Below are 144,179 nucleotides of genomic sequence, written 5' to 3'. Positions count from 1 at the left end.
AAGAGGCTTGTGAAAAAATACTTCAGTGATAGCTGATATGATCAGTAAACACCACTCCAGAAAGATATTCACCATTAAAGAAAAACCCCAGCCATCAGCTTGTACCTGCATCTGGTGACAGTAGATGGATGGGTTGCATGGCAGTTTCCAGGTGAAGTCCAGGAAGTTGGGATATGCTGATTGTTTTATTTTCTCACCTATACAGCTTTGCAAAAGACCTCCAGACATTCAAGACAAAGATTTTGTCTCTAGTTTTGACCCCACTCTCTATGTGCCTAAAGGTGCTGGAAAATTGATAAACCTATAATGCAGGAGTTGCAAAGTCAGGAGATACAGATGCTGGTCCAGCAGAGAAGGGAGCTGACTCAGCAGGCCTGGCACCAGTAACAGAGATATTAGATTAATCTAGAGCCAGAAGTGGGAAATAGTTCTTTCTCAGCAGCCACCCTGCAACAGTAGTTTCTAGTTTATGAGCCCTGAGGGAGAGCTGGATGGACAGCAGCTGCGAGAGTTTCCATCAGGAGTATTCGGTCTGATCCTGAGACTTCCCTTACTTTTTGCTATTTACAGTGAAAGCTAAATGACATAAATTCTGGGCAAACCTAGCTGGCTCAGGGGGAAGTGGGGCTAGAATGACCTCTCTGGCAAATCCTTCAGCTCTCAGGCTCCAAGAAAGAACCTGAATGAGATTGGAAACTCCTCTAGGGTAGGTGAGTGAGCAGGATTCAGCTGAGCATCCAGCTAGTAGTTGGGCTTTGGAACACTAAAGTTCTCAAGGTATATTCCTAAACGTTCCTGGGAGGTGCTGGGGTTAATAGTGGATGTTGTGTGTCTCTTCTGATGAGTACTGTACAGGGGAAAAGGAGGCACCTTTTTTTGGTTTGTATTTTTCTGTCCTGCAGAAAATAAGCTTTATTTCTTGTTTTCATCAAGGCACCACCAGCTTGGATGGCAGGCTCAGCTCCTCCTCCTCAGAGGCCACTCTGCATCCCACCCACTATGAACACCTTTCCATGAACACCCAATACACTTGGGTGTTGGGGTCCCTCCCCTGCCGTGTAGCCCTGGGAGAGGGGCCCTGAGGGCACAGACACGGGGCTTCCCTGTCCCTGCTCAGCCTCGTTCCCATTGGTTGGTTTGTGTTCCCTGCGCGGGCAGAAGGACCCTTGGTCCCGTGACTGGAACAGTTCCTCAGCAGAGCTCTGGCCATGCGGCTGGAGAAATAAACATCTCTGAAACAGCTATCAAGAATCTGTCTGTCCATTATATATTTCCTTTCCACGGGACTCCTGGTTTGATATATGCGTGTTGCAGGATCCCCACTGCAACACTTGGGCTTGACCAGCTCAAAGAATGGCCCCAGACACAGTTACAGCTCCCCCATTGGCAAGTTATTTGTCAAAATTATGTTCTATATAGGACTTCAGAGAAGTCAGCACTTAAAGCATGGAAAAGACATGGATAAACTAATTTTCAGAGTTTTCAAAAGTATCTGTTCATGGAATATGTGACAGGATATAATGCCTACCTAATATTATAGGGTGAAAAGTGTTTTGCTTCCACAGACAGTCTACGCGTGAATATTGAAAAGACCAGAGGAGGACAGTCTTAGGAAACAAACTAAGAGAACTCCCAGCACTGCATAAAAGTCTGCATGGTAGATCAGAGAAGTGAGATTAATAGGATGTAACGGGATCTTCGGAGGGATGCCTGCATCTAAGGAGATACCTGTAGCACTGTTTTCACTGAATACAGTGAGATCTCTGTCTTGTACCTTCAGTGGCTGCCTGGAGACAACACTTACAGATATTTTTCTCATGCCTTCAAATAACCCACACAAAGTTTCTCTCAGGCAGGCAGAGAAACCCTTGTCATTGTGACCACAGAGGCTGCTCTGCAAAACATCTCAAGTTAAAATTGTGCTGTAGAACATTACTTCATAGTCTAGACTTACCACTTCTGCAACAATTTAATCGTGGTTACGTAAGCTACATAAAACTCTTCACTATAAGAAGATAAGCCTTACCAGAGTTTTGTAAGGAAGCATATTAGCATATACTGATGGGTGGAAAAAAAAAACAAACCAACATTTAGTTTCCATAGCAATCGAAAAACTGTGACTAGTTTTCAAGGTCTTTGCTTTCTTTCTTTTATTGTTATTGCTGGTCGTAAAATATCTGAAGGAAGAACAGCTAAAGTGCCTCTACTCTAGAAGGAGATACAATAATCCATCATTCAAAGTACATCATCCATCAAGGATTAGTTTCCAGGAGTCTGGCTTAGTGTTGCTTGAAAAATTACTTTTAAGCAGTCCACAGGTGGGAATGGACACATAGAGGAAGAAGAGCAAGACAAATACCAATCTTCCTCCAACCAGCAGCACTGAAGCAGTAACATTAGATTGCCAGTTAAATATCATCTCCAAATTGAAATGTCCTCATGTAGCGGGTTGAGTTTGAAACCGGGCAGAAACACCAATTAAATGTAGTGGTTTTGATTCAAAATATTCATTATTTACTTATTTTCCTTCTGTGAGATAAGAATTAGGAGAAAAGCAAAGCAGGCCACAAACCTTAAACAGTTGCAGTACAATGAAAGAGCTTTATTACTAACAGAATTAAAAGTAAAGAGAAAACAACAAAACAAAATTAAAGTAAATTCCCCCCCCCCCCCCCCTTCTTTCCAGCACTTCTCTCCTTTTATCCAGCTCACACAAGGGATAACAGAACATGGGATGTTAGTCAGTGTTGTAGTTCTTGAAAAGTCTCTCTCTTATGCTTAAGGAAAAAAGGGTTTTCCTTCAGTTGCACGTGGTTCCCAAACTGCCACCAATAGCAGACCCGCCCGGAAACAAACAGTCTGCTATGTGTAGACATCTCTCCCATGAAGAATTTCACAGTTCTTTCACACTACAGAACATGGGCCTTCACATGGGGTTATTCATCTTTTTAAGGATAAGTTATTTTGGCCTGCACACAGAGGCTTTTCTTCGCCACAAGTCTCTAACAGCCTCTCACTGCTTCTATATAGCCTGGCATAGGCACTCTTCACAAACTTCATAGCCACACGTTGATTCTCCACCCCCCCCCCCCATGTTCTTCAAATGGATTAAAGAGACAAACAGTTTGTGGTATTACAGTTTCTTACCACGGCATGCAAGAAGGTTTCTTTTAAGCTGCGCGCCAGAATCGCGGCACCGCCCTCTTTTCTCCTGTCGCCATGCTCAGCTCCGTCCCACGTGACTCACTTCTCTTTCTCTCTGACTCTGAAGCCGCCATGTTGAAGAGTGTTCTTGTTCGGGCTTTACGGTGGGGAAAGCCTCGCTCCCTCTGTGCTGCTGGCTGCGTGGTGTCCTCTTCAGTTCAGCACGGAGTGTGCTGGCTGCAGACAGGAGGCTCTGCCGGCTCCCGCTGGCTCCGCCGGCTCCGCATGGAGAGGAGAGGGACCCGCCTGTCCCCAGAAGCCGCGCTGGATGGGTTTAGCTGTGAGCAGTCCATGGCTGGTTTTAGCTGCCTGCGGCTCTGGGACAGTCCCCCTCAGTGACCCAGAGTCCGTGCCGCAGCGTTGGGAAAGGGGGAAAGGGGCAGTGGCCCCAGCCCGGCCCAGCGGGGCCGGGAGGCTCGGAGCCCCCCCCCCCACCTTCCAGCAGGCGAGCTCCGACCAAAAGGGGAAGTCCCGCCTTTCGGTGCGGTTTAAATATGTAAATTGTGAGAAGCGTAATTGGTCTTAAAGACTGTCCATCAACTCAGGGTCAACCCAACACACCTCAGGACTCATTTTATTGTTGTAGTGGGTTCAGTTTGTTCCCGGGTGGAAACACCAATTTGGTGTAGTGGTTTAGTCCAAAATACTCATTACTATTTACCTTCTGTGAGATAAGAATTATGAGAAAGCAAAGCAGGCACAAAACTTGAAAGAATATAAAGAAGTTTATTAACAGACCTAAAAGAAGAAAAGGAAAAAAAAAAAATTCATACCACACTTTCAGAACATTTCTCCTCCCCCCACCTTTCTCCCTTCTCTCACTGTAAAAAGACAACCTTTGAGATATTCAGTCTGTTCACCACTTCCATAATAACCTTGTTCAGTTCACTTAAGGAGAGGAGTCTCTCTTGCTCATGCTATAGAGACATCTCCACAAGAGATTCTCTCATGACTTCAGTATCACGAGCCAGCCGCCCAGGTTGGTTCTCTGCTCGCATGTGAGAGTCCCTTCCCCTGACTTGCAGCTTTTCCCACAACTGCTTTCGAGGGTCCAATTTTGAGTTTCTGGGGTACCATTTTAAGGTTGAGCTGTTCAGAAACAAAAGTTCTCTTCACTCATCTCTGGGAGCATTTCATCTCTAAGAATAGAGGCCCTTCCCTTTTCCTGGGAGAAAAGGGTCCTCATCATCTTCATCTCTAGGGCTATCTCTGGGAGTATCTCTAGGAACAGAGGTCTTCTCCTTCCAATTCGAGCAAGAGTCCTCACCGCTTCCATCTCTCCCTGTTCAAATTTCTCCTCAAATTACATCTTCTCCAGCATTTGCTTATTCCAGCACACGTGCTTTTGCTCACAAGTACAAGTTGAACGCTCTGTCCCCCATGCTTTCATGAAGTGACAACAGGTACTCTGATATATCATAGTCCATCACCACCATAGCTTTACAACAGAATTTCAGCTTTAAGCATCTCCTCTTTCTCCTCCCTCAGGATTTGAGCTCTTCTTTCTTTACTTAATGTCTGCAGCTCTTCACAGCACTAAAAGGGTTAATCTCACCCGGGCCTTGCAGCTGGAATTTCGCTTACCGCTGTTGGTCACATGATCTTTGCCGGGCAGCAGGGCAGGTTCAGCTGAATCTTCGGCTGCACTGGAGGGGGGGCGGGGGGCCAGGCTGCTCCGTCTGCACGTAGCAGGGCTGGGGGGCTGTGGGTGGAACAGGGCCCATCAGCTCCAGGATGGCTGTGGCCCAGCCCAGCCTGGCCCGAGCAGGTTCTGGCCTGGACCTGGCAGGGCCCAGCAGGGCCCGCTGGGCCCTGTATGGGCCCAGCCCAGTTACCTGTCCCCTGGCCGGAAGCAAGAGAGAGAGCTTTGCCCAGCATTTGTCTATTCTTAAGTGTGGATCACAGAGACAGTCAAAATTTTAAGTGGCTTAAAAAGTTGCCAATATTCAAATTAGCCAGTTGATAGATTCTGTCAGGTCATAGAGGAAGCTGTCAGAACCTCTTTGCAAAAGACTCACTTCTGGGGCTATGCTTGCTAACCCATGACAATTGTACAGATCAATTACACAGAGTCTCCTCCAGTCAATGTTAAAAAAAATCCACCTTGAAATTTATCTGACACTCTTTCAGCTGTGTTTGTTGAAAGTGGCATGGGACCTTTCATCCCCTGTGTGCTGGTATGCAAGGAAGATTGATCAGCCCAGGAAAGGTGAAGCAATACAGCTGCAGAGGAGCATCTCCCACACGCTCCACCAAGCAGGGAAGCCTTGCTCTTATTCTCCCATTAGGACTCCTGCATCAGTCCAGCTATTGTATGAAATCGGTAAATTCCTGAGACTTCTGTTGCTACCTGGCGTCTCTGAGACCTGTTTTTGGGACAGCCAGCCTTATGTCACTAGAAAAGGTTTAGGGAGTCCCAGGTAATTTCTAGATAGTCCCAATCATTTTTCAGGGTGTTCTTATGAGTATGCAACCTACCAGAAGAACAAGAGGCAGTACTAGACAAGACCAGCTGTATTTCTTCTCATTGTTGCTGATATTGTTACAGCTTTTAACTGCATATGGGTTTTGTGATGGAATTGGCTTCCATCTCTCTTCACCACTATCAAACAGTGAAGAGTAAAAAGCATTCACTCTTAGAGCAATGCACTAGTAGTTCTACTCTTATGCACATTTAGTACACTTAACCTACTTAGTCTGACATAGCAAAGACTCAAATGCCTGGTAGAGGGCAAGATGGCAGTTCTGCTTCAGTCTCAAGTCAGCAAACAAGTATCATTTTCCTAACTGTGAGTACTTTGGGGGAGGGAAACAGGTGTTCTGGGATAAAACTCCCCTCTAAAAAAGGAGAAAGGCTGAGCTGATACAATGGAGTAGATTACAAATTGTATTTGTCTGACTAAAAGGTGGGAGAGACTATTTGCCACTTGGTCTGTAAAGAAGGCCACTTTTACTTAAGGCTTGGCCATGACAGTTTATGTGTTTAAACTCTGAAATACTTGTGTAAGACATTTGGAAGAATTTGTGTATCTGTAAAACATTCGAATTTTCTTTTTGATTTAAACTAATAGGATAGTCATTTTTTCATATCAGGAACTGATGAATTTTAGGTCCATTATGCTACATCAGTATCTTCTAAGCCTAAGCTTGTGCAGGTCATTGGTATGTTTTTTCTTGTCTTCTTGGGAATTGTCTGTCTTTGTCTACTTTCTCCCATTTTCATTTAAGCATTTTACATTGTTTCTCTGGCTGTTTTAAAATGGCACATAATTACTTACGGTCTAAGACCCAGCAGAACACTCAATCACTTACTAATGTATGAGCATTACACGTTTACTAGAGGGTAATAAAAAATCCAAAAATGTCACCTGGATAATTGCTTAATAATACTCATGCATTCATTGTGCTACATCCTGCCACAGATGCTGATAAAATGGAACACAGATGAATAGCTGTAGGCAACTTGCAGAGAAAAACTTCAACCCCCTTGTTGAAGTCTTCCTGTCCTCTGAGTTTGCCCTGTGAGCTCAGTGTGCACAGGAAAGCTGGATATACACAGCACTAGACAAAGCTGGTGATATCACCTATTGTTAGTCTCCTGACAATTTCCATTGAAGGATCCTATTTTGGTTGTCTCTGCCTAACTATTTGGACTAAAATTTTCTATGCCAGGTTCTCTGCCTGAGGCTGAATTTTATTGGAAGCATTGCAGGGAAAAAATACTCTGCTGTGTCAGAGAGCAGAGTTGATGGAGGAGGGGAATACATTGCTTTTTCCACATTACCAAAACAGTTTAATAAACTAAACAGGAATCTGCTTACCACTGTTTTTCCCAGCCCTTGCAAGGTGCTGCAGCTGATCAAGTGGCTGGATCTGTGTGACTATGGAAAAAAACACCTGGATTATGAAAGTTGCAGTGGAACAGATGTGTTTGAGTAAAACAGTTTTCAAAACTCCATTTTTGTTTCAGTGGGATTTTCCCAGCTAGAAAAAGAGGCTAGCTCTAACCATTTAGAGAGAAATTAGTATCTCAAAGCAGATAAGGACAAGACAGTATTGGGATGAGACAGAAAGAATATGCACTTGAGAGAGGGAAGGAGAAAGGGAAAAAGGGAGAAAATGAGGGAGAAGGCGAAGGGGAAGTGAGGAACACAGCCTTGGGCTTGCACCATACAGCACTCTCTGTTTCAGACCCTGATGGTTCCCTACCCTTTTCCTACCCTTTCCCTGCTAGCAGAAGCTCATATTGTCCTCATCATATGGCTGCTCTGAGAACAGAATGACAAGCTGTCATCTCACCCAGTGAAGGAGATTTGTGTATTGAAACTAAAATACTCAATACTGTTGATTGGCCCTGCCATGTTAATATAGTCAATATGATTCTTTTACAGCAGCATTGGTTTCCTCAGTTCTTGGAGGGATTAGACCTAAAAAATACGCAGGAAAAAACATAAAGATAAATTGCAAAGTCAGTTATATAAAACTAGATTAAAGATTGATTCTGTATTTCTCATCACATGTCACATGGGACTGATCCATTTAATTTCTCACAGCAGTTAGCTGCCAAATTCTGCTTACATGCTTGGAGCAGAGACAAACAGTGACCAATGGTCTAGAATGGGCAGAGGGCTGAGGGGAAGAGCCTGGACATTTTTCAGTTTGCCTGGCTCTCACTCCCTCTCAAAAGTATGGGGAGAATTGATTTTGCATCTATAATTTAAAACCAAACAGTTGGTAACATTACTGTTAAATGCAAGTGTATATATAATTTACCATTTGTCTTAATTTCAAACTTCCATTTTAAGTTCTTTAAATAAAGAACAAATTTCTTTGGACAGACTTTTTTATTTCTACTTCCATACTTGATAAGTGCAGCAGGCAGTGAAATGCTAGAGTCGTCTCTCCTCCCTTCCTTTCTTCCTCCCTCCCTCACATGGAGGATGTATTTACAAATAATGTTTTACAGGAGGCTTCCAGACTCTAAACACCCATAAGCAATGCAATGAATCACAAGCACAGACATAATGCTGCATACACAGGAAGCAACTGAAATCACTCAAAAAAGTAACTGAAAAAATAAACATGTTCTGTGGTGGTGTTGGAAGTGATGGAGAGGCAGGAAATGCTCATTTCTGAACCTGTTCACTCTGAGTTATTTGAGGCATTGCAAGGAAAACAGCTAGCAATTCTACCTTCCATGTGATGTTTTTCATCAAATGAAGGATGCTAGCCAGAGACTAACCACTTCATCAGGTGTCAGGCGGTGTCAGGCTCAATGTGCTCTTCCCCAGCTCTCAAGGAAATGTGCTCTGCAGTCAGATTGGTTAGGGGATTAAAAAAGGCTTATTTTTAGTGATATCCATTTGAATCACTCAGATTTCCGGCAATTCAGAGGCCAGCAGCCAACCCTCAGACCCTGCGTGGCAGGTGGGGGCTTGGTGTATCTCTGAGGTGACACATTACTGGGCAAAAAGAAGGAGCCAGATGGCTGCCTCAAAGCCCAGCTCTAGGGGAGCTGCCTCAGGAGAGTGAGCAGCCACTGCTTTAGCTACCAAGGAGGTGGACTGGGGGAGGGGGAAAAGCACTCTTGGAGCATGGACCAGCCAGCCAGCTTGTATTCAAATGCCTGCTGTTCCCTTTCATTAGAAAGATAATCAGACTCCAAGTAAAAAGCAGTTGTGTTGGATATTTTTATTCCATAACCCACTCCAAATTGTAGATTTCATGATAGCCTGAAGAGATGAAATTTAACAAATCAAACAGGAAAGTCCATTTAGCCAGTATTAGTTTCAGCTGTGTATGCACCTTTGCATCAGAGCATCTTTGGGACCTGCTCCACGCATTTCTGCAGCTCCTCACAGGCAGCCAGATCTGCTCTATTGAAGTGCAATGTCATTTGCTCAGTGCAGCCTGCGAGGTGACTCAGGTCTAGTGTGCTCATCAAAAACAACAATATGATTACATTAATAGGACACAGATTTCAGGCATATCAACAATTACCTGGAGCACAGCACAAGTCTTGACAGAAATTATGTTCCTACACATTAAAAAGATTGAGAGCTAAAGATCAGTTAATGGTAAAATGGAAAAATATAAAAGAATACCACAAATAAAATCCATTTCTGCTGTGAGCATATTTCTCTTTAGTGCAGAGATCATTTCCAGAAGCTGCAGGAGGAAATAATTGTGAGAGTCTGCCAGACAATCTGCGACACAAAAGCCTGGAGTGGAATGATAACCAGAGCAAAGCACTTTGTTCCCTTTACGTGATATATTTGTTTTCCCATCAGAAACCACAGAGCCATGATAAACTGATGTTAGGATTCTGCAGCTCTTTCCTTATGATGGATAGTTAAGAAATGGAATATAACTATATTAAAAACTTCTGGTGGTGAAGTTTAGCCATCCCTGTCCAGGAAGGGCTCTTTTTAACTACACAGAGAGCATCTCTTGGGTGCAAGACAGCACATAGCATACAGAGGTCTTGCAGTAGACTAGTGTAGGAAGGCAAGCAATTCTGGTAACTAAGAAAGGGCTTCACAGAGCTCATTGCTATTCTGGGACTGCAGTTGTTTTGTAGTTTTATAGGAACATTTCTTCCTCTAATGCAATTTCCAGCAGATTCCCTGTAAACAGCTCATTTGCTTGAGCCATGGGTGAGAGAGACATTTCTGACCTAAAAACAATATCTGACCTAAAAAACATCTTGGAAAGAAATGGGGAAGTGAATTGGGAAAGGTATTTTTTGTAGGAAATGGTTTAATCTTTCTTTCTTTCCTTCCATGATGTGTATGAGTGCCTTCCAGACACTGAAAACCCCAGGAAAAGACAGTCCTCTCTGAAGCAACATACAGCAGAAGGTGCTGCTCTGAGGTGTTACTGCGTGCTTAGCAGAAGCAGAGAAGTGGTTTATCATGTAATGCAGCACATAAAGCTCTCATTTGAATTAGCCATGTAAGTGATAAATATGGTTAGCAGCCCAAATGAACCCACTGAAATTTAAGTGAGCCGAATTTAATTAATTACTTAAATCAATAATGAAACTACCTATGTTAATCTTTCAAAAACAGTCATTAATTTTTCCTAAGCTCAATCAGTACCCAGATAAACAGGCAAAGTCAAAACATTATTTTCTTCATGAAGTTTGTTGCCACAGAGGTTTTCAAGCTGCAGTGAACTAGCTAGTGAGATATTCCCTTTTCTTTTAACTAAGCATAAGGGGATACAGCAGAGGAAAAGAGAGAAGGAAATTAATAAGCATGTGTCAGTGTAACTACACTGAGTAATTTTAATATATAAAAAAATTTCAAAATAAACACATGCATTTTTTTCTTATGTTATTGCACCTAATTCTATCTGGTTATCAAGGGAATGTACTCAATTGCAAATAAGAGAAAAACCATTCACTGGAGGCTGGAAATAGAAGAGATTGTGCAGTTTCTTTGAATGCAGTCCACTCTGAAATTGCAAAACTTCTTTCTATGTGAATAATCTTTGTCAGTACTGAATTAATTTTATCCATATTAATATGGGCTGACACCATAAATTCCCTTTGAAAGTCAGTGACCAGATTTTTTTCTGTGCAGCTACTGAAAATGAATATCATAATGAATCACATTTTTTTTCTTCTTCCGCTCCCTTTTTAGTATATACATTAAAGGAAATTTGAGAGAGGAAATAAAAGCTCTTTCAACATTTTCCCCACCTCCAAGGTAGTGCATACCACATGATGGTTCTGTTTGCCACTTTTGCAAACTCTTAAGTAGCATTACAATGTGATATTCTCATCCTTGACACTTCTTGGTATAATGCTTTTACCAACTACATCACAGCACTCTTTTATTTTGTCCATGAGGGAATTCACAACCCTCAGTGCTCAAGGACTTGCACAATTCCCAGTGTGCATTTTGCTCTGAGCTGTGCCAGGAGGTTTGTACCCAATGCTGAAGACCAATTCTTTAGGATACAGTCTGAAGAGAAGTTCTGCTCCTCACAGTATTTTGAGGGAAAATCCACCAAAATTTATGACTAGCTTCTTAAAAGACAGTCGTAACTGAAACTGAAGAGTTGAATCTTTCTCTAAGCTACCTCACATTCATGTTTCTGAACACCAGCAGAGCAACAGAAGCCTGCCTTGGACAGCCTCTACTTTAAACAAGCATGGCTAGAAATTGCAGAAGCTGATTTGTCGAGAAGCAAACTCAGTTTACAGTAATGCAGTTGTTTGATCTGCTGCAGACTAACAGAACATTCAACTGAGGTCAGGTTTCCAGAGTATACAGCAAATACAGATCTGTAGACCTGACTCTTCAGAAAGTCTTGGAACTGTTTACATGCTGTAGTATTCTCTGACTCCCTCTGTTGACCTAGTAAATATAGGAAAAAGAAAAGCGTGATGATTTAAAGTAATCAGCCTTCTGTCACTGATTAATCTATTTAGACATCTAAAGGAGTTTACACTCTAAAGATACAAAATTTCCTATTCCCTGGTCTTTTTGTAGGCCTCTGAAAACACAAGTTGCTTCAGTGTGGTTAGAGGTATGGAAATAGACTGAGGCAAAAGTGGAAATTCGACCTATAAGCTAAACAGTATATTCATGATATAGCTATATTTAAAGGTCTAAAATCAGTTTGACAGTCTGGAATAATCTTTAGTCTAAAATCAGACAATTAATTTGGAAATAAAAATCTTATCAAGCTAGAGTAGTTGATATTATTGCACGTTGCTTTATCAAAGTGAGATGTTCCTTTGCAGTGACACCATTGACAGGTACAATTTCTTTGCACTTGGCATGCAGGGCACTGAGTTTTCCTCTGGTAAAAACTAGCTGTAGCTCTGTGCTGCCAAACAGAAACAAATAATTGCTATCTTAAACAGCTAAAATAGACAATCAGTCTAATTGAAAGAAAGCATGCACCTCTTCTGCTCAGGTGTTCCTGCCAAGTTGCATGAAGGGCCACACTTTACATCTAGGTCAGGTCATTGGTGGTACTTTACCCTGCCCCTTGTCTGGATCAAACCCTCTCCCTACACTCAAAGCCATAACAGTGAAATCATAAATTCTTCTCCCCAAGAAATAACAGGAGGAGAAACATAAGAGTACCCTAAATCTTTACTGTTACTTTGTTGATACACAAAGGTAAAAGAAAGTGAGGTTTTCACAGCAGCCACTCTGAAAAATTACACACATATTTACATGAAAGTGTGCAGCAATTCTCCAAGAAGGAAAAAAAATTATATCTGAAAAATTAAGGCTAGTATGGTGATGACGTTGCTATAATACAATAATATATAACACAACCCTTGCAGTAATACAAGGCTTGCTAGATTCTACTCCTCCTTCCCCCTGTTATGGGAAGCTTTGTTTCACATTTGATATTTTCTCCAGAAATCAGGTCTACAGGTATGGAGTTCACAGTGCCTGTGAGTAAAATAAGTACCTAAAACCAAACAATATTAGGCCTAAGACTGCACGCTGACTGTGAATGGGGAGAAAAGTGGTAGCTGGAATACCGTAGACAGTAACAGAAGACTGACCACAGGCTCATTTTGGTCTGTCTTTCTGCAGTGCAGAGTACAGTCCCTGTGTCGTGTTGGCTGGGGAGTTGACAGATGAAAAAAGCACTAAGGGGCATGATTGTCTCTCCCATCATCCTGTCTTTAATGATCACACATTCAAACCAGTAATCTGTGGTGCTGCATGGTGTGAGATGGCACAGAATTGCTTCAAGTAATGTGGGTAATGTCTGACATAGAGGGAATAGCTTAGATCAGTGTTTAAAATTTAATTTCCTAGACATTTCAAATTATTCTTCACTTAACACTAATTTAATATTTAGATATAAGTCTCTTCAGGGAAGGGGAAATGGAGGATGTGTGACTGTGATGCCAATGACTGGGTGGTTAGAATGAAACAGCTAATCTAGAAAGTCAAAGCAATATAGAAGATAGAACTTACAGCAACTTTTCTTATTGGCTAGATTAAAAAAATTACACAGATAATTCTACTGTTTTGAAATATAACTGTTGAATTGAATGTCATAAACCTTATTACTGGCTCAGAAGATAGAGTGGTATCACTATGAACCCAAGCTGTATAATCCTAAATTTCTTAGTTACTGAGATTCCACTCCTAGAACATCATATCCCTGCTCTTATTAGAGCCTGGAACAAAACCAGGAGGCAAACAGCAAGAGCAAAGGCTCTTCCAAAAAAAAAAAAATAGAGGGGCACAAAACCAAAAATTCTTCCAGTCTTTCTAGTTATTGTTGTAACAGAGATTTATTATACCCTCAAGGACGAATTAAAGCAGATTGCCATCATCCAGATATAAAGAGCTACTTAAATGAACCAGAAGTAATAAATTGTTCTGAAGGTTAAAAAAAAATCGGTAGCCATGTTGCTGCAGGTGGGATACTGGAGAGAAAAGACTTTAAGGAAGCGGAAGTACAGACGAAACAGCTTGTACTAGTTTTTCCCCCGTTCCCTATGCAGGACCTATCAGAGAAACAGACTGCAGTGAGCAAGTGATGGGCTGGTCACTAGAGAGTGTGCATCTGTAGTAGTCCCTTCATCTGCAATATGGATACAAAAGCTTAAATGTCATTTTCTCTGTGGATAGTTCCACCTTTGCTGGTTTAACCCAAGAGAACCGAATCATTCAGATTATCTCCACAGCAGAGACGACCAGCATTGCATGTGATACACAGACCCTGGAGGAAGTTTGGACACCAGAGCCAAATTCCACCACTCTCCCTGAAAACAAAATAAGCCCAAAAGAATGAAGAAGGCTCAACACTTCTATAACCAAGCCCTAGGAATCTGCCTCTGTGGCATTCAGTGAAATGTTTCTCTTCTAATCTCTGGGGAGCCTGTGCAATGTACAATGTCTGCTTCTGCTTTCTTCCTGTTCTGCTGGGCATCAGCAATCCCACCAGAACACCTTCTGTATCGTACATCCTTACCATGTATCTGTGAAAGCAGTGCTTTGTAGCAAGACCTTTCCTAATGCAAGAAAGTTTAAAAAAAAAAGCCACCACAAAATCAACCCACATATTTTCAAGGGTGGTATTTAAAAGTAACTGCAATTCTTTGTCATATTGTCAGGAGAGTTTTCTGTATTTTTAGAAACTAGGCAGACAAAAATAGAAGAGTAAGTCTAATATTACTCTGCTCTCTTGACATATAAGCCATTACAAAATCAGTTTAATCACATTTTTTAAACATATCAAAAATATTTTTTCTTGTTTTACACTGCCATTAACCAAACTAAACTATAAATTGGTATATGTCTTGATAGAACAATATACAGTAGAATTCAAATTATATCCTATTCCCTTTTGAAATTCAAGAAAGTGAAACAATCATCTACTAGATGCTCCAAAGAGCAGGAGTGAAAAAAATTTATTTTTTAAAAAGAAAGGGGAGGAGAAAATTTCAGATATAATTTTTACAATCTCTATTCATAATTGTTTATTTTGGGTGCTCTGTGGTTTTGAATTGCTAATATAAGTTCAAGAGTGGGTAAATCAGGGGCAGGAGGGGTGAAGGAGGTAGGAAGAGGAAGCAAATGCTTCAAACTGGAACTGCTGAGTGCAATTAATTTGGTCAGTTAATTTGACACAGCCAGATTCCAAGTGCTCCCTGGATATCGCTTTTCTAAGGTCATTTAGTAGCTGGTTTAAAAGAAAAAGTTTAAATTACAACTGAATTTCATTGCTATGGCTATTACCATTATGTTTGAGAGACAAACACATGTAGTCCTACTATCTTAGCTTCTTGAGTCATAAAAGAGAAAAGCAGGCAAAGCCAGGAGATAAGGCAAAATCACTACTTGAATTCAGGTAGATCCTGAATTTCTAGACTAAGGCTTATATTTTTCACTTACCATTGTGTCTTTTTTTTCCTCTCCCTTTTGGTATAGTGTGTAACTATGTTCCAAGAAAGCAGAAACTTATGAACAATAAAACACTTTTTCAGAGCAAAGAGAAGTTCCCACATAAAATACATGAGAAAAATGAGAAATGAAATGAGAAAAAAATTAACCAACAGTCTATAGATTTCAAATGTGTCCTCCAAAGGTAGTAGAATCAATAGCCCAAGCAAAACAACTGGCTCATTTGACCAGCTTTTTCCCTGTGTTCAAGAAGAAGGGGTAGAAAAAATAAAAAATTTTTCTTAAGAAAAGAAGCTAGGAGTTCTCTTTATGTTGGAACACATGGCCTGGAGTGACAACAGAAGAAACCAACATGTCTTTTACCATTAAGTGAAAAGTAAACGTCTTTACTACCTTCTAATTTTAAAAAGACATCTTATCTGGATGAATCCTTATCCCCACTAGCAGAAATAACTTGAGAAGTCTTCCACAAGGTGTTAATTAAACTTAACCACCACACAACAGCAGATAAAAACAGAAAACAAAGACAAATAAAAATTTGGCAAGATTAGAAATTGCAGGATCAACATCATGTTAAAAATGTTTAACACAAGGGAAGTATCCAATATTGCTCAGGAATGGGAGGAAATGACAAAGAAAGGCAACTGAAGCAATGCATTTCTGTAAAAATCACACATTCCTCAAGATGTTGTTGTTCTGATGGGGAAAAATTAATCAAGTAGGAAAAAGCCTAAGAATATTTCAAGCCTTCTATAAAAAGAAAAGTTCGACCTACATGGCTGCTGTGCCGTCTTGCATTCTTACATTCTTAAAGCAGTTTTATTAACGTGTCACACAACTTGTAACTCAGATTTTTTCCAGCCAGGTCCTACACTGTTCACCAGAGTGCCTCACAGCAAAGAGCTGCTAGGCTAAACTAAATAAAACATTAGGGAAGTATTAGGACTTCTATGGTTACTTTTTTTCCTTTCTAGTCTCTGTCTCATTTTGTGAAAACAACACAGACAAGAAAAGTAGTTAGGAAGAAAATAATTCCATTGCCAAATAAACTTCATGGTGTCATAAAATCAAAGTATGCAAGGAAGACTCAGGTCAAGTAGAATTCTAATGATGTAAACCCCAAGAGTAGAATTCAAGGCCTACTCATGAACGCAAAAGGGAAAACTATCACTGTATTAAAGCATCTGTCATTCTCTTCCTCTTCTCCACAGAAATGAGAATTTCCAGAGAATAACATATAAAATAGCATCACAGATGTAGCTATAGCAATTCCTACAAAATATATCTCTGGTAACAGTACTTTACTTGAAGCTGCATTTCTTGTCCTTTACCTCTAATAATTAACATATCTGGGACCTGGGCACACAAAATCATCTGAAATTATTTCCTTCTTTGTTATCAGGAAAAAATACAGGCCTGTATCTCCCACGTGTCCTCCATACATATGCACATATGCATACACACAAAAGCCATTTTATACCCTGCTTTGAGGATTCAGGCTTTGCCCTTTCTCTCCTACTGAGACAGAAGTGATGCAATTCAAGGCATCAGAAGAAGCTCTCAAGAGAAACTATGTGAGTTTGGAAGTGGGGCTGGGGAGGCCTGGTGGGGAGGGACTGCTGGGGTGTATGTGCAGCAGTGCCCTGGGTGGAAACTAAGCTGCCCTGCAGGTGCACCAAGCAAAGGACAGTGGAAAAACTGTGTTGGTCTGCTACCAATACAACAGTCATCTCTGATTGCTAAATTGATTCATGCACATATACTATTTTTTCATTTATTTTATTTTCAGGTAGATTGTCAGTTAGGTACTGAATACTCCTATATAGTTAAATCTGTGGCAGAATTAACAAGCACTTTCCTGATATGCATGCTCTCCCATATATTTTCAGAATAATCAGGTGCATTCACATTATGATGCCATCAAAAAAGTATTTTTGACAGGGATTCTTTCAGACAACTTGCCTTGCTGTTCCAGAGACAGGATTTGTGTCAGGTCAAACAACCCTCACATTTTTTTGACAAGAGAACGATGACAGATTAAGCACACACTGAGAATAAACACTGAGAATGAGAGATGTTTCTAGGGGGAGAAAAGGCCAGCTTTCTTCTTGGAAGGCAAGTGCTTAGGAAAACTACTGGGCTTTTTGTCAGCAGGCTAACTCTTGATCCTAGCACGCAGCTGGCAACTGTGTTTGCTTGGCCGGCTGTGGCTGCAGAGGCAACGCAATTGCGGCGCTGCGGTGGAGCAGAGGAGCTCCCAGCATGGCAGCATTGCTCTTCAGCCACTCAATTGTCTGCTGCAGAATACAAGACTGCAAAAGAAAAAAATCACACCAGGTGAAGGGCATCTCTCATTTCAGTTGCGTAATAAAAGTTCTTCACTGCATCCCTTTTGTCCCCACTGTAATCGAGACACTCAACAGAGCAGTGACATCTTCACTTTAACAGTATAAATAGTGGCTTTGAATCAATATACTAAGCATTCCATGGTGGAGTAAGAACTGAAATGGGTATTCTATAAAATACTTGTATTGTTTTAAAAGAATGTCCAATGCATTGAGTCTCAGCACTGCAGCCCTGAGACAAAGGACAAGGTAACAGTAGCCTGTGCCGTAAGTCACTGCATGGTACTCCAGCAAGCATTTCAAAATCAGCCAAACTTTCTTCACCCAAACAAATACTGAGTATTTATTCAGTATTTTGCCAGATTGTTCATCAAATTGTATTGATTTTTATCAGTTCATAAACATATCTCAGTTTGAACTTTACATCACTCTTGACATAAGACCTAGATTAAAAACGTTTAAAACCTAATGAAAGTTTTCCAAGGCCTGGAAAAAAGGCCAGATAAGCTGTGTATTTGGTGGCCTGACAAATACTGTTAATATCTGAGAAAGAATGTCTGAAGTAGCTTTTTAAAGCATCAAACCTTTTTTAATTGATTCATTTCAGAAGTCTTGTCAAGTAGTAACACATATGGAGGCTCTTGTAAACTCAGTGGTAAGAAGCAAAATACAGGAACTAAAGCAATAATATTTGGCATTCTGGAAAAGAAAATTTGAAGACTGACAAATATCAAAATAAATTAAAAAATACCACAGCATATGCTCCTATAGCATCCAAAATTTATCTTCCCAAACAGGATTAACTGAATAATTCATAAGTGCTGCAGAATGAGGAATGAATGAGTTTCCTATACTAATCTTTGTGAAAGTGATTACTAGCATTGCATGGGATTCCCAGTACTCCCTTTTACACCATGAATGAATGTTTTACTTCTGTTTCATAAATGACAACTCACGAGAGCTTTTTTCCTTCTGTGCCATCATTATGTATGGAACATGCACTGTTGTCAGCTATTTTTTGTTCTTTTGTTCTTGCAGTTTGCATTATTTTCAAAAATAGCACAGCATTACAATTGGACATTTGTCTTTCATGGAAGCAGAGGATTTTCATGCATAGGCCTGAAATCAAACTCTTGTTTTACAGAAAAAAAGAGCATACTAAAGCTGTTGATAGGGTTAGAGATTGTGTTTAAGCTCAGGACTGCTTCTTTTACTCTCAACTGTGAAGTCTCACTGATACTATCAATTTTATTACCTGTCAAATGTAGTTTATAGCAGGTACTTTTTCTGTGATAGCATCCCCATCCCCAGAATTATTTAATCTCAAAGTCAAGGAAAGATAATGTTCTTGTGCAATCAACAAGAATCCAATTAGTGTCTCCTTGGCTTTATCTCCACGCTTCAGGCACTACTATGAGGATCCAGCCCTTGCAGCCTCTCTCAACTTTGTGCAAGCAAACATTTTTTGGAGCAGATGAGCTTTGCACTGACCAACACACTTATAACATGCAGTGCATTTGCATAACTCTTCTGTTTCCCCTTTAGATGGGTCCTGCATCTATCTTTGCCTTCCATGAGTGGCCCGTGATCACACTACCCAAATATATTTGATACCCTCTGTGGCCATTGTTAGTAGAGACTACAGTTTTCTTTCCAGGTGGCAACAGGCAGCTCCCATTGGGAAGAGGAAGGCAGTAAGAGCAAAAGTTCTGGGAGTGAAACTGCTGGCCACTCACACAACAACAGCTAAGAGCAGGGTAGAACATCTGCAGGAACCTGAACAGGTTTCTGTTCCTCTTTTTAATTTCTCTATGAGAGAAAGGAATCAATTTCTTTACATTGCCATGTTCCCTTTGGGAAACTAAGGCAAAGGTCATGTGCTGAATGCTGAGTCACTGCTTTGATTTATAGACCTGTTGCAGTTTGTGTTTTATCCCTGCAAGTTCAGTAATCATGTGACATTGCCAATCCTTAGAGTCAACTTATCTCCACAATTAAAATAATTCTCCATAAATATACAGGAAATGCTTAGCTTGACTGTAAAATAACACGCAATTTTATGGATTGTTAATTTTAAATTTGTTTTACTTAGTTTTCTATATTTGCTCCTTTACAAGAGAAGAATGAAAAGTAAGCAATACTATTCATTTTGTTCTAAACTAAAAATTTTATAATTGTTTCCAAAAGCTATTATCAGCTACATTTTACTGGTAAAGAGACAATTGTGGAAATCACTGCAGGAAATGAGAGGCACTATCTGGAGCTAAATTAATGTTTGCCTTCTAGCTCACAGAAGGAAACAATTAATAAAACAGGGATCCTGTCAACTGGACACGTGCTGCTTTTCCACAATGGAGGATGAAGCACCTTTACTTTTCTCCCTTCAGTGTCCCAGGAAAGCGTCTGGTTTAGCAAAACCACGTTTTTCTTGTATTTTTCTTTGGCAAACTATACTTTCCCTTTAAATCAGCTCTGCATAGAGTTCCATTTGGGTTCAAGACCACTCAGTTCTCTGGGTCCTAAGCACACTGCAGCTGTGTGCAGTATTGCTGAGATATAAATAGATCACCATCTCAGCAGGTTTTAAAGCTACAAATAAGCTTATTAAAACTGAGACATTGCACAAACTGCATTCAGTTCTATTAATGCTGATCTTTCCATGCAGTAACACTGAATTCAGTTATTCCATAGCATTGCAGTGAAAGGTGAGTCAAAGTGATCTTAGATCTCTCTGGATCTAAGTTTACAGTAGATATTTCTCTGAATACAAACAGCCTCCTTTTCAGCAGGCTAATGTTTGAGAATTTAAAAAAATGTATAAAGCAATATTTTTTTGGCTTAGATGAAGCTTATCTTTATATCCTCACATGAATCAAATTCAGCTTGGTAAGAGAGATAAAATGTACAACAGGTAGTGCTGGTGCTGGTGGAGGTTTTGCAACTAGATGAACTAGTTAAACTCCACCAATGGCAAATACTGTTCTGTGTTTCAAAACCTGAATAATCATCTGTTTTAATTTTCAAACATCTGATGTAATAGTGATTTCACTTGGTAGTCTACATTTCATGATCCTTTTCTCTCAGATAAACATTATATTAGTCACCTGGTGTCTAAATAGATGCTAGTATCTCTAAAGAACTTGAAGAGAAATGGAAATGGAAGACTTTGAGAAAACTTTCTTTTTGTTTCTCCTTCAATTTTCCTTTTCTGGGATAATAGAGCTTTTCAACTTCTTTGAAATCTTACCAACCTTCCACTACATTTGCATTCTAAAATAGATTTATTTATATTTAGCGTTTTTCTTTGGCTAGCAGAAGAGGTTATGACGCTGGGTTAGTGCTTTATTCATAGCAGGATTTCAGATGAGTCACGGATATATCTCTGCAGCAGCTGTTGCAGACCTTGTAATGCCATTATGCCCTGACTCTGAGATGTTACACCGAGGTACTGTGGCTCTTTTTATTTTAATTACCCTCTTTTAATTACCCTCTTAGTAATTTCTACAACACAGAAGCCCTTCAATGTAGATGGTAGGAGAGTATCAAGAAATTTTGATGTAGAGCATATCCTGAAGGCATAATGCACACAACATGCACTTTACAAGTTTTGGGCCTTTTTCAGATCTTATATGGAAAAACACTGCAGAAGATGAGGAGCACGTACTTGCAGAAGTTTGTAGCTGTGACCTTTCAAAAAAGATTCACTTCCTACATCATGGTAAAAAAACCCAAAACATTTCCTAGCTCACAGTGAAAAAAAAAAATGAAACCCAAAACCCAAAACTCCGAACTAGCCAATGAAACAAACAAGGAAAAAGAACCCACAAACCCAGCAACAAAAAATAGCCAAACGAAATGCTTCCTTGCTCATAGTATGAAAAAAATCCACAAAACAAAAAGAAAAATAAATACTTCTTTGCTGATGATTTTAAAAAGTCCTATTTCCTTCTTCATCATAAAAAGCCTCTGCAGACTCACTGAGAACCATTAATGTCTATGAGAGCTTTTAGGGGTCCTGCTGAAAAAGTACACAATTGTAATACAGAAGAAAATAGATCTCCTTTGATACCAGAAATGTGGCCAGGAATTTAGCTGAATGCCTGCAGAGGATTAGAAAGCATCTTACATATTCCCAACATCATTATAAAATTCTGAGTTCTGGGGAGGAGTTATCATAAGCATAGACCCAGATAATGCTTGACATTTTAAGCTTCAATGCCAAGAACTCTGCTAAGCTTCCACCCTTGAGTGATGCCATCTGCACAGGAATATTAATCCCGTATTTATCTCTAAGGTCTTTTATGTTAAAATAGTCACACTCAGCTAAATTCATATTTAGAGCAGATAACCTGCTACACCTGGGGATAGGTACATAACGTCCAGCCGCGTGTCCTAAGCCCTCAGTAAACAACAGCTGAGATCACTTGTTTCTGTCAAGCCATCCAGTCAGATAATAGGCATTACTTTGTACTAATGGAAGATATATACCTGGCTTCTTACATACCTTTCTAACATTACACTTGCTAGTCAATGCTCATTTCATTTGATTTCATTCCACTGCCTTTATTTGAGCATATCTGAAGTTTATCTGGTTTATGAAGATATAAATAAAGTAATAGAGGACATTCATATAGAGATTTAATAGTAAAAAGTTATATTTCTGAAAATCAGAAATAGAATGGTGCAAAATTGTTATAGCATGAAGACACACAAATAAAAAGGGATAGAAGAATGAGACAAATAATTTTTTACACTGCTGATTACCCAAAAAGATAGATTTTTTTGATGTGTCAAACATGTCAAAGATAAAACAGGAATTCTCACTGCCTAATACAAAGGAATGGGCACCTGTCATGTTACACATTCACTCACTCTGTATTAGAACCTCCCTTAAAGCTTTTCAGAGACTCCTATCATGCTGCATGTTTTCATTTTGCAATGAACCCAGCATAAAGACATTATTTTGTTTAAAGGTCATGCAAACATTAGCTGAGTACACTCTTAAACAAAACTATTTCATAAATACACATAGTTAGAATATTTCATAAGGGCCCAGTGTTGCAAGGCTTTGAATATATGAGCAATGACCTCATTCCCCAGATTTGTCTGTATTTATCACCTACATAAAAGGGAATAGACATCATAAATTCTAACAAATACCTCAACACAGATCAAAATAATCTTGTGCCATAATGGTAAATATCACCTCTGGGCAACTAGGTATAGGCTAGATATAGCGTGTGTGAGCAATTAGGTACTGTTAAAACTGAAAGTTGGATGTTTTAGTTCCTTACATTGGGTGTTCAAATGTTCCTGAAACAAGATACAACAGAATCTTCTTTTTTTTTTTAATGTATTGCAGCTGCCTTTCTATCTAGGTAGTTTTATAGCACTCTTCATTGTGGTATTGCAGAGCTAAATGAATGCTGAAGACAGACTTTATTAGAAAGTAAAATACCATGTCATGTGCATCTAACATAGACTAGGTATAATTATATTCTTCATTTAAGAGTGCCATTCTTTTAAAGATTACATGAGAATGCCCTTCTGCTCTTCATCTTTTTTTAATTGTGCCACATTACCTTACTCTAGAGAAGACAGAAAGAAAATGGATAATGCAATAGGTCACCTCATTGAGGAATAATACTGATTTATACCACAGTATTATTTGGCACTGTGTGTTTTAGGCAGAAGCAGGTTTTTAGTTTGTTCTACCAACTAGACAATAACATGATGGGCTTAAAACTACTGAAAAAAAGATCTGGGCAGTATCCTTGCACTCCTAAGGCCAATAGCAAAAGGGACTGTCATGTTTAGCATGCCCAGGATTTAATTCTGAGCTTTTCTTTTTACTGAAGGACACGGAATATATCAAAGGAAAGTTTTCACAAAAGTATATGAAAACAAAACTTCTTTGGGAAGTTGAGAAAAGTGGTTTGTTACCAAAGCCTAAACTGAGCAGTGCTTCATGTGTACATTAAAGCCTGTAAAGTTCAACAGGCAACCAGGATGCTGTGACTTTCAACTCAGGACAAACTGACTCTGTAACCCATACAGTGAAACTTCCTAGATTTTTAAAGGCATTCTAGAGCCAAAGATAAAAAAAAACATCATGCAGGTTATTTTCAGTTTTCATTAAAACCATTATATTTCAATCTAAACCACCTGCATCTTTGATGTCAAAGGTATTCTTTTACAGGTGGACTAACATTCTCCTGGAATGCTTGATGACATGCGCCATAAACATCGTGAGTATTCTGACACTCCTGAGTTTCAAATCTTACCTGTCATAACAGTTGTTGGACAATTGGTTATTACCCACAGCCCAAGAGCTGAGGCTCTTAACTGAGGACTAGGACAAGCACCCACCCCAATGCCAAATACCAGATGTTTGCCCAGGAGTGTGTAGAAAGCATGAGCTTCTTGACATCCTAAAAGAGGTGTACTTGGGTAGCTTAAGACACTTTATCCATTATTTTAACTCCTCTCTCTTCCTTTGCTTTGTACAATGTTCCAGTACTCCTACCTTCCCTATCCACAACTATTTCCTGACTCCAGTCCTCAGTGCTGCAATCACACCTCATCCTCCTTGCCATGCAATTGTCTCCAAAAGTGACACTGAAGAACACAGGAAGTTTAATTTTTTTAGTTGTTCACTGTTAACCTAGTAAGTGCCCTCTCGATCTGGGAAAAGCTAGTACGGAGGGGAATCCTGCCCTGTCCTTCAAGTCCCAGCAGATGGTGTAACCTTCAGAGATTTGGCTGTCAAATACTGACTGCACTAAGAATCTGCAAGCTCAGATGCTCGGAGTCATGACTCACCCAATTTCAAGTTGACTTTATTCTCAGCCTCTTTTGAGCAATGTCATAAGGCATTCCTCTTACCATTAGGCAGATCAGCTGCATGTCTGCAAAGGTTCTGCAGTTTCTCAACTAAACAATCAGTTAATATTTAATGTAGGAGTCCCTCACCACACCATCTTCTCTCTCTCAAAAGGCTGGCTGCTCATATTTGGATGCACTGAAATCAGGAAGAGACAAGAAGGCACAGAGATCAGTTTCCAACTTCAAATCTGCTACACTGCAGAAGGGCACTACAGGCAGTGCCCATTGTACTGCCCTACTACTACAGAGTGACACCTGCTCACTCTCCTCAAAACATGGAGCTGACTCATGCACTATATTGCTCTGTTTAACAGATTCTGAGTGGATTTCAGATTGATAATTAATTTTTGGGTTGTGATTTCCTTCTCTTTACTCATATTTCAATATTCCTGCTATTTTGATAGAGGTTCTCCTTATTCCCCCTCCTTGTTCTCCCAGAAACATGCATCTAATTGGATATGAGTATTTTAACAATGTTTTTTGGAAAAGTATCCCAGCCGTTTTCAATTTAAACTTCAGCAGCCTTGCTCACCATCAAGTTATTCCAGATACAGTGTCATCTTTAGAATTGAAAGTGTTAAACCCAGCAAAAAATGGAGGAAAACAGCAGTGAATTCTACTATTGTTATCAAGGTAAAACTATATAACTTAAATTTGCACTGATTTCTTAAAGTGAAAGTAATCACTGAACAGCAGAATGAAATGGTCATGCTGTGTAATTAAGACCCGTGTGTGCCACCAGGCATTACCCTTTTAGCATTTTCTTATATGATTTGCCCTCACAGAAGAAACCAATCTAGTATAAACATCTGCATTTTGTTTCTCTTCCGTGGCTTTAACCTAGTATTTGCATAAGCATGTGATCAGCCACAAAGAGGCCATCTGGCTGGCCACACTCTCCTTGATCCATTTTCTTCATGTGCCAACAGCGCTTGCTCCTGTGCCATCTTCCTTGTGGATAAATCCGCTTGCCACAACACTATACCCAAACTATCAGCATGACTGTTTCAGTTTCTGTCTGCTGAGCAATGAGTGCTCGTGTGTTTGCCAGAGCTTCAGAAACATCAAGGAATGCCTGCAGAATGGTACAATAGCCTTGAACCCACTGTGAAGGTCAAGAAGTCTGGCAAGAGTTCAAATCTTTGCCTTGTTGGTTTTCTTTTGTCCAACATGATGAATTTCCTCTTATTTTTTACACTCATGACTATCAAGAGAGTTACACACAGACCTTGACCTTCATGTTCCCCTTTAACTGTCTGCTTTTGTATGACTGCTTCCTGTTTACCCAGTTTACCAGCTACAGCATGACAAGGTCCTGTAGGTTCAGCAGATATGTACTGGCAGTCCTGTAAGAAACTGTCTCTACTGTGGACCTATATTTATGACTTAAGACCATGGAAACCCAAGATGATGATCATTTCAGCCCAGTCTTGTAAGGTCTTGAACACCTGCAGAGAGACCTTGACAAATTGGGCAATCACCCACCATATGAAGTTCTGAAGTAGTGACTGGGCAATCACCAGCCATATGAAGTTCAACAAGGAAAGTGCCAGACTCTGCACCTGGAATGGGGCAGCCCTGGATGTACAGACAGACTGGGGAACGAGAGACTGGGAGAGCAGTGCCATGGAAAGGGACTTGGGCCTCCTGGTCGATGACAAGCTGAACATGAGTCAGCAGTGCCCTGGCAGCCAGGAGGGCCAACCATGTTCTGTGGGGCATCAGGCACAGCATCGCCAGCCGGGCAAGGGAGGGGATTGTCCCGCTCTGCTCTGCACTGGGGCAGCCTCACCTCAAGTCCTGTGTGCAGCTGTGTTAAATATAAAAAAGATATTAAACTATTAGAGAGTATCCAAAGGAGGGCAACAAAGATGGTGAAGGGCCTTGAGCAAAAGCCACATGAGGAGCAGCTGAAGTCACTTGTTCTGTTCAGCCTGGAGGAGACTGAGGGGAGATCTCATTGCAGTCTACAACTTCCTTTTGAAGGGAAGAGGAAAGGCAGACACTGATCTCTTCCCTGTGGTGCCCAATGACAGGACGCAAGGGAATGGCCTGGAGTTGTGTTGGAGGAGATTTAGGTTGGATTTTAGAAAAAGGTTTCTCAGTTGGGCACTGGAACAGGTTTCCCAGAGAAGTGGTCACAGCACCTGACAGAGTTCAAGAAGCATTTGGACAATGCTCTCAGGCACATGGCGTGACTCTTGGGGAGGGAGGGCCAGGAACTGGAGTCAATGATCTTTGTGGGTCCCTTCCAACTCAGCTTATCCTGTGATTCTGCGATTCTGTGACCTCCTCTGAAAGGCTAAGCACTCTTCTTAGCATTATTACTGAAGCCAGGACCTCACTGTAATAGGGCTGGCATTATTCATGTTAATATCAAAAGAGAATAGCAAGGGACTGTAAGGATATTGTAGTTCCAAACCCCCTGCCATGGGCAGGGAACCTTCCACTAAACCAGATTGCTCAGAGCCTCATCCAGCCTGGTCTTGACCACCTCCAGGGATGGGGAGTCCACAACCTCCCTGGGCAACTTATTACAGTGCCTTACCACCCTTACAGCAAAGAATTTCTTCCTCATACCTAATCTAAACCTACCCTCCAGATGAAGGCCATTTCCCCTTGTCCTATCAGTAGATGCCTTTGCCCCCCCCCAAAAAAAAAAAAAAAACAAAAAGAAACTGTTCAAAAGATAAATAAAAGATAAATAAATGCTTCCAAAGTTGAGAATTTGGAAGTCATGTGTGACAACTTCTAAAGAAGTATACGGCACAATGAAGACAGCAGAGGTCCCCAAAGATCTCTTCCTACATAGCCTCTCTGTCCATATCCGTCCATCATTCTTGCAAATTGAGTTATGGGAAAGCGTATTTTGGGAAAAGATAAAGAGTAACTTCCCTCCACATGTAAAATAGACGATATGAAAGAAAAGGATAATGAGGTAGATTTAAAGAAGTACGGATACACTCGCTTTACTGACCAAAAGGAATGTTCCTGATGGCACATTTAATAGTATCTGTACTGTCTTTTCCAGGCCAAGCTACAAAGCAGACCAAGAACTGACCATAACTGTATTGCACCATTGTGGACATCTGTAGGTTGGCTGCTTCCAACTAGCACACTTCCTTTTAGCATGTGAGATCATAACTTTTCAGGAACTTGCATGTCTGATGTGGGCCAACTGATGCTGCCACACAGTGTTACAGGATGCACACCAGAGAACATGTTCTCACAGGTTTCCACCGGTTCTGCAACCAACCACGAGTTTGGGTTTACGCTATGGAATTACAAATCCTTAAGTATTTTTCCCTTCAGTGCCCTGAATGTGAATCTAAAAGAGTATAAAGAAAATTCGAGTAAAGGATCTTTGGGCTCAGGTGTAGAGCTTGAACTACAAAGAACAGGATATATAGATGTAGTGTCTATTTGTTACACTCTGGATCTGCTCTCTTTCTGTTTGTCTTGGGGTTTTTTGTTTTCCTCTGATTTGTTTATGCACTCAGGCACTGCTACAGCAGCTGAGTGAGAAACTAACAGGAATGCCTTGACAGGTTTCTACAAAGCAGCCAAGAGATTGAATTATTTCATGTGTTTTGTGGTATTTTCTGTATGTCTAAATATCCACTTCAGGGGTCTTTTATTAACATGTTTTGCTTCAGGGAAGGAGAAGTTTTGTATTTCATAATCATAAAGGATATGCTCAATGTAAATTTACACTGGCTTGAATGGAAAAAGCACATTCTATAATAAAAATTTCCCAGAAATAACATTTGGGCAAGCAGAAGATACGCTGTTTTCTGTTAAACCACCAAAGTAACTGTAAGGAGTTTCACTAGAAGTATTTGAAATATCAGCAAAGTCAATATTTTTTAAAAAACTTTCTTAGGAGATATATCTATCTGAGAAGATTAAAAACCTAACATGAGAAATTCCAAAGTTTAGAAAATAACAACGAGGTAACATGTAATTTTGTAAATAAACTACTACCATTTTAATGGTTTCAGGAAGAATTTTAAAGCACTTAATCTGATCTGCTTATAGAACAGGTAGCAGAAGCTTATGCTTAGACATATGCACAATGGATTTAAATATCACTACACAAAGCCTCTAAGCATTACCCTTTCAGAGGGTCAAAGAATGTAATGAAAGAAAAAATATGCTATTGCTCCTTTGAGCACAGCACTAGTTGTGTTCAGCAATACCACACATAGTCTTCTAGTAAATTACAGACTCACCTGAGCTAAAACGGTTGCTTCCCTGTACCTTTTTGAATTTTAGATGTAGCTATTTATAAAATTTCATTAGACACGTCCCATGCTATGGGAGTATCTTGTGTATTAAATTACAAAAGTAATGGTTCAAAATTATGAGCATTTGAGATTAATTGCACAGCCACGAGTTGCTGCAGTATCCTATGAAGCAGAAAAAGACATATATCAGAAACCCTTTCCACAAAGCTCTGGGAAAGAAACAAAAGTCAGACTAATAATTTTCCCTTCCACTACTGTATGAAACCTGGCCACTTGTTTTCTGTCAATATATCACAAAGGGAAGTTGCACCACTTCCTATGCATTAACAGCATTACTGGGAAAATCTAGACTAAAATTTTATACGTACCAAGTTTGTGAAAACTTCAAGCCTACAGACCTCATTTATCCTGCTTTATATGCAGTCATTTTGTGTAGAGTATTTTTTACTCTGGTAGGCTAGTACAGTGCATAGTTAGTATACCACAAAGAATGAAAACTTCTGTATTTTCTAATAAAATAAGTGTTTATACCATTTGCAAGAACAGATCTGAGTTGGGTTAAGTACTCTATATCCCCAAAGGTCATTAGAGATGAAATGGTGAGATAAGACTGGATCATCATAGCTCAGTCAAATCATCAGGCTATGGAGTAGTGGAGGTGATATTTTTGACATATGAATAAACGTGTATCCTTTCACAATTTTCTTTTATTAGCTCAACATTTCAGCTGTCATTGCAAGACATTTTCTGAAATGTCTGGAATAACTTATTCTTCTCAATGAATATGCAATTTTTCTGCATATATTTAAAAAATTAGGATTCTGTCATCTTTTGTTCCAAAAGGTAGTGTGTGCTAATAAATTAATGCTAATAAATTTCTATCTGTTCCACCAGAGCTTCCACATATTTCAAAATAAACATTGAAGAGGAAACTCAATTAAGAATGTCATCTAATCTTTAAAGCAGAATATAGGCATATTGTTTAACTTACAGCTGTGTTGGAAAGCAGACTGGCTTGCTTCTGTTTTGCAGTCCTGTCATGTACATTCCAAACAAGCGATGATCCAAAACTAAATATTGGATTCCTTAAATATAGAGCATATTCTCAAGTGCATAAACTAAGCATACTCTCAACTTTAAAAGCTGCAGAAGCCTTTTCTGACCTGTTTGTATCAAAAAAAGAAGGGTGGTGTGTGGAGGTGGAAAATTCTTGAGTAACACAGGCTCCATTTACATAGAAGAGCTGAAAGAATGGAGCTCATACAGTTGCCTTCCAAAGGAAAGAAATAAATACAAGGGCCAGTTGGTTCTGCTGGCAGATCTTGTGGGGGAAAGGCAGAAGAAATAGATGCTACTATGCTTCTCCTGGAGTAATGTTGCAAGTGGATGGAGACTCTTAGGAAATACAGTGGCTGAGTTTCATTCATTTGGATGACATCTGGATTAACTGTCTGCTGTGTAACTAAATGGTTAAACATGTTTATCTTACCATTGAGACTTTGTAGAATAAAAACCGGAAAACCGGAGAATTCCTTAACTGATGGCAAGATTTAATAAACCTTTCTGATTCTTTCAAATATAACTCATGCTATAACTTTAAAAAGGGTTTTCTCTTAAAAAAAAAAAAAAAAAAAAACCGAAACGATTAAGCTTTCATAGTAACTCAGAGTACACAAAAGTAAACCAAAAATAAAGCTAGTAATTTTGTTGCTGTGCTGTTTTGTGAGGTGGATAGTGGCCTTATTTGTAAAATAACTATTCATAATTTTAAATAACACTTGGCAGCATTGTTATAGTATCTTCTGTTCTAAAGAGGGTATACTTCAAGCTGTCCAAAGGTATCAGGAATAAGCACCACCTGCCAGGGATATTACAGCCAAAAAAACCAGTTTATGCTTATAAAATAGCATCCAAATGTGGATTTAAGTGACAATCCTATTTGCCACCAGCGCTGCAGTAATTTGGGGGAAAATGCATGTTGACTGGCATGTATACTGATTTATAGTGAGTTTCACGGTTTGGTTGCAGCCTTTTAACAATAGGGTAGCTGCTAGAAATTGCAAACCACCACTTCCGCCCCCCTAAAGATCCTCTTTTACAAAAGGGCCCTATTTATGCTGGGAGGTTTATATATGTTGAGTCTCCTAAATGACTGCTTCAGTCAGGCTTCAATGGACTCTCACAGAAAACTAGTAGCTCTTTCTTGCAGAAAGTGATTTGCTCCAGCCAAGACTGCCCAAAGCTGACCAACCCACACTAAGGATTTCTTAAAACTGGATGAGCAATGCATTTTGTTTTACCAGAAAAATGCATGAAGAGAGATCTTTCTACAATCCTTGTTTCTGGTTCTAAAAAAAAAAAAAAAAAAAAACAAAAAAACTCAAAACCCACAAAAACACAAACAACCCACACAGATTGCTGCATAGGATGATGCAGAAGAGCATTCTCTTTTGAAGGACAGTCTTGAGCAGGTTTTCTGGCCTATGACTTGAAAGAAATCCATGCTATTTATTTCCTAATGCAGTCTTCTCTGAAGCAAAGTATTCCTCTTCCTTGGTATCTGAGCTCGGCAGCTACGAAAAACAAATTCTTGGTTCACTTTCCTCTATGAGTGAAGCACTGTCTCATAAAATCATAAAACCATTAATGCTGAAAAAACCCTCTAAGATCATTGAGTTCAACCATTAACATAAGACTGCCAGGTCCATCACTAAACCATATCCCTAAGTACCAACAACATCTACTTGTTTTACTTGATCTATTTACAGAGATTAAATTTATAAAATTTTATCAAACAATAAGAAAGACTATATCTATATATATCTATATCTTATTTTCTCAGAGTGGGTGTGTATGCCCTGTAGTAAAAACAGCAGCAATCCTACATCTGCAATCTGTGTTATGTACTTTCTGAAGGACACAATGGTGGCCTTTAGAGGACATGTCAGCCTCAAACCCTCTCAAGATTCATGGGATAATAGTAGCTTTATTCCATTTCAAAACTTCCATCATCCTCTAGGCAGTTAGTATACTTTATGCCTGACTGAAACAGATACAAGAAATAATTATGTCAAGTAGACCTGGCTCCAAACCCCATCATCTTTCCTATTTTCTTCTGCATCCTGTTTTTACCGAGACATAGGGACAACATGCGGCAGCCGCACTGCTCAGCCTGTTGCAGTCACCCCAGTGTCACGCTCAGAGCCTTGAAGTGCTGCTGCTGCTGCTGCTGCTTCCGCCCGACGCATCTGCGGCTGGGACCTCCTTTCCAACAGCCCACAGGAGGAGCGCCTGGATTCACACTGACTCACGGCTGTCAAACTGCGGCATCCTGACTGAGGAGAGATTAAAAATACAAGCCAGGCGAGAGTTTGAAGGCTGCCTGTCAAACACAGCGTGGCACCAACCCTCTCTTCGCCTGATGAGGGCTATGGAACACCATTTCAAATTCCCTCTCTGGATGAACGCCTCCCGGCCCCCACCGCGCCCCTCGCTCCATTTACACATCGCTCAGCAGCGTACGACACCGAGGGAGGGAAGGAGTCCGCTCTGTATATAATCGCGGCTGAGCAGCTCTGCCGGCTCCCCGCCGGGCCTGCTGCCCTCCGCCCCCTGCCGCCCCTGCCGGGCTGCACACGCTTGCCAGGGCCCCGCTCACCCCGCCCAGCCCCCGCCACTCCCGGCCCCGGGTCCCGGCCGCCGCGGCTGCCGGAGGCACCGGGCGACCTTCCCCGGGGCTTCCCCCGCCCGCCCCCAGTGCCGGGCAGCGGCCCAGGGCTCGGCGCGTTCCATTCCCCCCGCGTCACGGGGTGGGGGGCGCATCGGAAGCCCTTCGCTCGCTCCAGAGGCGGGACACAGGCCGCTGCAGTGCCGGTGCCCGCTTAGGCGCAGTGACCCGACAAGCTTGACCCCGGGGGGACGGGGAGATGGCGGCGGGACGCCTCGGGACAAGGAGGCGGGGAGGGGGGGGCGGAGTTGGTAGGTTCCGGAGGGGGCCGGCGAGTGCGGAGCGCGGGCGCCGCGGCTGTCAGTGAGCAGCGGCGCCGCCAGCGGGGAAAGGCGCAGCCGGGGAGAGCCGCCGCCTCGGGTTGCCGGAGGAGCCGCCGCCGCCGCCGCCGTCGGGACCCTCCGCCCTCGCCCCGGGCCTCGCAGCGGCGCAGGGCGCGCTCCGGCGCGCGGCAGGTGCAGGGCGCGCCGTTGGAGGGAGGTGGCCGCGCCACCGCCCCGGCGATGCCGGCGGTGCAGAAAACGGTGTCCGAGATCCGCTCCCGCGCAGAGGGTAAGAGCCGCCCGCCTCTCCGCGCCGGCACGGAGGGACGGGGGAGCCCGGCCGGCGTTCCGGCGTGGCGGGGTCTGCGCCGCTTGGCCGGGAGGGGGCGGTGGGAGCCGGCGCCGCGCCGCCGCCGCGCTCCTCTCCGCGGTCTCCGGTCGTGCTGTGCGCCCCCGGTGGGGCTACGGCGGCGCCGACCCCAGCTTGGGGCGTCAGCGGTGCCGGTCTTCTCAGGGAGGCTTCGTATTTGTCGATGTCCGGTGAGCCCCGGGCGGCATTTTGCCTCTCAGCGATGGCAGCGGCGGTTTCAGGGCGAGCGGTGGTTTCGTTTCCCCGCGGTGGCTGGCTGCTCGGCCCGCCGGCCCCAAGCGGCAGCGGTGGCTCATGGCCTGGGGTCCTCGGCCCCCAGGAATAAGCCGGAATCCCTCTTTTGTGTGTAGCATGTACGTGTGCGCTGATCATCAGAAATAAGCGTTTCTGATACAGGGCATGTGCCAGGGAGCTTCGGACAGCGCTCATGTCTCGTGCCTAAGTGGGTTTGCTTAGCCTTCAGATATCGTGTCAGCAGCTGCCTTGTGAAAAGAATCACTGCAGTGAATTTACTTTGCTATAACATTCATTGCATGCAAAAGTAAAATTCGGAATCGTGGACCCCAAAGCAGCAGTATGTTGGGACAACCTGTGATTTTTGGTTGCTACAGGTAACAATAACAGTGTCCCGGTAGTGGCACATGAGGTATTGAGGCAGGTATGCAGGGTTTATCCCATTGTCTGAAAGTTTCCTCGTTTAAACCATACATCAGGGTTTTTTTATTTTACTTTATTTTACTTTATTTTATTTTATTTTATTTTATTTTTAGCTTTGCTTTGCTTGATATAGGGAGGCAGAAACTTCTTCCCTGTATGTTTCTTCCTTCTTCCAAACAATATCGTATTTAATTTCTGTGCAAGGAAAAGCGCAAACAAACATAGATTAGAAGTGGGCTGATATCTTGATGTTCTTTTCCAGTTTTACCATGTTATATCCCTTCCTCCACCAAAAGTAGGTTTGTAGGAGGTCTGGATCTGCTTCTGCCTAGGAAATGTTAGTGGCAAAGAAATAGAAGAATGCATCTTTCTAAGAAGAAAGGGAGAAAGTGCATCCTTTCAGGAACACTTCTGAAATGTGTTCACAACCAGAGCAGCAGTCCTGTATACTCACAGTGATTAGTAGACGTATATAATGAGACTAGTTAAATGTCCAATTTTTCAGTGCTTAATTTCAGTTCTTTTCCACTTACCCTTGTTCCAGACAATTGGTTTTCACTGCAAGCTGAGCATTGCATATTTAAATTGGGAACGTTGATGCTCTCTTTAAAATTATCTAGTTACAGAACTCTTAATGGTTATTAACTGAATAAATGTGATATTCCCTGAAGGTAACTGGCTATCCAAGATTCACAGTTGCAGTAAGAGGGGAAAAAAAAGAGTCTGGTTTATTTTTCAAGGTTGAATGACTGTGAAGCAGTTAAATACTGGGTTTAAGAAGCTTGCCAAAACCACTTTTTTTAGGACTGGCAATAGGTATAAAACATCTTTTAAGAAACTTAACTTTCACAAAATGACATGATAGTTTTTTCATTATACCAGTGGAGTTGATTCTATATGACTCATAGTGTACTTTACTGTATATATAGTACTACTCAAAAAAATTAGAAATCTGGTACTGTTTTCTTTTTCTTATATTAATGTGACACTAATTAATTTTTTCTGTATTTAGTTCTGGTTGTGTATACATAATTCACAATGAAACCAACATTAATGCGTCTCTTCCTTTTTTTTCTTTTTGAGATGAGTGCTTCCGAGTCTAGTTAGTCCACACATTTAGACTATGTAGTTGGCATTTCTAAACAGCTCTTTGTAAGTAAATGCTACTGTTTTCTAAAAAAGAGAACTCCAGTATTCTGCCATGTGGGTCTCAGTATTTGACAGGGACATAAAGAAACTGTAAAATCCTGGTTCTGGCCATCACCCAAGTCTCTTAGATAAGCACAATGCAAAGTGATGATAAGGCTGCTTTCAGAGAACTCCACCAAAGTCTTATCCCCAGTGCAGAGTTGTTACTGGCAGGGTCCCTCTGTGTTCTTGGAACATTAGTAATACTGTAATCACAAACAACAGCTTCCATGACTTCTGTCATGGTGTGGACCATTCCTTAGCCTAAGACTTGTGGGTCTCTGAGAGGCAAGCTTAGTATTACTTTCCTTATTCTAGAATTTTTGTATTGTATCTTTGGGTCTAAAATGTCATTTTTCTCTCTTGTCACTGCAGCAACTAATTTCTGCTTCAGAGACCTTTTCCATGGATCATGAGCTGCCTTATCAGGCTGGACTGTCTGGACGTCATCTCAGAAAGAACTAAGCTCTCTCTCAAATAACAAGATAGTGATACTGTTATTACGACTGTTGTGCTCAGATGAAGCAAACGGAATCTGAGCTGTCAGAATGATGTGCACATATGTCATTCCCAAGAAGTGGTCAACAGTTGCACAGAACAATTGACACTACAGTCTGTAAATTATTGCAAAATAAAAATTGTAGGTGTTTTAGGGTCTGTAAGCCAACATGTTATGTGCATAGAGAAAAGAATTTGAACAAAAAGGAACTACTGATTTTGTGCCATTCTTCCAAACCTCAGCAGGTTCTTCATGGCTGATGAAGGATAACCAGGCATGCTTATAACCGTGTTTTAATAGATTCTTGTGTCTGTTATCCTGTTGCAAAGAACACATGCTGCTTACCATTCTAAAGTGGTATGTGTATCAATAAAATCTTGCTCAAGGCACAGAATATCTGGCCCTCTTAAACAAATTTAGGAAATTGGTGTCATGTATTCTGCGATTGCAGAACACATGGGGAATCTTTAAGTAGTGTGGCCTACATAAAGCTTTATTAAATACAGTAACTAACTGTGGTTATTTTAGCTATATATAGCTTTCCAGTTAATATATGCATCTATTAAATAATATGAAATTGAATAATTAAAATAATTTTGTTTCTTTTGAGATGTTCTGGAAGAGTGGAATTGTTCTTGGCAGTTCTTATTAGGGTTCTTTGAAGATTTAAGCACTAATCCTTTTCCTCTCTGTGTTGGTGGAATTCAGTGAACTATATTAGGTCATTGAGAAAGGGTAGAGAGTTGAGGTGCCATGATGCCGCCTACCAAAACTAGTAGGTAATAACTAGTTCTTCTTGTTGATGGAGGTAAATACCTGTACAAAATCTAGGTGAAGCTGAACTGGGTAGGATGAGATGACTTTCACATAAAGAAGGAATGTATTTTGAAGTTCTGTAGTAGTCATCAGATTGCCTTCAGCAGACTATCTGTTTTTGTAGTGCCTAATATATCCTTAGGTATTTCTACTTATGGTCTTCAGGACTATATAACATTTTACCAGATTTAGTGATTTAGTCAGTTATGTCTGGGGTTTTTTTCTACCAAGTGTGTTTAGATCCCAGTGTTTCACAACAGGGAAAAGACTTGGTCTCATTCTAGACAGGCTTGGCCATCTCAGGGGCACCACCAGGTTCACGCAGGTCATTTAAATTCCCTTCTGTGCTCTGGCTCCTCAGAAGGACAGATTGATGGGTCAGGTTCCCAGTGCCTGTTCTGTCACTGAAGGTCTGTCATGGCTTTGCAACAAATAATTCTGAAGCCACCTTGTTTTTTCTAATGATTCCACTTTTGAACTCTGCCACATTCTTCAGGAATATGAGCTAGCAAACAGACTGTTCTGGCTTTGGCTGGGATAGACTTAGTTTTCTTCCTAGTAGCTGATACAGTGCTGTGTTTTGGATTTAGGATGAGAATAATGTTGATAACACATAGATGTTTTAGTTGTTGCTGAGCAGCACTTACACTAAATCGAGGACTTGTCACCATCTCAAACTGCCCTGCCAGGGAGGAGGCTGGGAGTTCCCAAAAATTAGGGAGGGGACACAGCAGGGCAGCTGACTCCCAGCTGACCAGAGGGATATCCCATACCTTTTGGCATTATGATGAACAACTAAACTGGGGGAGAGTTGGCAGGGGGCTGGCAGCCTGCTGCCCAGAGACTGGATGGACACTGGTCAGCAGTTGATGAGCAATTGTGCATCACTTGTTTTCTATCTTCTTTTATCATTATTTTCCCTTCTTTTTCTGTCCTATTAAACTGCTTTTATCTCAGCCCATGAGTTTTAACTTTCTTCAGATTCTCTGCCCTGGCTCTGGGGTAGGCGAGTGAGTGACTTAGCTTCCTGCCAGGTTAAACCTCAGCACTTAGTTGTATAAGAGGTTCTTGGCTACAGCATCAGCTTTCAAAGGTTTTGAAAGCTCTACTCAGAGAATAAAAAAGAAATTTTTAATGATTAAGAGAAGTGTATTAAAATCCTTTTGGCAATTTGGTTGAGGGTTTGTTTTCTTCCCTTTATTTCCATATTACAGTATATCTGTATGTAACTTTGTCCCATTCTTGTAATGAAAATAAGACTGTTTTAAGGATTGAAAGCTGAAAGCCTTGCACTACCCTACCTAAAGAAAAAATTAGAGGTATGGAATCTACTGTTCTTGTCTTACTAACACAGAAACTTTTTAATCAAGATTGGTTTAGGAAGAGTCCCTGCAAATACTGTGTGCTGGAAGAGAGTTGCTTCTTCCAAATTTATTGTTGGAAGCAAAATACAGTATTCAATGGGTGCTCTTGTTGAAAGAAGCTCTAATTGGTTTGGGGGCTGTGTTTGTTTATTTCATTGGTTACTTATTTATTTGCAATTTGTTGTTATTGAAGATTTTTTTTTTTTTTTTTTTTGCTGGCTTAGGCTGCCAAATAAGCCTGTGTGGTTCCTTGACGAGTATTGTGTCGGCACCTGTTGAGGGGGGCCAGTCTGTCAGGCTGGCTGCCCTTCCTCTGAAGAGACTCCTTGAGAAATACACTGATGTTTAAATGTGTGTGCCTTTCAGCACGTGAAGAAAGAAACAGAGAAATTGCAGTGGGTCAATGTAGTAGTGGGGATTTCCTGTATCGTAATAGAGTCTGTGAATTATGAATGGCGAATGGGATGAAATTAAAAGTTTCTGCTGAGCCTTTTCTCCATGTGTGGAGACATGACCTTGCAAAGTAGTGTCAGGAATCTATTTTGAAGGTAATAGGTAAGAGGCAATACACTGGGCCAGTGGACTGGAGAATGGCTTGGATTTTGCCTAACCTGTTTGCAGGCATTTCTAGAACGTGCTAGAAGTAAGCATTAAGTTTTCATGTACAGCCTTAATTATCCTTGACATGCTATACATTCTGATGTATTCCATTGCATTATAACATACAGGGTTTCAGTTTCTTTTTCTCATTCTCGTACAGAATGAACAGTGTATATTTAACAAGCAGCTGTATAAACACAGATTATTGTTATCATGTTAAAACTTAATGGTGATTGATTTATGCTATATCCATTGGTACTTTATAAGCTCCAGCCTGAAGACTGCTTAGGCCTGTTGTCAGCAATGTAATCGCTGACTGGTTGACAAAACATTAGTGAAAAGCCTTGGGAGAGAAGGATACATTAGTATCCCTTTCACAGATGAAAATTGGGATGCAGGCTGGCACAAGATTCCTCATAGTCCATAGAATAGACAGAAAACTCAGCTTTCACTGGCTACTGGAGGCAGGTGCTGGGAATGTCAGTGAGTGTAATAAAACTATTTCAAGTTAAGCACGCACAAAATGAAGCATATACGGATGTCACTTCTCTGGGAATAATCTGGCTAGTGTCACAGAGAAAATCTGCAGCAAGGAGTGGTATCTCATTAACCAATGAGACCAACCAACCAAGATTAACCTGTTTAATGGCCTTGGCTTCCAGCTCAAGATTGGTCCATCACAATGAGCAAGAAATCAAGCCCAGGTGGCAGAAGGACTGGATGAAGCAAGGCATTTGTCACTGTTCCACACAATATACTTGTCTCTAGACATATGGATTTGATGGATGGACCACAGAGTGGATAAAAAAATAGCTGAATGGTTGCATTCCAAGAGTTGCAGTCAACGGCTCAGTGGAAAGCAGTGACAAGTGGCGTTCCTCAGGGGTCAGTATGGGAACCGACTTATTTAGCATCTTTGTCGGTGGTTTGGACAGTGGGATTGAGTAACCCCTCTGCAAGTTTGCTGACAATGCCAAGCTGTGTGACAGTTAACATGCTGGACGGAAGAGATGTCATCCAGAGGCACCTTGACAGTCTTTAGAGGTGGGCCTGTATGAACCTCATGAAGTTCAACAAGGCCAAGTGCAAGGTCCTGCACCTGGGTCAGGGCAATCTCAGGCACAGATACAGGTTGGGTGGAGAAGGTGGACAAGAAGCTCAACAGGATTCGACAATGTGCATTTGGAGCCCTGAAGGCCAACTGCGTCCTAGACTGCATCAGAAGAGGCATGACAGCAGGTCAAGGGAGGTGGTTCTGCCCATCTTCTCTGCTCTTGTGAGACCCTACCTGGAGTACTGCATCCAGCTCTGGGGCCCCCAGCATAAGAAAGACATGGACCTGTTGGAGCAAGTCCAGAGGAGGGCCACTAAGTTAATCACAGGGCTGGAATACATCTATGAAGATGGGCTGAGAGAGTTGAGACTGTTCAGCCTGAAGAAAAGAAGGCTCCGAGGAGACCTTCTAGCAGCCTTCCAGTATCTAAAGGGAGCCTGCAAGAAGGTTATAGAGGAACTTTTCACAAGGGTATGTAGTGATAGGACAAGGCAGAATGACCTTAATCTGAAGGAGGGTAGGTTTAGATTAGGTATTGGGAAGAAAATCTTTACTACAAGGATATTAAGGCCTTGGAGAGGTCGCGGACTCCCCATCCCTGGAAGTGTTCAAGATCAGGCTGGATGGGGTTCTGAGTAACCTGATTGACTGCAAGGTTCCCTGCCCATGACAGGAGGGTTAGAACTACATGATCTTTAAGGTCGCTTCCAACCCAAACCATTCTATGATTCTATGAATTAGCAAGGAGTCCCTGACAAAGCTCAAGTGTAAAAAGGGGAACATACAAAAGGTCAAAGCAGCAACAGGTGGCTGTAGAAGAGTAGAGAGAGATGGGTTTAGCTGACAAAGTCGCAGCCTACCTGGGGTTTAACCTGGTGAGTGACTTGCAGATGCCCTTCTTGTTCTTCCTTCATCAGCAGGAAGATGATGACTGTCGGAAAGGTGGGGCCTCTAGGCTGCATGCTGCAGGGAAACTGGAAACAAAAAATAGAATGCAGTAAACAGTGTCTTCTCCCCTTTAGTCTCTAATGATAAGGTCAGCCTTCAGGAACCACAGGTTGCTGCTACCCGTTGGAAAGACTGAAACAAAAAAGATTTACCTTGGTGGAGAAGGACAAGTTTAGGGAACAGTTAAACAAACTGGCAGAACAAAAGTCCGTGGGATCGAATAAGATGCAATCACGAGTGCAGAGGGAACTGGCAGGTCTCACTGTTAGGCTGCTCTCAGTGATCTTTGCAAGGTAATATGGTCTGTGGGGAGTGTAGATTTTTACTGAGCATCTTGACTATATAAAAAAGACTTTCTTGTTTTTTCAGGGGTCATGACTTGTGAGAAATGCAAATACATTGGGTTCACTTTCACAATAAATGTCCCTTTTGTCTCATGAAGTGCCTTGAATTTTGTGTAAGTAAACCTCTTTATATAGAAAACATGCTGTGTTTTTACAGGCTATGAGAAGACAGAGGATGTTTCAGAGAAAACTTCCCTAGCTGATCAAGAGGAAGTGAGAACTATATTCATCAATCAGCCCCAGCCAACCAGATTCTGCAATAACCATGTCAGGTATTAACAAAAACACTAGAACACTGCATGATGAATAGCAAAATTGAAAAGCTTTAGTTTATTCCATTCTGTCGTTTCCACTGGCCACCAATGACAGTCTTAGACACTTGAGGAGACAAGTAAGCTGTTTCAGTTACAAATCTGACCTTCTGAATTTTTAAGAATGGGGTGGGGAAGGTACAGCTGTAAAGCAGCTGTACCATCAGCATGTCCCTAGAGGACAGGTTTGTTCTTCAGGTTTCAGTTCAGTTCATCTTTGAACCTATTCGTGGTAGCTGAATGCTGATGCAGGTGTACTGTGCTTGAGCACAGCATTGTTTGTGCTGTAGAAACACTTGGCTTTTTCAGCCAGCCAGTAACAAAGATGCTGTGGTTGCCTATGAGACTAGTTTTCAATTTCAGGTTCAGGCTTTAGGGACTTTGCTGATGGTTTATGCTGTGGTTCTTTCTTTGTTTTTGATGAATTTTCAGTCATACAGTAAATACTCATAAGTAATGTGTGTTTAGATCTGATAACATCCTCAGTTCTGTTGTTAAAATTCAAAGGAAATGAATGGCAAAGATACCTCTGTCCCAAGTAGGTGTGTTTTCTGAAGGTACGTTTGATAATGTGCAGAAATTCTGTAGACATTGGGAATAATGTGGCAGGATTTTCCATTACCCTGAGAAACTTTTTATGATGTTTCTTGGTGTATACAACTTGCCTTTCTGTCTTTTGCTTGGTTACTTGACAGTGTTGAGGTCTTTTGCAAGACACATTCATTGCCCCTTGTATTGACTATTTTGTGCAAGGTCAAAGTAAATATGACTGATTTAAAAAGAAGTTTAAATATTCTTTAAAATCTTTTGCTTAAAAGGTTTTGGCATGATTGTTTTAGGCTCTTAGATGGTGGTGGTCAGTTCTTAAACAGGTGTAACAGGCTGACACAGAGCTGAGAGTTCAAACATTTGTGATGATAGCTTAGCGGAGATTGTTTTGCTAGGATAAATTATATTTTCTTCTTCCAGCCTAGCAGAAGCACACTTAATATCCAATATTTATCAGTTTAAAATCAAAAAGCAAACTGTTTCATTTGAAAGCTTGTATAACTGAGATGGAAAGAATACATTTGAAGAATTTTTAGTGCTGTAATAATAGCGTGTGTTTTTGTCTCTTCCTCTCAGCACTGCAAAGTACAACATAATCACATTCCTGCCAAGGTTCCTTTATTCCCAGTTCAGAAGAGCTGCTAATGCATTTTTTCTTTTTATTGCATTGCTTCAGGTAAGATCAACACTAAGATTCTAATATTTTAAATGCGCTAAGAGAGCATTTATATTACAGACAGAGATACTGAGATACTAAGGTTTCTGTACTGTTCTTTCCAAGCTAGCTGGCCTATCAGAACAGCTGTATCATGTAGACATATCTTTAATAAAATGCTTGGGTTTGTGGGTTTTTTACTCCTTGGAGATAACAGCATGCACACAAAGATTTTTCTGTAAAACAGGTTAAGTATAGCTCAAATTCTGTTGGGTGAAAAAGTCTTGTGAAAAGAAAATTCTGTTTAAAAATATCTGGCATATACAGAAAACTGTTACCTGTAGTTGGCATTTCTTCTAGAGGGTACTGTTTAAAATCCTGAAGTCTATGAACTTTATTCCTGCAGGTTCTTTTGAGGGACAGGAATTGCAGCTGAGGGGAAGTGATTATTTATTCTTAGAGATAAAGATTGAAATTGAGCCTGGACAAAGAAAACCAGTTATGCAGTCCAGTACTACAACAATTATTTCCTGTAAACCAGCTAATCAGTGTACTGGTTCGGAATGAAGCACACAGTCTTTTTCCTATCGCCACTGTAGCTTCATTAGGTATATTTGTAAAGTGAAATTCTTCACCCAGCTTACTGAAACTTTTCTGAAGAAGTACATAACATTTTGCCTATCTATCAGAATATTTTAATTTTGCGATAGCTCAAGTTGATAAAGCAAGTTGTGGGGTTTCTGTATACTATTCTTTCAATGCATTAGCTAATGTAAATGAAAAATTGAACTGTGTTCAGGTGCAGTTGTAATTACCATTGACTAGTTCTTCATTTCAGACATATTTGATAAAACCACATTTTCTGCACGATTTCAAATGCATTGTTTAGAATGTGTTGATTTGTCTGTTGTGGAGGCCATTGTTGACATACCAAACAAAAATTACTGAAAAATGGCACATAAACTGCCATATGTATTTTTTTCTTCCTCACTTCAAATGTTTTTGCAAGTCGAAGTTTAGTCCTCTGTCCTTACTCTGATTTCTTTGCTTCTTCTTTAAGTGCTTGGGACAGTCTTATGATACACCTGCATAAGTAGCTTACACTGTTTCCTGGGGGTAAAAAAGTTCAGGGTTTCATCAGGTTTTCTGCCTGGAAGCCTGTGGCTTCTGAATAAATATCCTGCTAACCCCGTCTGGCATCTCAGGTTAATCCAGTGGTCCAGCAGTGTTCCCTGTGGTGCCACTGTGCACCTCAAGCTAGAGACACAGAATACGAGGTTTCAGAAGTGTAAGGAAGTGGAGTGTTAGGACTTTAAAGCCCGCTAGCATGTCAGGCTATCAGTGAGACTGCATTGTCAGGAGAAGGAAGTAGAGAATAATGGAATTGGAGTACAGGTGACCCTTTTGCTTTCAGATTTTGCCTGCAAAATAACATGCAGTTGGAATGGGAATTTGGACATACATTAGGAAGGAATGAAAAGGTGGGAATAGCTGGAGAAGTGATGGATCCCTTTCCTCTGTAGGCAGCATATAGTCACTTGCTGAACAGGAACTTTCTGCCTCATTTCCATTTAATTCCTTGAAAAACATCTACAGTAACCTGGAAGATAAATCTGTATTAGTCTTACAAGAAACATAGCATATGTACATACAACATCCTCTTTTCTTTCAGAAGTACGGTGTGGTGGTAGCAAAAAGAAATGTATATAATTCATAAGTAATCTTGGCTGTTTTTCAAAACATTTTATGATAAATTGAGGGTCTCTTTTAACCACATTGAGGCACCACTAGTTAATGTACCATTTTCTTGCAGAGCTGTTATTGTCATTGCACTGCATTACCCATAGTAAGTCTGTTAAGGCAGCAATCTTTTCAACTATCAGTGTTGCCATTAAGAATTCTATCAATATAAAGATAATTATGGATAACCATCCATGTATATCACATAAGCAGCTGCATTTTCTCACAATCTACTTTACGTACATGTTTGCTTGTGTCACCTGTGCTCATACCTGGTTAGCAAAAATGGGGTTTTTTACATTAGTCTGGCAGAAAGCAGCTATTTGAAATTTGTCAATTAATATCTAATATGATTAAAAATATCTCTTAAGAGATTAAAACTGTAAAAAAGCAAAAATTCCTTGGACTAGTGTACACTCTAACAAAAATCTAAACTGGAAAGTTTAGCTACATTTTATAAATATGTATTTTAATTCAATTGTAAACACAGAAAAGGAAGGTGAATATTCTGCAAACACTAAAACCTCTGGAAAAAGTACCACTGAACACTACACTGCTTAAAATGCAAATGTTCTTTAATTTTATCAGCTGCTTTTGAATTAAAGCCTATAAACCTCTCTTGGAAATAATAAACACCATGTCTAAAAAGTGAATTCACTTGTCTTTATTTGCACAGAGAGTACTGTTTCTTGTATTAAAAATGTTTTCAACCAGCAATGCAAAATATTTTTCTCTCCTTTTTTTTTTAATAGCAAATACCAGATGTGTCACCAACAGGCCGCTACACAACATTGGTTCCTCTTTTATTTATTTTAGCTGTAGCTGCGGTGAAGGAGATAATAGAGGATATTGTAAGTATTTAATAACAGTGTTTTGTAAATAGTTATCGTATTTTTCATTTATAATGTTATGAAAGTGTTTCCCAGTTGTCAAATCCAGGTCCAAGCATTTGATTTACCTCTTTATTTCTAACGTCACATGCATAAAATCCTTCGTTTCGCTCTTGTGACTTTTCATGGTTTTGTAGACAGCAAGGGAAATAGGCCTTTTCAGTTTTTCCTGTTGCTCCAGTCCAGTGCAATTTACTGTTAGCATTTCATATCTTAGTGATCTGCTGACTCCTGATGGCCAGGAACACAAATCGAATTGGTCCTTGTTAGGCAGGTGCCTCTACCTCTGCCAGGCTTTCCTAGGCTCTTTCCTTCACTGTCTGTGGTAGTGGTTGTTTTGCTTTCTTCTTGTGTTGAAAGAAGACTTCAAAAGAGCTGCAACATTGTCAACACAGAAGTGTCCGTTCTGACTTATTTTATTTTAAGGGGACAGAAAGGAATTTCAGTCTCTGTTTCACTTCATACAAAAGATGTTGGGGTTTTCCAAGTACCTTCCTGCCCTCTCTTTAACTAAAAGTATATGACAGAAACCTATCTCTCTAACTTACTTAAAAGAATTGAGTCTTTTAATTTATGTCTTTTGTATCTAAGGAATTAAATTAATCTTAATCATTTACCAAATCACTCTAGATGCTGAGAATTTCTTCATCTGCTTTTGTTCTATTTTAGTTCTGCAGCTGTGTTATAAGAAGGACAGGACATTAGATATGTCATGATACAGCAGAGTGCCTTTTGTCCACTAGAGGAAAAGTGTTCCTGTTTGTGGGCTCTTCTCTTGAGTTTTGGAAAGGGTTGCAGGTAGTGTAGTCTTTCCTTGCACACATATAGTAAGCTCCCTGGGAACATCAGATTTATGGTGTTTGAGCAGAATTACAATGTATATGCAGAAAGTGGCCAAGAGGAAGAGTGCTGAGCTGCAAAGGAGGTTTGGAATGGAGGGTGGTTGATCACATGCTGCCGTTACTGATACAGTCAACTCAGCTTTCTTCTCAGTTACTTCAGTCAATGGATGGTAGGCAAGATACAGGCCCCCTAGATTGTACGAAGCTCCTGGGTCACAGAGTTGAGTGGTCCTGCAAGACACAATGAGGTTTCTATTAAATATTTTTCTTCTATTTGGCGTTTCCAGTTTTTGCTGCCTTACAGTCAGTTTCTCCTTAAATGCCTTTGTTGCTTTCTCTTTACATAAACAAAACCCCTTTTGAAAAAAAGCTGTAATATCAATTCATGTTCTTTCGGATATTTTTAACCATTCTGCAGTTAATGCTTACGGACTTACACCATCTGTCAGAGTCTAGGCAAATATAAAACTGAGGCTGCTGCTACTGTACAAAGTGTCCTTTTTAAAGTATCTCATCTCGTCACTTTTCTTTTGTTATTTATTTCTACCATTTGCTCTTTGTAACTTGAAGTGTACAATTTGGTGTGGCAGGGGAGAAAGACAGGGATCAGGTATAGTGGGTTTTGCATATATCAGCTAAATAAAGTTCTCATTACCAAATGCTACAGAGATACCTGAAACCAGTACAGCTGTACTGGCTTTTGATGAGAAAGCTGACCACCTTCTGCCTAGTAAAATATTCAAAGTGTTTTCCCTTAACCGTTAATTTTCATTATATCTCAGTTTTTTTACACAGTGAGATACCTGGGATTTCCAGGAATGATAATCTTCATCTAATATTAAAGCTTTTGGATGGGAACCTTGTATATTGATATCAATAAATGTACTTATCAAAATAATACTTTCAGCTCAAGAACCAAATGTTTCTTTTTCTGGAATGAAATACCAATAAGAGAAAGACATTAGCAGAAGATATTATTCATGAGCAGCATGTGTTTTCCATATATGCTTAAAAGTGCTAGCAAGATTGGTGACATGCAATGCTAGATTGTCAGCTGTTTTTTTCAATGATTTTCACCCATCATACCTCAGAAAACACTGGACATTAACCTTTTCAAAATGGAGGACATTCACCCTGTGGGCAAATAGAGATTGCTTTGGTCAAGTTACGCTTTCCATTTGAGCAGGGGTTATTTATCTGTGCAGTCAGCCATCTTTTTGAAAGGAGAATCTGCTGGTAATCTGTGAAAATCTGGTAAAAATAATATGTCAATTTTGTAAAATTATAAGGTGGCCTTTTAAGAGCTGCTAGCTCAGAATCATATCAACATTTTATTGGCAATAAATCACTCAAGTAGCTTGACTTACTTTTCTTTCATTTTACAAGAAGGCTTCTAATTTTGTTTGTATCACAAAGGCATGAAATCTGAATGTCTGTTTAAAAAGTGTACCTAACCATTTAATTCTATTTAAATTAATTTTCTAAAACATATTCCTGCTCAGGAAGAACTGAGTTCATGAGTCCCAAATAGTGTGTTTAAACTAGTACTCTCCTAAGCTTTTCGTATCTGAGTTTGGTCATACCTTGAAAATGCTGGTTGTTAATAGTTGTATCAAAGGATTACTGTGGAAAGATTTCTCACGGCTGTATTAAAACTGAGGGGCATCATGGCCTGTTTGGAGGGATGTACTGTCGACTTTTTGTCTGTTTGTTAGGGTTGTTGAAGTCTGCAGGCAGCTTTGTAGAAGTGGAGTCATGTAAACACATGTTTACACAGTCATTGCCTGACTTCAGATGTCTGTATGAGACACTTAGATGAAGAATTGTTCCATGATCTTTGCTCTGGTAGAATCATCTCCCAGTTCCAGGAAAGGGCAAAGTTGTACTGAAATGCACCAGTTCCTTACATAAGGAACTTGTCTAGATAGAGATTGCCCACAGGACAGGATATTGTAGTACAACACAATTAGCCTGGAACTTGGTGTGACTTTCCTGGTGTTCATAACTACCCAAGTAATTAATAGTCCTGTTAAAACATTTTGTTGGTTTACTGAGTAGATGAGAGGGAGGGGCTAATAGAGGTGGTTTTTATTAGAAGTATGAAAGCTTTATCTTATCAACAGAAATCTTCTAACCACTCTTCATTTTTAATTTAGAAAAGGCATAAAGCTGATAATGCGGTGAACAAGAAACAAACTCAAGGTAGGAAATTTTTTTAACCTTTTTTGTGGGGGTTTGCATTTTTGCACATGGTCGTTATATAATTTGAACTGCTGACATGTAGTTGAGTGGCAAATTGCATGTTCAGATTACTTCAAAGTTTGTAATGTAAACAGTTGAAATAATAATTTGCAATGACATTAGCCCCACAAAATAGAGTATGTTCTAGATTAAGGTTTTGAGGTTCCTAAGAAACTTGAACATTTACTCATTTAGCACAGGTGATGATGTCACTGTTAAAAGATCATAATCACCTGTATATTTAATGGGCCTACATTATAATTAAAAATCTGCATTTCTGAGTACACATATAATTTTTTTCAGCCAGCAATAGGAAGGAAGCATCAAAAAATAGAACTTTCTTCCTGTGCTGGTTCAAAACTGTGGATAAAGACTAATGGAGTTCTTTTGGGTTTCATTTGTTGGGTTTTTTTCATGAAATCAATGTAACAGTTTGATTAGAGGTGATGAGATATTTAGCCAATGTACCCTAACCAAAACACTGGCATGTGATTTTTTTAATAGATTTTGATAAAGAAAAGTAGTATTAAATCAGGATTATTTTAGCTCAAAAAGTGAGGGAGATATTAGTATGTCCTAAACACATTTATCAGGTAGGAAGTCAAGAGTTTAGGCTCCTGCTTTGCTGCTCTTCAGTTTTTCGTGTTATTTGTTCTGAGGTAGACCTCTCTTGATGCAAATAGACCTGTTTTTATAAACAGGAGGAGGAATGAGTGTCATGTGAATTTGATTGCAGAAAGTATGAAAAATACCACAGAGACAAATCTTACATGGAATCCTTTTAAATATATAATGAAAATAACCTTAATTTTTTGGGGAGAAATGTAGTCATTGGTTAAAGATAAACAATTGTGTAGCACTGCTAAATACTGGAAACATAAATTTTAAAGCCTACATAAATTGTATGTAAATCTTAACTGTAAAATTTATGGGGGATTGGAGGGCAAGATAACTTAGGAAACTATTGAGCATGTAGAAACTACTGTTCAGTAGCAGGTATGGAGAGATTAGGATAGGGAGACAAAACTATTGACTGAAAGCACAGGAAATAGAAATCTCCAGAGGCCAGGCCTGGAGAAACAGATACATAAAAAACAAAGGAAAGTTTAGTGTCGACATCCAAAATTCTTTCATCAGCCACTCATAGCTTTTGAGATTACAAACAGTTTTGGTGGCAGTGAAATCTTAAAAGGCCTTTTCAATTTTTCTTTTTGTCTAAATTGTACAAAGTTTTAATAAAAGGCTTGTTTTACTCTCTTCTCTGACTCTTCTTCTTGGTTACCTCTCATCTGGGTCTTTGGTAACTGTTCCTAAGATTGCCGAATGTTGCATGCATGCAGAAGAGTATCTTGGAAGTTAAATGTGTGATGAGGATAAATATTGCTAGCACTGAGAAACACATTTCTTAAACTAATGCAGGATTCACATAAGTGCAGCATTGATCCTAGCATCCTGACTAAGCAATTTTTAAATGTATTGTCAAATAAAATCTATTGTCAAATCAATAACTTAGATTTGATCAGTATGGCACTCTCTTACTTTACTTTCATGTGTTCAGCAGTTCTGTGACCCTGAAAAGCAGCGATGTGCATAGTATGTTGTATATACACCTTTGGTTGCCCTTTAAACACACAAAATTGTTAGTGAAATGACATGTGCATGTGTAGATCCTGTCTACGGGTCCCTGTTCAACTTTCTGTTCCTTAATGATGATCTGTATCTCAGTTAATCTTAGGTAACTAACTTTCTAAACTTCTATTACTATAAAAAAGCTTTTGCAGAGGATTTGGATGTATTAGGCTGCATTGGGGATGATTTTTGTTGCCTCAGGCTGAATACCTATACAACACAGCAGGACACCATCAGACGTTCTGACAGGATGAAATCTGCATTTCTGCAATGTGGTGAAGTAGCCTTCTGTAGGGCAGATGGAACATGCTTTTGAAATTATGTTAGAGACAGCTGAAAAGTGGGAGATACAAATGCGAAAGTCAGGCTGCAGAAGGCTTTATGGTGCAAGTTCTCTAACCATTACATAAAAGATGCATAGCAACACCACTTCTTTTTTTTCTTGTGTGAAAATGGATTTACCTGAATGTTAGTGTATGTTAATTGTGTTTAAAAGCTTACCGGATCATGCTAGGGTGAGAGTACTCTTGAGATTTCAGGTGGCTCAGCATGTTTTCGTGAGTCTGACTCATCTGTTTGTGAGCTGATTTTAACCAGTTAAACCAGCCAGAAACAAATCCAGAAAGGAAAAATGATAGTGTCCTTCCATGTAGTGGGTTAAACTGGCTCATCAAAAGGTGCAGCAAACCCTGGAGGCAGCATGCATAAAGCAGCGAGGGCACACACCTTGGCATGGGGTGATGGCAGGACGGGACCTTCCCTCTACAGCCAGAAGCCCCTTCATACGAAGCCCCTGGCCACATCTGGAGACGTACTTACATTTCAGACCTGCAGAACTCCAGTGACAGTTATTGTACTGTAACTATTTGTGAAACTTAGTTGTCTGGATTGATGCAAGGTGTATTTTTAATTCTCATCAGTTCTTTCATCTGGTTGGTGCCATGAAAGCTGGAAGACACAGTGAAGGGGAACAATCTCTTAAAGTTATCTGAGTATTGATACATAGCAATATGTTTTCTTTTTCTTTTTGCACATCCAGCTTCAGTAACTGGGGCTAGAAAAAAGTTACCTTTATTATTCTCTGAAAACACAATCTAGGCAATTAACTGGCAACAAGGCATGTTTTTTGTATCATAATAGTAACACTTAAAACTAGAATAGTGGAATGTGGTTGCAATATTAATTATATTAATATTAATTGCTACTACCAGGGAAAATCTATACTAAATACTACTCTAAATAGCATGGGATACTTTCAGTATATTTGTGGAGGAGGAGACAGTAGTGATCCTAAAGTTCTCTGATATGCCAGTAACAGCAGAATAGATAAACTCTGAGCCTCCTGGCACTTTTTATGAACCTTGAATATATGCCTCTCGCCTACCCCCCCCCCCCCCAATAATTTCATAACTTTCTAACTTTGCAACTTTCTATTCCAGTTACTGATTTATTTTGGAAAATACATTATCAGAAAATCTATATCAGATTTATTTGATTCTCAAGCCCTGTAAAAGGTTCTGACTGACTTTGTAATAAGATTCAATGGTACAAAAACTGTTATAAAGAATATGTGCTATATATTTGAAATGCTTGATCTGAATTCACAGAAACAAGGCATGCTGTAAAATATTATGTAAATGAGATGTTTCTATATGGCTTTTCATAAGGAATCTAGCACATACCTGTAAAGTGCAGTTAGATTGTATGACTGGAAAATTCTTTTTTTTTTTCCTTTTTTTTTAGTACTACGAAACGGTGCATGGGAGATTGTCCACTGGGAAAAGGTGTGTGTCTTTACTGGTTACTTTTAGAGGGTAATGTGTATTTAATATTTTTTTTATTTCTCAAAGTAATTGTTAATGATAAAAAATAGCTGGTATTATGGGAAATGTATAATCTCTTGTATTTTATTTTTTGTTTGTTGATATTTGTCTCTGAAAACATACTTTGAAGTCAAGTCAGTTTTGATGGCATGAGTCCAAACTGGTGGACTTTAAGTTCAGTGGGAATAAGCTGAATAATATGATGGCTGTGGCAAAATGACTCACTTCCTTAGTATTATTTGGTTTGCCAAGGCAGAAACTTCTTTATGGAAACTAGTTACTTTGTGGTTTTGTTGAACTTCATTGTTTTAAATCATGAGAACTTTAAAGACTTTTATGCAGTGATTAGGAAGGGAGTCTTAAAGGTATCTTTCAAGAACTAAATGTTATGCTACCATCTAGTCACTTAGTTTTAGTGGTTTCCATACCTGAAAACTTGAAGAAAATTTGACCCACCGTAATTTGGAGACAAGGTTTAGATGACTGGCTTATACCTTTGAAGAAGCAAGGATATAGTGTGATGCAAGAAAACTATGCTCTTAGGTGATATTAATTTCTTCTTTAACTAACTTCAGTCTTTCAGTAAAGTATTTTACAAAACCAGCAAAATTAAAGAACTGCATAGAGAAGAAGGCTATTAAAGATTAGGCTTATTTGGCTAATTAGGCTTATTAAAGATTAGATTTCCAAAGAATTACAATAACTTTTGACGGAACTCCAGTTGTACAATCTAACTTCTCTAAGTGTGTGAGTTTCTAACAGTTTTGCTAACAACTTCAGCAGGTAAATATTTACTGTGCTTAAAACAAGGGGATAATACATTTTGTTTGAGACCATTAACCAATTCCCAGTTTTCTTTCAGGTAGATGTTGGAGATATAGTTATAATAAAAGGCAAAGAGTATATACCTGCTGACACTGTACTGCTCTCATCAAGGTAGAGATGCCCACTGATGCTTAGAGTGTAGAGGCTGGTTTCTCTACCCTGCATTTATTTATTTATTTGTGATTGCTCCAAGGAAATAAAGAATAAACAAAAGTGCTGCTGTTCTGAAGTGTAGTCTTTTGTTCATTTGGTCATTTATCATTTCAGGCAATTTTTTTTTTTAAACTGTGACAATTGCAGTTTTGGAATTACACTGGCATTCAATTTATCCCTAAGAAAAAATGTAGTATGTTATTTTGTTGCTGGATATAATACAAAAATGGCTGATTCTCTGTCTAAAAATTGGACCTCAACTGCCATATTTAACCATGTTGGCTTTTTGGTATGTACCCAACAAATTTCATCCCATAAGTAAATCAAAATGGATATATTACAGGGAACAGAAATAGTTTTTAAATTATATAGTCTCCAGTTTGATAATTGAATCAGGAAAAAAGTGAACACAATATGTGAATCATCAAATTAGCACTGTCTGAACATTCACTTTATTATCTAATATACATATATTGTGAATAATTTCATCAGCTGAAAGCAAGACTTAATTGTTAGCATGTCATGCTGTGACCCTTTTTACATGGACAATCAAAGGTTGTTTATCATCATTTCCTTGGACAGTTTTATTTAAGAAATCCACATCTTAAGTGGAAGATGCACGTTTTTCAACATCTATTTGATCAGGTCAACAGACAACATATTCTAAGAATCCTTTTCAATGAATATTATTTAAATGTGAATGTACTGTAATTTTTTTTCTGGCACAAGCAGAAATGTTATGTGTATGACTATGATTTAGGTAAAAACCCTTTATGAGCCCACTGAAGTTAATTAATCCACTCATGCCTACAGTTAATGAAGTTAGGATTCTATACGTTTCTGTTGACAGACTGTGGTATAGACTAGAACACTGTTTCTCTGTCTTCCATTTTATCTCAAAATTAAGTATAGCTGTTTCTAAAACACTTCCATTAAATTATTATCAAGTGTAAAGTAGTTGCCAGGTAATATTGTAAATTTTCCCCACAGTCTGTCTTCAGTGCTAATGTTAGTCATAACTTAGCTTGTATCGAGTGTCCTCTGTAAACCTTTTACGTCTGTACTTTGAGAAGCATTTATAAATTTTAATGGTGCTTCTCCACCAAGATCTTTGTAGGCAATATACCTTGCAGCAAGGACACTTGTTCTATTGGCCTGATAATAGTTTCTGTCATGCTAACTACAGTGTCTTGCAGGTGGAACAGAGTACGTCCTCTCAGAGCAGCTTCTTCATAATCTTCCTGAGTAATCCCCTAAATCTGAGTCTATGCCTAGGTGTCTTTGTGGTTTTGCCCTTTCGAATTTGGAGGACACTTGTACCACAGTTGTGGTTTACACACAGGAAAGTACCAACTTCCTGAAAAGCCTACTTTGCAATCCTTGTACCCCCTGAAGGAATCTTATGTTATGAGTTGACAGTGGAAATACTAGTTAGCTGCTACTGGACTTGGTCAGGACTGTTTCCACTTTCTTTAGCCCCTCTTTAGTGCCCTTATTAGAACACACTATGTGTGTCCAACTTTGACCATTACTTACACTGAATTTTCCTGTCAGGTTTTCTTCTAGGATCAAGTTTGCAATGTGGACTCTTTGAATCGTGATTGCTTTTCTAGGCCCAGTTCAGGCATTTCTTCCAGCTAAAACTTCTTCCCTAGTTACACTACTAGGATCCTGTCTCAGCCTTCCTTCCTGGAGAGAACCCTGTACTACTACATGACCTCTAATTCTGCCTGCATACTGGCATATGCTGTCCTCCATCTCTCATCTCCATGTGGCCATGTGTTCCTCAGGAAGACTCTCATCAATTTTGCTTTCAGGTGTTCACTGATGCCCAGTTACATTTTAGGTTCCAAAAGCAATGAGAGTCTGTGGGCCTGGTTTTAATTCAAACTAATAATACTGGGTTCTTTTCACCAGCAATAGCAGTTTCTGGAGAACAAGAGGATCTTAACTATTTTGGGAAACTATAATCTCTTAGGATGGAAGGATGCAAACCTCTGAGATTTAATTCTGCATGGTTCTTGCTAGTTCAGTGTACACAGAAATTTATGAAACTGGAAAAAAATAATTTTCAGCATGTGTACATAGAAAAGGTACTTGTTACTTGGCTCTTCAGAAAAGTTGGTGGAAAATCTATTGTGGCTTTTTTAATTGATATATGGAGTGGCTAGAAACTTGGTCAGTTGAGAAATAAGCGTAACAGGTTTTCATGTTTACAGTAAAATGTCAGTGTGTTCTGCAGCTTAAAGTTTGTGCCTTACAGTAAAATAAATGACTTGAGTAAAAATGAAAGTGTTCTAGCTCTTTTCTTTCTGACCTGATTAAAATAGATTTTGAAAAAATTGTCATCAGACATTTTAATTAACATGTATTGTTTGAATAATAATTTCCAATTCTGTCTTTTTGTCTTTGTTCATTTGTTTTGTTTTGTTTGTTGTTTTTTTTTCCCTGTCACTTATTTTTCTGTTCTAATCATTTCAAACTGGGATATGTAGGTGGCAGTAGGGGAAGTAGTGAAAGTGACCAATGGGGAACATCTCCCAGCTGATCTCATCAGTCTGTCATCAAGGTTAGAATAAAGTAGTTGCACAGCATACGTGTATGTGGGTCCTCATATACCAAATATGAATAACACTGCCATGTTGATAATCTTTGCTTTGCTATTCACCTTTCTTCAACAAAACCTACATACTTATAAAATTAGAAAGGGTTCAGTTGATAAAATGATACAAATCATTAAAGTGTAAATACACAATAACACTCCAAGAAATTAAAGTTGTTTCACTCCTCTTGGTTTTTATGCTACCGCCATGAAATTTTATCAAACAAGTGGTCATTGAATAACACAGTTAAACACCAGGGTAAATATATGTTTAAATAAAATATATGTTTAAGAGGAATGAATATACATGTTTCTACCAACTCACTATTTTCAGCAAAGAATATAGTTTAACATTGGTAGGACTGGTAGAGGACCCTCTGCACAAACTTGGATGTTGCACAATCTCTGCTGCATGTGGTGGTAAAAGCAGCATTGTTCTTGTGTATTGTGACAAAATGCATGTTTGTTAGACATGTCAGCTTTATGCTATTGTCTGTACTCTTACCACACTTTATTTTTCCCTAACCAATCAATGGGCCTGCCTTGGTCTAACTGTAACTTACTTTGGAGGTCATGGTAATCTGCTACAGTTGTTGCAATTAAGCATGTGTCTCACTTGAAATGTCTTTGCTGCCTTAGTTTGTTTTAAAAGTGCTTTACAAAAATATTGTTTGGTTTTTATTGTCAACTAATAAAAATGTTGGAATTGTGAAAGTATCTTACACAGGTGTTGCTATCCAAACAGGCTAAATTAAAGTTATTTATATTTTTAGAAAAGTTTGCCAAGAATAAAACAGTAGCCTGAAAGCACCTTATGATAATTTGTCACATTTTAATGCTTGTACTTCATAAAATTGTGTTAGAATTGCCTCCTTAACCTTATCCTGCAAATAATCTAAAATTGTCACTTATCAGCAGCCACTGTTGCATTAATAAAGAAAATTTTAAAAACACTTGACACTCAAATTTCATGCTAGAAGGAAGGAAAACACTAGAAGCTTTAACGTGTAGAGAGTAAACCTTTATTCTTTTATGTTTTAAGGGGATTTATTACTTACTTGATCCTTTTCAAAATCAAAACTTCTTTCTGTCTTAAATCTAAGTAGTAGGTGTTCTGTCCTTATGCCCAGAAAAAGGGACATGACTGGAGTAATTTAGTAATTTCTCAGTGTGTGTCAAATGGATGAAGCATTCAAGTAGTAATATTCTGCATGAACTTAAAACTTTTAGTTTAACAAAGCTTTTGAAATGGCAGAAGGAGGATATATTTCAAAAACCTTATTATGTTATCCATAATTTAGACTTCTTTTATAAGAAAACCTTTTGCAAGGAAACTTTAGTATCTTAAGCTCCTGATGCCTGCTCTAGTAAGCACTACAGATGCACTAAGTTGTGTCTGTATCATAATCTCATGCATAAAGATAAAACACTTGCTGTATACAGTGCTTTTATCAATTTTTCATTTAAGAAAATAGGCTTTGGCAAACTTCTCTGAAAATGTACTGTTAATTTTTATAGACTTGGCTGTAAATTATTCTAGTTTGAAGATTTGATAAGACAAACCTGCTTGCATAAATAAGTATTACAAGATTACAGGAAGTTTATGGATTTTGCCATTATAATTTTAAATTCTGGATTTTTTTTCTCTTAATAGTGAACCACAGGCCATGTGCTACATTGAAACATCTAACTTAGATGGTGAGACAAACTTAAAAATTCGACAGGTAGGTATTTCACTTTTGAGAATATTGCTGATACTATTTTTGTCTATTATTGCTTATAAAAACATTTTATTACATTAATGGACATTTTAGAAGACTCTGAAATTTTAGTGGTTTGAATAAAAATGGATTATTGGCATCATAAAAGTGGAGCAATGAGTGGTACTCCTCAGTCATTCTTTGTGCTTTATTTTCAGGTTTTTCCTTTGGGAAAGTAGGTAGAAACATAAGTAGTTTGGGTATTGGCTTTGTAGAGAGCAGATGATGAGGCAGAAGCCCTGCAGAAAGCAGCTGATGGGGCCAGTATTGTCCTTCAGGTGGGGAATAGCAGATTTTGACTGAGTGCGCTGTCGCTGTGCAGGGACAGTCTTGCTGAGCTTTGTGATGGATTATGACCCTGTCTTGGTCACGGTATTTTCAGATGCCAAGGTGACTTTTTTCACTGTAGCACTCAGTTGTGACAGTAAAGTGTAGCTGGCCCATTTTACTCCCATTGGGATGATTGTTTTCTCATCTTGCACTATCAGTTTCATAATTCATAGATTTTTTTATTGGATAGTGTTTCTTAATTTCATGACGAATTTTGTTTACAGGGTTTGCCACTAACATCAGACATAAAGGACACAGAAAGCTTGATGCAACTTTCTGGCAGAATTGAATGTGAGAGCCCAAACCGACATCTCTATGACTTTGTTGGAAACATCAGACTGGATGGGCATGGGTATGTAAATACAAGGAACAAAATTTTGGGAGATTCAGTCTAACAGTAGATAGCTATGTGATCTTAAACTACTGAAGTTAAAATATGAATAGTAAATCTTTTTCTATTTATTCTCTGCTAGACTTTACTCTTGAAAAACTATAGAGGCATAAAACCTTACTTCTAACGTCTACAACTCGAGTTGTTTTACTAGTTGTCCTTCAGAAAGCATTAGGTATTAATAATAGAAGAGAGTGCTAATCACATTCTGACAGTTCTGCAATATGTGCCTAGTAACTCAATTCTTAAACATGTCATCTGTTACAGAAGCTGGATAGAAATGGTTGCTTGTCTGTTTTTTTTTAATTGTTCTTTTCTTCTCTTTGTCTAAGTCTGGAGTGGAACAGAGTCCATTGCTATATACCACCAATTCTTCTAATTTCATAGCTGAAAGATGTTTAATACCTTAGTGTACTGAAAGTATGTTCCTTTAAAAATAGAAAATGTGCACTTACAATACACATGCTTGTACAACTGCTTAAAAAAATTCCTAAAATACTTAAATGCTTACCAAATACTGATATTCAGAGTCCTCTGTGGGTTCCCAGAAGATTTATTGCTAGGTCCAGAATTCTTGAATCCTTCATTCCCAAAGATTCACAGTATTTCTTAGTTCTTTCTCCATATCCAATATTGTTCATGTTTGTGGGTTTAGACTGATACATATACTACTAACTAATTACTAAATACCTCTTTTTTTTTTCCCCTTAATATTCCATTTTTTATTTACTGGTTTCTTACAGATGCATTCCGGGAGTTTTCAGTCGCAAGAGTGTGGATGTATTATAATTCCACTGTACTTGTCATTAAGAAGAGAAAAACATTTACCTGTAATTCTTCTCTGAAGGTAATAGTTATAACAGATCCACACATTCATTCTTCCTCCCTGGCTATAAGGAAAAACATACTTTCCTTTTTAATCTAATAATTTAATTTTAAAAATTTGATTTAAAATATATTGAATATTCTGATGGCTGTCATGCCTGAAGAATGTGTAGGAAGACGCCATCTGCTGGTCAGGCAATTTTTTATTTGAGAAATTCTGTTTTGGAATATTATGCCTGTAGTTCTTGTGCAGTAGGATAGTTCCAAAAGTGTGGCTCTAATATAATATTTACCTTCAGTGAAAAAGAATTGCAGGTAAGTGACTCTTTTTGGATCCTGGCCTTCCTTCAACCTGAAAAATCAGTGATATGTTCTTTTTCTGTCCATATTAGAGGGAGCGCAAATTCATCTAATTCATACTTATTTGTCCAGATCGTTAGACCTTCCTACCAGATTATGTAGGTCCAGTTGTGATTTACACTTTATCCATTACCATCTTTACATATTTGCAAAAGCAATAGAGAATACTGAAAACATATCTCCCTCTTCTTTCACTTAATATAAGTCATTGGAGTGTCATAAATGTTGTATCTCATTGACTTTTCCAGTCTTTTCTTTTTCCTTTCATGGGAGAGCAACTCAAAAAAAAAAAAAAAAGGTTTTCTTTTTTTTCTTTTGGATACCCAGTATTCAAGAAGACAGAACACCCATTACCCATTAGTTATTTTGCCTTTTGGCTAAATCTGTGAACTAAAAGAGGCAAAAGTTTTCTTGCTACCCTCAGCTTTGAGTGAGCTAACCATATGACCAAAGTGTGCAGCTCTTTATTATGATGATGAGTATACAGAGGCATGTCAGCTTGGTTTTAGTCCATGAAGATATTTAGCTAGAGAAAGGAGAAAAGTTCTTTAGCCTGGTTTATATGAAACTGTGACTGGACAGTGGCTCAGAGAATGGTGAGGGCATTGTGCCCTCACCATCAGATTCTAGTTGTCCAGACTTAAAGTAAGTGTTTTCCTGAAGACATTCTTAAAATTTTGGATAAGAGTGAAGTATACTTGTTAACAAAAACATTCTGGTGTGTATATTTTCACATGTGTCTCAGAAATTACTAGTTCTTAATATACCTTTGGCAGCTCTGCCAGGAAAGTATTCTAAAAGCGTCTTTCCCCATTGAGAACATCCCTTACTGAAAACAACCCAAGCCTGTTGTTGAGAGTCAGTACTTATGTAAAATACAAGGGAAATCAGATGAGTTGGATCAGCTTTAAGAAGGCTGAGGCTGGGAAATAAGACACTTGATGCCTCTGTCAAGTCATTGCACCATTGCTTTATTAGAGTGAAGTGTGATCATGATGTTGAGAATTAGTCACATGACACCTGGCAGGGCTTTCCATGCCCCTGGGTGCTTTGCTGTCTGTTCTCATCTCATGTTAGTCTCTGTACCAGTTCTACTGGAGACAACTCCCAGTGTCTGGAATCCTATTCTCTTGTGATTGTCTTCCCAGTAAAACACTCTTCAGAATAAAGTCCTGTCCAAGTTGAAGAATGTTATCCATTTGAGAGCCACTGTCCTGATGGAAAAAAAAGTCAGTGGATTCTGCAATAGAAGGGAATTTGCTACATATTCTCCACAGGTTTTAGAGAGGGAAAATGAAGAGAAAGATCAGGAAGTTGTAGAAAGAGTCTTGGAACTTACCTGACTCTTGAAGGAGTACAAGAGTTTAGAGTTGAAGATTTTGACTTCTGCTTTCCTCTCCTTTAACAGCAAAAGAGACAGAACCTTTTGGCATTCCAAAGGAGGTCCACAGTTCAAAAAGTTTCCAATTTATCTATGGGAGACTAGCATATAGCCTAGAAAGTTTTTTCTTTCATCTTCTGTGACATTCATGTTAGTGTTAATAGACTGAAAATATCTATTTATTCTTAGAATGATAGGGAATCCATTCTGTGACTGAAATGTCTGTGTTGTATTGATAAATGATTCTAAAGTTTTAAAACGGTTCTGATCAAGGAGTGCAAATAAATACAAGTGCAGAAGCGGCCTTTGATATCAACAGGAGTTCTTCTTAATGATTCCTGAGTAATTCAACCCCAGGTGTTTCTTTCATACTTGAAAGGACATTTAGTCTCCTGGTTTTGCCATGATATGAACATATTTGAAATACATGAGCAGCACAGTTCAGATTTAGAAAACAAGTAAGTATTACTAAATATATCAGTAAATATGTCTTACATTTCAGTTTTCTCTTCCAATACCTTCTTTTGATGCAGTGCCTGTGCCTGGAAATTGTTTTCCATGGCAATATCATTCAGGATTTCAGTTGCTGAGGTATACTTAATTGCTGGGGAGAAGAATTCCTTAAACAGTCAGTATGCTCTGTGCTAGTTTCCTAGAAAGTTTAGTGGACCAAGTTGCAGTGGAATGGTGTTTGTTAGTAGTTTGGTTTTTATAGAAGAGCGCTCAAATATTTTTCAGAATTTTTTTTCCTAATTTCTTCCAGAACTGATTCCAAGAAGCTGTTTGCCACTGTTAATTTTAAAAGAGCAATAATTCTACTTGCAGTGTTTGAATCTTAAAAGTTTGTGTGAGAGGAGAGGACATGATGGTCCAGAAGAAATTATTGCCTGAATCTCACTCACTGAGACTGACTATAGTCTTTGAGTTACCCAAAATGTTACTAAATATAATGGCTTTTTCAGATGCTTTATATTTTATATATCAGAGATACAGTTGCTGTCCTAAATCAGTTAATTTGTGATCTTAATAATGTGTTGCTTTCAAAAAAGTAGAGATAGTAGTCTTAGGTAAAAATTCCAAACACTAGAGCACTTTTGACACATCTGAACTGCTAGCTGGTATTTATAGGAAGAAAAGTACCAAAACAGGGCATGTTTTTCCAAGGGAAAGAGTAATAATTATCTAATATTTTTGTATTTTAAGAAAAAGTCGACCTACATTATATGTATAAAGACAGCTGTCTGAATTTAAGACAATTAAATGTTTCCAATGTCTTTTGAGGGTATGTTGCTCCTTTACTACACACAGTTTTAAAAGAATAACGGAACAAAATATACCTGGTTTTGCAGTTTAAAGAAGCCGCATGAAATATTATTGTGAATGTTAAATAAGTGTTTTCATAAGGATGTTTATTTCACTAGAAGAGTGGACTAACTTCAGAGTTCACAAAATTACTTCATTTGAAAATTGCTTTTGAAAATCAATTTTGTAAGAGACCATTTAGGAAAAAACTTGGTAATCATAAATCACAGGAGAATTAGACATTTTTAGTTTCAGTATGCTTGGTTAGTAGTACCATATCGAAATTAGTAGTCCATAATAAAAATTAGGTGGTAAGTAATATTTTTGCAAAGTTAGATTTTTGGCCTGGTTTTTATCTGTCAAATTTTCTCTGTCAAAACTCCCAAAAAGTTAACTGAGAAAATTAGGTTCCTAATGTATTAATCCTGTAAATTTTGAGAAATTAGCTTTAGCAACTACTGATTACATTTATTCATTGACATTGATTGGTTTTGTTTTAAAATGTAAAATTTCTTACTTCTAGTACTGTGCCATTGGGATCTGATCAGATTCTTCTACGAGGAGCTCAGTTGAGAAATACTCAGTGGGTTCACGGGATAGTTGTCTATACTGGACATGACACAAAACTTATGCAGGTACAGAAACATGGCTTGATTCAATATAGTAGTAAAATGTCAATAATAGAGCATCTTTCATATGAATTAAAAGCAATAAAAATAAAGCAATTTCTGGTCATTTTTAGTCACTTAGTCCCAAAGTAGTTTTTCTACTTGTAAGCATATTCATTGATTCTCTCTTGTAACTTGTGCTTTGAAAACTATTTATTAGCAAGTTCTATTATCATAGTTTATCTTTTTATTTTTGTCTGCTCCTAAAACTGTCCTCTTGTGGGGCTTTCTTTCAAGTGCAAAGGTAATCATTCTTGCCAGAAAACAAAATGAGGAGGGAGGATACTGAAATTACTTTGCCTAATGTGTTTTGAAATACCAAAACAGAGATGCATCTGTTGAAAAATAAGAATTTCAGATTGGTCATTTATGTCATATTTATTGCTTTTCTAATCTGTAAAATAGTTACTTGAAAAAGTGTTTGTATTAGCAGCTGTCTTCTATTGCACTGACAAGGTGTATGTACCTTCGTTTTTAATGTTTATTGTTAACTGTTGGTGTTACCAGTGTTCTGTGTGCTTGTTTAAACTTCTTGTGACACAATTCTAAAGCTCTAATTCATAGATTTGTAAGATGCTGGGTGGGTTTTCTTTAACTAAAACATTTTTAGAGCATTTATGATGATGGCGTATTTGGGAAAATATTTAGAAAAGGATATAGTAACATGTAATTTGAAAAGCAAGAACCGTGTTACCTCATCTAATATTTAATAGCCACTGTTAGTTTTTGTCTTTTGCAGAATTCAACAAGTCCACCTCTTAAAATGTCTAATGTGGAACGAATTACAAATATTCAGATTTTGATTTTGTTCTGCATCCTTATTGCCATGTCTTTGATCTGCTCTATTGGCTCAGCTATATGGAACCGGAGGCATATGGGAAGAGACTGGTATCTTGATCTAAACTGTAAGATTTAAAATATTATATTAATATTTTAGTATTCAGTTGCCTTTCATATTTAGAAAGGACAATGATTGCCTTCCCTTGCACAGTGGGTTTTTTGTCAGTCTCTCTTCTTTGTTTGTTGGCTAAAGTCATTAGGCTAGATATATCACAGCAAGTATAAAATTTGCCTTACTGTGCCATCTTAGCTCTTGCTAAATTCAGGAAGGGTGAGATGATTTGTTTTCCTCTACTTCTTTCAGGCACTACATCTCTGCAGCTCACCAAAGTCTGTGTCAGCATTCCACTGGCATAAACAGTCAGCTTCCAAGACATCAGACTAAACCCTTTTTGAACTGCTTCCGATAGATTGCGTTTAAAGCTGCAGTGACTTCCTGAATTTTTAAACTTGCTTGTCTTAGAAAGTGACGCTGTGGCTTATAATTTTTAGTGTGTAGGGATTTAACTAGTTAATATCAGAGCTTAATAGACTTCTCCTAAAGAAGATAAAAGAGGCATGGGAGGTCTCATCTAATAGATTATACTGGGCAGCTGTACGTAAGGTGGATGCAGGGCACTGTGATGTTACACAGGCCTTCACGGCAGCATGCAACATATTGACATAGTCTGACCCTCAGTGAGGAAACAAGATTTAAAAGAAGTTTTCATGAATATACTTTGCAGTCAATTATTCATGTTTTCAGAATTTCTTATGGTGGGTCTATAGCCATCTTTACTTAGGCAGCACCAAAACTGAAACAAAGCTCCTGAGTACAAAGTTTCTGAATGTAGTCAGCAGAGTGGGGGGTTTTGGGGTTTTGGTAAGTTCTAAAAGAAAAATCTTGAAGTTCTGATTTGAAGGCACTCCTAAAATTTCTGTGTCTGTATTTATGATGAACCTTGCTTCCCTTCTTTTCGATGCTGAGAAAGAAACTTTTTTTTTTAATTAAGAAACTTAACTTTCATGTTTTCCTAGCAAGGTAAGAAAAAGTGAAATAGTTCATAGAATATTCACAATTTTCAGTAATATCAAAGAATGGCATTAGTTGTGCTTCATCTGTGCATTTTTTTTCTTTTCTGGGAAATACAAAAGTTTTAAGAATATGGTGGCTATTATATGGTTAGCACAGTAGTGAAGCAGTTCATAAATTGTTGTTATTCCTGAAAAAAGAATGCATGAAATAGTGGCCACTGATACTTCAGTTTGTGTGTTTTCAACTGATTATCCATGTCAGTTTATTTCCTGATATATGTCCCATGATTAAATGAAATTGTGTTGGGTTTTCTAAGGTATGTCATTTAAGGCTGTATTCAGCATATATTTGTTCTGATACCAGATGCTTTTAATATGTAAGAAGCATTTTATCCCCCTTTCCCCCTAGTTATTTAATTTTTTAGCTCCCTGGTCTTTTAGATTAGTACTTCATTTGATGCTGGAATTGATATTAATGAAAGTCTCCAAAACCTTCTTTCCTGGATCTTAGAGTAATAACCAAATCCACATTGGACAGACAGTGGAAACCTATCTGAGGCCCTTTTTCTTCAAGATACCTTGAATACAGGCAGGCAGGCTCCATCTTTTACCCTTTTTCTGTACTGTAGAACAGACTTTCCCATTTGCATCCTCTCTGAGGTGCTGCTGCTAGTTACCTTTAAAAGGAAAACATAAAACTTTAAAGGAAAAAGTAGTATAAAACTGCTTGGTTTATATGTTAATATTCACATTTCCAGTTGTTCAGAACTTTCATTAAACTCTCTCATTTCATCTCTTCCTTTCATGGGGTGTGACTTCACCTTTTTCATAGTATTTTGCTCTGTTGAGGGAGATTATATGATTGTGTGAGTGTGGATGGAGAAAAAATGCATTCCACTATGTATTTCCCCCTTTCAAAATATAAAACTGTAATATTTTGAGTTTAGAACTTGGTTGCTTATGTAGATATTCCCAGGTTTTGATCTTAAAATGTAGCGAAAGAGGGAATGGCTGGTAAGTTTGCTCTTCAGAAATTGGAGATGATTGCAAAGATCTCTGAAATTGAACTCCTCTATTATAATAGAGATCCTTAACTCTGATGAAGGTTTTATCTATAGGCAAGTGACACTGTAATTAACTCCAAAATTTCTTAGAACACTTTAAAAATCAGCTGTTAATACAATATTCTGAATACAATAAGTATATATACTTCTAAGTACAGTCTCAAATGTTTATTGTTTACTTTGGTTTTTGGCAGATGGTGGAGCAAGCAACTTTGGATTGAATTTCTTGACTTTTATCATTCTCTTCAATAATCTTATTCCAATCAGCTTGTTGGTTACCCTTGAAGTCGTTAAATTTATCCAGGCATATTTCATAAATTGGGTAAATATTATTTTTATAATACGCATTAATTTCTAAAATCGAGGGATTCACAAGTAAGTGAAATGATGGATTGTTTGTCTATGTATACATTCTTTTCAGACTTTTTATAAATGCTGTTTATTAGTGGAATCTGAGGAGGTAATAATAAGTTATTTTATTTAGTGCTCTTATATCTGCACCAGATTGATTTTTGGAGCATGTTTGTTCTAATCCACTAATTGTAGAGGAGCAAAGTGAGCTATCTGTGGATTGCAGATAGAAACTTCAGGTTCTCATATTCCCCAAAACGTGATTAAAACCAAATGAGGTTAAATGTTGATACCAAAAAATTGATATATTTTATTTAACAGTAAATGAGCGTGAAAGAAGGAAATAGAAAAAGTTGGGGGGAGGACAGGAAGAGCGAGAGAGACAGATTAAGTAGAAATATATCACCCCTCCATGGCTCCCAACGACGTGGTATCAGTCCTCTCCATGTGGTCTTCTTGGTGGCGAGGGTCCCCCTCCAAAAGGCATAGAATTCAATGGATTAATATTTAGTTAACCAGCCTGGTTTGGGCCAGGTGGAAATGCCCAGGGCAAATTTGACAGTGTCTCTGGCAAGGCTCTGGGTTAGTTGCATCATTGTGCATCATGTGCAGTGCTCTGGTGCAAGGCCTCAGGAATGAGTCTGGGGAATGCTTTGGGGGTCTTTGATGGATTGTAACACCCCCTCAGGTGGCCCTCACATGAATGTCCTGTGGATGTGGCTTTCCTGGGGTGGTGGGGGGTTGTTTCAGAGCTGAGCCTGTTTGTGTAAGGGAGGATGGATGTTCACTGCGGTTGACCAGAGGTTGCGCCACACCCCCAAGACCTTCCTCCCCCTCCGGCCTTGGTGGGGGCAGAGTCTGTGCAAACCTGGCAGCAGGAGATAAGCTTGAGAGCTATGGCCTCCCCCAGCCCAAAGCCATCGAGGGATGATTTTCAGGACAGCTACTGGGATTGGCCCTCCCTCCCATGGATGCTCTCCCAGCCTTATCTGTTTCTTCCCAGACCTGAGATGACTGCACAAAAGTGTCACTTTATCTTATCTCAAGTTCTCTTAGCTGGCTTAACTTACAGTCCAAGGTTTTAGTCAGGGAGCCCATTCAAGGTGGGCTTCGGTGGTGCAGCTTTACACATCAATGTTTAAGCCATGAACTATAATCAGTCTCTGACAATGTTCTTGTGCTTTTTACTTTCTCATTATTGATATTCAGGTATCAGTTTCATTCAGAATGACCAGAAGACAGTGTTTTGCAGTGCTGGGGAATTTTGTCCAGTTTCAGATTTTCTTTCCTGACTCACCCCATGTTTTCGGGTTTTTTGGCATTTTGCTTGTTGTTTTTTTCTCAAGCACAACCATAGTTTAATGGAGTGGGGGTTTATTGTGCAAAGGCAGTGTCTGTTAGTATTATCACTTATGAAACACATAAAGATCATTTTGTCATCCTTTAATTTTTTTTTTTCTTAATGAATTAGTGGGGGAAATGAAGGTTTTACTCTGTTTGAGGTGGAAGTGAGCTATTTTCCTTAAAGCCATGTAAGCATGCCTTCCATTTTTCTGGGTTTTTTCCCGAGTGTATATTTATCGTAGCATTCTGAACACTTCAGTCTGATTCCTTGATCAAATGTGTGAAATAGATTTGTATGTGCGAGATATGTCACCTAGATATAGATAAGAGTGCATGTGAAGTAGCAGGTGAAGCACATGCTTTATTTTAAAAGTTAAATACTTTTATGAGCAGTCAGCTGGTTTCAATCTCTTAAATTTTTCTTGTGCTGTAAAACAAACTCTTAACAAATTGGAGAATGCAATGAAATTCTTCCTTAATTTTCTGTATTTTAAAATCGATATTCAGCAAAGACCCATTTTGAATGCGTAGATTGCCACTGTTTATACAGGAAATCAGAAAGGCAGTTTTAACTTCTCTTCCTGCCCCAGTTTCTGTTTATGAGGGATTAGTTGACTTTAATTTATCCTAATCTGGGACTCTGGACATTTATCCTAAATAATATTTCTCTTTGTGTGTAGATTACATTTGCATGGAGAAGTTGGTCATCTGCAATCTGTTGCACTACGTTGCCATATTTGACATTTTAATCTTTTACTGTATTTGAAAACAAACTCTGATGTTTATTTAACAAGTAAGAGGAAAAGAACTCACACCATGTGAATTGTATTTTACATTTATTGTGTACTTGCAGATTTATCTTCATGTTTTTATCTCAAGATATATTTATCTTGCTATTTAGAAATGACTGGTTGTGCATACAGTAGAATGAGGTAAGACTGACTTCTCCCTAAGAGTCACAGTGTAGTATTTCTGCTTGTTGCTAAAGTCATTTTAGATGTATGGGTCAACAGTTTTTCAGTAATACAGATCACTAGAAATAATCTGAGCAAAATCTCCCATGAGAAAATCTTATTTCTTCTGGGGACTCTTGGAAGTGATCTGATAGTGTCTGTGGCTTCCCGTCTTGAAACAATCTTAAGTAGATCTATTCATGTTTGGTCTTTTCTTCTATACTTAACTTTTCTATTTATGTGCTAGATATTTTGTAAGAAGTTTTGGAAGACTGATTTCTAAATATATGTACTTTTTTTGTCTGTAGGACATAGACATGCACTATGAACCTACGGACACTGCTGCAATGGCTCGTACTTCCAATCTCAATGAAGAACTTGGACAGGTAGAAAAAAAAATTACTGGTTCTAACTCTGTGTATTGAAATTATTCATGTGAGGATTTATTTTAAAAAATATATTCTTGCCTTAGTATTTGCTTATTTTTATTCTCTTTTTGTCAGATATTTTTAAAAATACTTTGCAATATAAGCAAATTAAAACCAGTATTAAATGAACAATCTCTGTATCAATGTGTATGTGGTCATCACAGAAGATTGAAGTGTATCAATAAAGTTACAAAATCAAAGGAATTTTGAGCATTAAGGCTGTCTGTGGCACAAAATTTAGTCGCAGTATATACACTCATGATAATGTGTCTTCTGTATGTCTTTTTTTCCCACATGCTCTGCATTCCTCAGAAGAGACAGTGACTATCTTAGGGTTGAATCACAGTTTATATATGTCCTCTTTTCTTGCCACTAAAGACTGGAAGCTGTGAATGGAATGGGGTCTCATGGCTGAATTAAACCGTGGAAATTTGAGCTTAATTCTTCTTTTTGATTTGGAGTTCTCTTTGAATACTGTAAAACCAGTTTGACTTTTCACAAGAGATCACTTATATGTTGTTCATACTATGGAAGTATGACTTGCTACAAGTGAGTCTGGGACGCACGGTGTGCTTTTAGAAGCACTGCACATGGTATTTGCTCTTTCAGTCAATTGTGTTTGCAGTCTTGCTTTAAAAACATGCTAACCTTTCTGGTACACTGTTGATGGGCAACTCTTGCTGTGGAAAATAAATTACATGCTCATTTAATTGAATTGTATTATGAACACAAGTATGCATGTTCTTGCATTTCCTAACGTAGAAATAACTAATTCTTTACTTTATTGCATGGGAATGTAAATGTTGTCTCTGGCTTTCCAAACCAAATAAATAATAACTTGGTTTTAGCCATATAGCAAAGCAGTCCTAGGGCCTAATACTTAAGAGATGTGCCTTTTGGAAAAACTGGCTGAAGATTAACATGTTCTATGACTGGTTTACATAGAGGAGTACAGGGCTTTTGCCTGCTGGGTTTGACATGTATGTGCAGAAAAATTTGTTCTTTTCCTGGCTTTAAAGGGGGGTACGAGCTCCTCTAGTGGGGAAGAGTCTTTGTTGAATCTTAGCTTTCCTTCTGTTTCATTTTACACTGTCTGTTTTTTCTATCTCTGCAGCTAGTTTGTTACTCACATTCCCAGACACATTCTTTCCTTTTGACTTCAGTAGTTTTTGTCTTCATTTCTTAGGTTTCTCATCAAATTCTCCTTCACCATCAGGAGCTAGTCAGACTTCTTGGGATTTACACTTTCATTTTTTCGAGAGATTCTTAATTTGAGCAGATTTTTGTAGGGAGACCAAAGGACTGCGCTAAAAAGAGCAGTTTTCTTCTTTGAAGTACATGAGGGTTGCACATAAGGAAGAGAAGATTTCCCCCAAGAGATCTTTAGGTTTTAAGAAAGGCAAAACTTTGGTGTTGGGAAAAAAGCTGAATTTTCTTAGCTGCAGCTCCCATTTTCTCATTGTGCCCATACACAACAAAAACAAAACAAAACAAAAAGTGCAGCATAAACCTGACACAGAGGAAGATTTCTTCTAACTGCTGATTTGGCTAAGTCATAATTCCTCAGAAACATTTTTACTAATACATAGCTTTATTAGTCCTATTAATTCCTAATTAAGAATCCTTGGATTTATTTTTAATTAGAAATGAATTTTAATCAGTTGAAATTTATCTGTGACTCACAGAAGTTTTCGTTCATCACAGATGACTTCATTTCTTCATACATTAACTTTTGTCTTAAAATTGGGTTTAAACGAAGCTTAAAAATATCACAGGTTCATGTACTTCAGCTTTGAATTTTAAAATGCTTTACCTAGTAGTTTCTGGAACAGAAGGGTTTATAATGCTAGGGAAACAGGAGATCTAGGTAGAAAGGAACGTATTTCTTCTTTTCCTGTTATTTGGCATTTCTGATCTGTTGCTCTTCTACTAACATTTCGGCTTTAAGAAGATATTTCCATGTCAAAAAGATGGGTTTAGAAATGCATATAGATATACTTTTCTTACCATATGGCTTTCTGTGAGAAGGTTAATGTTTTACTGGCAAAGTCATTGGTCTTCACTAGTTTCTTGCACTTCAGCAGAATGCAGAATGAGGGATGGTTAAGTATACCACTGGGCACTGAAGAAAGCTTAGGTGTCCTGACATCTCCGTTGACTGATTTCTTTGGAAATGGGTATGAGGGCTGTATGTCTGCCATGTTTATGTATTGGTTTTGTTGTTGGCTTTTTTTCTATAAAATGTGAAAATTGCAGAAGAGGTGAAAATATTTCATATGTTGATAGCTATGAATGCTACTAGATATGTCACTAACTGCTGAATGTTAATCTATAATGGATTTTATCATTCATTTAGGTCAAATACATATTTTCTGACAAAACGGGTACCCTGACATGCAACGTCATGCAATTTAAGAAGTGTACTGTAGCAGGAATTGCATATGGGTAGGTATTTTTACATGCTGCTTCATCTGTGTGCCTCTGCCTGTCCATATGTACCCATGCATTAATACTGCAGTTAAAATAAACTTACACCTGGCAATATCTATAGCTCAGTCAGCTTTTTGTGACTATAAGATGTTACTTACAAGAGACAGGATCATTTCTGTCAAGACATCTCTTTTTGCAAAGAGGAACAGAAATTGAGAATACCACAGGCTTTCTGCTGTAAGGCAACTTCAAAATGCATGTTTTTGCCGTTGTTTACCCTGCTTAATGTTGTTACAAAATAAAAGCCTGAGGGAGACTTGCAAAAACTTGGTTTGTTATAGTTTATGAAGTCTCAATAGCAACACCATATTTTTGTAATTTTCATTGCAATCTAGGCGCTCGCAAAATAGTTGCAAAAAGGGGGTTTTTTTGGTAATTTGGTTTGATTAGCTAGCTACTTTTTTTAATACATGATCCAATTTTTTAGCATTTGTGATTCTTTCTCCTCTCCCTGTTCTATTTTTCCCTTGCTTCTTATGCAGCCATTGCCCTGAGCCTGAGGATTATAGTGTTCCTTCAGATGATTGGTAAGCTCTAAAGATCATTTAGCTTCTGCTGTTTCTTGAGGATTCAGGTTTAAAAACACTGAGCAATGTATTTAAAAATTGAGCTAAATGTGAGATAGTTTACTACTCAGAAATTATTTCAGCATTGAATTCATGCAGACTGACCATCTTACACAAATTTATGCCATCCAAATTCTATGGCATTAGGTTGCGTACTCAAGAATAGAATCTCTGATAGGGTCCCTGAAATAAAGTGCAGTCATTCTACTGACAGTCCTGGTGCAATTCAAAATTACTTATTGGAGAGGAAGTTTTGTCTTTTGTTACGTATTTGGTACTATGGTAACTTCAATCACACTGTTCTACTGTTAGTCAGTAATATGTTAGTAATAATCAATGATGTGCTTAGAAAAAAAAATCCATATTTGAGAGTGAAAAATATGTAATGTTATTGTTGCTATTTTACTTCCTACAGATAATTTTAGAATACTAGCACTACATAGTTCTTAAATGGAACTGAGATTAGAGCAGCCAAATACACTTGGGATTGACATTGATATCTTGACGGGGCATCAGGAAAGATAAAGTCCTGACTTCCTTTCTGCTCTTATCTACATGATGCCTTGTACTTCTTCATTATACTTTCTTAAACTAAGTATTTGCAATACCATTCAAAGTAAGCTCAGGTACATCAGAGAAAAAAAACGTCATTTATAGCCTTTAAATTATCACTGTTTTATTTGTTGAAAGTAGCAACAAGGCAATGTCACACAGAATTGCAATGTGTTGTCACCTTTTGTTGAAAACATTTGAAGGAAAAAAAAGTCTTTTCTAAATTAGAATTAATAAGTTTAGATAGAAAAAAACCCTCAAATCCTGAAAAATTCCTCTCACAACACATAAAATGTAGTACACATGCACACCCCAAAATCTTACCTGATCTGAATGTCATCATTTGATGCAGAAGGAAAATGTTTCTTAAAGATGCATAAGTGTGCTTAACTGCATACAAGTGGTTTCATTAAAACGATTAAGTGCTTCCATGAAGTTAAACATCCTTGCTTATAAGCTATTAAGTAAAAAGACTAGTTTTGACTAGCACACATAAAAATCCTTTTGAGCGCATCTGAAATGGATAAACCGATGTCCAGAAGAACAAACCCAAACCTTTTATAGGCAAAGAATATATTAGAAATACTTATAAAATACAATGCTTGAAATTTCTTAGTGTGGAAATCTGTTGCAATTAATAAAATCTGTTTGTGACAGTAACATTTCTAGCCCTAACATGACTAATATACTAAATCCCAAATCTTTTATATCTTTTTTTTTATTATTATTAGAAAGAATTGTTTTCCACTTTGTCACAACATATACCTGCAAATAGTTTTCCTTATTTTAGCACTGAGAATCTGGAAAATTTACATCAGAAATCTTTAAGCAAGCAAATCTTAAAGCTTAGACTCTAAACAAATATATTAAGTCTGAAGATGTTATTATTTGGCACTTCAAGATCTATTTGCTTTGCATTTAAAAAAAGTCTTCATGAAGGAGAATGCTTCAAATTTTTCACTTCAATTATAGTTAGAAAAAGTAGTCCTTGCATGGCTGTACAGAGGAGGTTCTGCATTTTATATCCCTCCACAGCAGTTATTGCAGGACTAAAACAGATCACTTTTTGGTTTTCATAGGGAATCCTTAGACTGCCTTTGATGTATGTGGCTTATTCTTCAATTTAAATCACCAAACATATTTATTCTTTTGTAAGATTATGTAATCCAAAGCAAGACCCAAAGTAAATGGAAAAAAAAATTCCTTCAACTGGATTCACCTTTCAGTATTGTTTTGTTTCACTCAAATTCAAAGTCATCTAGATATATTCAGCTGTAGTATTAAGAGTGTAGCTGTAGACAGCTGCAGTAACAAATCTTCTAAGAAGTATCTACATTTTTGAGTTCTCACATTCAGCCAGAATATTTGTGCAATTCGGGAGATGTTAGTGTATGACTTTATTTGTCCAGAACCATCTCTTTCTTGCATTTCTTAATTCTATACTTCACCATTGTTGCTGTGTCTTCTTTATCTTTCAATTTAATATGTTCCTTTTTGATCATAAGTAATAGAAAGCAAACCCTCTACATGCAGACTTCTCTCATGTCTGAACTCATTTGTTTACCTCTTTCAGATAACAGACTTGCTTTTCTGCAAACATTTAGAAACCTATCCCAAAACTGCTAATTTCTTGTTGAAATGTGATCTCTTTAGGCATATTTTTTTTGTGTCCCTTCTGTAATCTCATTCTAGAGATCAGAAGACAAGAAGCCTCAGTCTTACATTGTGGATATATTTTTACTTCATCCTTCATTACCTGAATTCAGCAGAGAGACTTTGCTGGATTTAAGTATATTTATATAAACCAAGGTTTCTTTAAATTAAACAAACTTTGGAAATGTGAAAGGAGTACCTTTTCAATTCTTTTTCTCACAGTACATGATCGCAGCCTTTATTGTAGCAGCTACAGCCCAAAACTTGTGTTTGGATGATTTGTATATAGACTGTTAAAATCATGCTGAGAATGATCTCTTTTTTACTTAATTATTTCTAGGCAAGGCCCACAAAATGGAGAAGAAAAAACATTTAGTGATGTATCATTACTGGAGAATCTTCAAAACAACCATGTAAGTTATATAGAAACAATTACCATTGTTTCGTGAGATGAAACCATTGCTTCCAGTAATTCAAAAGATTATGTCCTTTGAGGGGAAAATAAATAAATTGTGTATTTATACAAAATCAGCATGACCTCATTAAAACTTTCTTAATTGTTGCTGATACATGTTAATTACATCCAACCCTTTTTTTCCTCCTTTTTCATTTTGATGCTATGGTTCAGATGTTAACAAGTTTGAAGTAGTCTCATGTTCTTCATTCTCTGGGTGTTTTACTGGTACTCCTGTGGTTCAGATGATGTCATGACATCCATTAAAGCTTTTAGGATAAGCCAAGTTATTTTACATCCTGACATGACTTACCTGGGCTGGGACAGGAGTCAGGAGTTAACCGTATGCAGTGGGTTTGTGTGCATGCTTCCATGAGGTTAGATCTTCAGTTCAGATGATGAAATGAAAAAGGCATTTTGGAGGCTGTTACTTGTACCAAAGAGACAATACATTTCTCAGGAAATGAACATTTTATGATCTGTTTAAGAATCAGTACAATCATTACAACCTTCTGTCTTTTGTTTGTACAACAGATGTTTTTACCTAGTCATAACCAACACCTACTTTAAACAGTGTAACTGTTTGTTCTCTTTTTGAAGAGTGTAAGTAAATTGCTCTTTTCTTAAATTTTGTCTTCCCAGCAGACTAGTTCCAGTTTAACTGACAGACAGTGAAGCATCTTTTTCTTACAAATGGGGCAGTCTTTAATGGTAGACATCTGAGAGCCATTCTCAAATGTATCTAAAGCAGAGGGGACTCTTACACTTACCTGCACAGGCCATTTATATTTACAGTGCTGGTAACAGGGAGAGTAGCATAGTTTGAAAGAGGCATCAACTATTACTGCTGTTGTCAAAGTGTCCTTGGCGTGCAAGTGTTGAACCTTCACAGTTTTCTGGTAGATACATAGTGTTAAGTATATATATATAATATGAGCCTGCAAGCTATAAAAATGTGTTTGTATGCATGCTAAAAATTGAGATACACATTCAAAGAGAGGTTTCACCACTGTATTTTAAATGTCTTCTGAAGTGCTTTGGAAAAGAATTTGTAATTCAACCTGTTGAGGTAACTGAGCCACTTCTGAATACATCTTAGAGGATTTGGGGGCCCTCAGTGGAAGAGAACAGGAACCTCTCCCATTAGTGTTTCTGCACTACAGAATTAAATTAGATCTTCAAAGATTATTGTATTTTATAGAGCAATTGTAATGTTAGTCTACTACAAATCTGAAATACTATAAATATGCTACAAGTAACCCTCAGCTGAGGTGGCAGCTGCTTTGAGCTCACTTACAGGGAATGCTGGGGTTTCTTTTAAACAACCATTCAGGAGTCAGTTCATTCATTTTGCAAATGCCAGCTGTAGTAATAAAGTTCTTAGCCTGATATATTCATTTAAATGTCCTCTTGAAAAGCAGTATGATCTTGCAACATTTTCTATGTGATTTTTGCTGTTAGATGTTAGATGTGTGCTGCATCTTTGTAAAGATTCTTAAAAAGCATTGTCAAATACAGTGTTAGAAAAAAGTAAAAGAGATTATTTTTTAATAAAAAAGACAACATCCAAAGAGACTTCTGTGAATAAAGTAAAATTTTTTCAATACATTATTCATACTTACCTTCTCTAAAAAATGATTATTTGAAATGTTATATGGTTATCTAATTTTGATTGTTACAGTAGCAGATGCCACTAAATTCTATTTATATAACCAGTTTTTAAGTACAGCAGAAAGAAGTTACCCTGCATGCTGATTAGTGTATAGGTGGTTTTTAAAGAAAAGAGGAACAATCTGTCATTAAATTTTTGTGGGCTATTATTTGTCTGTATCTATTATTACATTTTGGTTATTTATTGCTTAAATGATTAATCACAGTCTGACATCTTTTTTTTCTTAGCCAACTGCACCTATAATATGTGAGTTCTTGACGATGATGGCAGTGTGTCATACAGCAGTTCCAGAAAGAGAAGGTGATAAAATTATATATCAAGCAGCATCTCCAGGTAAGACTCAGATAACTCAGTGAACATATTCTATCAACTCAACAAGCAAATTTTATTCGGTTCATTGTTTTTGAAATAACTTCCAAAATTTAAAAAAAAATCTATAAACCCTATACCTCAAAAAAGAGTTGGTATGAACTAAAATCAATTTTGTAAAAAAGGATTTAGACTTTTTAAATTTTCTTTAGAAAATACATCTGAATGTCCTGTGGATTATGTAAGGGCAAATAATCAGTAACCATACAGCACTACTAAGGTGTTGTCAGACTGCTGTGGAATTCTAAAGGAACTGCTCAGAAGTAAATAAAAATCAATCAGGAGACAAATTGATGTTCTTGCTTATGAACCTATTCTGTACTTGGTAACCATTATACTGATTTAGAACAGAGACTGTAATCAAAACAGAAATGTTTTTAATAGGATAGAAATTGTGTTAAATTCTGTTAGAGATTGACAAAATATTATAATGCAAAAGGTCTGTTTCAAGCTTATTGTGGTTCATAGACAATTTTCGAATTCAGCAAATGATGAAGCAAGGCAGAATGATTAAAATATGTTCAGCTCTGCTGAGCTAATGTGTTACAAGTTATGATGGTAAAAATTACCCAAGGTGGAGAGGTTCTTCCCTGACTGCCCCGGCTTCTAGGTGCCTACCTCTCTGAATCCTGTCCTTCAACAGCTGAGAGACAAGGGCAGAGGTAGGGCCATAAATAAAGTTAACTAAGTCATGGCAGTGTTTTACTGGGCATTGCAAGCAAATTCCATTCTGACGTCCTGGAGCCACTTGGAGAGAACTGATGACTTTTGGAGATGTGGTTGCTGGTTTCCTGAATGTAGACAATGAAGAAACCTATTATTTACAGGAATGACTTCTAACTCTTCTTGTACAAACCAGAACTTAAACCAAAAGCAATGTGCTTTGTCCAGTGCCCTACTGAGGAAGGTGCTAACCTAGGTGCTTCGCAGAGGGTGCTCACATTGCTGAGCTGAGAGTGTTCCTTTCAGGGCTTATTTTCTCTGAACTGTAAACTCATTTCATCAGTTTTAACAGGAGAACAAAGAGTTCTTTCCAGCACCACATCTAATCTTAAAATCCATAAAGGAAAAAGGAAATGAGAAGTAGAAAAGCCTGGACTGTGTTGATTAAATCATGGGGTAAACTAACCGTTTTCTGGTACATTTGTAAAATAACTATTTAACTTGCTGCAGATGAAGGAGCATTGGTCAGAGCAGCCAGGCATCTTCGTTTTGTATTCACTGGAAGGACACCTGACTCAGTAATCATTGAGTCTGTAAGTACATTGGAGTAACATTATAATTTACTGTATTTGCTTCGCATTATGGTACATTTGTGTTGACATGTTTGGTTTGGTTTGGTTCTTTTGCTTGAGATTTTTCTTTTAATTCTTACTCTTTTTTTATTTATTCTTTTTTTATTCTTCAGCTGGGACAGGAAGAGAGATATGAACTGCTAAATGTCCTGGAATTTACAAGGTAACTTTTTACATGGTGTCTTTTTGTGGAAATACTTAGAAACTTCTCTCATGAATAAAAATGTTTGCCTTTTTTATATTTTTACAGACAAAGTATGCAGGTTGTGTAGCTTTCGTCTGTGTAATATGTAAACACACTATATACAAAGCAGAGTACATGATTAAAATTAAAATTACACCTGGTTTATTGTAAAAAAATTTTGGAGGCTTTTTTTTTTTTCTTGTTGTCTACATTGTGACTAATATTTTTCACTTTTGCCTTTGCTCAAAGATTAAGAAAACCTTTGATCTCAAAACTTTAAAAAAATCTGTGAAAAGTAATATAGGAAAGTACTCAAACTTCTAAACGTATCTCTGAAAGCCCTGGCACCATATGGTTTATTAAAAAGCGAGTGTATTTATCATGACTGATAAAATTAAATTTTGCATTTGACCTTAAATACATTTGTATAACTATGGCTTGTTTAAATACTCTAGACTGAAACTCATTATGTTCTGAGCAGCATCACTACAGCATTGACCAGTTGGTTTACTTGGAATATGAGTTTATCACGTATTTTGCTTTCAGTAAAAATTTTGTGTTAAAGTTCTTGGAGTTACAAATGTACCCATAATAAATATGAATGCAATTTCAATTCTTATGTAGAGCTGTTTATATTTTATCTGTGTTTGCTGTCTGTGTTATAAATGTTTGTGTAGGTCCATTGCTTACTTTGGCAAAGGGTAAGGAAGGGATTTGCATGTAGAGGAAGTTCCTTTTTTTCTTAAAATGATTACTCCTAATTGTGCCTGTGGAAAGTGATTGTTGTTTTCCTTCCTGTCCTATTATATTTCCCTTGAGCTTAGCTAAAGAACCAAAAAAAATGAAAAAATAAAACAATCCAGTGCAATACTGGAGAGACAAACTGAAGATGTATGAGTTGGGTGAAATCAGAGTAGTTGCCTCTAGTTATAGTAATAGCAATAATAATATGAAACGTAATGAAAGATGCAACAGAAAGTAGTTTTTATGGTTATGAATGTCTTTTAGTGTCTGTTTGCAATTAATGTTCTTTTTATATAATGTAGAGGACATACGTGAATTTTTTAGATTTATGTCATGATTTCATTTTTTTTTGCAGGCATTGCTTGCATTTTCTTTTCTTGAAAGTTAGCAACTATGTACTGCAAAGTGCATTGCTATTAATTTGACTTCTGTGGAAGTTCATACTTCGTTTCTGGAGTAACAGTGAAGGATTGTTACTTTGTTTCTGGTTTTCAGCTTTGTCTTGATTTCACGGATTTTTTTTTTTTAAATTTCTGTGTCAGTCTAAAATTGTAATTTAAACAGTGATACTTTGTGGAGATGGGAGAATTGCTTATAAATCTCAATCTTCGGAGGTTTTTTGGTGGATACTGATCACAGAACTTTATTAAGTATTCAGTTTTTATAGACTTTTTTCTTATTCTGCAATATTTAGCTGTGCTTTGAATTGACTTGTTGGAAGCACTAGAGGTCACCCGTGTTCCACAGCAAGAGAAATTTTGGCTCCAAAACAACACCATTTGCATGGGTAGGAGCATGTCGCTTCCGAGAAGTAATCTGTTTTGAATAAACTGTTAAGAGTTTGCAGGTGTTCCAAGTTTTTCCCAGAAAAAATGCAAATTAATTCATTGCCGCTTTCCAGTACAGGCTAGATTACTACTCTTCTGCAAGTAGAGTGTCAACATTTGATAGGATAGTCTTCCGGAGAAGCACATTACAGAAGTAAAACTTGTAGGAGTACCTGGTAGGCTTGCCACTTCTGGTATTCTGTTTTTTCCGTGATTACACTTGTGCCTGTGAAAAGAGAAGTAGACTTATAGAACATAGTAATTATACTTTGTTCACAGCAAGGAAGTAGTTGTCAATCTAATTGGCAGGTGAGCATACTGAAAGCATGCTGAAAATACTATACTGATCATTCTTAAAATTAGCAAATGGTATTTTAAAAACTTGTGCTGAGTTTATGTTGCCTCCAGTAGATAGTCTGCTCAGATGCCACAACTGCTTATGGTACCTTTAGTTCTAGAGTAAAGAGTTGTTCAGATTCTCTGCTGTTCAGGGCTTCCTGTACTGTTAGGGAAGGAATTGTGCAGTGTTGTTGTGCCTGTTCTTGTATTCTGTCACCTAGTGCTGTAACAAATAGAAAAACTGCAGCTGTCTCTTGGCAGCCCAAACCAACTCCTAGGGTATGTGTTTGCAGGGCAGGGAAAAGCAAGGCGCTGTGTCAAAGATGCAGAAGCGTAGAATGTCTTATGTTTGACTATGTGCACTGTCTTTTCACCTGGGCTAGTTGTGAAAATGAGTAAGATTTTGAGTTTGTGATTCCTTGTGTCATTACGTATAAGCAACGTCCACTATCAGTGCACAAATTGCACGTTGGTCCTTGAATCAACATGTCATTGCTAGCTGTGCTACTGAATGAGGTTTTGATTTGTATCTGCTTGTTTTCCTAGAGGAATAAATTGCATTTTTAGCACCAGCATTAATTTCACTGGCAAGTATTGAGTACATATGTAGTAATAATATCTCAATATCTGGAGTATGTCGATGTATTGATTTAATGACTGATTTTCATTTATGTCCCTGGGGCATATTTCCATAGCCTAGCAGAAACCATCTGTGATAGTTACAGTTTAAAGCTTCTTGTCTGAATTCCTATATTTTGGATTTACAATGCCAATGTATTTACCTGTAATTCATACCTTGACTAGTCTCTCCTGTGTGATCGCTTTCATGAGTAATCCATGTTGTCTTAGCTGTTGTAGTGGGCAGACAGAAGTCATCCCAGAGCATTTGAGGCCTTACCTCCTCACAATCATTCAAAGAGCTCCAGTATACACTGATTTTGTGACTGAAGACCTGATACTTCTAAAAGTAAAAAAACAGTGACTGGCTGACAGAGGAGGTACCAAAACCTCTGTAGCAGTGTTTGTTTTCTGTGGTTGTTTCATCCTAAATGTCAGATTTTAGAGTTACTGGACCTATGAAGATCTACTTCTGAAAGCTGCAAATCTTGTGACTGAGAGAGGTATTTCTGTCACTTTAAGATGCTTCTGCCTATTTATAATCCCATTGCAACTCCATGGGAATTACCAGGTATTCTGCCTCTTTGTAACAGCCCAAAGGGTTACCCAGCCTGCAGGTACATAGAGATGACAACAGGGTTTGCAGGATTCCATAGCACACAAGGACACGGGGGCGCTTTTTTCTTTCTTTTTTTATTACAGATTACTAAAAATTACTGTTAGTAAAGGAATGTATACAAACACACCCTGAGGATGATTTGCGTGGAGCTGGCTCTTAAAGAGGCTCCATGCTGGGTACAAGTAAGTCATTCATGTGGGGCGCAGACAAAAGGGGATGCAGGACACCACTACATTCAGCAGTTGGTAGATGCTGCTAATTCCTGTATTTCCCTTGGGACAGCCAGTAGATGATGGTGTGTTCTTTTCTCCCAGACCAATTTTTATTTTTCCAGATTTTTGTCAATTCCTACATTCTCCTGGTATTTTCTCCCTTTTCCAGACAAAAAGTTCTGGTTATAGTTTCTTGTTTTGGGCAGATTGATGGTATCTCAGGATGTCTCCAATTTCTAGGCTTGCAGGCATTTTCTCTGTCACTATTTCAGCAAACATCTTCTGTTTTTTCCCATTATAACCAGGTCATCTTTATGGCTGCTCACATCACGTCTACAGTGAAGAAACAGAAAAAAACAGTGGTCTCACACTGACAGTTATTTGTAGTAGTGCAATTTAGTGGCTTACTGTAGTTCACCAGGAAAGGAAATAAAACTGTCACTGCTGTAAAAAGGCTTATAAAACTAAGGAGTCCTTGACAATAACTCTTGGTCATTAGCTTTATTGCAGCTTTACTAAATGTATGTCAGTCAAGATTCAGTATCTGTCTGTCTAGCTAAAGTTTCAGAATGCTATGGGAAAACACTGGTTATTCTTTGATACACCTTCAGTAAAATAATATGATGCTCTGTGCAGGACTTCAAGGTTGCAATCTTCTGGTATTGCTCAGTCTTTACCTGGCAAGGGCAAATATATCAAATTATTGTTTATACAACCCTCTAACCTGCTGTAATTCCTCCACAATTTCTGAACTGAACATTCAGGCAAGTGTAATGAATTTGAGTAGGCTATATTGTCTTGGCAGGAATCAATGTGAATCTGCGACTTTCTTTTATTTTAGGCAGCTTAACGGTAGTTTAGATGATCTTAATTTCTCCAGTGTTGTCTAAGTAGATCCCCAACTGGACACTGTCTAAAGTTTTTTGGAATTCTACTTACCTGAGGTTTTTTGGATTAGAGGTGAAATGGAAAAGCATTTGCAGTAGTTAATAGCTTTGTATGCTCTTTTGTGCAATATTCATGGTAACAGTGTAATTTAATATTGCTGTTGAGAAATTTTTACTTGAAGCAAAGTGCACACGCAGGTGGAATTAGAAAATGTTTTCCTGAAGATACTCTTCAGCCTGTTACTTCATCAGTAATCATAAAATTCTTTCCTTCACCTATGTGCACATTCCATTTACAGGAATTTCCATGGCAGTCTGAAAGTTCAGGAACCATTCATACTCTTCGATGAATGAATATATAAATGGGATCCAGTTCCAACAGAAACCAAAATTGTTAAAGGACCATTTATTTCCATCTCTGTTTTAGTGTGGACTGTTGTATGAGAAATGTTTTGTTCTCTGAATGGTTTCTGTAGATTTATTTCTAAAGTTGAAATTTGAAAGACTTATGATAAAAATACACATCTTGACAGGACATGATCTTGCACCTAAAGAATGCTTTTTGGTGAACCTCAAAGAGAAGAAGACAGAAAACAGGCTGTGACAGTCTTCTCCATGCTTTCTCCAGTTTCTACCTCAGTTATGAGGACAAAAATAAAAAATAACTTGGATTTTATTAACAACTGAGATCCAGAGAGTAGTTAAAATTAGTCCAGCCCCTTTCCAGTTCTTAGCATACTGCAAAGTTTGCATGATAAATGAAACTCTGGGATGACAGTAATAGGATTGCAGCACAGTACAGTGTACGAGTGACTCTGGCTAACTGGGAAGGAAGGAAAAACTGAAACAGTCCATGATACACTACCTCTTTATGATATTGATGATAAGTGCTTTGTTCTTTATGATGCTTTTTTGTCATCAGTAGACAGTATTCAGATGAAGGTGAAAATTCTCAAAATCATTTTGATGGGAAAAAGGCCTACAGAAGTATGCCTAGGAAAATAGCATTCCTTTTAATTGTTAGGCAGTAAAACTGTTTCCATCCCAGTCAGCTGAGAACATCATTCAGAATAGAGAGCGCTGACTTTTTATCCTGTGTGTAATATAAGATATATATTGATATTACTAGGTAAAATATTGGTAAATGCTTGTATTGATGAACTACCTTATATATAGAGCATTTATTTCTCTTTCAGCACTAGGAAGAGAATGTCAGTGATAGTTCGCACACCATCAGGAAAGTTAAGACTCTACTGCAAAGGAGCTGTGAGTTTTATTCTGTTTTCCCTGTAACAAAGAATACATGCTACCAATACAAATACAAAAGTAAAAGATTGTTATAACTGCAGTCAAAACATTGAAAATGTGGGGAAAGGAATGTCGATGTACCTCTTTCAATTTACATTGTTTTGCTGTGTAGCTGTTCAATGTGATGGACCAGTTAATGTCTTTTTTTACTAAGTGCCTATGAAGATACGATGGACCTGTTCATCCTATTCTTTGTACTGGACTAATACCTTTATACTTCCTATTAATTGCTTCCTTCTGTACTCGAGGAAAATGGATGAACATGTAGATGAATGTATTAATTACTTGCTGGAGTAGCTGAGCATGGATCACTAGGTAGAGATAGTAATCTAGCATAAGTGACTAGAGTGGAATTTTAACCAACCATTGATATTACACAGAAGTATTTTTTCCCAAAAGCAGGACCTGTGGAAAGGTATCCTTATCATAATGCTTATGGGAATAGCAGAGTTGCTCTTTAGTTCTTGGTTTGTATGTCAGGTCAAGTTTGAGGGGGAAGATGATGAAATCCAGTTCCAGAATGGTTTAAGAAAGGAAGTTTGTTGAATATAAATAAATGTCCATTTTTTATCATCTCAAGTGAAGAAAAGAAACTGTTGTTAATATTCTGTATATTAAGCTGGCTACAAAAAAACTGAAAATGGCAGTTATGAAGCACTAATTTTATTTTGTGGGCATAATATTAAAAGAGGAAGACAGCATTTTGGCACTTTTCAAAATAAGGGGAAATAGCATCAAAAAATGTAGAAGAAAAAGCTGCATTATAGCAGAATTTATAAGTTTAGAAAATCTGAGGATTAGAATATCCTTTTTTAACTTCTGGAATAAAATTATGTCTAATTTTTGATGCTTAAATAATACAGTTCTGTTTTTCTGCCATTTTCCTACATGATTTGTATTGTGTACCTAAAAAAGAAATAATTTTTCTATTAAAGTGTCCTGAGCTAATTTTATTTGTTTTGTAGGATACTGTAATTTATGACCGTCTTGCCGAAAGTTCAAAATACAAAGAAATCACCTTAAAACATCTAGAGCAGTTTGCTACAGAAGGTGGGTGGTATTACTCAATATAAAAATAAATACAAAATTCAGTTACTGCTCAACTTTCCAGCTTCTCAATTTTGTGTTACAGTGGTGGTTTACTCATGTTAAGTTTGAAAATTATGTTTGAGCCATGTCTCCTTAAGAAAAATCTTCCTGAGAAGTTTCATTAATAACTTCATGCTTAAAAAACCCTGAAAAACAACCCAACACACCCACAGAGTACACACTGGAATCTTTTAACCAAAACATATTTTTCGAGAGAGCAAACACATGGCACATTTTTTCTGTGAAGATCTCATTTCTCATGGTCTCTTTCATGTCCCATACCCAGTGAATGCTGTAGGGATGGCACACAGGAAGAAGTAGCCAAAGTAAAGATGGTTGGAAATTATTAGTGTCGTGCTTTTAAGGTAGCTTTTAGCTGTATTGTTTCTGTCACCAGTCCCAGTAAGGGGGATTGCCAGCATCCATATGGTGTGTTTTGGTGTCTGCAGTTTTATCAATCACTTTTACAAAACAGCTGCAAAAGCTAGGGAACCTCTCTGTGAGGGTTTGTGAAGTAGGAATAGTAAATAAAATTGCAAAGACTCTGAAATTAAGATGATTGACACAAGCAGCCAGTTAGTCATTTATTTACAGTGGATTTCACAGTACAGATGTGAGCAGAAGAGCAGATGGTAGAAAGGTTTCTGCACAGTTCCTAGATGTTCAATGCTGTACCCCCTTAGTATCTCAGGAAAGGATTATATTGTTGTAGTCTGCAGTATCATAGTGTTTCAATTTATCAGTGAGTTGATAGAGAGTAGTTGAAAGCAAAATTTGAAGAGTTAAGGGAATCTGAACTGCAGAGTTTTTTCGTCTTCATTTTTCAAATACACTGCTACTGAAACATCAACATTATCTTTAATATGTCTTAAGAAATAAACTTACATTGGAAAGCAAACTTTGGTAAAATATTTTCCTTCTAAAAAAAATCCTTACGTTTTGTTAACTGATCTCTGGCCAGATCTTTCTTGCTGTCATGAAAGGTCATTTTTCTGTCTTACATATGAGTCCTCCAGTTTTTGTCTTTTGGTTTATCATGGAATTTAGAGTTTTGACTACTGTATTAAGCAGCTTCAGTCTCTTAGTTCTATCAGTGACAGTAGAAGCAAGTCACAGATCTGTTTCTTTTGTTAGTTTTTCATATCAAGATCTCTGCTGGAAACATTTGGTTAGTCTTAAAGACTCTTAAAGTAATAAAGTTAGAATAAGTTATACAATGAAGTTGAAAGCAGAACTGTACCCAAACAAATTGGTACAGCCCAAAGCCTCAGATACACTCTAGGGTTCTAGAAAGGCTTAACCAGAATAAATCAAGAAAAAGTTACTTAGGTGTGAAGTTAGTTTGGGTCATAAGGTATATATTTGGTTACAGAAAAGACAAAATTAGATCACTATGTGCTGTCCTGTAAGAAAATTTCACTCCAGTTCTTAATTACTGTTCTTATTAAATCAGTAATACAACTCCTTAGCAGTCAGGTTGCAGTAAATGAATCAACATAAAAAGTGAAAAATTCCACCTGTTTTTTGAACCACTGTAGATATGATAGGATTAAGAGGTTTGTTCAGGTGCTTTTTGTATCCTTCTTTTCAACAGATGAAAAGATCTACTGTTCAGAAGAGTGAATTTCTAACCTTTTAAAAAGCATAAAATTCAGTCTTATTAAAAAAATTACATATCTCTGGAATCGATTAAAAAATTAGTATTTATGCAGCCAATAATGTTGCAAAGTTTCTCACGAGTATCCTTTCATGTGGCAGGACAGTATGTCCTTGGCATTTGCTGCCTGCTCTTGGTGTGTTGTTCAAAAATGAAGTGGTTAGCATGGCTGGCATTTATATATAAGCATTTATTAAGCTTGAGTGTTAATGCCTGCTTGGATAAATAGAAAAATCATGTGTAATTTTCCTGTGTTGTTCCAGTCTGTTAAGAACCAGTCTTAATGATATTTTGTTTTCCACATTTTATTTGGAAGAGTCTTTTAAATCACAATGAAAAGAATCATATTAAAAACAGGAAAAAATAATTAGGCACTGATTTTAAAAGAGAAAGTAAATATGTTGAAAAAACCATTTGCTGACATTCCATACACTTGGATTTCTTTTCTTCATTTTATGGTCTGCAGAAAATATGTTGAAAGCATTGTGGAAATAGTATCACTGTTAGTCAGACATATGTTCCTTTCCTCCCCTTTACCTGTATTCATTGCTTTGCACCTTGTTAGCATACCCTTACTATGCAGAGAAAAAAAATCTGTTGAGTTGTCAGCCTTGAGTTTATTCTTTTAAGTCTAGATGGTGAGACACTGTCTTCCTAATGCTGTTTAGTTGTCAGGGTACTAGGATTACACATGGTTTTTATCTAAACTAAATTACTCCTACATCTAAGACTTGTCTTATTTCATGCCCAACGTCTTAAAATTTCAAAATTGCCGCTGGTGCTGAGCTGTATGCTCCAGAAAGCTGTGAACAAATAAAGATTACATTCAGCCATCCCTGGTTATGGTGCTGCTCATCTCCTAGAGCAGAGTGGGCAAGTGACCAAAGGGTAACTACATTAGTCCTGCCTGCACCCCTTCTAAATCCATCAGCCTGCAAATTGTGGCTAGTATATAAAGAGTTAGGTCAACTTCATTCTCTAGAAATCTGGTAATATGTGAAAATGAGCTGTTAGAAAATTCACACCTAGCTACTTAAATTGAATGTAAATGTGTGTTGTCAAAAAATAGGTATTTCTTATAATCACAGAGTCTCAAATTCTTGCTGTAATGCTTAATTCAGATTTCTGATGAAGGAAAAAATCTGTTAATAATAACAACCAGCTCAAATGTTGTTAATTAAAATTGCCAAATGGTACATAATGATTTTATTTTAAGAATTTGGAGAGCTGAAAAAATATGTGAGACGGGAAAATTAAATGAGGGGACTCAAAGTTGGCTTCTAGATGATAAACTTCAAACTAGAATTTCCTAAGAATATTGAGGAGGGGTGAAGAGGGCAGCTGTAACCTTATGCTGATATGTTTTGATTTTACTTCTTTCCAGCATAACAGCATTTAAGTTTATAATTTTTTTTTCTCAGAAATACAATCCAGTTTTACAGTTTTAATGTTTCAATGTACATATTTGTTCAGCAAGTGTTGGGATTGCTTCGTGTCTTGTTTACAGTTTAAACTAAGTTGAATCTTACATAAAAATTGATTATTTTTTTCCCCTGAAATATATAATGGGTATTACATTCAGCTTTTTTGAAACTGTTATTCTGTTGAATAAATTTCTATTTATAACACATTTTTATTTACATATATTTTAAAAGTTCTTTAAGATGTGCAGCAGTAAGTTGAAAATCAGGCATAAGCATACATAAAATACAGAATAAATTCAGCTTTCAAAACTTACTCATTGCAGGCATATCAGGAAAGGGACTAACTAATATTGAATCATTATCTGGTTTCTCTTTAGGCTTAAGAACTCTGTGTTTTGCTGTGGCTGAGATTTCAGAAAGTGATTATCAAGAATGGTTAGATGTCTATCACCGTGCTTCTACAGCTATACAAAACAGAGTACTCAAACTTGAGGAGAGCTATGAACTAATTGAAAAAGTATGTGTAGCTTGATGTAGCTTTCTCGGGTTTGTGTTGGTGGGGGGGGAGGATGGGGGTGGGCAGAGGGATGAGCAGAAGAGTGGGTTCTTAATGATTGTCCTTATTTTCTATACCATGAAAAGTGAATCACTATTGAGGAATAGCGCTTAGACAGAAAAAAAATTCTGGAAATATACTGACAGTGGTGTCACGTAGTCCTTGCAGTTTAGATAATCAAAATTAATGTACAATTAATCTGACTAAAGTTTTTGCTACAAGTAGCTACCTTGCTGGAAAGTGTCGATTATGGGTGGAACCTACTGGAAAGATTTTTTTCAGAGTTCTTCTAGTGTGTGAAAAAGTGTAAAACAGATAAACAACATCTGCTTCATTATGTAATGATCTTGGAACAGTGGAGTAGTCAAGTTAGGAAGGGACTTTTGGAGGTCATCTAGACACAGATCCCTACTCTAGTTTTGCTTCTCCAACACTTTGATGAAGTTTTGAATATCTACAAGGAGGGAGTTTTCCCAGCTGCAGCAGGTAATTTTTTTTGATGCACAACTTAGTCTCTTTTTCTGAATTAAATTTTTTATTGCTGCAGAATGTGACTGTTGCCTCTTGCTCTTTCACTGTGCACCACGCATTTTGGAGAAGGATGGCTGCTCTGCAAGCTTCAGTTAGCAGAAGGAATCCCTCCCTTAGTCTTATTTTTTTCCCATGTTAAACTCATCCTACTTCTTCAGGTACTCTTAATATAGCGTGCTCTGGGCCCTAAGCTATTTTTGTGTCCCTCTGTTGGAATTTCTCCACTTTGTCAACCTCTCTTTTACTGAGGGCCTCCAAAGTGAGCTTATACCCAGATACAGTGTCACAGGAGCAGAGCCTTTGTAGCAACACTGCTTCTGGAGTAGCCACGCTTCTGGAGTAGCCAATGTCTTTAAGACTTCACTGCCTAAACAAAAAAAGGTCCCATGACTATTAAATTTGTAAGAAAAAGGAGTGCATGAGACCAATAGTGTTTGAAGTTTTGGTACTTCAGTTTTGAGGGGCTTATTTGGGGATTCTTTTCCTTGGAAAGTATAAAAGAGATTAGATTGATGAAACTGCATAAAATTCAGAGCCTCAAGAACCTGTGGTGTTTAATTCATGAAAAAGAGGGATGAGGGTATATGGCTTCAGTCACTAGTGAACATTGCTGAGCAGTTTATCTAGATGTGACAAAACAGTCTTGAAACTGTGTAACTTTTTAATGCCGTGACAACCCCGCTACCTTTACAAATTTTTGTATTAGCTGCACAAGTACTTTCTCAGGATGTACTGTGCAGGCCATGCTGCTACCAGGATTGCACACTATTAGATTTATAATGGTGTCTTTAACATTTAGCTAATTTTAAATAGCTAGTATAGAAATAGGAAATATAAAAATGGCTGTATTCACAAAATCTTTGTAGATTTGTTCCATAGGAAGTTAAAATCAGACATGAAGTACTAAGATGAATTGACAGGAGTTTTGGATTTTTTTTTTACAAAGTGAAGAGAAATCATTAAAAGAGAGAAGGCATGGTAATAGTACTCCTGAAGCCTTCAAATCAGAGAGGTACTCCTCAGGAAAAGGTAGCTGTTGCTGAACAAGCTACTGAGCTTGTGAATAATTGGTTGAAGTTTGAGTGGTCACACTGTGTAGTTTTGTCAAGCCACACAGATATTTAAGTTAAAGCTCATAGGAATAAACTGGAAGTTCTTTATCCGATTAATGAGTTTAGATTTCATTAATCTTGATGTAAATACAGAGAGTTAAATAAAATAAATGGAAGATTGAAATTGAATTTAAACCAAAAAAAAACCTATGTGTACAAAATATTTTATGTTCACAGAATCTTCAGCTGCTTGGAGCAACAGCAATTGAAGATAAACTACAGGACAAAGTGCCTGAAACCATAGAAACACTCATGAAAGCAGACATAAAAATTTGGATACTTACTGGGGACAAACAAGAGACTGCCATTAATATTGGTATTATATTTGCATTTATTTGATGGCTTTGTTACACGTTTAGAAATAATAGCAGTTGGTGGAGTAAATTTCTTTCAGAATGGGAAGTTGTCTTGTAAAAAATAATAATATTATATGTCACTCCAAAATTTGAATGTGAACTTATTTTTTAGTCACTGATAGGTGGAGGGTAGGGAATGGTGGATTCTGCCTCTGTTAAAATACTAAGAGCAAGAAAAAGTTATGGTAGAGAAGAGGCAGAAAAATAGGCAATTGTTCTTTTTTATAGCATATGAAATGAATTAGAAAGAATACATTGGCTTTTGACAGTGAGAGAGAATAACATTAAGAGAATGTAAGTATTCTTAGTTTCCCTTCTCTGTTTTTCCTTCTTTCTAAGAAAGGTGAACTAAAGTATTATAACCTTTTAATAGAGGTTTATTTTTATTCTTTTATTATGAAAGATGGGAAAAAAAGACTTAATTTCAACAACGATAAATCTGTATTTTTAAATAGTTATACATGAAAGCTGCTTTTAAGATTTAATATTCTTTGCATGTGACCATATCTGCACTTTCTGCTGTAGTGTGGATACATGCCCTAAATAAAGCCTTACTTTAGTCATATGGATCCTTTTTATTGGGTGTTATTGTTTCTAATCTTAAAGAACTTTCCATATGCACATGATACAGTTGATCTAAGGTCATTTTTCTTAGTACCTTCAGGTTTGAGGCGGTACACATAATGCCAATATTTCTACTTTATTAAGAATGGTGATACATGTTTTTGACTAGGCAGCCTACCTCGTTAGCACAACATGCATCCTGTTTAATGCAAAGAATAAAAGAAAATACTGGAAACATATATATATGCAAGTTTTGAGTGAAATGCAAGTTGCGTTCTAAAAATTACAAGGCTCAGGGAGATCTATTGTTTTCTGTAACACTCTTTAAAACACTCCCGAATAAGGTAGAACAGTTGCAAGTTGCAGCAAAGGAAATTCTAACTGTTCTGACTTAGTACCTGTATGTACCTGTTTAAAATGCAGTTGAATTTTTTTTTTATCATTGATTTCAGCAAGGGAAATCTTATTTTTAATTTTGTCTGTAGTTCTCTTACAGGAAAAAAAAAAGCCTTGTTATGTTGTAATGGATTTTGTGGAACAGATTTTTGAAAACAAAATCTTTTCTAACAGGTCACTCTTGTAAACTTTTGAGAAAGAACATGGGACTAATTGTTATAAATGAAGGCTCTCTTGATGTAAGTAAAATCTTCAGAGTAAAACATTGTTTTACTGCTTAAAATATCCAGACATCATGGTGGAGATGGTGTAAAAAATAAGTTGGAGTGTCTGTTTGTTTGGAGTGTCTGTTTGTTTGGACAAACATAGAAAATTCTGTCAAAACTGTAGTTTGGGGGGATGTTGTTCATGTTTGTTTTGGGGAGTTGCTTTCTTAATTTTAGTATTCCATGCTTGGAAGACTGTATGGTCTTTGTGACAGAATGTTACTGAATAACTGGAAAACAGTCTACACCTTCTGAAATCACAGTGTAGCTACTACACAAAGGAACTTCACAACTGTGAGCAAAAAATTCCATGTAGTAGATTTTATCCATGCAGGCGCAAAGCCAGGAGCTTCACATTAAACAAGCATTACAAATGAACCACTTCTCGTGTGATGATTCAAAAGTTCAATAAATAAATATCAAGCAGTATCTTTTTGTAGTAAATTTATGTAAATATAGTTTAAGATTGAAAGGTAGTAGCTGAAATGATAGCTGCACTGTACTCCCTGTTTCAGACTGGAGTGTCTAGATTGTATAGAGGTTGAGAGATCCTTTCCTTACATGCCCCAAGTACAGAGTACATGGAGATGCAAATATCTTATGGCAGCTGAATTTGTATATGCAAAAATGGTCACTTGCAAATCTAGTTTTGGTGATTACATATATAAAGGGTTTTTTCAGCAGCAGGTGAACATAGTCTGAGAGACAGTTCAAAGCATAAGAGTAAACTAGCTCTGTGCAAGTATTTTAACAAGAGACTGTTTACAAAGTTTCTGCCTCATTTGATGGTGTGTGCATTTTACTGTTTGATGAATGTCTTTCTTGTGTCCTTGTGTATATCTTGTGTGTTTGCTTGCTAGTGTGGTTGGAATGACATGTCAGTCTCTATTTCTAGTGTGACTGGTTGAGTCAAAAATTACCTTGAAAGTTCTAATAGAGGAGTGGATTAGGTCTCAGGAAATGGAGAGAGGGATGGAGTGCTGTGATTGCAGAATGCTGAGTCAGTGCAGCTGCAAAGGTGGATCAGTTCCTCTTTCCTTTCTGCCTACCAGTAGCAGTTGGCAAGAGACTCTTAATACTTAACTGGAATGTTTGCTAAGGAGTCCACACAGAATGAAACTTTGGCTTTTGAGTGGCATAGGTCTGTTTCTTGTACTGGTACCTGTGCACCCATGAGGGCTGCTGGGCAGTGCAGTTTCCTCAACTCAGGTGGAACTGAGCAGCCTTGAAGAAAGTAATCCCAGAGTAGTGGCACTTGTGTATTTGGGATCTTTGAGAAGAGTTGCTCTGTGGCAGTCCTCTCCTCCTTGTCTCTAAGGTATAGCCTATTGACTATATAAAGATGTTGATAGGGTCATTGGAGTTAGGGAGGTTGGCTTTTCTTGGTCTGCATACTCTTCTGAAAAACACTAAAACATTGCACTGAGAACAGTGGCATTAAGTGGTTGCTTCTTCCCCTTGCTGTTAAAATAATAGTACATGTCCACTGAATACCAGTGGCTTCTCCTAAAATCCCTTTATGGACGGGCAGAGTCCCCTGTCTCTAAGACATGTAAAAAAAAAAGATTTAATAAAACAAATACCTCATCAATATGGTCATTGTTATGATTTAAGCATGCAAGACAGAGGAAGTTAGAATAAAAAAATATATTTTTATTCAGACTATATCCCAGCTCTGTGAACTGAGCTTACAAAAAATATGCTAAAATAAAAGATCCTCTTTTGTATAAACAAACACCCTTATTTACGAAATTAAAAGACAAATACCTCAACCCCACCCACCTCTCCTTTCCCCAGTAGGCATTAGCTGGTATAGAACTGAAAGCATTTCGATGTCTCAACTTTTTGCAGTGTTGTTTGGGGCTCTAGTCCCATGAACATCTGCTTAGCTTCACAAACAAAATGTGGGTTTTGTTAGTCAGTTCTTATAGTTGTAATAAAAAAGCACTGGATTTTCTTTGCCTTCATATTAACCTAATGGACTGCTAAATTTCACTATAGTATTGTTAATCATAGACAGAAGTCATAACATAGCCTTATTCTTTTAATTGTGAATTTAAACTGGAACTACAAAATAGTTTGATTACCATTCAGTTTCACTGAAAAATATTTCATGGAAATGTTGTCACCTGAATAAGGGACATTTTTATGCTGCTTTTAATTTGAGGCATGTGATTTCAGCATAGGGAGTGTGCCCACAAAGGAATTTTAAATATGACAGTTTTATAATTGGGGTTTTGTTTTGTCCTGGGTAGGGGTTTTTTTTGTTTTAATATGTAGTATTCTTGGAGCTACCTGATGGCATTCTGCTTCTGATGAAAAATTAAGGCCAGTTTAAACAGAAGAGTTCACCACTAAACAATATCCCCAAGCGTTTTGAATACTTCCATGGGTGGTGACTCCACCACTACCCTGGGCAGCCTGTTCCAATGCCTGAGCACCCTTTCAGTGAGTAAGTTTTTCATAATATCCAATCTAAACCTCTCCTGGCACAACTTGAAGCTATGTCCTCTTGTCCTATCACTGGCTGCCTGGAAGACAAGACTGATCCCCATCTCACTACACCCTCCTTTCACACAGCTGTAGAGAGCAGTAAGGTCTTCCCTGAGCCTCCTTTTCTCCACGCTACACAATCCTAGCTCCCTCTTCTGCTCCAGACTCTTCCCCAGCTCCGTTGCCCTTCTCTGGACATGAACTGGCATCTCAATGTCCTTCTTGCACTGAGAGGCCCAGAACTGGACACAGGATTTGGAGGTGTGGCCTCACCAATGCCAGGTACAGGGGGACAGTCACTGCCCTGGTCCTGCTGGCCACACTATTGCTGATACAGGCCAGGATACCATTGGCCTTCCTGGCCACCTAGGCACAGCTGGCTCATGTTCAGCTGCTGTCGAACAGCAGCTACAGGTGCTGGTTTTACAGTTTTTACCCAGCTCTATAAAGGTCATTCAAAAAGAAAGAAATGCAACAAGCAATACTTTTTCTCCTTCATGACACTCCATGGTAGAGCTGGACTGTAGCTAACTAGATGTCAGTGAGCTTCCCAAAGCAGGCTGCTGCATAAATACAGATGAATATATTGTCTACTAAGCTGGAGTTCTCAGTACTGGATCACAAAATAGTGGCTGGTGTAGGTATGATTCAAGCTGTCATTAGCAATAGAAAAATACAAAATAATTTCTTTTGTATAACATGTACTCGATGTTAAAATTGTTAAATTATGTTAAAATATGATTTTTTTTTTTTTTGGCAGAATGCAAGAGCAATCCTACACAACATTTCTACTGTGTTTCAATAGTGCAACTATTGCTAATATTCTTTTCACTTTATAATATTTGATAGCAGGATCAAAAGGCAATTTCCTCAAAAACCAAAATTCCAGTGTTTCTGATCACACTGAAAATTTTGGATTTAAGAATATTAAGAATTCAAAATAATGGACACCATTTTTTTGTGCAACAGGGAACAAGAGAGACACTCAGCCATCATTGCAGTACTCTTGGTGATGCTTTAAGGAAGGAAAATGATTTTGCTCTCATTATCGATGGTAAATCTCTGAAGTATGCTTTGACATTTGGAGTAAGACAGTATTTCCTGGATTTGGCTTTGTCATGTAAAGCTGTTATTTGTTGCAGGTAAGGTTCACATTATTCTCTCTCTATGCTGTTTTTATTGACATACAAAAATTAAGAAACTGAAGTTATGAAATACAGTCATTCAAGTGAAATATCACTGTAGAGCAGTCCGTAACAGAGTGCACCTGTCAAAGTCACTCAGATTGCATATTTCCAGAAAAATAATTTGTAATCCATTGAGAGTAATCTCAACAAGGTTGAGACACTAGTCTTGACCTTGAATTGATATTACAGTTAACTACAGGTTTTAGCATATCTGGAGCCGTTTGTAGATCTTTCTCCACAGGCTACTTTTCTGTAAGCTGTGGATTACACTGTATAAGAAGTGCACAAAAATGTTAAAGGTACTACTCTGGGTGCTTTTTATTACCTGAAGTTGGTGGAAATTCCTTTTTTAATCATTATTATGCCTGATTATTATGGAGTTCTTTTATGCAGTTAAGCCTTTTATCCTTTTCTGTAAATATCAACTATTAGAGCTATAAACTTCCATTGTTCCATTAAAATAAATCAGATTCATCTGAAAAATCTGTTCAAAATGGAACTATTTTTCTGCCTTTGCAGAAGGACACAGCAAAGGAAGTATTATTACAGTATCCAAGTAATCACTGGGTTTGCAGTCTTTCCATCCTTTTTGAAAAGCAAAGTCATGCTACCAAGAGATTTCTTAATTAGTGTTTTTGTGGTTAAGCTTTGTAGCCATGCTTCAGCCTGAAACAGTTTGAATTTCAAACTAAGGTTTTACTGTCTTTTAGACTGAGATCTTAACACTGATGAACAATTTATACTGTGTATAAACACAGTGTATAAACACTTTCCTAATGGCAGTAGTCTTTCTGGCAGATAAGTTGAGGAGTTTTGTGCTTGTTCTACTAGGTTGAGTTTTGCTCAGTACAGTAACAAGGAGATGCATGTAGAACTGATCTTCCAAAGCTATGTTTCTTTTTCTTCTCTTTCCTTGATTACAAAATGTGTTTTATGCCATTTGAAGAGATAATTTTGCTGTTTCTGTTGAACTGTGGAAACATTGAGGGGAATTGTGTACATAAAGCTGTCTTTGGCAGTTTTGTGATGAAACAACAAAGTACAAAATGAAAGTTTCTGTTCTAGTAGCATTCTTTCTGCCATTTCTTCATTTTACACTTCCATAATAGACTTAGGTCAGCTGGCTTCAATGCATATCTAGATATATGTCTGACATATTTTGTGGTTGCTTAAAAATTGGCTACAGGTTTAAAACTAAAATGCTTGATCGTAATACTCACTGTTTTAATGTAAATATTTTAAATATACCATGTTTCCCAAAAGTCAAAATTCTGCCAAAATATTTGTTTATGTTAAATGCTTTGTCGTTAGTAACAAAAACTTCATTTCCTTGTTTATGAGCTTGAAAATAAAAATTTTTAAATGGTAATTTTTAATTAAGGTAAATAACTTTTTAAAAATTTATTTATATATGTGTATATATATACATATATAATCCAGACTAAACAAAAAATGTAAGCTCTTTCTTCATCTGTATAAAGGCAGTAAACATCTTAAGCTCTCCTTGGTTTTAAAAGTACAAATTACATCACTTTCTTTTAAGTTTGCAGACTGCATTCGCTTGTGCAGAAGCATTTGTTACCAATGGATTCGTCTTAAGACTAGTTGTAACCCAGATGAAGCTGAAAAATATTCAGTAGATGCTTCTTTTCAAAAAAAATTCTGTATGTTATTAATTCCAAGCAGATGTTTGGCTTAAAGACTTTAGCAAACTGAATTCCAACTCTATATTGGATTCAGAGTAATATATGCAAGAAGAATGTTAAGTGGGTTATTCTGGAGTGAAAATGTACAGCTAAGAGTGAGCAAAATGAATGAAAAATATTTTTTACTGGCTTCACCATGAACTTGAGGCAATGAGAGTGCCATCTTCCAGTTGCCCCTATAACATTGTCTAAAAAGGAATTAAGGCACTATTCATGAAAAGTTTAAAAAATTAAAAATAAGTACTCAGGTCAGTAATCTTCTGTAGAAGCTGGCAGTAGCAAGTTTTAATACAGTTCTCAACAGCAGAGTTCAAATAAAACATGTACCAAAAGATCATAGAAAGATTTTTTTTTCATATAGGTGGACCACAGAATTTTTCAAAAGGGGTGTTGCCCAGAAACTTTCGTCCCAGGTTTTCCACAAGGCTGTAGTCATCCCACACAGCTTTTTCAGAAGTCCAATAGCATGTGTTGTGCTGGCCACTGAATAATGTGATTACATAGCTACCTTCAGTTTGAAGGCTGTATTGTTTTTATTCCTTTATTTTTTTAAATACATTTTAAAACAGTTCTGTCTAACACTTGGTAAGTTGACTTCCTCAGCATAGAATCCTCTTTCAGCTTTTAAGTACTCCAAGGTTCAGGGATGTTGTATATTTTAACTACTAAGAATTCTGATTGTTACTATAGTTTACTGGTTTAGACAAAAGTTATTTTTTCCTGAATGTTATATGAATAAATGTGGGTATCAGGACATAAAAAGCATGTCTAGAAAACCTTGGTTTTCTGCTGCAGTTTTAAACTGTGTTTCAGAATAATAATGAACAACCTTAGCTGACTTACAAATAGCCTTTACCTTAGTGGGAAAAGGCTTTCCTTTCATTGAAAATTATGTTAGTTTGGTGAAATTTGCATTGCTAAAGGACATATTCATCAAAATTTTTCAAACATTGTTTCTATTTTTACCCTTACTAGCTTTTCACAGATCTTTGTAACTTGGATTTGTTAATGACGGGAATGGTTAATAGCAGTGTGATGTTAGAGATTTGGGGGTTTTATGAACTTTTTTCCCACTCTGCTGCATTTACTTTTTCAATGAACACAATTTAATTAGTCACAAGCCTCAGATGTCAATTCCAAGAAAAAATTTGGTTTCCATTTTGAAAGTTCATAGCTTGTGTGTCATGTGAAGGAGTTATGCTGTCTCTGATTGTTTTGGTTTCTAAAGTTATTTTCTAATTTCATTCTTATTCAGACAGAATGGAAGGTAGCTGGTATGGCCATTAGCTTCAGCAGTCATGTAATTTCTTGTTGGTTGTGCTTTTTGTAGCTATGGTACAGTTTGCAGATAGCTGGACAAAGTGATGGCCAAGCATTGTTATTAGTGCTTAATGGAGAGAAAATAATTGGTGCTTTAGAGTTCTTTAACTGTAAAAACTTAGAGTGGAATGTGAAGAATTTAACATCTCTTTTATGTTTATTTTAAAAGAGATGGCAGTTTTGTTCTGTTTCTGTTTTTTTTAGGGGGAAGCAGGAAGAAGTGTAATGAGGAAATTTATGCGACCAGTGGGAAAAGAAAACTTTTCCTCTCAAGGATCAAAAGTTTGGTCCAAATAGAGAGCAATGCATTGTAACCTGTAATGTCAGTCTGTCCAGTGTCAGGACTGGCAAATCATCCACTCTTGGCTGTAATGCCAGAAATCACAGGGCAGGCATGAACATTTTATTATGACATCTACTGAAAAATAGTTTGACTAATGTGTTTAGTCAAAGAAACACTGTGTTTCCTTTTAGGTGACTTGTTTTTACTATTGCCCTCATTAGCACTGGTTTTGTGATCTTAAAAATCAGTTAATATAAATAGGACAGTATTTTTTGCTAGTCAGTTACTGGATTTGATTGAATTCTTTGAACTATAATTCTTTAAAAAACCTTGCCTGTCAGTAATCTCAATAATATAACAGTGTAATATTCTCAAGTATCATGAGGCCTTCACGTACTTTGAGAATGTTCCCTTTGGGAGCCTCAGCTTCCAGGAGCAACCCCAGCATTACACAGATGCTACAATACAGCAGAATTTGTGGTGCCTAGTGGTCTGGTTCTTTTTGTCACTGAGCTTGTCAGTGCTATACCAGCAGTCTTGGTTCAGGTGGGAAATGTACTCACAAACTCCACAGGCCATGTTGCTCGGCAGTGTCTCAGTCAGCAGCAATTATTTAGAACGAATTGCTCTTTCGTGCTTTCCTTTGCAAATTTGTTCCCTGAAACTTAATTTCCTGTATATTTCTGTGTGTAAACATTCTGAAATGTTTATTTCAATTTTTAACCTGGATATTTAAGTCCAGGTTATGAACATCCCTGCATATAAGCTTTAACCCTGAAATTTTGTCATTCACAACCCAAATTGCCACGTTCCGGGAATTTATAATAAAAAACCAGGAGGTTTATTGCATTGAGTGAGCATATAGAAGACTTGTAGGAAATTAATTATAAATACCTGTTTTTGCTCCAGTTTTCAGTGATACTATATATCCATCTTCACACAGGAGTCATGCGTCGGTACCAGAATTGCTCTCTTTGTAGGAAGCGGTGAATGGTGGTAGTTTGGGAGACAGACTCACAGGGCTTTTTGCTTTTTATCTGGTTTCTGTTTGTACCGTGAGACAAGAGGGGTGCAGTTAGATCCTTGACTCCAGTGCCAGAATTCACAAACACAGATTGCCACGCTGCTTAAGGCTTGCTCCTTATTTCCCCACCCTGTGAAACACAGCAGTCCTAGCAAATAATTCCTGTATACTGTTTTTAGTTACCATGTCTCAAATACTACAAGGACTGAATTTCAACTTGAAGAGTAGAACTTTTACAAAACAAAATGGGAGGTACATGTGTGACACATACAATGGTAGATGTAGGCAAAACTGATATATTTTCAGTCAGCTGAGCTGTCACCCCTGGAATAATTTGTCCTGTCAACTGTGAACAGACATTCTCTTAATGACAGGTAATTGAACAGTCCTGAAAAGAACAAGGTAAAAGTTACCAGCAGATAAACTAAGTAGAGGAACAAGACTCCATGTGCAAAGTTACTTCCTCTAATTTCTCAGTGTAGGCTGTGGTAACATAGTGGCAGTCCATTCTATTTGTGACTGTTTGCTTTTAAATCTATCTCTTCTTGTTTCTGTATAAAGTAAGTATTTAAACAGAGAGGAAAATAAACAGCATAACAATAAACCATGCCAAAGTCTGCACTTGTTGTAAGTTGCTACTGGTAGGGGCAGCATTTGGGGTTCCTTCCATTGCTGTGGTTTAGGGGCCCTTTGTTTCTCCAGTCCTGTTAACATCTTGCTTCAACAAATCCAAGTTTTCTATGCATTTTGCTGTGAATGCACTTTTAGTGTATACCCTTGAAGGGCAATAACAAGACCAGTATGTTAATTGACCTGGGTTTATTACCTTTTCACAGAATATACAGTATGCTTTAAAAGTACATACATATGACAGTCCTGTATTAAACTTGCCTCTTTGTTTTATCCCTTAGGGTATCACCTCTTCAAAAATCTGAAGTTGTAGAAATGGTTAAAAAACAAGTTAAGGTAGTAACTCTAGCGATTGGTGATGGAGCAAATGATGTTAGTATGATACAAACAGCACATGTTGGTGTTGGTATTAGTGGGAATGAAGGTCTACAGGCTGCTAATTCTTCAGACTACTCAATTGCTCAGGTCAGTCATTACACTGCAAAATACTACAATAAAATATTTTAAAATATGATTTATATTGGTGTATGTATGTTTTAATTGTATGTTTGTTCATTTTTCATTTTTTGCAGTTTAAGTATTTGAAGAACTTGCTGTTGGTTCATGGAGCCTGGAATTATAACAGAGTAGCTAAATGCATCTTGTATTGTTTCTACAAGAATATAGTCCTTTATATTATCGAGGTAATTTTACAGTACATTAAATGTTACTTCTTGAAAGTGAAATCTTAATTTTGAGCTTTTGGTTGTTATATATGATTTTAAAGAAGTATTTTAACTGTAAATAAACACTTATTAGTACTGAATCTTGACATTTTTAATAAACTGATTAATATTAATTATTGTTTTTTACTTTTAAAAACCCAGTTGTTTTAAAAATGCATACCTAGTATGTTTATAATACTGCTAGCTTATTAAAATGCTGTACATGTAACATCACTGCAGTAATTAAGGAATCCAGTTACGAGTTTGTCTTAAATTTACCCAGAGATGTTTGTGCTGAAGCTCTTTGCGCTGGAGTCAGTGACGGTCAGGTTCTCAGAAGCCCTTTCAAAGGTCTCTGTTGCACTGCAGGGCAGAGCTGTGCCCAGGGCTTTTACAGGCAGGTTTAGTCCCCCTCTTGGGTACCTTTCACTTGCTGGTGGGGTGACTGTGCATCCTTAGGCTCCTGCTGAAGAACAGGGATACTTTCCTGGAAGTAGCTGACCCAGTTTTTTCACCTGGGATTTTAAGGAGTGAAGTCTTGTGAAAAATACAGTAGTATGAGAGGATTGTGTTGTAATAAAATGTACATTTATTGGTAGGTATGATTAGAACAGCATGTATAGTTATAGTTTTCACTATCTTCATGACCACATGGCAACCTTAAAATTTTGAGCATATGTTTTAAATAAATTTTTGAATTTCCTCTCTCCCCTCCCTTCCTTTTCTTCCAACAGCTGCTGCCTCTTTTATAATTAAATATGTATCTAGTAATTACATTTATAATGGATTCAAACTTTATATTCTTACTGAAACTTTGGGTTAAAAATGTGGAAAAAATATTTAATTTTTGCAAATCTTGACCACAAAATAAATTTTATCCGTAGTCTCATGTATTTTTGCATTAATGGGGTTAACAGATACTCTATAAATTTTCATAGTTTTTTAAATATATTTTCAAATTAGTATCTTAAACTGACAAAGTGTTCAGTTTTACTGGAGGAAAGTGCCTTATTTCTGTTAAACCTGATACAAACATTAGCCTAATATTTCCGATTTTGATACTTATTTATGTGACCTTACACATTGCAATATCTGGAAATACTTCAATCATTTTTTAACATACAAAAGTTGTAGCCAAAAGAGCCAAAAACGCATTGTAGACAATGCATTTTTCTTACCATATTTTTACATTTTCTAAATTTTCCTCTTTTTTCTCTCCTTACTGCGTTATTACAGCAAATAAATTTCTATCTAAGTAGCAGCAAGTTTGTAGCCTGTTTAGAAAAAGGACAAAGTAGGAAGGTATAGAAAAACTAAAGATCCTTTTTTGCTTAGAAATGGCAGACTTAAGATCCTGTGTTTCAAAGGCTGGATATCTACTTACATGATCAGACTTCCAGATGTACTCATTAGCAATAGCTCTAGAAGTATGTGAAAAAAAAATATTAATGTATACTTCGTGCTTATAGAAAGCATACAGAGGTGGGCTTTAGAACATACTAACTTATTTTTCTTAGTTTTCTGTCATTGTCACCTGCAAGCATATTGTAAATTTATAACCTTAATCAGATATAAGTATCCCACTGTTTGTATTCTTTGAGAAAGAAAGTTAAATGCAGCGTACAGAGATCATAGTCTAAAGATCAAAAGGCTTTGATTTTTTGAACAGGTAGTCTCTGACTCCTGAGCAGATGGAAGGGCAAAGAGATCATTTTGATATGGGTTGTTATTAATTACCCTTTATATATTTATAATGCACACAAGGATTTTACCATACACACCTTCCCTGGAAGACAAGATGAATTCTGCTTGAATTCCTGTATATCCAACATTTGTCAGCTCAGAAAACTTTTCAGAGATGTTAATAGCTCATGTCAATACTGTGAGTGAATGGGCAGAAATTCATCATTGAATGTCTCCAGAAAGGACAACTGCCAGTCTTGAGTCTCTCTTTTCAGTTTTTTTGTACAGATCAGGCGTGGGAGCAGAGAGCTCAATGAGTATTTGTAAGCTGCTGCTTAATATGCAGAAATGCTACATCAGGAAAACTTCTGTGAGGCTTTTGTGGCCACACCTCCTCTGTCTTGGACTTCAGAAAATAGTATTGTGAAAGGCACGTCTGGAAGTTACTTTAAACAAGTTTCCTTTTATTTTGACAATAACTAAAAATACATACCTTAACATAATAGGTGTGTATCCTATTTTTAAATATCTGCTCAGTACTAATCAAGAAAGTAATGCAAAATATTCCATATAATCTAAAATAGAGCATTTATCCTAGGCATTCATGGGCTGATACAAAATTGGTGTCAGCTGGTTTCTTGGTTCAGAAAATGGTAAAGGTCTATAGTAATACTCGGGCACAGTGATCAGTGCTTGTTGACATTTCCTATTCGTAAGAAACTAGAAGTGGTCTGTAATAATGTTTTTCTACTCTGTGTCTTGATGCAATGTCTCTTTAAATATGGGCCTCATCTTTTGTATAGGACTAGTCACAATGACTTGAGAGGTTATATTCTGAGGTATCAGTCTAAATTGCAAGTGAAAACTCTGAATCTTTAATAGACCACTAATGTGCTTTATGAAGCCTGGTCAGAGCATCACACTCATGTAGGATAAGCCTATGCTAAGTCTTATACTTATTTTGGAGGGGCTGTCATTACTTTATAATGATGGTTGAGATTGAGATTGATCTCATGATTGAGAACTCCTTTGTGGATTGGGTTTAGTTTTACAATTACCATTACTGTATACACTCTATCATTAAACTACTCATTTTATGAAGTTATGCAAATCACCCTTTGACATCAGACGAACAAAATTTTTCTATTCCTACTTCTCATTTCTCTATGTAGTAATAACATAAAATAACTGGTTCATATTAAATAAAAGGGATTTACAATTCTAAAAAAATAAGAATTTTGAAGATGTGCTTGGGTCATTCATATTTCATGGGGAAAAATCAAATGGAAGAGTAAAATACCAAGACAGGCAGAAGCAGATGTGGGGAGTTGACATTTAAAGTTCAGTTACAGATGTTTAAACATGGCTATTTAAGTGATACTATGAAAATAATTAATTTATTAAGTAATTAGAGCTGTAATGACTTTTTAATCCATAAACTTTGGATGATGGGGAGGTTATTTTCCCCCTCTCCCAAGCTCTTTTCTTCCCACTGCTGAGTTACCCATTTTCTGCTGCTTGTGTCCATAACTGGAATTTACAATTTTGTTCCTGATTTCCTTTGCCTGACATGTCAGATGAATATCCATGATCATGCTGAGACCCATATCATGCATAATCCCAAACATGAGCAGGCTTTCTGTGCAAACTCACACTGGGTCTGAGCTGCACAGTTCAGCTGCTGTGGCTCATTATGCCATGGCTTACTTGAGTGTGCAAACTGCACTGAGTTCAGTTTGAAACGCACAGCAGAAAGTGGTTGTGCTCATGCCCATGTTTTTGCATTGCATGGTTGGACAACTTAGATCTGTGTTGAGGTCCATCTCATTTTAGATGGGCTGGGGACCTCAATCTTTCCTTTTCAGTGGAAAATTTTGTAGCCATTGAACTACAGAATGGTCTGAATTTTCACTGCCTGTTCACATATATACTCTAACATACTTTTTAAGAACACCAATTACCTGTTGTTCTGTAAAGGGGTGCTGGATTAGTAATTTGAGTTGTTAGAGTAGGACCTATACCCTAAGAGAGAAGTGTTTGAGTCTGTTCCTAAATTAGAATCATGTAGTGTCCTAAAAACTTACTTTGCAGGAACAGCTGCCTTCATTGTCTGTCATAACTAGGATGAAACACACTTGTCCATGAACAAATTGCCCACTGCAAAGCAAGTGTTTCTTGTCATTCTCGCTATTAATAATGTAGTAAGCTCCATATTACTTTTTTCATATAGAGTTAAGAGTGTAATTTTCTAGGGTCCAAAGTTGAGAAGTTAGGGCAAATACATTGGTTATTTTCTTCCTCTCTTACAGTTTGAGGTGACGGCTGTATTTGTCCTTCGTCTTCTTTTTTTCCACTCTCTTGATCCTTTAATTTTGAGCCATAGTTGTTCTTAATGTGAACATTCAAATACTGTCTTGTAAACAATATAAAATCAATGTTTCTGCTTAGATATTAAAGATGTTTCATCTCTTAAAGCTATGTATCTGGTATTCCACTAAATAGTAATGTTTCTAGTAGAGATCACTGCTTTTGGCCACATTGAAAGATTTCTTTTCACAGACTTTTTTTGAGAGATTCCATAAGAGCTTCAGAACCTAGAGATGCTACCAAATTTCGTGTCACTTTAGTTTGCCTCTAGACCTCTGACCAAGATATATTCCAGTTCCTTATTACACTAAAATGAACTAAAATGCCTCTAAGTTTGCATGCTTTCTTTAGAACAAAGTAAATGCTAATATTTCAGGAAGTCAATATTATGCCTCAAAGGATTTCTTTACAATTTTACAGTAAAACCATTTTCAGTTTAAATGCCTTGAAAATTCTAATTTAAATTCTGTACAAAATAAGCTGAAAGCAACATTCCATTGCAAATTAAAATTTTATCCTAAGTACTTGCATTTCTTTTAAAAAGTCACTCCAAAACATTTCCAAGTGTTGCTTAATGTCATTTACCTGTAAGAGCAGTCAACATGTGGAATAGATTCAGTGTATGTATTTAGGCCTTTCATTTAAAATTAGAGTTTTATAACACTTTGCCTGCTCTTTAAATCACAGTAGAAAGTTAATGTCTTTTCCATGTACTCCTTGGTTATGAAAGGTCAAGTCTTATGTGTACTTGTGGTCTTGTCTTTTCTTCCTAGAGAGTAATACTTAAACTCTGTCTGAAATTACCAGCAATGAGATGTACACGTGTTTATGACCAGCTACTGAGTCACACATTTTCCACCACCCTAACACTTTCAAATTGAGATTTCTAAAATTTATTCCAGTATTCGATACAAACAAGAAAAAAAAATTGTACTGATGTTGAGTGCAGAATTAATTATTCTATAATGCACAACTGATTATGTACTCATCTTGCACCCTCACACTCAGCTACTGAGAAACTGCTGCCAACAAATCTCTGCTAAATTCATCACAGTTAAATCATAAATCCTATTCTGAAAGTCAAAAATCGACATGCACAAGAGCTGATAGAAATCTGATTCAGCTGAAATAAGTAATTCCATTTTCTTTTCAGTATACAGTCTGAAAGGTTAGAAAACTGTGCTTGTTGCACTTAAATCTACCAAAGTAAAGAAATTTGGCATTATAAGATTTCAGAAAATTCAGGGTATTCTCTCTTTTTGTATTGCAGCCTCAAACACTCATGGCTTTGTATTCTATCTTTTTCCAATAAGTGGCCACCAAAAAAAAAGAATTTACTCTTCTCTTATCTGTTGAACAAATAGCAATTTTTGCTGGATTTTACCTCCCATTTTTAGTGTTAATAGTTGCCAGATTCATGGGGTTTTCCATCTCAAAGTGGTCACAAACATGTTCAGACATTCCACCACATGATTAAAAAAAAAAAATCTGAGTTTGGTCATAGAATCCAGTCACCTGGGGGCCAGCCTGGGAACACACTGATAAACATATGTATTGACTGTACAATTCATGCTCCCTTAATGAAGTTCAATGAAATGTGAACCGTAAGAAAGCAGCATCTAAAAATTCACTTGAAAAATGTGAGTCTTAAATTGAGTAGAATGTTCAGATGATTTTGACTTGTATTACCTAAGAGCTTACATTTGTCCTAGACAATATCGTTTCAGTGTAACTTGTTAATAAAGATTCATCAGATGGGCTGCTTCTCCACTTCATCATTGAACTATAGAAGGATGAGAAAATAGGAGAAAGTAGATGTGCTGCATGCTATGCTGAAAAACATTCGAAAATATGTTATCATGCCTTTCAAATGAAATTTGTTTTCTTTCAATCTTTTAGCAAAAAATGATAAAAATTATGCAATAAAAGAGATGTCCACTTCCCTCTCTAAAGTACCCTGTAGCTGAATTGGTGCTTGTTAACTAAGTAGTTTTACTTTAGTGCTCTGGTAAAGCCTAATCCTCTCATGAGTAAGGAATATTGGTAGTTTTAAGTTCCAAACAGCAGCTTACTCTGTGAAATCAGTTAGTCAAGTTTGCTAACAATGAGAAGACGATAACTACTAATCTGTAGGTTGCCCCTCTGCCAGCCCATATTTCTCAGAATTTTTATTTCATTAAGACTTAAGTGAGCTTAAATCACTTAAAACCTTAAAGAGCCTGACATTTCTTTTGAAAATAGTTACTTCCTTTGAATGTTCTCCTATTTACATGGAATTGCTCACATATCTGACTAGATTGCCCACTATCTGTTCTAGATTGAAAGTTGGATTTGTCATTAATTTTTTCATATGGGTTTAAACCAGAACATTTTCAACTGTGTTGTAAATGTGTTCTAGGGATATCCCTTTTTGCAAAGCTGAGGAAAAATCTGTTTATTGTAACTTGCAAGACATTTCAGTAATACATGGTTCTGTCTTTTGCAGATCTGGTTTGCATTTGTCAATGGCTTTTCTGGACAAATTCTTTTTGAAAGATGGTGTATAGGTCTTTACAATGTGGTAAGACAATTTGTGTGGCTTTAGTTTTTAACCATGAATGTTTCTTGAGTAAGCAATCTTTAAGCAAGTCCTCATCTCTAAAGTTTTCCAATTTTTTTATTTTTAAACCATCTACTAGATGTTTACAGCAATGCCTCCGCTAACTCTTGGAATATTTGAGAGATCCTGCCGAAAGGAAAACATGCTGAAATACCCTGAGTTATACAAGACTTCCCAAAATGCACTGGACTTTAATACTAAGGTAGATCTTTTTAAAAATCAATCATAATACAGCAAAAATTCATAGGAATTCAGTATAGTTACCCTTTTGGTTCTATTCTGCTCATAATTAAAAACGGAGGGGATTTCTGTATCTGCTATTTCCAGGTGTACACTTGTCAGTGAGTGGTAGAAATCATATATATATATATATATTCATTTTTAGCAAGTATGGAAATGGACAACAAGGATTTAATTTTTTTCAATCCCTTTTTCTTTTTTCACTGCTGGTAATAAAGCTGTCTTCTATAGGCAGAAGTGATTAGACCTCACTGTCACTGGGCTGTATGTATTTGTACTGTTATATGGAAATGGATTACTGAAGCCTGTGGAGAAGTGTTGCAGAGAACAATAAGAACTGTCACTAGATTTGTAGAGGGAGGGACATGGTACTATTCTTTGTCAATTTGGAGTTGTGATTTTATGGTTTAATTTTGAGTTTTGGGAAAAAATACTTAAGAGTCAAGAATGTGTCTGTGGATCAAAAGGAATCTGAGGCTACTTTTGGTGGGAAATGGGTGACATTCATCTTAGAGAGGTTAGCATAAGTAGTAGTAAAAGAATGTAGGACTCTTTAATAAATAAAATATATGAAATTTCTACAGCATTGCCCATAAATAATTTCTTTAAGAAAACTAAATTAAACTTATTCCTGAATCTGTGGTTTCATTGAGTACTTGACTTTTGTAAGAGTTTCTTCTGATTTTTTTTCTTGCAAATGTAATTGTGACATTTCAAGTAATGTCATTTTATGTTAAACTTGGGGACATTTTCGATACATCCTTGAATTAACAATGCCTACATGTGATGGTCTGTAGTAGATGTGCAGAGCTGACGCAGCATAATTAGCTCTTATATCTGTGCCACTTGTGCTGTATAACTGCAGTTACCCCAATATATATGTGTTTGTCTAAACTATCTTTGTTCGCTGAAGCAGATGAGGTTTTCCCCTTCTTCCTCATTTAATCCCTTCCCCTACAAAAGCCGACCTGAAAGCTGTAAGGACGCTAGGTAACAGAGTCTCGTGTCCCTGCTTTACAAATATGAGACTTCTCATGGTCCCGTGAATATAGACAATTTTGTGTTGTGATAGTTTTAATAAATAGTGTAAATATGAGTTATAACAGTTGGTTTCTGTTTTAAAATAAGCTTTTAGTATTTTTATTATTGCAAAGATGTATTTTTGACTTAATCGGAAATTCTGTGGCTGTTCCCATACAACATTTGCTATGAGTAAATGTCTACAAACTCACCAGCTACAAAATTCCCACCTATATAAGTTGAATAGTTGGTGTTAAAGATTTGGAAACATTACTGCCTTGAATATTGATGCAGATATTTGTTATGGTAAAAGGGATCAAAGGTTATGAGGTCATGACAGAGGTTAAAGGATTAGCATGGGACAAAAAGAATTGGTCAGGAAAATGGAAAAGTAGAACTAATTTTTCTTGCACCCACCTGTGCTTTCTGTCAAATAAAAACTTCTGGTAATGACATAGCAAGAAGGAGAGACAAAGGTTAATGAGTAGCACAAGTTTAAATGTGCAAAGTATTGGAGTGTAAATTGGATCATGCAACCTAGTGTAGCTGTATAATCTAACAAAAGACATTGAGACATTGTGGAAAATGTGAGACAAGCAACTTAATTTCAATTGTTTGAACACCTTAACACTCAAAATACACATCAGTTAGTTACAATAAAAGCCATAATAGTCAAAAGCATTGTTAGTGAACATAATTTCCATGCTGATGGAAATGGGCTGCATATTTTTTATTAAGTCTTTTTATGTCATTATGCAATATATGATGGAAAGCATTAGTAGATTGTTTATCCTTAAACGTATTGCAGTTCTTTGCAGAAGGCATCTTTTACAAATGAAAATAAGTTTGAAAGTAAAACTTCAATTATTTAGCAAATACATTAAAGGAATTATAATATGATCAAACTGTGCTCTTCAAGAATGGAGCATGTAAAGAGAAATTTAAGGAAGAAACAGTTTTTTGTCCTTTTTGAATTCCTTTGTGTGTGGGAATATATAGATTAGGCATGTGTGTAACTCAGGTTTTGATTTTTCTACTATCTAAATTTATTCTTACACTAAATGCAAATTATAAAAGCTAGAGTCCTTTTTAATTCCCTACTTAGAATGTAACAATTGTTCCAGCTGTCTGGTTTAGTTTAATTTTTCTGATGGTATTCCCATATGTTTATATTTTATTTTCCCTTCTGAATTGAAATTAAAAGGAGGAGATAATATACACTTTTTTTCAAAGCATAAAAATAAACAAATGACCCATGAAGAGCTAAGAGGCAGAAAGTGCCTGTCAGTTATATTACTTCACAGTGGTGGCCTGACAAAAACACATTTTGTGAATCTAACACACAGATAAAAAGAAAGGTCAGGGTTCACAGAGCTAGTTTATTGCAAATGGTTCTCATGGATTTTCTGTTTTCTCTTTCTTAGGTTTTCTGGGTTCATTGTTTAAATGGCCTCTTCCACTCATTCATTCTGTTTTGGTTTCCACTAAAAGCCCTCCAGCATGGTAAGTATTATGAAAAATAAAAATAAAATGTTGAACAGTACGAAATATCTAAATATTACCTTTTTTCTAAGGGAAGCTTTATAAATACTAACAGTTCAGTGTGATTAAATTTCAAGATACCATTTATAGAACTAGACCAGATGCCATGTACTTACAATGTTTTATTTAAAATCTGTGTAAAAATTGGAAAAATATTATGTACATATACATTTAACTATCTCAGTAGGGTTTATGTAAACTGAAACGAGATCGAGAAAAAGAGATTGCTATTTAATTATGCTAATTTTTATAAAATACACTACCATGGTAAATACCTACAAGATCCTAAACTGCTACTATCCCTTGTATTGTCTCTTTCATTTTGTTGACGTTTGTTTTTGTTGTGTATACATTCTATCCTGTTACTTCAAGGGCACTCTAACCTGCCAGTTTATATTTCTATGAGTAGGATTGTGGCAGAGGAACAGTGACATCTTGGACTGCTCAGTCCTGTCCAATTTTTAGTTCAGCTGTTGTATATGCACTTGAGCTGCAGAAGGAAGTGAGGTGGTTGAGAGTAGAGTGGTGTTAATTAAAGGAAATTTGAAACCACTGCTTCCAGTTTGCAGGAATGTTTGGGGCTGGGAGGGCTCTCATAAACGTGGGGGGTTTTTTTGCTTCCAATTTGTGGGGAGAAGAAAACCAAGTGTGTACATTGCAGCTTTTCTGAAAATTAGTCTGTGCTCAGTTTTAGTGATGTAGCCGAGCAGTCTGCCCTGGCATAGGGGTCAGAAATGTTCTCATGGACATCTTGAAACTGTTAAGACTACATAGTGAGACAGTCACAGCTGCTTGTGCCCCAAAAGATTAGGGGAAAAACTTCTTGCACACTATTTTACACTCGGTAACTCCTAATGGGTAAAGAGAGGTGTGTGGCAGCTTGTTTTCTCTGAAAGGCCACTCACATCACACTGAATGTGAGTTCAGTGGGAACAGTTTCCATTGGAGAGGTTTAGACAGCCCAGGAGGAATGAGATCCCAGAATGTCAGTGCGTACTCTAAAACCATAATCCCAAATTCAAACTGAAATCCCTGTTCAAAGCTGTAGCCAATCCATGTGAGAGATTTATGCATTACACCATGGATAAGTGTTTAATGAGTTTATGTGGTGATGCAGAGTAGAGTTCATGTGTAAATGGCAGAGCTGAGATACCTGTATGAGCACTGTAGCTCAGCCTTCCCAGCCCACAAACCCTGGTCTAGAACTGACTTGCTGGCAAGTGGCCTCTACAAGTCTGAACAAATTGTCTGCTGCCTTCCCCTTTCATTGCTAGAGAAAGGATGGGTAAGGCAGCAGAACTGGGACCTGAGGGAGTTGTGTACATCATGTGGTATAATCAGTATCTGGAATGGGTCTGGTGGTGCTCAGAGTTTTGCATGAAAGAGATACGAGTGCAAAATAAGATGTGCTATTAATTAAATCTCTGCTGTCTGTGTGTGTAAAGAGCAAAGGGAAATAATGCTGTTAGTTTCCTACGGAGTACCAGAGACAGGAACTTCTGAGAACAGGTCTCAGCTTCTACCTTCTCTTAGCAAAGAAGAGGTACAGGAAGATCCTGAAATATGAAAGGCACAGCTCAGCTTTGTGCCTTAGGGTGCTGAGTCCCAAGACTCTGGCTGGTGGAAATAGACTTAGCTGTCTGCCTGTGCTCTCTGTGTTTTTCTCATTATGCCCTTTACTGCTAGGTATATATTGTAAAGCAGTGCAGTGCATATTTGAGCATGTATTATTAGAACATTGAAAATCAAATCTTGAAGATTATTAAAATCTCTTGGAGCCCTTCTCCTGGTCAAATTCTCCTGTTTAGTCTTACTCTTGCTTATCCACCAGTTTCTTATCTGTAAGTAGAAATTTTCAAACTGCATATGTCATAGTAAAGCCTATCAAGAAATATGTGATCAGAGCATAAGCATGGATTTGTAAGAATTGTTTGTCAAAATTGGCTCCATGGGACCTTACCATTGTACAGTACCCAAAATTTACACTCCATGTGCTGTCACATGGATATGAAAAGTGACACATAAATTTTCACAGAAGCTTCTTCTGATGCAACTTTGTCGACATAAGTGGCAGAAGCCAAACTTTTATGTACTAGTAAATTCACCAGGTGCTTCCTCTTTTGTATAATCTTTAGAATAAGCCATGGTCTCAGCTTTTTTTTTCAGGCTTCAGCTCCTGTAGTCCTTCTTGGTGTGCTAGTCTGTCCAGGGAGAAAATTAGATAGGGAAGTGTCAAACATGCAACCAGTATCACTAGAGCTAAGGATGCAGTCATTGTGAGCTCCTCATCATGGAATGGGAGACAGCTAAGGGAAGGAGGACTTTCAATCTAATATTTTTCTGTGGAGTTGTCACCTGCTGTCTCTTCCAGAATATCAGTAAATAGATCATTTTTTTCTGTGTTAAACTGTCTTCACAAGTCCTGAAAAGCTTGTAGAGAGGAACACTCTTCATCCACAACCAAAATGGATTTAATTTCAAGCATATATAAAGATGATATGAAGGCTGGAGAAACATTCAACACAAATATGCAAACATACTTAATTAGCAGCATTTAATATACTGTATGCCAGCTGAGGTAGTGGAAAAATAAGTGTTTTCAACTACTGGTCATTTTTTTCAGCTTTTATCACCATTTTTGTCACCTTCCTCTGTCCAGCCTAATCAGAGGAGTTATAAACCCATCCCTCAATGCCCCCCACAGATAAATACCTTTATTCTTCTCTTTCTCCCAATACAGCTTTTTAAAAAATCCTTCTTTATTATTATTTTCTTTTTTTGTTGTCTTTTATCCTTACTTGCTACATACACAGCATTTTGATATCTCTGTGTAAGGCAATAAAAAGCAATATCCCAGTGGTTAGAGCCTCTACAGTAGAGTGTTAGAGTTTAGTTGGTTTAGTTGCAGTATACGAACAATCTTGAATGCTAAAAGCATTTCAAAACTGAACGTGAAAATGTAGCTACCTCAGTGGCATACACCTCACTTTTAATTGAGAATGAGGAATTTCCTCATAATAATTCTGTTGTCAGTTTTCCCATGTCTAAAAAGAAATTTGACAGAACTGGGATCAGAAAAGCCTGTGCTGTAAAAATAGTCATAAAATTCCGATAAATAATGGAAAATGCTTCAGAATCCTAAACTTAGGAAACACATGTGGTTTTTATGAAAATGTGATGTTTTATGAAAATGTGTCTCTTGAGAGCTCTGTCTCGGTGTAACTGATGTGTGTGTGTTTCCATATAGGCCAAATGGATATGTACTTACATTAATGCATATATTTGAGTTGAGTCAGTTTTGAAAATTTTATGAATGACAAGCATCTCAAGAATTTAAACTGAGTATATTTTGTATTTTTACTGAAGTTGAATTCAGAAATATGGATAAGAGCAAAGTTTCCATACCAAAAATACCAGAATTCATGAAAATCTGACTCTAAGCTTTCTGCTTACTTATATGTTACAATCAATATATACTAAAACCATTATATTTCACATTTTTCTGAAGGTAAGATGCTATATCTCTGATATTAAAAGTAACTCTATTTGCATTGCTACTGAATACAAGGTTGGTCCTATTGGTATGTGGTGTTACAAAAAGCTCCTGTTCCCTGCATAATCCCTGAAGCCAGTGAAAGTTTTAAAGCACTAAACATTGTACAAGTCATAGTTCTCTAGTGTTCAGTACAGTTCAAGATGAAATCTATTAGTACCCTGTAGAAAGTGTTACCATCTCTTTTGTATCAAAATTAGGATCATATACAGTGCTGTGGCAGATGTTTAAATGTTTTATTTTTATCCCTCTTTCCTTTTCCAGGTAGTGTATTCGGCAATGGCAAAACTTCTGACTACCTGCTCCTGGGGAACACTGTATACACTGTAAGTCTATATTGGCTCTAACTCTTTTAAGGATATGGTGCTGCTATTACTATTAATTCTCTTCATAGAAGACTTAATTCAGTGCAGTGCCTTAAGAAGTGCCTTAAGAATAAGAAATGGCTCTTGAATGACTCTTTGAGAAGTTTTGAAGTGCACTTTGTGTTCTAATTCCCATTTTTGAAAAAAAGCATTTCAGTAAAGATGCAGAAGATACATTTTTCCTTTCCTGTAAACTCTCTGGTTTCTTAAATAATGAGAATTACTATTCCCTAGTTAGCATGCTTATATAGTTTAGGTTAAGTTTCTGCATTGGAGAAATCTCAGGTTATTGATTATAGTAATGGTTTGTGGATTTCTGAAGATACAGTCCTGTTCTCTCTCTCTTAATTTATCATGAGGCCTTAAAAGAGGCATTGAGCCATATTGAGCAAAGGTTGTGGAATGCCTTTTCAGAGTCAATCAAACCACCAGAAGTACACCTGATCCATACCTAACAGTAAGCTTCTGTTACTCTCATAGATACTAGTCATTACTGGGTTTTTTTCGTTTAATCTTTTATCTCCTAGAATAAATTAGTAAAGCTAAATATGTGGTTTTCACTTACTAGATATGAATGTTACTCAATAGCAGCTGTCCCAAGTTCTCTCTTAGAAGCAAAATTAAATTTATGCTTACTGTCCTCTGTTCTTCAATGTTAAAAGTTTAATTAATTTCTCAAGTTTCTTAGTGTTGGCAGGTACAAAAAAGAAATTAATTCTTCCATTAAAGTAAGGGGGCTATAATATGAATTCACATCAAAATCACTTTCCTTGGGGAATAAGGAAACATCAGAACTGAAATAAAAGGAAAATATTCTAGACACATGCTAAAACAGAGGTCACAATGCTGCTCATCTGTCACATTCTGCAACTGGTTTTCAGCTAGGAGGGCTGAAACTTGAGAGGTTAATTTCTTGCTACTAACCTGCAGAGTGGTCAAGAATTTCCCAAAAAAACACTTATTTTCCTTCAGGTTAAAAGTCGGGGGATATATAGAAGTTGCAATTTATGTTTTCCTGCTCTTGCACAGGAGTTCAAGGAAATCTGGAGCATACAAGAATTTTGAGAGATTTTCAAAATGGGGGTGGAGAGTTTTATTTTTTTTTAAATCCGTGCATGTGAAGTGTATGGGCAGTAACAGTCATCAGTCATATCAAAATTCTGAGGCTAGGGTAATTCTCATTCCTCATACTGTTTTTAATGTGGTTTTAAGAAGTCTGCAGTCATCAGTTCTGCAAAAGTCAATAAGAAAAGAATTCAGAAAGTGATATAGTTTTGTTTCTTTGGATCCACAAATAAAGTCAGAAATATTCATATCATGTCCTGGAATTATTTCTTTAAACATAGATTTCAAATAGGAATATAGTGCTGTGAAAATATCTGTATGACCATTTTTGAGAGGTTTGGGGTTTTTTTAAGAAAAGCTCAGTCTTTATACAGAATACCAGTTTGAGTTCTTTTTTCCTGGGTAGGATTCAGTGCACTATTGTAAGTTTGGATCAAGCAGAGGAGGGAGCAGTAAACCCCATATTCCTGAGGGAGTGGCTGTGCAGAGTTGGTGATTTTGTTAGGGGTATCAGTTATGATCCCATCACAGGTCAGTAAAGGCTATATACTCACACTGTGTATCTCCTTTCTCAGAGATCTGCAGTGTTTGTTTTGTGTATACATTTTGTCTATGCAGCGGGAATGTTTGATCTCATCCTAAAGGATGTTTCTTTTCATATGACTGACCTAAGTAGCAAACAAGTGTACCAAATGATTTTGTTGGGTTGTTTTTCCGTAATTAATTTTTTTTCACACATCCAAATACAGAACCCAAACTGGATAGATGAAGCAAATTATAATACTCATAATCATCCTCAATTTTCTTCTAATTGGATTTCACACATGTTTTAGATAATGAAATTGTGGTGCTGTGACTTTTTTCTTTTTTTCTTTTTTTGGTCCTTAATAGCACAGTTGAAATAGGAGATTTTGGGATTTCAGAATTGAAAGTATAAGCTTATAGGTGAAAGCTTTCTGGCAGTATTTGTATCCCTCTGTGCACCAGACATAGGGAAAGTTTTGTCATACATATTTGACTAGTTGCTTTCAGCTTCTGATGGAAGTACATTTCTTCTGAATTTCGGAGGCTGTTTGAAGTTCAACACAAACAAACTCACTGACGATCAGTGCTGCCAACTTGTCCAACACACTAGAATTTAAACTTTAGCTGTTAGAGTTGGAGCTTGGTCTTTATGACTCCTTTTTTCAGCCTCATGTTCTTCAGATTCCAGGTAAAGCAGAACTTGTGATATACATTCACAAGTGAGTTAAAAAATGTAATAACTATTTCTTTGGAAAACAGAAAACTTGTCTGAGTGAATTTCAAAGGAAGGAGATAAACAATTTTCATTTATCAATTAGTCCTTGGTGTGGGATTATAAACTTTCTCCTATTGCTCCTCTGTAAACTAAAATGGAGCATGTCCTACAAATCTGATATTTTCAGAGACTGCTCTATAAAATGTGTAAAGATAAGGAGAGTAAAGATCAGAGGGAATAATGAAAATGACATAACAGACTTCAACATGTTACTTGTATGCAGAACATAGGTCTTAGATTACCAACATTTGACTCTGGCTTTACAGGGTTTGGTGCAGATGAGTAATTTAGTAATGAAGTGAATAAAACTTCTGGTTGTTTTTTAAGTTTAGACTAACATAAGCTTGAACAATTGCAGGCTTTCAGTCCAGCATCTGTGTCTTCTAAATCTGTCTTGGTGTGGAAAGTTTTAGTCATCCTGTCTGTTATTAGAGGGTCTTCAGTCTCTACTGAAGAGGACTACTACACTTTCCACAAACCTTTCTGTGTAACCAAAATGTCATCAATAAAGATGCTAACAACTTGGTAATAGCCAGACTTAGAGAGTTCTGAGAAGCAAGGATAAGATTTCTAATGCAAAAGATGAGTTTTCCAAATCAAGTGAGTGGCCATTATTAATGGAAGCTGGTAATTCTTAGTGTTCTATTATTCTTTCATTACTGGGGTGTATCCTTAAATCTTCTACTGGCAATTTACTTTTTCTTGTCTTCTCCTAAAAGTTTAGCCAAACTAATAATTTCTGTATGTTAAGATTCCCATATTAAGAATTCTCTCTCTGTCTTTCTCTCCTTAAGTTTGTGGTTCTGACTGTGTGTTTGAAGGCTGGGTTAGAGACCTCATATTGGACTTTGGTAAGCAAATGTCTTTACCATATTCTCAAACGTTCTGTGCAATACGATGGATGAATAATTGTATTGTTTTCTTCTTATTTATTATATTGCATCCTTTAACAGTTTGTCAGCCCACACAGTAGCAAACTGTGGTTACTGTGTGTGGAAGGACAGAATATCCACATATAAAAAAATAATGCTCAATATTGAAAACTAGGACAAATTTAATACTTAAACTATAAAAATCAAATTACTCTGGACTTACTGTAACTGAATTTAAACTGGCTTAAAATGCAGTAATAGTGCTGCTGACAGTATCATTTTCCTTTAAGAAATAGCTAAGTGAAGTAGTAGAGTTAAAGTAATACAAGGCATTGGAAATTTAATCCAATATATCAAAATAGCATTGTAAGTACTAAGTAGCAAAGATGTTATTTTATGTTATAATGCATCTGTAATAATTGTTCTTTTGTTTGTTTGTTTTAACAGTTCAGCCATATAGCTATCTGGGGAAGCATTGCACTTTGGGTAGTGTTTTTTGGAATCTACTCTTCTTTGTGGCCAGTCATTCCTATGGCACCTGATATGTCAGGAGAGGTAAAAATATATTTTAACTAACACCCAAATGTGTGAAAAAAATACTGTTTCAATCTGTAGCACAGACCTAATCTTTACTGGATCCTTCTGCTTGCTAGAGGTGCATATGTCATTCTGTCTTTTATACCTTCAGTATGGTAGCCATGCTTATTTAAAATACAGTCAATTTTTACCCTTGTGAAAATGGAGGTCAGCTAATGGGCTGTGAGTATGTGCTCTAATGAGAAAGTATAGACAGGTAAGCTGCTCTGCAGTTCTTAGGTAAGCTTTAATTTTCTAAAGAAAAGTCTTACCAAATGCAGTACTCAGAATTATAGAGCTTATTTTCCTGGAGCTTTTTTTTATAATGAAGTAACCAGTAGTAGCCTGGTTAAGGCTGTTTTTCATCTTGAATTCTACTAATCTGCCAAGTACTTAAAACTGTGAAATGCCTCAAAAAAATTTGAGGTGCCATAACATTACATGAACTGCTTGTCATGCACACTTCCTTTTCTATTAATGCACTGCTTGAAATGCATTATTGTAGTGTATCTTTAACCTTTTGACAGTAATTAGTGGTTTCTCATTCATTTGTAATCCCACTTGTGTAAACCTGCTCTGAATATTCCAAATTGGATTGAATCCATAAAAGATGCTTATTTGCTGCCTTATCTGATTTAACTGGAACTGCAGTCCCACATTCTCGATACTATTCAGTTCCAGAAACATCTGAAGTATTAATTTCACAGGCACTAATGTCTGCTTCTGGGCATGACCAGTACCTCCTGAGCTGAGAAGCGTGGTGTGCATTCTCAGTGGGAATCAGAAACTGAAAATACCTGCTTGTGTCAGAAAGATACTCTTCTAATGGTTCTCAAAGAGTATCAACTAAATCAAGCCTTACACCAGTGAAAGAGAGAGTCCCTTTAACTCCACAACTATTGTGATATAATTCAGCAATTTAAAAATTTATGCAGGATGTGGGAAATGTAGGTGCATCTCTCTCCCTCACTTGAAAGTAATTAAGACCCATAAATCCAGCCTCCTATATAAACAGTTACAGGAAAAAATTGTATGTAGGCATTTCTGTAACTACTACATTATAATGGACAACACGAGGCATTACCTTAAGTACTTGGACACCTAAGGGAAAGAATTTTAAATTACACAATTTCTAGCTGGTTTTCGTCTCTATTATAATGTCTTATCTATGTATATATGTAGGTTTTGTTCATTACCACATTGCCTCCACTACTCAAAACTAATTCTGTACAGTATTGTAAATTAAAGTAATTGAAGCTCTCATACTTCAGCATTTTTCTTCATATACACTGTATTTTATTGAAGAAACAGAATGTTTTTGGAATTTGGTGGTTTTAGAGATTTTATGGTTTTTAAGACAGCTGAACTTTCATGGTGATAAGCATAGTTGGAACAAAATGATGCGTTATACCTGTTATGACATAAGGGTGGCTACTTCACTATTGAAATAACCATGTTTTAGTTAGTACATTTTCAGACTCTGAAGCTGCTGTGAAAACACATTTTTGAGGGAATGTAATTCCCGTGGTCTTGTAGAAATGGTTCTTTGTTAAAGAGATGTAGCTGTCTACAAAAATAATTCTCTTGGGGTTTGAATTCAACATTGTGCCAAAGTAGTCTGATTTATGAACCTAAAATCATTTATTTGTTGTGGTAGAACTTTATCTGTGCTTAAAATGGGTAGTCTTATTTTGTTCGTATGTTTGCTTATTCATGTACTGTGTATATCGTAGTTTTGGTGTATGTGCATGAACTTGTTTGAAGGGAGAAGTTGTTGACTGAGGTTGGTTTTGTTTCCTTACTAAGAATATATTTCAATGTCTATGATGTCAGAATAAAGTCTTCTAAATGTATCATAGACCATTAAAGCTTATGTTCAAAGCTCTGGTCTAGCATTTTGCACTGCACTCTGTGTGGCTAAAAGTCCTGTGGATGCGTACTGCAGCTCAGACTGGAAGCAAGATTTTTGACTGCTTTCCTGGAAGCCACCGTACTGACTGAGTGGTCTCTGGCAGGGAAGAATTCACTTAGTTTCTTTGTAGCAAATCAGGCCTTCCATAAGTACTCAAACTAAAAGATTCACAGATTTAACTGTGCAAAAGATTGTGGTATGACAGAAACAAATCCGTATAAGCAACTCTGCTTGCATGTGCAAATACTGGTTGTTTAATTTCTTCAAATTCATCCAACTACATTTGGCAAAAGTTAAATGAATGTGTCAAAAGCTGACATCTACTTCTTAGCTTTTTGTCCATTTTAGCTGGTCAGATCTGTTAAATTATGCTGAAGGGGATATTATGCATTTTTTGTCCCAATTCATTAAAAACGCCCCCTTTTTAATAAACTTCAGATTTATAGGTTATATATCTGTAGTCCTTAGAAAGCTTAAAGGTATTCTCTTTCTTCTTCTTAGAGCTCGTAACAACAATTCTGTCTCAGTAGGTTTATAGTCTTTCCAGTCAGTATTCTTGACATGACATTCCAGCAATTAAGTCCCAGCTAGATGATGTCTTCTAGAAACATCTTTTTCTTGTCTTCTTTGAAATAGAAAAGAACTTCATGAAAAATTCTAATAAGGATTCAGTCTTTCTTCATAATAATGTCATGAAAATAATAAGATTCTTCCTGCTTATTACTGGTTCTGTTCCAAGAAAATAAAATTCTAGTGCTCTCGAAGGGGAGAGAAAAAGCATATGGAGGTGGTGGAAAACTCATTCATTGGATGCAGGGGAAGGTTTTCATCTAAATATTTTGAAACTCATTTTTTTGTATCCATTCCTATAAAATATTCAACTCTGATAAATGTGTTTCAATGGAGAACACTGCAAGGTAATGTCTTGAGATAAAATAGAGTTGTAACAGAAGAAAAGTCTGTTCATGCTGCTAAAACACTCTTATGTTTGAGCACTAAAGCTAGTGGCCCAAAGTTAAAGCAGTAGAGTTGTTGGTCTGTGTTCATCTTTTACTATCAAAGCATCACCCAATCACTTATTCAACAAAGAAACAAATATGTCACATATTTTTGCAAGTTCTCCTGACTTGTTACACTATGTTTTCCGTCTTTTTGTGTATCATTCCAATTGTACAGAAGATAATTAAAGTTGGCTTTTACATGTAGGTTGCTGTATGTTGGTATCACAGAAGGAAAGATTGCAGAATGCCATGCTCAAAAAGAAAATAAAGTGAAATGAAAAATTATGACAGTTATAGCATTTTTTTCTCTGTTGTCTAGGTCACTAGACCCCTTTCCTTGGCATGTTCCTAATAGTATAGTCAGGTACATTTTTCTGTCTCTCTCTTTTGCTCTGAGTTTTCCCAGAACAAAAACACACAGGGGCCCCCTTGATCCAAAATGTCCAGTTCATCCAGAATGCTGAGACAATTTGTTTTCTGGTTTTTCAAGGCTAGTAGACCCGCCCTAGCCCAACTTATCCACCCATACAGTAGTTTTTCTCCCAGTGTGGGAACTGCATGGCTCTCCATGGTACAGTAATCCTAAATCCTGTAGGTAGTGGTAACTTGTTGCCAAATAGGTAGTGCACCAGAAGAGTTGAAATTTTACTTTGGACTCACGTAAGTAAGGTATCTGGCACAAGTGTTCTCCTGATATGAATGACTGGTAGTTCTGTAGCTGATTATCTGTTAGAGATTGATACTAGGCATCTGGGTTATAGTAGCTGAAACATGTTTCCATATTAAAGTTCTGAAACCAGTTACATCTTGTCAACCTTAAAACAGTTTCTATTCCAGTTGTGGGGTTTTTTTTCTTAAAGAAATAAAGTTCCAAGTGAAAAAAAACCTTCATTCGTTTTCCATGATTGATGATGTTCAGATGAAAACTGTCAGTTCACCATGGTCTTTTGGCAGACACAGGCTAGAGGGAAAAATGGATGAAAACTACAAGAGAAGCAATGGGCTTTATGAAGCTGAAGAAAATGGAAAAATAGGCCATAAAACTGAAGAAGGGTATGTGATAAAAAGGGGTGATAACCTAAGTAATTAATTATGTAGTATAGTATCTGTAGCTAGTTCAGGTACTGTAGCAAACCAACTTCATGAGTCTTTTAGCAGAAACAAGACATATATATTTTAGCATTAATTAAGCTGAACTTACTGTTTACTTTCCTATTATTTTGCTTGTACTTTAAAATCATTCATTTAAAAATTACTTTCCTTGAGTTTATTCTAAGAATTAGGGACTATATTCTTCTAGTCTTAGATACAGACCCTAAAAGACTAGAAATTCAACTTCTACCTACTTAAAACAAAGTACTAAAATACCTTTTCTGCAAGGAGGATTTTGGTAGTAGTAGCAAAACACTATTTCTGTGGGAAGGAATGGGGATGCACCACTTAAGAGAAAGAAATACTGAAAACGTTTCAGAAGCTTTCACTGATTTTATAACAACTTTGCAGCCTCTGTAACACAGTCTTTATTATATTACAATTTGCATTACATCTGCAGAAATGTTTATTCATGCATTTGTTGTCTGTCAGTACTGTCTACTATGGAATCATGTGAACAAGGAACTTTACAGGTTATTTTCTTAATATTTTACCAGTAAAGACTGTGCTTTTAAATATAGATGCACACAAAAGAAAGGAAGAAAAAAAACCAACATAAAATTCTTTGTAGGCATTTTGTGGTTACGTTTAACACCATATGTTTTGACCCATTACATTAAACAAGTTGCATTTAATTTCAAAAAAAGGTGTCACTACAGACTAGAAGAAAATTTTTATTGTGGACTTGAAAAAATCAACTGCCGGAGTCTGTCCTTCTACTACATTGATACAAATTAAGTTGATACTTCTATGCATAACATTAACAAATAGATAATTTAAATATACTTTCAAAATATTTTAAATAACTTAATGGTATTTTCTGTTTAAGCCAGATGAACTTGGTGTAAGTTTTTAAAAGTAAATGCCAAGTCTGTTCATATTTGATAAGGTTATTTGCTTTGTAGGTGTATTTTCTTTTTTCTTTGAAATTCTTCAATACACAGAGAACTGTTCTGTGATACTGAACAAAATGCATTTTTAATCTGTGATTCAGGGAATTACCAGAAGTTTCCTGTTGTCCATGTTTTGTCATATTGTGTATTATGACTGCACAAATAAATGAAGCTGTGATTAAATTGTTCTATGTTTTTATATCTATGTAGTCCTTTTGCAATAATTGCATTAACTAATGAAATTTCTGTAACTTATATCACCTACTAAGAGCAGTCTCCACTCGTGTCAGTAGGCTGTAAAGCTGCTAGAACCTTCCATTAATGCTTCCACCCTTGCAGTTAATAGGTCTACTTTTCCTTTAAGTCCTCTTAAAAAAAAACAGACTGATTTTTAAATTATAAAAATAGATAAATTTCTAAACTGTTACAGTTATCTCTCTCCTGAAAAAATCTGGTTGTGGTCTGAGTTGAAAACCTGTAATTGAGGAGGGGTGAAAAACAAATCAATCTGTTGTATATTTCACACTAGTAAAGCTCCTTGTTATTGTTATGTGCTCTGAATTGTTAGGCCTCTTTTTTTACACTGGTATGATTAATAAGATAGCTTAGAATAATAATACTTTACTCGAATAAGAAGTATGACATTGACACTAAAGCAACAGTTCAGTATCCACAAAACTTTTTAATTTATTGTGGTACTGTAGACAATGCACTGTAAAGTTCTCCAAAGCACCATCTGTTTCTGCTCTGTCTGACCCAGGGGATTTTTAAAACTACTGACGGAAATTGGAGTTAAGGTACAAGCATGTATTTTACAGAATTTTAGATCATTTGATTGAGGTTTGCAGAAGCCTTGTGAAAAACAGTAATATTTCTTGTGGGATGATTTAGCTGCACTGTGTGGAAAAGATGTATTAGAATATACTCTATTGACAGTATTCGTTTCTTAAATATTGCTTCTCTCTGCATTATGCCAAGTATCCTACTTATATGGAATCATGCTTATTAAAATATTAGATATGCCTTTACTGCATTGGGGTTTTTTACATAAAAACCCCAAATAACTTTTTTTAAAATGTAGTTTTCCAGATACTTCAGTGTCTAATGAACAGGTCCTCTCTAGGAAGATGTTTGTCTGAAGTTTGATCCTAAAGTGGGAATTTGTTTTAGTCTAATGTAGAGCAAAGCCTACAAAGCAACGTTTTTAGGATAGAATACAATCATAGAACAGTTGAACGGGTCTCTGGAGGTCATCTGGTCTAATGCTTTTGACCCTACACCAAGTTGCCCCGGACCATGTCCAGACAGCTTTTGAATGTTACCAAGGATGGAGACTCTGCAACATTTCTGAACAACCTGTGTCCCTGTTCAGTCACCCTCACAGTAAGAAAGGTTTTCTTGATGTTCAGATTCGAGTTTTAGTTTGTGCTCCGTGCCTCTTGTGCTGTGACAGGGCTTTGCTGGAAATAGCTTGATGCTGTCTTTGCGCCCTCCACTCAGGAATCTGTCTCCATCAATAAGATGCCCCTAAGCCTCCTCTTAGGCTATAGTCCCAACTATCTCAGGTTTCTCTCTTGTATGAGAGATGCTTCAGGACACTGGACTAATTTCAGTACGCCTGTTTTTCTTGTACTGGGGAGCCCAAAACTGGAGACTTCCCTAGGTGTGGCCCCAGTGCTGAGTAGAGGGGACCTGCCTTCCCCTCTGCTGCCAATACTTTATCTAATGGAGCCAAAGATACTGTTCCCTTTCTTTGTCACAAGGGTCCATTGCTGGCTCATTTTCAACTTGGTGTCCATTGGGATCAAGTGCTTTTCTGCCAAGCTGATTTCCAGATGGATGGTCCCTAGCATACACTGGTACCTGGGGAATGTCCTTCCCATGTGCAGGACTTTGCATTTCTCCTTGTTCAACTGCATGAGGTTCCTGTCAGCCCATTTCTTCGGCCTTTTGAGGCTTCTCTGGATGGCAACACAATCCTCTGGTGCATCTGCCACTCTTCGCCCTGTTTTGTGTCATTAGCAGACATCCTGAGGGTACACTTTGCCTCTCATCCAGACCTTTAATGAAGATGTTAAATGGAACTGGACCCAGTATTGACCCCTGGGGTACACTTTCAGTTGCTGGCCTCCAGCCAGACTGCCACTGATCACCAACTGCCAGTCAGTCCGTTTTCAGTGTATCTCACAGTCTGTTCATCCAGCCCATACATCAACAGCTTCTCTATGAGGATCTTACAGCTTTTGCACCCTGCTGTGTTGTCCCTCCAGCTGTAAAAGGTGCTATTAATTGATACTTGTCTCTTGCATTTTTAAAAAACTGCTGAGTGTTAGTTTAATAGCTTTTGCAGAATACAGCACAATAAATTTAAACGGTTGTATATTTAAGAAAAATTGCTATGGGACTTCTCCTCAATGTTAGCAAGGACAGTCATAAATAATGCCCCTAAAATTTAGGAAGTAATTATTTCTCTAAATTCTTCAAAACAAGAGAATTACTGTGCCATGCTTTGAAGGGAACCTGGCAGATAACGGAGTTGGCAGTCTCTATTTCTAAAAATTGCTTTGAGCTCTGTATGGTAAGCAGATACCAAAGTCTATCAATTCCCACTTCATTGTCACAAAATTTGTGGGTTATAGTCATTCTTCAATGGCTAATATCTAGGGTAGTTGTGCTGTAATTTATTTCTCTCTCTTTTTTTCTCTCTCTTTTTTTCTCTCTCTCTTTTTTTTTTTTTTTTTTTGCTTTTGCACTGCTTTTTTACCAGTCTGGATTAAAATATTATCCAGATTCTGTGTCTTCATTTCATGGGGAATAACTGGTGTACTAAATTTTCAGCAAGGGTTTATTCCTTGATTATAGAGCATGTTTGAAGTACAGTTTTCAAGAACTTTGAAATAGTTCAACAATAAAAGTTAGGCTTTTCCTTCATGATCCAAAATATTTCTACAACCCATTCTCAGCAGAAGGTCCCTACAGGCATTATCCTACAGTTTCAGCACATTTTCATCTCCCTTCCAAGTTTTCCCAGCTTGTCTTTTCAGACCTGTGAGTCTTGGCAAAACAATAATCAGTGATCTGTATGTGTCTTCCTTTCTACACCTATGCAAACCTCTTGTTTAGAGAAATAAAATGTTTCAGTGTGTGGAGAATATTATTACTTAAAAAAAATTCAGTGATTTATTGATGATTTTTTTTTTAAGTGAATCAGTATTCATCCCTTAAAACATACCCATTTTTGGTCATCTGTCTTCCCCTGAGAGCCTAAAATTATGTTACCATTCCAATACTAACATATTTTAACTATTTAATTATTTAAAGTTTGCTTTTTGTCTTTCACTTCAGGAATCAAAAGTATTTGTCTAAGGGGTTTTTCTTTTTCTGTTTAATTCCTGATAAGTAGTTTCCATTTTGACTCCTCAAACTGTCACAGTTTAATTGTACTCAAGGCTGGTGGTAGACATTTATTTGTGAGCCAGAATCTGCTATTCCCAGATACACTTTAAAGATCCTTCTCCATATTCAGTAGTTACATTCTCATTCTCTCGAGCAAGAACAGCAGAGCTGATCTTTGAACTGCCCAATTTACCTTTTTTGCTTCCAGTGGTCTGTCTTGGTTAATGTACCTAATAACCAGTGATCCTAATAGAGAGGAACTTAATTCTTTGGAATTCTGAGGAACACAGTTCTTAATTAAAAGTAGCTAAAAGATGTTTTTTAAACTCTACATAGCAAAGAAAGACTAGAGGCAGTACAAGAACTTACTTGTAGGAACTTCATTGCACCGGAAGTTAATGCAGATCTGTTTTAATACTACAACAGTAAGTACTTTGGCACATATGAAGGCAAACACATGCACATAACTACTACTAATGAAGTTTTTTCTGTATGTTGAGAGGAGAAACTTTTGCTAATTTGATGCTGTTGAGGTATTTTATATCTTTGTAGTTTAGAGGAAGAAGATATGTACCTAGATGATACCTGAAATAGATAAACTGAAAAGGGTAAGCTTTTCTACAGCAAGAATTTTACCACTGTTTTCATCTTTTCTCTTCTTATTTTTAAAAGGCTTTTTAAAATCTGAGCTAGCTGTTTTGGCAGATCATTTCATAATGAGGAAAAAGCAAATATTCTCTGTTCATTCTAACATGTAATTTCCTAACACTACATCTTCAGCAGTGCATTAAAAATGTTTTGCAGCCAGGATTTCTTATCTGCCACTAAGTCATGAAAAGGAGTATTTCTCAGATTTTTTTTCTTTTTTGAAAAATGAGAACCTATATAAAAATCTAAACTTAAAAAACAATGTTAATTTATTTTAGAAAGTTGTAATATATTGGGCATGAGCTACACATAGAACAAATTATTTATCTTCTCTGCAGAATTTGTAAGTCCTACAATAAACTGGGCTTCCCAGCTCTCATTTTGGATTACTTCTGAATTCCCCTGGGAGCCACTTTTGTGGCAGATTCCATTTGGTTTCACAAGGCCTAAAGGGGGAAGACTTGGCATAGACCACAAATCTCTCACATTAGGAACAATTTGTAAACCACAAACAGAGGCAGCCAGAGTCCGTCCCCAGAACAGGCTGCTCCTGTTAGTGCCATTGTCTGAAAAGGATTGGTTTGCCATTTCCCAGATGACCTGCCTATGTGTAGAGAGATGTGAAAAGTTAGAGACAAAAATGTTTTCTACAGAGTGAGGGGGGAGCTTTCTTGTACAGAAAGGAAGGAAATACCTCTGTGGGATTTTATTTTTTCCCCTCTTCGTCCAAAAAATACAAAGAGGGCCTCTGTCTTTAACGCGAATGTCGGCTTTAAATCTTTTAGGTTTGGATTAACTCTGTAAAAAGAAAAAAAATCTGACAGGCTTTCAAATATGACGCAGAAAAACTTTTTTTTTTACCTCAATTCATGTTGTTCATTTGTAAAGCCAAAGGCTGGATGGAGTGAATAGTAGGCGCCAGTTGTTCCTTCATTCATAGTTAGCATTACAATGGTCAGAATTAACATCCTAAGACCTACATTATCACTTTTGCTGTTTCACCAGCAAACATTTAATACCGGGAGGCTAACACAAGGACCGCTCTTTGCTATGTCCTTATAAATTAAAAAACGTTGTTAATAATAGGAACTAACAATTGTAATTAGTTCAAGTTGTATTTTTGTGCTTTTTTCTTGTTTTTATGGGAACCGTCTATCTAATTGCTACTTAATTATAAAATGTCTTGCAAAATGCATTTGTGATAGACATTTCCTGTTCTAGAAAATGAGTATTTCATCAAGTATGTCAAAAGTCAGGTTTTGCTTATAAAGTGACTGCTAATACATTTTCTTCACTTATACATTTCCTTCACTTCCTGATACAAAATTTTCTCTTTTTTTTCTCTTTTAAAAATGTGAATTGTTTCATTTTGAACTTGCCACTGCTCAGTGTTTACACCTTTGCTGACAGCTGTTGGCAGAAATAGTTAGTAGAGTATCAGGGCAATATCTATGTCCTTTTAACATAGCCATGGAAAGTTTACCATATTTTTAGTTAAAATACATTCTAATGCTTTCCAACGAATCAATGTCATTGGGGATTTGGATACAAAAACAAGGTAAATAGAACTTCTTGCTTATATGAGAATTAGGGTTCTTTTCTGAAAATAATTCACTTCTATTTTTATATATTGACATATTGAGTATAATTCTAAAATGTTCATGTACGCATCTTGAGAAATTAGACTTCAGCTACTGCAAGCTACCTACTGCAAGCTTGCTCTGCTAATTAAAACTAGTAAAATTTCAGCTTATTTGTTTTGCATACTGTGACTTAACCTTTGAAAGAAATTGGTCTCCAAGTAATGAAACAAAGGATTTGAAAGGATATTGTTGTGGAGTCATGTTACTTTCAACCTCTCTACAATCTAATTACATTATAAAAATATTTCTAATACTGACTGCAATCAAGCTTCTAGTAACATGCTTCAGTAAGTATTTATCATACTCCTTGCATCCACAATATTATTGATGTAGATATTTGAACATGAATTACAAGGGTAAAGACTTTTTTCCTTTGATGTCCATATATTGTGATGTTTATTTTGGCCATTCAGTACATTTTAGTTTTTAGTATTTCTACAGACCAAGTTATGAACAGAAGAAATTCCTATGTATTACATATAGCAGTGTATAGAAAAAAAAAATACACAGATAAAAACAATTACAGGGTTTTCAAATATTTCGCCATGCATTAATGTGTTAGATCTTCATTTAACAATATGTTGTATACTTTCATAATTACATAAATAGCTGTTTCCTTAACTCTCATTTTTAAGCAGTCTGTTTAACAGGAGTCTGTGGCAGTGTGGGAACTGTGGTACAGTGAGTTCTGTGGGAGCTAACTTTGATCCAAGTTATATTGCAGAATGATTGTAACAGTGTCCAGTATCCATATGAAAGGTCAGAAACCATTACATCCTATTAGAGTCGATTGCAGACTGGAAAACTCTGCTCATAATGTTGGGGAAAACTGTGTTTACAAAGTTGGGAAAGGGTGAATTTTTGATAAATCTGATTTTAGTGGGAATGCCTGTAATCAACATAGTGGTATAGAGCAGCACTGCGGACGGGTGATTCCCCCCTGCAAAGAGCTAAGCAGGGTATCTTTCTACCAGCCTCTCGACATGAAATAGTGCTTACTATTTACTGGATTTATATTGCAACTCAGGCAGTTTTAGAAAGGAGTTCAAGTTCTATTTCACCTTAGTCAGACTAGAATGGTTCATTTTAATTTGCTTTTGATAGCCTCAACTAACTACGTGAAATTTGTAAAATCTTTTCTAGTTCTTGTCCTGACACCGCATTTTGTGCATTTTCTCTTCAGGCAGCTATGATGTTCAGCTCCGGAGTGTTTTGGATGGGACTCTTGTGTATTCCTATGACAGCTTTACTTCTTGATATAGTATACAAAGTGTGAGTACGAAAATGCCAGTGTTTACAGAACGAAGTACTGACTTCTAAGTGTGTATTCTAATTGCTAATATAAAAAAAAAAAATTAAGATCAATTCTGGTGATTATATAAAATTATTTTTTTGCCATCTTTGTTTTTGAAAAACCTTATTACGAAATTTAGTAGTATTTTAAATGTTTCAATAATTGTAGTGTTTTATTAATAAATATTTTTTTATTATTAAATATTTTTTGTTTCTAATTTGCAAGAACAGCTGATAAAATTCATTCTTTAGCTTTGTTTTTTGATATTTCTCCATGTAATGCTTAGTTTTAAGTCTGGGGAAATGGATTTATAAATTGAATATTTATGTAAGTGTTAAAACTATCTGTTGTTCTGCTTTCAAGAAGAGTAAATCTGGCAGTATTTTGTATGTACTTACAGAGTAAAGAGAGCTACTTACAAGACACTAGTAGATGAAGTTCAGGAGTTGGAAGCAAAGTCTGAGGATCCTGGGGCAGTTGTGCATGGCAAGAGGTACAGTAAAAATCTGTAGAACATTGTCTAAAAAAAAAAGCTAAATATTTTAAGCTTTATACATGTATCAAAGACAAAAGGTTGTTTTTCAAAAGCTGTACAAATGAAAGGCATCTGTGAAGGACCTTCAGGTCTACTGAGCCTGTGGGTTTTTTCATATGCTGACATACAGGTTTTTACCAAAAGCTTTAGCTGATGTGTTTCTTTGTAGATGACTGGTTTCTGGTTCTTATGTATAGAACAAACCTGAGGTACAATTTTAATTGTGTCACTTTGGCCTGTGTTAACAGTTAATTCACAAACAAAATAAGAAGGAAATAGGTTGGAACAAAATGAGTTCAAACCTGCATCATTTTCTATTATAGCCATAAACAGGGCCTAAATACAAAAACCAAAAACTAAATTCTGTAAAAGCTGCACAGTAGCATAGGGACAAACAGAAAAAATCTGTCTAGGATTTTCTGAAATTGAATATAACAAGCTGGCTTTGTATTTGATGCCAGTCCAGAGCAAACTAATTTGATTAACCTATATGAGGTAAGAAAAGTTTTTAACTTAAGACTCCACAAGAATTCCCTTGTTACATCCTCCTTCACGCACCAGGCAGATAATTTGAAAAGGGAGAAGGTAAAACTGGACGTTTTCTACATGTAAAGGTGTGCGCTTACTAAAGTATTTCAGACTTTTTAACCCCAGCTGGACTCATAGCAAGCACTCACTGAATGTATGAGATGACAAAATCCCCCTTTGCCCCCCTTCCAATTCATTAGTGCCATTTGGCTGAACTAGAGCTTTCTTTTCTTGTCTTCATTTTCATGAGTTTTGTGAAGTCTGAAAAAAAAGCCAAAACTGCTGATACTTGATTTTCCAGTTCTTTCTTTTCTTTGGATGGCTGTTCTTTTAGTATCTTCATGGCAAAAAGCTTAGCCAAGAAGGCTGTTTTCCTACCAAGCTATGCACAGAAAGAGACCAGAAAAAACACAGCCACTTCTTTTACTATAGGTTCAATTTTCAGAAAGTACTTTATAAGATGCTTTAGTTCCCTTTCCCTTCAATCTTATTGTATCCCTCCTCCAGTTCAGTGGGAATCAGCTTACTAGGATTTACCAGGATGAGATCAAATGATACCAAGGTGATAACCACCATTTTTAATGGGCAAGTATCCAGCTAGTGTAAGAGCTTTCACAAGAATGTTTTGTCTGTAGTTGGATTCATCTCCCCTGGTAACAAGGAACAGGGGAGGTGCCAAGAGGCCTGGAAGCTTATCCCAGCCCATGGAACACCTAGTCTGGTGTGGTGGGCTACAAAAGAGGAGATACCTGCATACAATCTCCTATCAGGCTCTATACGCTGCCTTTGTAGCAGCAGCTTCACACTGGAAGTACTGCAGAACCCCCTAGCTGGTGGCAATTCCTACTTTTAGAGCTTGCTTTTCCTTCATCACTGCAAGACCTAGCTAGTGCTTGCAAGAGTAAGTTCTCTTGCTTTTAAAGGTGATGTGAATTGATTGTTACAGATGCTTTTCTCCAGTGACAGTGGTCATTCAAACAGATTGAGGGCAAGATCTTCCTCCAAATTAACCAACTCATCTGTCAGTGTGCTGAGCTTTGAGCCAGAAGCAGTTATACTCTGTGCCCTTTTGCAAAGAGAAAAAGCTGTAGAATAGTGAGTTGCAGAAAAGAAAGCAGACATTAGTACTGGATGGTGCTAAAAGGGGAACATCTTGTGGATAAGAAGTAGTAAGGTAACCTGCCTTTTTCGTATTTCATACTTGCATTCCTTGTCTTGTATACCAGACTTGTCTTGTATTCCCAATTCAGCTACTTTAACTTCAGTTGTCTAGGCAGGATGCTTTTCTCTCATTCTACACACAGCATGTCTTCCAAATCCCTTTTTACATAGGTAAAATGATATTGCTGTTTTCACCATCGGTTTTGTAATTAGCTTTTTATCCCACAGTTAAGTAGTCATGAGGGCTCCATGAAAGCTTTTTAGTTACCTGCCAGAATGTCTTTCTTAGATCTATTCCTTCTCCACAAAGTTACTTTTAGACCAGTATTTCTGAAGGATACAAGCATCCACCTTATATGCAAGTCAGTGGATGTTACACAACTCAATATCTCTAAAGATTTTATTCCATCCATTATTTTTTAATGCATTTAAATTCAGGTAATACAGCCAAAATTTTACCTTTTATGGAGAAAGTATTCATTGTTAAAGAAATGGTCTGATGAACTGGCTTACTTGCATCTACAAAAATTTGATTCGACTTTTGTAAGCATTTTTGAGTCTCCTAAATTTCAGAAGCCTGGATTAACTAGTTACCAGTGTAGAGTAAGTAGTTAAATGGGCAAGGAATGTCCTCTACATCTTTTTAAAATATGTACATAAGACTTTCTTATTCTAGTGTGTATACCTCTGGGAGAACCTTTTTCTGTTGTGACAGAAAAAGGGATTTGTTCTCGTGAAATGCCAAAATAACCTAAGAAGATACAAATCACTGCTTGATTAAAAGGTAACTGGGAAATAGTGAGAAAGATAACTCAGAAACTTTTCCACTCTGTCCACTCTCATCTTAGAAATACTGCAACACAAAAGTCTCAGCTTCCACAGATAACAGGTCAGGATTCTTCTGTTGAATAGGTGTTGTAATCAATCAGTATCTGAATATTTACCAAGAAGAGGGCTTACAAGAAAGCCATGAGATTGTATAAGGGCTTGTCATAATAGGACTGAAAGAGGGTGGGTTTAGTTTAGATATTAAGAGGAAATTCTTTACTGTGAGTGTGATGAGGCACTGGAACAGGTTGCTCACAGAAGTTGTGGATGTGGAAGTGTTCAAGGATGGATGGGACTCTGAGCAACATGATTTAGTGGAAGTGGGGCTGGAACTAGGATGATCTTTAAAGTCCCTTTCAGCCCCAGCCAATTCTGTGATTCTATGAAGTATGATATTGCTAATTTTTATTGCTGTTTTTTTCAGCTAGAATGTATTTGTTGCACATTTTTTAGAACTGTGTTGACATCATATTGAGTGCATTTAATTACAACTAATATTGTAAGGCTTTGCCCTTTTGGTTTTTTCCTGTCAAAGATTCTTAGGATGGGAATTTTCTATTTAAATTATAAATTTGCACTTTCAGCTGTTTTCTGAAAATTAGCATAAAAATTGGCATTGACATTGAAATAATTTTAAATATTGTTCCTAAAAGACTTTTATTGTACTTTAGAATGTGCTTTAAAAGTAGGACATGATAATACAGTCTTAAAATATACCATCCCTTTTATTTTTACCATGATGATTTGAAAAGGTTTTTAAACTGTTTCCATTGAAGGCTCAGGAAGAGCATTGCTATTGTATCTTGCTGTTTCAGTATGTGTAAGGATGTTTAATGAGCTTTTTCACTGAAACTGTACAAAAATACTTTATTTGGCTCTTCTGTAAGCAACACATTAAAATTTGTTTTGTCCCATATATTTTTCAGTTAAGTAAGAATATATCTTGAGTAAGAACGTGCAAATTTTGCACCACCACTTTTCCAACAGAAAGTGAACTTTCATGTTGGAATACTACTGACTTGAGGGTACCTTGATAGCGTAAATAATAGAGCAGCTTCGGTGTATTAACAAATTTGTGCCACAAAGAGTACAATTTCTATCATTAGAGACATAAAATTGGAATGCCACTAAGCCATTTCTACTTAAAATTGAAGTGACTAAGGTAAAAGGATACTTTTTTTTATATAAGCTATTATTCAGAAAGGGGTTTTTGGATAACTTATATAAAATGCTTAAGCAGAAACAACAGTATTAATACTTACTGCAAAAATATTATTACTGTGGTGAATCTTACATGGACTAACAATAACATGAATAACAGCCCGAACTTGTGGAAACATCTTTAGAGATATATACTTCAAATGCTGCTTTATAAAATCATTGTTTTTAATTCAGTTCACTGAGAAATTATTTTTAGACCTGATAAGTGGTTGGTCAGGAATCCATAAAGTAGTAATTTTTTTTCTGTAACTGTGTTTAATTGCCTGTAAAGGTATACATTTCATGCTCAAAAATAGTTAATATTCAGCTTGTCCATATAGGTACATATAATGAGCACAGCCACTTAGTCACTGTGATCTAACATTGGTTAATTATGAAACCGTGTTTTCTTGGCTTACGTGTAGATATTTAAATATGCTTTTGAATAGGCTGATTTAGAATAAAGAGCCCACAGTATTTCAGTTACAGAAAAAGAGCAGAATATAATACCTGAATAGCTGAAAGCGCTTTTCTCAAGCGTATTTCCTATGTATTGTGTATTTTCTTTACCAGCAATCAGATCTGTGCAGTGGAGAAACTTCATTATACATCAGCTAAGATGTGTGCATACTTCATGTTCTTGTAAAACTTTGAGGTAGTATTTTCACTGCTTACCATTTAAGCAATCTGAACATTCCACTCTGGAACACAAGCAAAGAATGATGGTACTGAGAATGCTATAATAGGCATGCTAATGTTTTTAATGAAATATTTTTTTTAGAAAATAACACCTGTCAAACATTTCATAGAAATTTGATGATTTCCACTCACATTAATAAGGATTTCACAGATGTATTTGCAAAGGAGATACAGCTGATAACTGCATCTAAGTGTACTCATTGTCTTCCACCTCCTTGGCCTCCAATCTTCCATGAAGATACTGATTTATTTATTCATTCTCTGTATTCTTGTAGTTTAGATTTCAGTCCCTAATTTTTCATTAGTGTTGTCACTTAAACAGTTTACAGCTCCAAACTAAAAAAGAAAGCTCCTACACAACATAGAGGAGCAAGCAGGATGGAAAAAAATCCCAGAGAGTTAGCTTAGGAAAGCACTGAGAGTAAGATGTGTCTCAGTACTTCAGCCTCTCCATTCTTGATTCAGTCAGCAGATGCCAACTACCTTCCTGGAATTGGTACCTAATTTTTTTCTTAGAAGGAAGTCTCATTCCATCTTTTCATTCAGAATATGACCACAGAAGCAGTTTCCCCTGCCTATCACCTTACCCTGTAGATTTTCCAGATAGCATTCCTCTGTGGGTGTGCAAATAGTAGGTTTATTTTCCTTTTCCAATTTAGAAAAGCCAAGCTTTCACCATATGCTTTAACCACCAGACTAGAGGGGAACAGAAAGGTGAGATAAACCATTAGTCTCTCCAGCTTAAACAGTGGTTCAGCTTCATATGTGAGAAGTATATAGTCACTGAAGAAAGAATGAACATTTCTAATTTAATGTCTTGAATGGTAATCTAGTAAGGAAAGCAGGCTAGTTCCCTTCCTTGCACCACTTGATCTGGTTGATAGCCTGGGAAGGTAAGTCTGTTGAGCTAATTGACAATAATATTAAAAAGTAATTTGAGTGATCATAACTTGGTAACATAAGGTGTGTGAAATGTGTTTTACTTACTACGTCATTGCACAAGAGACAACTTTGCTAATCTAGCAAAACAGTAGCAATATCAAATCACTATATACTTTGATTAAATGTAAGGTATGCCTTTTTTTAAACTGAACTAATTTTTAGACCAGTTTACATAGAGAGAGGGCTGGATTTTTCAGCATTTGAAATGTTTGAGTGATAGGTTGGTATTTCTTGAAACACAGGCTGTAATTCACAATGAATATCAAATCAAGACAGACACTGAGGAATTTGGTTGGTTGTTTTTTTTAATATAGTCCTTTGCACATATTTAGTATGTTATTAAAAATGATAGATTTTGCAATTTTTCTGAGCTATGGCTCATCTACCTGGTATTTAGAAACATAAGTTCTGATTACAGAGAACTTTAGTGTAAGAAAGACAGACGGGAGACCCAATACCTTTGCTATTCCATTCACTACAGTTTGCAGCATTTGGCTGACGCTTGAGTCTCAATTTAAAAAATGTTAAATGCTTCTGTTTTCCACTTGGGCTGAAATGGGGTGTACCTTGAGTCACACTAAAGCACAATAAGCATACAACACAACAAACTCAGTAGTGCTGAGGAGGAAGGAGATGGGCCAACCTTAGCAGCAACAGTAGTCTGTTATTTGGATATGATCTCCAGAAAAACACCTTCTGGAGTTTCCTGGGGAATACTCCTTCCTAGAACGCTTTTCATGGAAGTGATATGTTTCTGTACACACAGCTGATGACCATGAATGTGGCTTTACCTGCACCTCATTTCCCATCCCCTTGGGGTACTGTGTCAATAGAGGCTGGGAGCACTTTCTATGTAAGAAAAAAAAAAAGACTAATTCAGTTCAGCCTGGCAATATTCAAGCTGTGCTACCTCAAGGAAGACAGTGTCTTCTCTTTACATTGTGTGTTTCTAAAGGAGTCACACTGAAAGGTTCACAATATTATTCATTTATTTGTGTTGTCAGCACACAGCAGTGTTTCAAACGGATATTTTGCCATTGTACTGTGACAAGTAAAACCATTACCAGGGGTCTGGACTTAATAATCTGTCCTCACACAAGCTTTTAATCATCATCTTGGTAATTCATCAGGCACAATTTAAAAAGAAAAAGGAGGGTGGACACTTCTCATTTAATAATAAATTCCCATTGAGTAAACTCAAAGATAAAGGGATAGGGTAATTAGTAAGTAAATATTTTTCACGTGTCTCCTTTCTCTCTAGCTTAACTGAAAGAGCCCAACTACTGAAGAATGTTTTTAAGAAGAACCATGTGAACTTGTATCGCTCTGACTCTTTGCAGCAAAACTTGCTTCGTAAGTGCTCACTGACAAAAATTAATATCCATTAATAACATAGTAAAATTCTGCCTTTTGCTGCATTTATTTATAGTAAAGATGCAGTATCCTAAATCCATTAGACCATGTTCTTTGCCTGTGGTTAAGTTTCCCTTCATACCTGAGATGCTGCGCAGAGTTCTTCCTGCTGTTTTATAACTGCAGAATTCTGTAAGAAATGGCACAGGATTTAACTAACTGTTGAAAAGGGGTTTTTTCCCCTTTATTCACCTTCATTGTTTCTATTAAAGCTTTAAAAAAATAAAATAGATCAAAACTTAATTTGTTTCTCTTTTGCTTTATATCTGCAGATGGCTACGCCTTCTCTCAAGATGAAAATGGAATAGTTTCCCAGTCTGAAGTAATAAGAGCTTACGATACCACAAAGCAAAGGCCTGAGGAATGGTGAAGGAACACAGCTCGAGACTTGGGCCTTAGTTGTTACTTTTGTGAGACAGGCTACTAGATCTTTGCTGGGAGCTGTGACCATGGTCCAGTTATCAGACATTGAAAGATATATGATGGTCTTGTTCCATAAAGTTTGGATTTGTGTATTCAGTAGACATAAGCACTGTGCAACTATACTGTAACACACCATCTCTAAATTTTTAACAAGTATTTGCTTAGCCTTTGTAAACAGATTGGAATTTACCTTGTATCTTGCCAGCTTGCTTATTTTACAATGAAATTGAATTAATACTGGTCATGTACTAGAAGGGCAGTGGTCAGATTGCTAAACATACTTTACATTGACAGATCAACTAGCATCTGTGAAGGTTTTTAAGTGTTAATATATTTAAATACAGTTGATAACAAGCCTTTGATTTCAACAAGTGCTGAAAAAAACAGTATCTTAATGGTGTTAATTCACCTTCTTTAAGAAAGAGTCAATATGCTCATAGATGTTTGTGTCAAACTAATCTAAAAGCATTTGCCAAAGAAGTTCCATAAATGTTTTCTGTTGTTAGAAACAGTTTGAAAGGAAACTATCTCCAGTCCTGATCTCAGAACTGCATGCTTGAGTCTCCACACTTGAGGAGAAAGTACAGTGAGTCTAATTTGAGTGGCCTTTTTGGCATTTGCTTTCAAAACTGCAAGTCTTTGCACCTTTGGCCTTATAAAAGCTTTCCCCTTATGTTCATTTAGTATTGCATATGTTGAATATGGCTGCCAACTTGTATAATGGAGTACACATAATATTTTATTCAATTTTTAAGAATTGCTCTGCCTTACTTCCCGTTAGCAAACTTAATTATTTTTGTGATGCTTAGTTGTATCTGCTTATACTGTAGGTTCAAAAGAAAGTTTGTTTTAACTTATTTTTTAAAATTAATCGAATTTTCAACATTTTTATACTAAGATTATTTGAAATGCATACATTGAAATACAGAGCAAAGCATGCCCTTCGCTAGTCTGTGGTATGTACTGGTTTATTTGCACTAAAGTCACTTCCTATAAAGGTGTGAAATACATTGCAGCAGTCTCTTTACAACTTATTGGTCATGCAGAATACTTACATACTCTCACCTTTAATTAAAATGGAGAGGAAGTGACTGCAGAAAAAGATACACACCTGGTATGAGGGGAAAAAAAAAAAGAGGGTGGTATTAAATGAGAACATTGTGATACATTCTTTAAGTAGTTATACTTCATATTTCTCAGCTTGCCATCCAACAATCATCAGGTTTCAAATTAAGAAAAGCTACTTGAACTTCAAAATTTAGTTAATTCTTGCAACTTTTTAGTCCATGTTTAATTCTGGGTTTAAAAGCCACCATAATTACATTTAAAGTACAATTTTCTATAGTAGCAGTTGGTTTTATTGTTAATTAAATTTTTATGCATTACATACGAATGATCTCTTTTTTTTCTTTCAATGGAGATCAACCAGATGGAAAAGCAGAACAACAATATCCCCAGTGATCTGTTAAATTAAGTATTTCCTCTTTGCTCTCAAATCATAGCAAGTCATCCAGTCCCATCTTTTCTCTGCCCTCCTTCATCATATACTTACTAAAGGTGACTTGACCTCCTTGCCTTCCATCTAGCTAAACACTTTACAGTTAATCTCACTGTCCAAGTTTCTTATGCTCCACTCTAAGAGGAACTTGAAAATACACAGAGAAAGCCCAACAAAAGGCACTGTATGAAAGTACATATTTAGGAAGGTGTACCAGTGGGAAGGCGGTCTGCATTTCATATGCACGTTACGCAGTGTCTTCCTCTCACTTGCCCGGAGTGATCTTTAAACAGAAGGCACAAGGACAAAGGGAACGTATCCCACTAGAAACAGTTCTGCCAGTCAGGCATGCAGACAAGGACTACCCTCAGAAAAGCCATTTCAGGCATAGATAAATAGATGGATCAATATGGGAGGGCCAAATCACTTGACCTAAGGCAAGAAAAAATTTGGGGGCATGCCCCTTTCCTAAAATGGGGATCCCTATTTTCTGTCGTCCAAGGGAGAATGGCCAACTTCAAAACATTTCTGAAATTAACCATTACACTGTTGCCCCTTTATAATCTTTCAGTGTACTTAACTCGTATAAAATTAGTCTGTACATACTCTCTTTATGGGCAATTTTTTTTCTGTTCTAAATGGTTTCCTTGCTAATTTTGCAAATAAGGATTAGAATACATTGTAAAATGTATACAGTGAGATATTTACATGATCTCTCATTCTTCCGATGAAATAAAATTCTGTCTCACCATTGTAACACAGTTCGAAGAAAACACGCAGTATATCCCAAATTTAACTACCTTAAAAAGGAAAAAAGTGACTGAAACAGCTAAGATTTAGACTAATTTAAATTTAGACTAATTTAAAGGTTTGTAAGATAATCTTATCACAGCATTTCATCCTTACACTGTTTCAGAATTCGAAGTAGTATTTTGCAAAGTGCATTTTTCTTACTACTTTTGATTAATTTTTCTCCTGTCTCTGTGCTTTTTCTGATAATTAGTGGTTGAAAGATACTACTTCTTAAAAATAGCAAAAAAACAAATGTGGCAAAACCAGTGGATTTTGATTGCTTATACAATTTCACTTTAAAATATAAGATTATCTTAGCTATGTGTGCCCATTTTTAAGTCAGGCCAAGTATACAGTATGCACTTTATTTTCATGTTAAGTACACAGTAATATAATCTATTACCATCCTGTTAGTATGTCATATCTTTGTTAAAATAAGGGGATTCTGCTGATGTTTGTTTAAAGGAAAAAAAAAAAACAGTTTAGGCAGAAATGCTCATAACAATGCCTCTGTTCTTACTGTTTGAAAATTCAAAAGTGTATTAAATACAGGGTTCACATGGATTTTTCCATCTGTTTCATGTGCACTGCAAGTTAGTATTAAAAATTTCCATCTAAAAGTTGAACCTGTGCCACTAAAAATCGGGTATCTTATATAAATAATTTTTCTTGATTATTTTTAAATATATACATACATATATATATATAAATTATTCAGAAGAGTAACTGGAAACAAATTTTAACAAACCTATTGACACTTTGTATCTGGAATTTTTTCTTGCCATTTCCTAATTTTACACATATTTTTGCAAAGCAGTTTCAACAAATTTATACTTAGTCATCATTCTATTTGTATAAAATGATAAATAAAATATTTTGAAACACTAAGAGATAGCTGAAGATTCCTATATGTCCACATACATCCATAAAATTCACCTTGTTACAAAGATGAGTATTAAGTGTCTTAAGACGTATATCATGACATTTGAACCCATCTTGAATGATGAGTAATTTGGAATATGTGTTAAATTTAAGGAGAAAAGTTTTTTCCCTTTTTTTTTTTGTGTGTGTATTGTGTAAAAGCACTTGTAGTTCTGATGAATTTATCATTCTGTCTGCATGAGGCACTATTTCTAAGTGTTCTGAGGCGATGCATGGTGGTTGTTGATCTCTGTTTTTTAATGCCTTCGTTAAAAGTCTGCTCATAATATATCGAGAAGCTAGTGCTGTGTAAGCAAATGAGTTTGTCAGTTCAGCTTCCTTGGTACTGGATGTTTTCACTGGTAACAGAACTCAACAAATAATGAGTTTCTCCTTCCCCCCCTCTGCCCTCGCTCCCCCAGTTTCCCCGCTGTTAACCAATAGATCTTTATTAAACAAAGGAATATTTTAGCATTCCAAACCTGGTTCCTGCTTATGCAAACCACTACTCATATAGGCTTCAACTGGACTGCTTGTGAGTATAAGGGCGACTCATCTGAGCAATGATGTGCGAAGTTGGGCACTTTTGAGGGTTGATACCAAAATAAAAGTATTTCCATGTAGAGTGTGATTTGTAATTGCAAAGCTGTGACCAGAACAAGTTTGGTTATTTTTTTAATCATATTTTATGGTGTTTCTTTAATGTAGCATAGAAGCCATAAGTATGTTAATATTGTTCTTCTACTTCAACATAATTTTTCATTACAATTTTCAGTGTTTGACATGTATGAACCGCTGCAGAAAGCGGTCAGTGTGAAACAGCAAAATTTGCATTCAAGATAAAGTGAGGTTTTACAGCTCCACTAAGCCATTACTGCTGAAACTGTTGTGGAAATTACGAAGCTGCATGAATGAAGATTTTTTGACTCGGTGTTTATGGTAGTTTCTCAGGTTTAGTTTTAACTGGATGTTAAATGCACTGTGTTTTTTAAATAGTTCTTTTAGTAATACATTCAGTTCTATGCAGTGTTAAATGTCATTTGGGATTTGGTGAATGTGCATGTTTTGAACAGCAAATTTTAAATGTTTTGTCTTTTAATTGTTAAAAAATTAATAAACTTTGCCATTAAATTAAGAAGCTTTGTTGACTTGATTGGTTGAAAATGCTAGGGATTACTTTCAGAGGAAAACATATCTCATCATTCTTGGGTTTGAATTCTTTAAAATGAGACATACCAGAAATAATACTTCACAAATACCATGGAGTTCTTAAGGTTTTTTAAGGTAAACTGAAAAAGCAGTAAATGTCACCTCCTTTTTCAGACAGCAGTGGTAAATACTTTATCCTTTGGCTTTGATAGTAGCTGGTATTTCTTTCCTCTAACAGTGCCTGCCACTGAAAAAAATCAGTATATCCAAACCTTAACTGAGTTTTGATTGTAGATAGGTGACTGATTTTTATATATACACTACACAATGAATTTATTTTGTATTCTATCCAAGCAGGTTCAATAATAGATGCATCTTAGATGGTGCTAGTGTCACAAGATCCAGTTTGTAGCAGCAGAGCTGGTTTAAGAACATTCCACCTCATGATATTTTACCACCTCTATTACATTGGCGGTCATGAGGCCATTGAAATTATTCCATTTATAATCCAGTTTATAATGATCCAGGCTCCCTCTCAAATCCTTTTCCTCCTTTCTTACACCAAACATTATTTTTAAGCTAAAATCATTTCACTAACCTGATTTACACTACAGCCCCCTGAATTTGCACAAGTCATAGATGGAAAGAATAAAAAGAACAGAAAGGCATTTCCTTGACTGCCTTTGCTAATGAAAACAGGATAGCATGGAATTACAGCCTCGGTGTAACTGTGAGTCAAAAACTTTATGCCATATTGTGGAGCAGTGGCTCCCTCAAAAGCAGACACATTGTTCAGAGGAGTTCAAGTCCAGACAGCACATTGCAATAGGTAGCAAAACACTGAAAACCAACTTCATCTCCTTAATGTTCCTTAATGTCCTTATGTCAAGCTGTGACTGAGCAGTAATGACAAAACAAAAGTGACAATTTAAAAGTATTTTGATACTTTTGAAATTGTCACTTTCAGGTTTTTTTATTCCAGTGGGATTAGTATTACAAATAATCCATGAGTTTACATAGCCACATACTGTACTGCTTACCTAGTTTCAAACAGAATCCTTCAGACATTCTTGCAAGTACTTGTAATGTTTTTCCTAGCACTGGAAAGTCTTGATGCATTTTGGAGATACACACTTAAGAAATCCCAAATTTTAGAAACACGAAACAAATGGCATGTCACTATTGCTCATTGTCCACAGAAGGCTTGGGTTTGATCTAAGTCATTACCAGTTAATGGCAATCCAAGCATTTCTTGCATCGTGTGTGAATTACAATAATCAATTTAATGAGTATGAATATTATTTGATTTTAGATTGGTGTAGCGCTAGTAAAAGGAGTATGAACTAAATCCGGAATTCCAAAAGAAATAGTTAAATCTACTTTGTTAACGTGGCAGTAAAGCAAGTACTGCCTGCAAATGTTACTTCTGATAGCAAGCAATTGCTTTCAGTTCAAGCATACATCCAGCCCTTCAAACCATTTCATTAGTCATTAAAGTGCTATCATGATGTCGTTTCTGTTCCGTCTGCAAGTTTTAGGAAATTTTCCTATTCCTATAAATCACAGGAGTATCTAGTGCCAAAAGGCTCTTTCCATTAGGAAGGAAATCCAGCATTCTCGCCTGCACATCAAATCCATCTGGGTCAGAAACTACTGGCACAGACAAAAGCATTTCCATCCATGGATTGTATTCTGGCCACCTTCTTTCCTCTCCCTTCAGCTATATAGGTCACTGCTACTGTAACTACATGAACAATAATAGGGTTTTTTTTTAATTTACAGAGTCTTCTTTGTCCATCTATTTGTAGATGGTGCATAATCCCCACCTCAACTGTTTTACAGGTAACCCAGTACAGCTATTTTAACTACACCCAATCTTTCCCACCCTAAGAACTACATCTGCAGGATTTGTTGGAGTCTGGCTACTGATCTGTGAAGTACTTAGCACTCTATAAACTTACAGACTTATGTGAGTCTGATTCAGTGAAATTATTCCTGTGTGTCAAGTTCTTCAGCTATTCTATGAGGACAAACCCATTATGCAGCATCAGGGGAAGAAAGGAAGTGGCTCAGAGGGGTCTTCCCTTCTAGGCTGAGTTTCATGCTACATGGCAAACTTCACAGCTCTCCTTAGGCTGAATAGTCATTAAAATCTAAGGCTGCATGCAAGTGTAGCAAAAATCTGTCCACATGTTAAAGCATTAATAATTGACTGCAGAGCCCTCTGGACCATCGCAGTGAAGCAGCCTGGCCTGTACAGCACCAAATGGTAACGGGCAGTGACTGGGCCAAACACACAACTTTGCTGTGTACAGCCTTTATTTGAGGAAAACACTGAATTTCAGCCACTCACCATCTGTCAGTGGCTCTGGTAACTAACCACTCTTTAAAGGTACATAAATTGCCCCTTCTTAGTTAAAATTGATCAAGTTTCTGCTTCCAGAATGAGTCTGTGTTGCCTCGGTTTATTAGGTAAAGATTTCTTCTAATTGGAGACTTATTATAATGTGTAAAAAAATACAGTTTAATTGGTTTGCTGTTTCTGCTGTATACAGGAGTGATCAGTACATCTCACTGTATGCTTCTGAACAAGACAGCTGATACCTCTTGAAATATTCAATGATCTTTCCAAGAAGTTACTTGACGAACAGTCCATATTTTGTAGCCATTCAAAATATGCAGTGAAGAGTCCTATGAAACCTCCTCAAAGGCAAGCAAAAATTTTCCTGTCCCCTTCCTTGAAGATTGTTTCTAAAATTAAATTACAGGCCAGAACACTTAACTTTCAATTAATTTCCTGAATACTCAAAATCTAATTTTTAGTATCTTGCAAAACATATACACAGCTGTGTATCATGATTTGGGTTGTAATTAATGATTACAGCATTCAAGCTGGAGCCTGTTGCTTAAAACATCATTGTATAGAACTCCTCTTTCTGCTTAGAAACTGCATTTCCAGCAGTAATTTCTGTTGGATTGTAATGCTAATTGTGCAATAAAAAACATATTAAAAGGATTATTTCAAAATATTTTTGTCTTAACTACTGATCACTAGATATTTGCTACGAAAAAAATAACTCAATTCTCGAACCAATGAAGCTTTTCTAAACTACTTGTTAAATAGGTCAGCTATAACATACTTCAAGAGATCCTACACATGGGGAGTTTGAAGCTGATAAAATAGGAAAGCTCAGCCTCTGATA

General features: G+C 37.0%; 2 protein-coding genes and 2 long non-coding RNA genes across 8 annotated transcripts in view; 1 reads left to right on the top strand and 3 right to left on the bottom strand.

Moving 5' to 3' along the window:
- Nucleotides 1–29,752: 29,752 nt before the first annotated feature.
- LOC125325644 lies at nt 29,753–32,214 on the bottom strand. The gene is made up of 2 exons (XR_007203464.1): nt 31,711–32,214; nt 29,753–31,151 (listed from the first exon to the last, which is right to left on the bottom strand). It is a non-coding gene; the product is annotated as an uncharacterized LOC125325644 (long non-coding RNA).
- A 406-nt stretch (nt 32,215–32,620) lies between these two features.
- On the top strand, nt 32,621–140,965 carry ATP8A1 (ATPase phospholipid transporting 8A1). 5 transcript variants are annotated; one of them, XM_048303453.1, is made up of 37 exons: nt 32,621–32,857; nt 40,566–40,680; nt 41,845–41,944; nt 44,416–44,514; nt 47,552–47,597; nt 51,009–51,049; nt 51,951–52,024; nt 56,323–56,392; nt 56,983–57,110; nt 61,541–61,652; nt 62,425–62,590; nt 64,798–64,925; nt 67,560–67,637; nt 70,036–70,124; nt 70,652–70,696; nt 73,281–73,353; nt 75,294–75,399; nt 76,609–76,691; nt 76,844–76,893; nt 82,357–82,426; nt 83,434–83,518; nt 87,016–87,155; nt 89,015–89,153; nt 90,328–90,392; nt 93,882–94,054; nt 99,344–99,527; nt 99,635–99,745; nt 106,302–106,376; nt 106,495–106,617; nt 109,100–109,178; nt 113,035–113,096; nt 116,295–116,351; nt 116,820–116,927; nt 128,777–128,865; nt 129,288–129,380; nt 136,042–136,133; nt 136,466–140,965. In XM_048303453.1, exons 1-37 carry the CDS (start codon nt 32,809–32,811, stop codon nt 136,561–136,563), a joined length of 3,495 nt encoding a protein of 1,164 aa, XP_048159410.1. In that variant the 5' UTR covers nt 32,621–32,808; the 3' UTR covers nt 136,564–140,965. The 5 variants fall into 5 exon arrangements, with proteins under 5 accessions (XP_048159410.1, XP_048159411.1, XP_048159409.1 ...); XM_048303452.1 differs by lacking the exon at nt 51,951–52,024 and adding an exon at nt 54,562–54,635 and having other exon boundaries at nt 32,624–32,857; XM_048303454.1 differs by lacking the exon at nt 70,652–70,696.
- LOC125325900 lies at nt 80,136–100,278 on the bottom strand. The gene is made up of 3 exons (XR_007203603.1): nt 100,046–100,278; nt 98,303–98,452; nt 80,136–80,606 (listed from the first exon to the last, which is right to left on the bottom strand). It is a non-coding gene; the product is annotated as an uncharacterized LOC125325900 (long non-coding RNA).
- Nucleotides 140,966–143,479: 2,514 nt separating the features above from the next.
- Nucleotides 143,480–144,179, bottom strand: part of SHISA3 (shisa family member 3) — a 3,710-nt gene continuing 3,010 nt past the window's right edge. The window contains exon 2 of the mRNA XM_048304211.1: nt 143,480–144,179. This exon is cut by the window's right edge and continues 1,849 nt beyond it. The gene's annotated coding sequence lies outside the window, so the exon portion shown is untranslated.

Source organism: Corvus hawaiiensis, chromosome 5, assembly GCF_020740725.1.
Source record: "Corvus hawaiiensis isolate bCorHaw1 chromosome 5, bCorHaw1.pri.cur, whole genome shotgun sequence".
NCBI classification, from domain to species: domain Eukaryota; kingdom Metazoa; phylum Chordata; class Aves; order Passeriformes; family Corvidae; genus Corvus; species Corvus hawaiiensis.
The sequence above is the reverse complement of the archived record's forward strand: the minus strand, read 5'-3'. Positions and strand labels throughout refer to the sequence as shown.

Coding starts and splice junctions, on each gene's coding strand:
- ATP8A1 (XM_048303453.1), top strand. CDS start 32,809: ATGCCGGCGGTGCAGAAAACGGTGTCCGAGATCCGCTCCCGCGCAGAG. Junction 73,354..75,293: donor AGAATCTTCAAAACAACCAT/GTAAGTTATATA, acceptor TTTTTTTCTTAG/CCAACTGCACCTATAATATG. Junction 89,154..90,327: donor AGAGACTGCCATTAATATTG/GTATTATATTTG, acceptor CTTTTCTAACAG/GTCACTCTTGTAAACTTTTG.